This window comes from Anabrus simplex, chromosome 4 (assembly GCF_040414725.1).
Source record: "Anabrus simplex isolate iqAnaSimp1 chromosome 4, ASM4041472v1, whole genome shotgun sequence".
Classification (NCBI taxonomy): domain Eukaryota; kingdom Metazoa; phylum Arthropoda; class Insecta; order Orthoptera; family Tettigoniidae; genus Anabrus; species Anabrus simplex.
In genome coordinates, this window is record NC_090268.1 from 305,107,677 (window position 1) to 305,251,855 (window position 144,179).

The 144,179-nt window shown below is 38.2% G+C and overlaps 2 protein-coding genes across 4 annotated transcripts in view; one reads left to right on the forward strand and one right to left on the reverse strand.

Moving 5' to 3' along the window:
* Nucleotides 1-1,289: 1,289 nt before the first annotated feature.
* Nucleotides 1,290-61,268, forward strand: Aprt (adenine phosphoribosyltransferase). Its single transcript, XM_067145658.2, has 4 exons — nt 1,290-1,760; nt 7,248-7,479; nt 32,882-32,960; nt 57,248-61,268. Exons 1-4 carry the CDS (start codon nt 1,675-1,677, stop codon nt 57,382-57,384), a joined length of 534 nt encoding a protein of 177 aa, XP_067001759.1. The 5' UTR covers nt 1,290-1,674; the 3' UTR covers nt 57,385-61,268.
* A 27,558-nt stretch (nt 61,269-88,826) lies between these two features.
* Nucleotides 88,827-144,179, reverse strand: part of LOC136871927 (TBC1 domain family member 31) — a 392,653-nt gene continuing 337,300 nt past the window's right edge. For 2 of the 3 annotated variants that reach the window (XM_068227257.1, XM_067145659.2), the window contains 2 exons: nt 121,609-121,698; nt 88,827-89,735 (listed from right to left, as the gene is read on the reverse strand). In XM_068227257.1, coding sequence (XP_068083358.1) covers nt 89,617-89,735; nt 121,609-121,698 — 209 coding nt within the window. In that variant the 3' untranslated portion in view covers nt 88,827-89,616. Of the gene's footprint in view, nt 89,736-94,712; nt 95,113-121,608; nt 121,699-144,179 lie in introns of those variants that run through there. The other variant, XM_067145660.2, reaches the window with a different exon arrangement.

Genomic DNA, 144,179 nt, shown 5'->3' on the forward strand with positions numbered 1-144,179 from the left:
TTCTACTACTTCCATGCCCAATACATTGTAATTCATATATTTTTATTTCCAAGTACTTACTACGTTGTAAATAATGATCTGATACCCCTAGTTTGTATGGCATACTATGTTACTGAGAACATAACCACACACCTCAAAGCAGCCTTAACTTCAAATGAATGATTGACACATTAACACACAGCTGATATTATAACAAATAAGAAATCCCTTCGAAAGCAAGACAGCAGAGCACACCATATGCAAGACAATGGGGTATCACATCAATATCCAAGTACCACATGAAAATAAAAATAACAAAATTAAATGCACTGAGACAGGAAATACATAGAACTACATTAATCGAACCATTCAGCTTTCAGCCCCCGATGTGTACTCAAACAGGAAATACAGGATTTCAGGAGGACTGGTGAAGATATATTTCAAATAAACAAGCACAAGGAACTAAGATTTACAGCACAAGCACATGAGCACATGGAATTCAAACAACACAAATACTGTAGCATCATGGGAACTATCGATTAAAATCGATATAAGTTCGAACAAGGTTAATCGATAGGGTAGAGTCGAATTCGATGTAATTCAGCAATATTACCTCCACAATGCTTGACATTTTATGACTAATTAATTTGTTAGAAGTGCCCACTGATTGAGGTTAGACTTGAAATACTTCACTTCGAGACAAACTGCCTTTAATTATTAACAACGCTCATTTCATGCTTACTTGCGTGCCATCTACAGAACGTGTATATAACTATTTGCACGTTATGAATGACCTCCAGCGCCATCTAGAAAAAGAGACTGAAACTACCTGAAACTAGCTACAGATTGGAACCAAAAGCCCTAATAGAGTTTCACCCCCCTCCCACACTCTCACATATATCCACCCCTCCGTCGTTCCACTGCCCTCTCCTGCTTATCCATTATATGTTGGCCCGGTGTGTATGTTTTGTAGAAGTCGCTGAGATCGGCCACTCTAGCGTGAAGATTAGTATACCTTGTGTCCCTGTGCTTTTCCTATATCTCCTAGTCTTGTATACATATTTCCTCACTCTCACTTGTCTACGTGATACGTCTTTTCATGAACTACTTCAAGTGCTTTGAAACCATTTTGTGCGTCCGCTGCATGGTCTACTTCCCTCAATCTTCGTACTTCGTACTCAGAACAAATTGTGAACTGCATTGGTGTACTATTTTATTGGAATTGTGTCCGCGTGTAGAACTAGTACAAATATAATACAGTATTGTGACTGGGTGAAATAACGAGCCCAACTCAACTTCACGAACAGAACAGAACTTGGTCAGCTGTGCTAAGCTGACCACGTGTTTTCCCACGCACGTGTTCCAAAGTTTAAAGCAAAGTTTGAAGCGTTTGAGTCACTTTGATTGGCATGGGTAGCCGCAGCCGTAGACCCAGCAGAATTTCTATGCGTATAGACTCGTGCACGTGATCGCAAACTACATTGCAACCCCTGGGGTGGGGACACAGCACTGTACATCCGTGTAGATTAACGATTAGGAATGGGTTTTGGTATGCACTGAAGAGTTGAAATACTCGTGTTGAAAAATTGGTAGTCAGAATTTGAAGAGTGTGTTGTAGCATGTTAAGTTTGAAAGGATATTAATAGATAATCGTAATCTGCTAGACTCTTGATACTTAACGCTTCGAAAACCGACATGGCTAACAACGAGAAATTAATAAAAATTGTTAGGGACAATATTAGAAGCTACGCTGACTTTCCCAAACCAGGAATAATATTTAGGTAACGTTAACCTTCATGATCATATTTATGTACAGGTCTTCGGTTAAGATTACTGTATCTACGTCCCGCGTGTAACATATACTATACATCAACCTACTTTGTAAGTGGTGTTTCAAGCCTTATAAGATCTTGACTAAGTAAGTTCAGGTTAAATCAGATGAACACTAAGATTTGCCCAGGGACAACAGAAGACTACTTTCAGGTTAGAAGCGAACCAACAGAATGTAGCATTTTTCTCCTTACTCCAGACCCCTCACTTTTATCTTTACTCTCAAACATCTCGTCATTAAGCTCACTTCCGACCTCAGCTTGTTAGGAGTTGCAAGGAAATCTTTCGTTTTCACACCTTTCTCTTATGCCATTTGTTTGATGACGATCACGTCGCTGTTGTCTATTCCTTTATAGAACAATAAATCCCATCATTTCACTCTTACATTTCAACTTGATGTTCTATTTAAATGTCTTGTTTTGTTATTAGTATTAATAAGAGCATACCAATATACATAGAGAATTGTGGGTGGTTAGTCTCTGCTATAATCTAGTAGGGTTCTTTTGCGATTCTTGCACCAGAAATTATATTTGTCACAGAACTGATCACACAAACTACATAAACAGTCTTTGTTGGGTTCATGGTATTTCGTATTCTTGCATATTCAGTGGTGGAATCCATGTATCACCAACCTTGTCAGTGCATAACGCATGTCGTGGTTTTCTTTTGTCCATCCTCTTATCATTCATGGAGTTTGTACAGTAGAAATTTTCTTTTATTTTCATCCTCCTGTCTTGTCAGAGAGTCAGTAGTTTCCTCTCTTGACTGGTTGATGGCAGCATTAAATGGTATCTCAAGTCCTCAATGGGCAAGGTTTCTCTTGCAAGTTCATATGCAAGCCTAGAGGGTGCATTTTTTGCTATTTTGAGGGAGGAAGCGGGCTTTTACTTTTTCTATTGTCTCCAGATCTTTGAAAGAGGAATTTCCAGATCAGTTCCAAGCCGTACATGATAATTGGTACTATTTTAGCGTTGAACAGAGTCGTAGCTGTATTCAGAGAGAGCTTCGTTATATTCTTCTGATCGTACATGGCTCTTATTGTAGGAGTTTATCTTTTTCTGATGTGGATCCTGTATGATGTTCCTGATGTCTGTAGAGTTAGTCCTAAGTATTTGAATGAATTTATCAGATCTATTTGTTTTGTTCCTCATAATATCTTGTCTTCGGTATGTACCCTGCCCCCTTTTCGAAAAATCATCATCATCAACGTCCCATTCCAGTCGCCTGGGTGTGGTTAACAAGTCTCCTCCACTCCTTTCTGCTCTTCCACTTTTCCTGCTCCATTACTTCCGCTACAACCAATCCAGGTGGTTCTCTAATGTCCTTCCAAATCTGATCCATCCACCTTCTCGGTCTTCCAACTGGCCTCTTTCCCTTTACTTCTCTTTCCAATTCCCTTCTTGCTACACAGGTTACGGTACACAAGCCGGCTATCCTCACTTCACTCGTAGGCGCCGTCATATGCTATTAAATATGTTCATTAGGGTACAAGGAAGGAGTAGAGGTGTGGAAATACTAGGTTTTTGTACTATTACCTGACATATAGAACACCGAAGAGGGCGCTATATAGGACTGGTGGAGCACATGACGACCATGTTTATTTGGTGACGGAGGGGTGTTGATGTCATACCTGACGTCAAGGGGTGTGAGAGAGAGACAGGGAATAAATATCCGAAAACTAAGTCCGAATTTTTGGTACTGCGCATGCGTGACCAATTTAATTATTTAACATTCCACCGTGGACATCAAAAATGATCGTGATGTCATAAGTATGACGTCACAACACCCCTAGTTCTGCTATAGACAACTCGTGTAGGACACCTGTAAGGATGTGACGTCAGACAGGGTTGATCTATTCGGTCCAAAGCCATATTGTTCTCCCTCTAACTGTGTTTCTATTATATCCCTCAGTCTTTTGTCTGTGGCTTTCTCCATTATTTTTAGCCCATGTGATAACAGAGTTAAGCCTCTATAATGTTCACATTTCTTCCTACTTCCTTTTTTTTGAAAGTGGTACAATGCTTCCTTGTTGCCAATCTTCAGGTATCCTTTCATATGATATTGAGGGCTCTGTATAACCACTGTAGTCCAATGCTTCCTGCTGCCTTAATCATATCAGCATTGAATTAGTCTTTTCCATTTGCTTAACCTTTGGTCATAGCTTTCACTGCCCTTTCAAGTTCCAACCATGTTATCGGGTTCTCTTTTTCTCCATCTCTTATTTCCATTTTCTTATCTCCTTCCTCTGAGCAGTCATCCTCATTATAAAGATTTTCAAAATACTTTGCAGTCACCTTCTGAAGACCCTTTTTGTCATGTACTATGCATCCATCTTCCCTCTCTAATGCCTTGATTTTTTCTTGATTTATTCCTTTCGACTTTATTTCTCTGTATAATAGTTTCTGATTTCCTCGACTATCTTGCTCAATTTTGTTGGGGAACTTCCCCCAACATTTCTCCTTTTCTTCTTTGATATTCCTTTTTACTTGTGGTTTCAATCTTTTGTATTCCACATGTAACCTTTCCATCTTATTCTCATCCCTCTGATTTGTTGTTTGCTCTTCCTTATCCATTTCTTTCTTCACCTTGTTCCTTTCCTTTATATCTGTTTTTATTTTGTCTGTCCACCACTGTGTCTCTTTTCCCTTATCCTTTGCTTTTGTTTTTCCGCATACCTCAATTGCTACTTCCATGTCTATCTTAAATTGTCCCACTCTTTTTCTCCACTTCTTATTTCTGTATTTCTGCCATTCTTTTATCCTCCTCCTCCAATTCCCAAATACAATTTTAGGGAATTTTACTTGTTTTAATTCCACCATATATACTGTTTTTCACTGGTTTATGACGAATTTATTGTTTTTAGCCCAAATGTATTGTTTTACAGATTTTGATAGTGTATGGCTAATCATGCATAATATAGGTACTGATGTTTTAGATTATCCGCTATGGTAATTACCTAAGTAATTTACGTCCTGAACCCACCATATGATTTTAGGAAATTTATGTCAACAGAAAGAAGCCTTTCATAATAACTACTAGCTTTAGAACAGATTTACAGGTACAAAGACGAATCCTTTTCTAGGCAAGGTTTTTGTTCTCGAAGGTCTCTTATTAAAACAAAGAGCTGAGGTGTTATTTAATTCATAGCATTATTATTTGGTCTGAAGTATCCCATGATGTTAACTAGGAGGACTGTCAATTTCATGCAGTCTGAAGTAAATGTACATGTGTAAAATAAAGTAGGTATACATACACTACACGTACCATGTTTGTCCACAACATATGGTTCAGCATTGTGGTGCTTATACATTTGTGTGGGTATGCCTGTACATGACATTGAGAAAATAGCCTAGGAAATTTAACAGAGAAGTTCATAAAGGATTTTCTTTTTTTGCTATTTGCTTTATGTCGCACCGACACAGATAGGTCTTATGGCGACGGTAGGATAGGAAAGGCTTAGGAATGGGAAGGAAGCAACCGTGGCCTTAATTAAGGTACAGCCCCAGCATTTGCCTGGTGTGAAAATGGGAAACCACGGAAAACCATATTCAGGGCTGCCGACAGTGGGATTTGAACCCACAATCTCTCGATTACTGGATACTGGCCGCACTTAAGCGACTACAGCTATCGAGCTCAGTGCATAAAGGATTAAAGTGCATGTATGTTGGTAAAAAAGGTAACTGTGTACAGCATTTTTAAACATTGACTTGTTTTACACCCTACTAACTTCTTTTTTATGGTTTTTGAAGATGCCAACATGCCAGAATTTTTCCCTGCAGGAGTTCTTTTAAGTGCCAGTAAATTTACCATCATGAGGCTGATGTATTTGAGCACTTTAAAGTACCACTGGCCTGAGCCAGAATGGAACCTGCTATCTAGGAGTCGGAAGGCGTGCGTTCTACTCTCCAAGCTACTCAGCTTGGCTGATGATATAGATGTTGATGAAGATGAAGGAATATCAAAATCAAATTGATCATGTGTTGATCAGGAAGAGATGAAAGGCTTATAGGTCTATAGTGAAAGCCAAAACCAAGCCTGGTACAGACTGGAAAAGTGACCAAAAACTGAATGCATTAATGCAATGTCACCAACCCGGGTCACAATTGGGAAATAACTGTCAAAGCTTGAGATGTTTCTGTTTACTCAGCTTTGATACATCCCATATAAGACAACTACACGTTTTATTAGTACATTTTAACATTAAATACCTCATCTTATATTTGGGCAAATAAGGTCATTGAGCAATTAGCCAGGGCAAACAGAAAAACTGAAGCTTACAAAAGAAAGCACAGGATAACAGATCCCACCCTAAAACTGGTGCAAGATTGCCAGTGCATTAAACAACTTGGATGATGCAGATGGCAGGGATTTTCTGCAGATCAAACTGTAGATCCCATGAACTGTTCAGCATTTTCAAGTACTTGACAGGGAATTCATAAAGGATGAGTAGACTCGTAGGGCTGTACAAAAGTATGGGGACAGGACTGCACTGACCTTTTCAAGGACATCCAAGGCCAAGTAGAACTACCATGGATTATACAAACAATAACTTCTCTTCTTGCAGCCTGAGGTCATCCAGGACAGATTGATTTTAACTGTAGAATTACTGAAAGTCTGGAACACTTTAAATATCAGAGATGTTCACATAACATCACATGGAATCCTGCAGCATCTTACATTTTAGGCCTATATATGCAATATTTACAAGTAAAACATGCAAAGTAGTGACAAGAAATGCAACACTATACTTTCCATATACATCACTATCAACCAAAGATTGAGACGTCTACATTCTCACATTTTTGTACGAACGTAGTCTTATAGTACAGTAGTCACAAAATTACACAAAATAATACATTAAAGACCTGAGTATGAGAGTAGTATTTGTTTTCTTAGGTCTTGGCACTGTCAGGTAAAATGATGTTTCAGTTTGTATTGGAAGCATATCCATATTTTTATCCAGAGCCAGTCACAGACTATATTCCTAGAATTTAGTGCAATACTTAGCCACCATTTTGCATGATAGCACTCAAGTGCATATTGCACAAGCTGTGGTTGAATGACACAAATGATGGAGCTTTAAAGTGGTCTACCATCCATCTGTCTTCTTTGATTTACCCTGTGAATTTGACTTGATCCCTTGGATGAAGAACCACTATGTGGTACACGGGTCAGAACTCTTCCAAACATTCTTTGGGCAGTAGAACATTTCATTTACGTGATGCAACCAAACAAACACAAGATATTAACAAACACGGTCGATCACATGATACGACCACAGCGCTGGTAGTGGGTATCATACGACACGAGTCCATCAAAGGGCACTAAAACGTTGAAATGGATATCTATTCTTTATCAGTAGTACTTAGAAAGTTGCCACTATTAAAATTGCAAGACATGTACATTAGATTCTTATTTGACCTTGTTTTCAATTTCAGAGACATCTTTTCTGTTCTGAAAGTCCCAGAAGCTTTCAAGATTTTACAAGAACTCCTTGTTCAGCGAGTGAAACTGAAAGCTCCTGACGCAGTAATAGGATTAGAATCTCGAGGCTTCCTTCTAGGACCAATTATTGCCTTGCAACTTGGACTGCCATTTGTTCCTATCAGAAAGAAGGGAAAACTACCAGGAAAAATAAAGCAGCTGTCTTATACCATTGAGTATGGTGAGGTATGTATGACATGAACTTTTATTTGACCTAGTGAGTGATAATGGATTTAACAGGTCTTCTTACTGTCATGTTGTTTCTGAATTTTTTCCATTGTGAACTCCTATGAGTCATGCAATAAGGAAGATCTTAAAGAAGTTGAAATATTTTTCAAAAATTCAAAGAAATACAGTTTTTCAAGAGAATCAAGTATTCATAGAATATCCAAAATGTCTAAATTATAACATATGATCAGGACAAGGTTCTTGAAGGAAATTAATCTACCACAGTACAGTTCTTTTAAACAAAGACGTTATCTTGTTGGAGTGCTTTCAGCTCTATATGTTTGGCTGTCTTCAGCAACTGACTTCCTGGACAGAAATACTTTGTCTCGCATCCATTACCAAGGTTACAGCTAGAAAGGCAGTTTTGCATGATGTTATTATATAATGCCAATGGTATGAATTATGCCTGTTCATTGAGAATGGAGGTGTTCTGAATATATATTCCTATAACAAGTGTTTTATCTCCTTGTCGCTTCGCCTATGGGGACGACAGAGAGAGGGAATTTGTTTTTGTCACCAGTGTGTCATTGTGCTCCTCTTACGAATTTTGCTGTGGGTTTAATACGCTGAGTGCCACAGTGGACACCGGTGACTATTTTTGGATTTCCTGCTAGGCCACGGCGGATACTTGGCTCAAAATTGATAATGTATGCACTTGTCCGCTTTTATATGGAATTTGACCATATAGAATACCTGTCAGGTCCCATTTGGTTATAATTCATGCAGCACGCTTCAAAATTGTACATTCAGGTACAATAAAATTTATTTTCTTTTCAAGGACACAGGTGTCCGCTGGCCCAAAATTGATAACGTACACACTTGTCTGCTTTTATATACGTTTTTACTCTCCCATGCAGATACAAATACCACCACCGTCTCAGTCCTGTATACTGCCTGCTCAATGCTATGCGGTTAATATGCTGCTCAGAGTGAGCTCTTAGTGTCACAAACCTCCGCTAGGGTGCCAGCTAACGCACCCAGTTTATCTCCGTACCCATGTTGTTGTGTTCCCATGCGTTTACACTGAGTATTTATGTGTGTGTCTCTGGTTGTAAAATAATGAATTGTTATGTTCCTCTCTGTATATCATAGCAAGAAATCCAGATTCTTCAGGTGTGAGGTTTAATGAAATCCCCCCAAGTAAAGAACTTTGGGGAAATTGGCTTAATGCTATATCAAGGCAAGGATCAACCAAAGGTAGTCAGTGGATTTCATCCGATTATTCTCATGTTTGTAGCCTGAATTTTAGAGATGGAGATAAAAGATAAAACTAAAAGAAAAATATATTGAAGCCAGAGAGTGTGCCTAGTCGGTTTTCGAATTATCCCCGTTAAGCTCATGAAAGAAGTGTCTCATAGAAGCCCACCTTTTCAATACACTTTGTGATTTATTAAAAATCAAAATCAAAGTTGCATGTTAAAATATCGGGACATGTTTCGCCTATAATATAATAGGCATCTTCAGCCATATTGTCCTTAAAATTAGAGATGTAGACTAGATTCAAGGCTAAACTTAAAATGCTACATAAAATGGCTTATAACATTAAAAGAACTATTACAAGAACACACTTGTGTAGATAAAATGAGCACTTGAGTGAGATTGACATTTGTGATGTGTCATTAAAACATCATAGTGGGTAAAATAATGTTGGTCATGTATGGCAGTGAATATTTGCAAGCATTCAGGTACACTTGTATTTGTATTCCTAAAACTTGTATCTCCCTAGGATAAAAGTGCTACTGCTTATTGAGACCATGATTGTAGCTGTTTTACCCCCTGCAGGTGGGGCACGCACATGTAGAATACACCTGCGGTATCCTCTGCCTGTCGTAAGAAGTGACTAAAAGGGCCGACCAAGGGATGATCAAATTAGAAACATGAGACTACTTGTAATTAGTACAATCATTATTATTTATAAATTTCATTTTCCGTATTGACAGACTCAAAGTATAGATAAGAAAAGTGTTTTTCCACCAATCAATACACAATTTATTTTAAATAGATTAAACTAGTACCGGTTTCGGCTCTTTAGCGGCCATCATCAGCTAGTACATGATTTGTTTCAACCATTAGACAATTCACAAGTTGTTATTGTATTAGACATCCGGATGTCTAATAGGGGATGGAAATGTATACAATAGCATGTAATTAAAATATCAGTAGTCAAGGTAAAAAGTTACAATAAGTTAGAACATGAGTATGTAGGACATATTAAAACATATGGGTCATAATATAAAACACTTAAAAAGTTTTAACACATTAAAATTTGGTAAGTACAGGTAGACACTTGTTAAAAAATTTTAGTTCATGTTACATAGGTTCCATTCTTCTATCTTCTGTGGAATTCCATTGCTTTTATGTTGTGTTGATTTTAGCTGTGTATGGTAATCTTCGAGAAATTTCTGAAGCTGGTATGCGTCATATTGATAAGGACCTTATTCCAATTTGTGATGTACTCTGGCAAGTTTTAATATAGTAAACAGCAGGTCTTGAGTTTGAATTAGAAGTAGTTGGTGGCAACACCTCTCTTGTCTATGTTTGTGGTTGTAGTCTGTAAAGATAAGGTAATATAAGTATACCGGTGGTGTGTGTATGAAGGAATGCCTGGTGTGTGTATGGAAAGAGTACTTACTTTAGTTGTTGTGGAAGTCTTGTGCCGATGTGTTTGAAGGCTTGTTGTGTTCTACTGCGAGTGCGTCTGGGGCTCATATTAGCTGTGGAGGGGGATGTAGGTGGAGGGGAAGAAGGAGTGGCTGTTGGGGAAGTAGGGGCGGGGTCGGGCTTGTGATTCGTTGGTTTGTTGGAGCGTGTGTTTACTATTTTGAGGTAATCATTCTTTAATGCCGGAATGGCTTTGTCAAAAATGATGCTGGTTTTATCAGTAATATCATTAATGTTACGATTGGGGTTAGCGTATTGGTCTAAAGAAATGTAGAAATCTTCGGTTATGTTGAGCAATGGGCCCTTGGAGTTTATGTTTAGTATCGTCATGTCGTTATTGATGTTTGTGAAACTGTGCTTGGATTCTTCTACATGTTGGCCTATTGATGAGAAATGGTTATGTTTTACTGCATTTATATGTTCATTGTAGCGGATGGTGAAGTCCTATGTAACTTGTGTCACAGTTGTTACATTTGATAAGGTAGACACCTGATTGGTTGTATTTATTGTTATTATTGACTGTTTTAGTGTTATGTATAATGTTGGTACTATTGTGTGTGGTTTTAAATGCTATTTTCATGTTGTGCTTCTTGAAAATATTAGTTATAGTATATATATGGGTGTTGTTAAAGGTAAATAGGGCATGGTCTTTTTTGGGTTTGGTTGTTTTTGCTAATTTAGTTTTAGGTTGTGATTTTATTTTGTGAATGATTTTGTTGACCATTTCTTTGCTGTATCCGTTATGTTTAGCTATGTCGTGGATTAACTTCAATTCATTGTTTTGGTCTTCTAACGTCATTGGGATGTTAAAAGGTCTATAAATCATACTATAATAGGCTGCTCTTTTTTGTGTATTGGGATGAATGGAGTCATTTTTTATGGTATTTGAGATGTGTGTGGGTTTCCTGTAGATCTTGTAAGATAAGTGGTTGTCGTGTCTGGTTATTGTTAAGTCTAGGTAATTTAGTGTACAGTTATTTTCGGTTTCTTTGGTGAATTTAATTTGGGGATCTAGAGTGTTTAGGACGTACAGGCAGAAACTTCACCATCCGCTACAATGAACATATAAATGCAGTAAAACATAACCATTTCTCATCAATAGGCCAACATGTAGAAGAATCCAAGCACAGTTTCACAAACATCAATAACGACATGACGATACTAAACATAAACTCCAAGGGCCCATTGCTCAACATAACCGAAGATTTCTACATTTCTTTAGACCAATACGCTAACCCCAATCATAACATTAACGATATTACTGATAAAACCAGCATCATTTTTGACAAAGCCATTCCGGCATTAAAGAATGATTGCCTCAAAATAGTAAACACACGCTCCAACAAACCAACGAATCACAAGCCCGACCCCGCCCCTACTTCCCCAACGGCCACTCCTTCTTCCCCTCCACCTACATCCCCCTCCACAGCTAATATGAGCCCCAGACGCACTCGCAGTAGAACACAACAAGCCTTCAAACACATCGGCACAAGACTTCCACAACAACTAAAGTAAGTACTCTTTCCATACACACACCAGGCATTCCTTCATACACACACCACCGGTATACTTATATTACCTTATCTTTACAGACTACAACCACAAACATAGACAAGAGAGGTGTTGCCACCAACTACTTCTAATTCAAACTCAAGACCTGCTGTTTACTATATTAAAACTTGCCAGAGTACATCACAAATTGGAATAAGGTCCTTATCAATATGACGCATACCAGCTTCAGAAATTTCTCGAAGATTACCATACACAGCTAAAATCAACACAACATAAAAGCAATGGAATTCCACAGAAGATAGAAGAATGGAACCTATGTAACATGAACTAAAATTTTTTAACAAGTGTCTACCTGTACTTACCAAATTTTAATGTGTTAAAACTTTTTAAGTGTTTTATATTATGACCCATATGTTTTAATATGTCCTACATACTCATGTTCTAACTTATTGTAACTTTTTACCTTGACTACTGATATTTTAATTACATGCTATTGTATACATTTCCATCCCCTATTAGACATCCGGATGTCTAATACAATAACAACTTGTGAATTGTCTAATGGTTGAAACAAGTCATGTACTAGCTGATGATGGCCGCTAAAGAGCCGAAACCGGTACTAGTTTAATCTATTTAAAATAAATTGTGTATTGATTGGTGGAAAAACACTTTTCTTATCTATACAATTAGTACAATCACGCAGGAAACATCATGGGTCACATTTACTTGTGCTTAGTACCACTATGTTAAGTACCAAATAGGTTTGTGATCAGTAACAAATGAGAGCGCGACGGCTTTTACAGTACCTGTGATTAGTAGCACTATATGAGCGACACCATGGGAAGATGGAACCCATGGTTCTGGCTTGCCTATGATTAGTACCCACTATATGAGGAACACCACGGGATAGTACAAGTCCCTGTGGTTAGTACACTTAGGTGATGAACACCATAGGTTTGTGTTGCCTGTCAATGGCGCCGCAATGTGCGAAACACCCTAGGTCTGTAATACATGTCGTCGTCTGTCTTTAAAAACCTTGCAGGTCCGATTTTGGTCATCTTCGGGGTTTTACATGTTTTTTAAAGGAAAAAATGCGCTCTAACTGGATTAAAAACCCTCGCAAGTCTGTGGAGGAACCCTGCGCCTCTATTGGCCGAATTAATAAGCTCGTATGTCCAAGCGAGCTGTTCATAGATTAAAAACCTCGTATTGGAGACTTATGAGGAAAATAAATTTATACTACTTGACTCTTTTAACTTAAGAACCTCGTAAGTCTGACATACGTGCTTTTTAATGCCAACAGTGTTACAATTTTACCGCCAGTACCACATTGTAAAGAAGACAGCAATAGAGTTATACTATACGCGCATTTCACAAGTTGACTTCCCTTACGATTGAAGATGGATTACAAGTGCTACAGGGGTAAAATCCTTGTGGAAAAAGCATTACAATCTTATTTTGGTGAGTAATGTTACAAATATTATTTACTATTAGATTACATTAATATTCTTTACCTGCTGCTTTTACTGTGGAAGCGTTATATTTTCAGGTGATAGCAATACAGAACATAGTGTCGATAACTGTTCCAAAGTACAGAATGTAAAACAAGACGGACAAGGCAGTACTAGTGAAAAAGGTAGTGGTAATATCTGCATAAAAGTGTTCTTGGTTATCTTCTTCACCTGTCATCTTGTGTTAAAGCGCACCTAACTTGGAATTATTCAAGTGCTATCGAATTGCTTCTGTGTGTTTCAGGATTCACTGAAGAAATCTATAATGCAGAACTGAGGAAAGAGTTGGAAGAGTTTTTAAAATTCAATCCCTTACAGCCGTCTGCTGTTCCGGTAAACTTGTGTAATAATAATTGCATCGCCGCCATAAGACCTATCTGTGTCGGTGCGACGTAAAGCCCCTAGCAAAAAAAAGTAAAAAATAAACAAAAAATAATTGCAACAGTGAGCGACATTTACAAGGTGGAAAATTCTAAGTTCCCATGGTGGGAATTAGATATGTCAAAAACAGATCAGATCGGAATTGCTAGGCGGGCAATAATTCCATTGTGGAGATTTATCTCCCGTATGCAGTTATCAGACTGTGCCCTTTATAATGGGCTTCTGATAAGTTCACCTGCATACACCCCAGCGTAAGTGGGTAGGGTCTGATACATCCCACTCTGATGAGTATAGTGTCAGACCTAAAACAAAACGCTGGTTAATAGAGCAAACGCCTGAAAAGCCTTACATCTGATGCTTTTTTATTTATTTACAAGGTGATCTTCAAACTGAAGAAACTGTTCCAATGATTGAAGTGCTTAACGCTGTTTCTAATACAGAGTTATTGGAAACCCCTGTTGCTATAGCTTCTACGGAAAATATTATTTGTGATCGATCTACTGACGAACCTCAACATGAAAGTGACAAATTACCTGTGAATTCTGTTGGTTCTGTTAATGTAGCTAGTCCAAATGATAACGCATCTGTTAGTGCTGATGGAGTGGAACCAATCAAACGAAAGAGGTCAGGAAAGAACCATGCTCGACCTGATGAATGGGTTGTCAGGAAAAATAAAAAGAAGAGGGAAATGGGATTGCCATTTTGAAGGTCTATCAAGAGTCAATAATGGAAAGTGGAATATACCAAACTGCTCATCAAGAAAGGAAGATGTTGCCTAGGTGTAGGTGCACTTTAAGTGAAAATAAATCGATAATAAGGTGCAAAGAGTTGACGGATTTGGAACGGGAAGATATATTTCAACAATTTTGGAAAGTAAGTTGGAAGGAGAAGAAAATGTACGTAAAAATGTTGGTAGACGTTTCACATTAAAAATCGCCATGGTGATTCTTCTCGAAGAAACAGGTCACTGACTTTTCATTTGGAAAAGAACTGTGTTTGTATTAAGGTATGTAAGCAGATGTTTCTTGATACTGCGCCGTTCCCAGCTCACTGAAAGGACGCATAATATCCAGGCTAGCTTAATTATGATCTTCCAACTAAACATTTTAACAATTTGGGTGTTGAGTTCCAATTCAGAGAAAGATATACCATGCGGAGCCAAATAAGACTTAAATTATCTATAGAAACGACTCGTATGTTGCTTATTCTAATTCTTATGCTATTAAGATGTCATCGCTCTCATTTACTTATATCTAGATCTCTATACTACAAACACATTGAAAGAACTGTTTAATATTTCTATATTTGTTTATTATAACAATATCTCAATCCAGAATTCGAATCTTGGACTATCCTCCGACTGTTTATTTGGCCTATATTGAGGGAACATGGACTTAACCTCAGGAATTTACCTATTTCTCCATTCAATATTTAATTATTCATTACCTTTTTCCTTCTAATTGCACTATGTCATTCCTTTATTCCACATTTCCACGTTTCTGGGTGGAAAGAAAAATCGAAGAAAAAGCGGTATCGTGCAAAGATATATGTATGTATTGTTTATGGAAATCTACTGGTATTTGGCACATCCAGTGTCCACTACGCATTCTAAAGTAAGGGTTGCTCAACCTCGTCATTATCTGTAATATATCTACTGGAATTCATTACGTTAAGTGCTCAGGTCATGCCTGCCCACGAAATCAGGGACAGAATGCAATGTATGGCAAGACATTAAATTCTGAATAGGCCATCATTAAGCTGAATACTCTTAAACTCCAGCTCATAATTATCAAATTAAACCCATAATCCAAAAGAAAATGTCAAATTTTCCCTCTAGGCACTTCAAGCAATAATTAAATTGGAATAAAGCATTCAATTAATGGATTGAAACAAATCGAATATGTTCGAATACTTAAATTGGTGAAAGCTTTCCTAACTTAGGTAACCAAAAATTCATATAAATAATTGAAAACTTACTCGGATGACTAAAGAAAAACTCATCTGTATAGTTAATTATTTCTGAGTAACAAGAAATAAAATATATTATTGGTCTAGGTAACAAGAAAGAAAATTATTAGTTTGGGTGCACCCTAGCAAAGAAAGAAAAGAAATATTTACAACATGAGTTCCAATAAGCAAAATATAGACTGAGGGTATCTTCTTCATAGTATCCAGGATGCATTTCTAAGACTTATAGCAATATCTCAAGAATTGGGATCTTTCCTACTACATATGAGGTCCGAATTAACTATTAGCTCTCTCTCGGAGCTCATATTCACTTACTGCCATAGAATAATCCTATCCTTCAACACACTAATAAATACCTAGGGATGCTAATCTGGGAGGATAGTTCCCTAATCTTTCCTTACATAATCAAATCACAATATCGAATATTAATGCTTCTTCGTCTCAGACTATTTCATTCTGCATGAATTCCGATAAGTTTCCCCTTCAAATCAATGTAGTTCTCATAAAAGTTCAATCAGAACCAGTAAGACACATATACCATTTAAAGATCCAAATACTTTCGTCATCTTAAGCTAAACATAGGTGCAATATCCTACTTGTTAATGACTACCCTACTATTCTTGTCCGAAGTATACTATCAAGAGTGGTTCATAGTGTGAAAACTTGATCGTTGAAAATCATTTCTATATTTCCATTTGGTCATCAGTGATGGGATGTCGCCTAAGAAATTACTACGTTCCTCTCGTCTGAATAAATTGGTATTAAGAAAACTTTATGACAGTACATGTGTTCATTTCGTCCTCCTAATTGAGATGTTGTTGACACTACCAAGTGAACGTTCTAACCAACAGATGTCACTCAGATCTTATTTGTACTCCTACTTGCTTGCTCGTGAGATAAACAGAACATGAAATTGCTACACGTTCATTTCCTAATTAGGAAAACTCTGCATGAAAACCGTTAAGTACATAGCCACATCACCGTGTTCATCCTTGCGTAGAATTAATAACTATCATTATTCTCAATCATCAATTACGTATCAACTTCTCTAAAATATTACTATTATACTTTCAAAACCATAATCTGTCTCCTCACTAACACGGGTTCACTTCCTGCCATTGTGGCCCTTATTTTTAATTAATTAATTACGGTTCACGGATATATTTCCAAATACTATGACCTTCATCCAGTCATAACCACCATTTATCATAAACAGATTTGTCTACCTAGCAAGCATAACCTACAGTTGGTTCCTAACTTGACATTCATTGACTATAACCAATGTACACATGTATCTATCGCTCTTTTATGTATCATACAACTACTGTCACTTTGACTAACTCAGAACTTCACACTACATGGATCATATTTCGAACGTAGGCTTTTATCACTGAATGACTATCTATCTAAGGATTTGTTATGCACATCTGAAGATTACCTATCCACCTTCATTCTAATTTATCACACCACTCTTGTTGTTTAATCACTTCGCACCGAACAAGATAATAAACCATACTACATTTACGGTTAAATACAAACATTATTACACTGATTTAAAAGTAAAACTTATCTGAATTCAGCAGCTCCAGTTGCCGTCATATGTCCAGCTGACAGGACATAATGAAACGTCGCTACTTATTTCCCTTGGTGGACGGGAAATATTCACATGTTCCTCCTCTGGGCTCAGTCATCTCGGTCGGCCACGTCATCCTGCGGCACCCATTTGGGCAGTCTGGCTTATCATCTCCTTAGAGCTCCATGTTCATCTGTGGTCTAGACGGAATAGAATGGCATATAAGATTGATTAGCATTTTCATTGAGAATAACTGCGAGAAGCTGTCTAACATGAAGATTGTTTCCTCTGAAAAAGTTGATTTACTAGTCGAATATTTCCTTAACTTGATATAATTTTAGAATTTGAAATGATTAATTCTTTTTCTTCACTATATTTCCAGTTATTGTAGGATTCCCTTTGTAATTCTTCACTTCGGTAATATCGTGAAGTACGTCAGCTAGGACTGCAGTGACGTAAGCTAGTTGCCGTTATTTCCTCTCTTCACGTCTCTTGGAGATCGCTGAATGGAATTTTTGATCTCTAGTTCAATTCGCAATGTAGCTTTTAGAATTCCTCCTTTATCCCGCGGAGCTGATTTCTTGCTGTGCCGTCTTCAAGTTTGGTACAGTTACTTCTATCCTCAATCCATATATTTCTTGGTAGCAATCCAATCTCGTTCTCCTTTTTTTTTAAATTGTTAGTAACAATATTCCCGTTCGATCCTTTTCACTGCCTTCTGGATCTTACTTCTTCTTCTCTCCCACTTGATGCGAGCACTTTTGTCTTCACATGCGGTATGATTCAGATCTTTCGGCATTAATTATTCCCAGATACATGGATTCCATCTTTGTTCTACTTACAGTTGTAACTTCTCATAACAGTGAAATGGCACAATACCTTAGGCATGAAAGAATGGTCAGTTTTGAACTGGGTCAAAAATGGTAAAATCCATGAAACTACAACAAATGAAGAGAAATCACTGACCAAGACGCAACAGAAACACAACGAAAGTCGAGAACACATTTGCAGTTATCTTATGATGTTGCCCAAAGTTCCGTCTCATTACTGCAGAAAATCTACTACCAAGCTGTATTTGGAACCAGTCTGGACATCAAAAGCTTATCTATTCTGGGAATACCAAAATTATTGTGGTGAAAATCATTTAGAAGCCATGAGATTCAAAGTATTTGATGACGTATTGACTGAAATGAATATTTCAATATTTAAACCGAAAAAGGATCAGTGTGATATCTGCATTGGATACAAGATAAAAAATGTATCTCTTGAAACTTACAGTGAACATCAAAAGAAGACGAGGCAAGAAAAGAAAAAGAGGGAGACAAGGTTGTAGGCAAACGTGTATATGATGGACCTTAAGTCAGTTCTTCTTTGTCCATCCCTGAAAGCATCGGCGGTGTACTATAAAACGAAATGAGTAGCGCACAACTTCACTATTTTGATATAAAATCAAGGAACGGATTTGTTATTAGTGGGACGAAAAAGAGGGATCTATGACAGTTAACGAATTCGCTTCAATTATGTGTTTTTTCATACGTAATGAGGTACCATTTGAGCGTGGTGACAAAGTGATTCTCTGTAGTGATGGATGTTGTCATCAGAATAGGAATATCACTCTATCTAATGCACTTCTAAACCTTTCTTCTTTGTGTGATATTACTATTACACAAAAGTATTTAGAGAAAGGGCACACACAAATGGAGTTGTGACTCCATGCACTCGACAATAGAGAAACGTCTTAGAAACCAAGATATCTATTTTCCAGCAGTATACATAGATGTCTGTAAACATGCTAGGATGAATCCCAAACCCTACAATGTCAAATATCTTCGGCACGACCTCTTCAAGAATTACAATAAAGCCTGTACGATCTACAAATCATTGCGTCCTGGAATTAAAGTGGGAGATCCTGTTGTTACAGACATCCGGGCCATTCGTTACAACCCAAGTGGGACTATCGATTACAAGCTGAATCACTCTGATTCTTGGAATAATCTTCCTCAAAGGAAACAAAGGGGTGATACTCAGTGTGCAAAAGACAAGATTCCACCGTTGTATACTCAAAAGCTGAAGATCACAAAAGAGAAATGGAACAACCTCCAACAATTAAAACAAGTACTGGACAGTGAATATCACCATTTCTATGATACCTTACCTCATGAATAAGGAGGACAGTCATATGTTACTGAACTGTGGGCCATAACTGTAAATATTTAGTTTTAGTTCAGTTGTACTTTTTTCTTTTAGATTACATGGAATAAAAAAAATACTAAAAATAATTACCAAGTTGGTTCTTCTATTCTTTAATAATAGTCTATGAATAACTACAATATGTGAACTCTTCGATTTTTTCTTCAGTGTTACTTTTTCCAAAAACTTTACGAATCAACGATCAGTACATTGGTAGGTCTTTCTTTATCATGTGGCTTTTATTGCGTGGAGTGTCCGCCTGGTGCAGATCTTTATATTTGATGCCCAAAGGCAACTTGCGAGTCTGGATGTGGAATGATGATAATGATGATGAGGTAGAGAGAGTGTGAAACCCGGTGTCGACATGTAGCCTACTCCTGTTGAATAACACCAAGGGGTCTGCTCAAAGCTTAACGTCCCCATCCGTCGGACAAATCACTATCAACAGCGTCATAAGCTCTCACACCGTAGTTGAGTGGTTTGGAATTCACTCCAACTTTTGGCACACAATCTAATGATTAGAAATTGTATACCACAACCTCCCCTACCCTGTCGGCCAACATTCTGATGTTGAACAGTTTTTCGATGAACCGGACTCAAACCGGCTAACCCCGGTGTCAGACCATATAGACTTCAAGGACTTAATCATTACGGCCATATTGGTAGGTAAAAAGTAAAAATTATGAAAAAAAAAAAACGATGGACTTGTAAATCTTCATTCCACATTTTTACTTCAAAAACCTCGTAAGTGACATAAAATATGTTGAATTTAAGATTAGAAAGCTTGTAAGTCCATATTTGATCGAATTACAAAATGTATGATAGTGAAAATCTGCAACCTGTTTTCCAGTCAGTGACCGGGTCAGGGATGTAATGAATGAATCATATATAGGCTCTTGGTACGATGGGGTCGCCACTCCCAAAGTGATTTATTAATGACTGATAGATGCTATGAAATGAGAATGGAGAGTGTTGCTGGAATGAAAGATGACAGGGAAAACCGGAGTACCCGGAGAAAAACCTGTCCCGCCTCCACTTTGTCCAGCACAAATCTTACATGGAGTGACCGAGATTTGAACCACGGTATCCAGCGGACTTATATGTCAGTGTAGTCACGAGATGAATTTCATGGCGAATTAACGGTGGGCACCTATAAAAGGACAAACAGGTCATCATTTGAGGTCATGGAACGTTTTTTGTCTCTCCTGTAAAATTTTGTAATTCTGACTTATGAGGTTTTTAAAGAAAGGTGACGATGTGCGAATTTCATTACCTTGAGTAATACCATAATGTGTGGAATACCGCGAGTCTACGCTACTCTTGATTAGTACCGCAACATGACAAATACCATGGTTCTACTTTTCTAGCGATAAGTACCATTATGAGGGGCCGAATACTTGAATTTTTGACTCCTTTCGACTACAAGGATCGATCAATCAATCATTGTGCTATAGAAGCAATCCCTTGGTCAGTAATACTATTGTTTTACGCTAGCTTCTGTGCATGTGAGGCACTCTGGGTCGGTTCCACTGATCGTTTTAAATTCATATCCATCCATTCATTCTTCGTCCTCACGTTTTGAATTGTGTTCCATGGAGGATTTTGGGTTTTTAACACGTTGGGTGCCACGTGCCGCCATATGGCGTCACGATGGTCTTCAAATTTGAGATGGCGTGACGCCATATGGCGGCACACCGTTCTTGAAATCAGAGTTGGCGTGATGCCATATGGCGGCACAGTAAGAGTTTCAGGCGATGCGCCGTAGATAATCAGCTGTGACATCGATGCGCGTAAAATTGGTACTACTTGAAGAGTGAACTTCGGGGTCTATTCCAGCTATGTATTTTTACTGTGTGCCACCATGTGGCGCCACAGTATTCTTCCGAAGTCACTGACTGGCCAGTGGTCTTTGTCACAGGTGAAAGTGCGCCAGGCATTGTTTACTCCTCGTTTACGTACGTATTATCCCTCAGTTTGTATAGTTGTGCAAAAATATAAAAAATGGAAGATATTGGTAATAATCTTAGTAGAAATGGTAAGCAGCTTGCAAAGAAGAGAATTAGTGAAGTGGATATTTGTGAATTACTGATGGATTCTGATGGAGAGGAAGATGTAAGTGTTGATGGCAGTGAATATGAATATATACATGGTGATTTGACTATCAATCGATTTATTATTTTAGTATTAATGTTTGTATTATCAATAATATTTTTGATTATTAGACCAGCCAGGAGCATCCAAATCTTCAAATTGATACATCTACAGCCACACCATATGAGTTTTACTGACTGTTAGTGATGATGAGTGCAGTGACAGTGACCGCATGACGGATGTATGGGGTGATGCGGAAGACGATGGCGATACTGATAGTGATATTATAGGTAGGGACGGTGCAAGTAATGGTGTAGACAATCATGTGAACATACCTGCCAACCCTTCCGATTTACCCGGAAACTTTCCGGTTTTTAACTCGTCTTCCGATTTTCCGATTTATTTTTACTTCTTCCTATTTTTGACCAATATAACTTCTAGTACGGCCAATACTCTTCCCCTACTATAAATTCTTATGTGTTTGTGTAATTTACGAAACCTCATTTTCAAGAGTATTTATTTGATACTTTATTTCGTGAGTATTTCGTCCTGCGCCTTCGTGTATCGTGTTTTCCGCTCACCACAGCAGCGTGTCCGCTTTATACAGCTGGGGATTCAGGGCGGCAATTGTCCTGCAAGCAAGACAGGCTGGCGCGCGCTAGCGACTCAGTTAATCGGGATGAAAGAATTAGTTTATTATTGTTGTTCGCGCGCTGTTAACATCGTTTCTGTGCGTAGTTTCGTCGGAGTTTTAGGGCCCTTTTTTCCTTGCATTTGTATGCTTTCCCCCACTGCCAAAGTCGTATGTTAATAATGTATGGGACATATAGAATTGTTTTGTATGTGGAAGTTTCGCGTATTTAAGTGCATCATTTTAATGAGTTGAATGTTTTTAAGTGGGTTGTGTCTGTGACAGTTTCAGGTAGTTCATTTTCTCGTTAAGGCCAAAAATATAACAAACGTTATCTCCAAGTGTTCAGAGATACCTATTAATTTCCGTTAATTTTACCGTCTGATAAAGAAACTACCATATTCTTTCGCGTAATTAACGCCCTTGCATAATTTACGCATCCCAATATTTTTGGGTCCAAAGTGGACAAAAAACAAATGTTCACGTATTTGACGCCCCCACAACTTCGAACATCCATCACGCAGCTCCGGATGCGTTTCGAAATAAAGATGTCAACTACTCAGGTAGCAGGCTTCCTATTGCGAAAGCGGGCATTCCAGATACAGGGCAACGTGCTGTTATTAGCCAGCAGGAAATCCCACTGCACTAGTTTTACGAGTGTTTCGGGTACGGGACATTCTGTAATCTCAAAATTGTTTGTCAGTCCACAGTATTCGAGTAATACTGCATCATACTAACTCGCGGTGATCAGTTACACCCAAACATACGGGAAGAGGGCAGCGAGTATTCAATGCCCAAATGAAACTGCGCTAACAGAAGTGCACGTCAAGCGGCCAACATGTCTCGCAAAGCATTTCGCGGACCAAAAAGCGGCAAGTTTCCGCAAGTAGAGAAGGATCTGCTTAAATATATGATTTTGTAACGCAACGTTGGATGAGCTATTTCTCACGAAATGCAGTATTTTAAAGAATGTGAAATAACCGCTGCACATGGAATCAGTGTCTCGGATTTGAAGGTTAGCCGAGTCTTGATTAATTTTATGAAGAGAAATGGACTTCCTCTTCAGCGAAGATCATCATGCCAAAAAATGACGAATGATTTAAACCATTTTCATCGTTTTGTGATTGAGAAGCGTAAAGTGTGGAATATTTGATCTCCCTTATAGAAACCGCAGATCAGACGCCAATCATTTTCCATATGCCACATAGTCGAACAATCGATAAGAAAGGATCATACAGTGTTATCGTACGCGCTACCGGAAGCAAAAAACAACGATGTACTGCAATGCTTGCTATAACAGCTGATCTCAGAAAGCTTACACCTTACATTGATCTAAAACGAAAAACAATGCCCAAAGCAAAATTTCCGCGAGTGATCCACGTTCGTATTCAAGAAGAAGGATGGATGGACACGTCACTCGTACAAGATTGGATACAAACGGTTTGGGGTAATGTAGCAGGGTCCCTCCTTCGATGCTCGGCCGTTCTCGTGTTGGACAGTTTTTTTTGCCGGTATGTCATTGTTATGACATTACATGAATTGTACTTTTATTAGTTCATGTTTTCACTCCAGGTCGTATTGTCAGCTCGTAATGGGAAGAATATTTTCCAGTCGGTACTTCAATCCCACGTGTCTAACTTACCTGATGTACCCTATTTGAATTTTCAGGAAAAATCTCACTCCGGAATTTTACGCCAAATGACAATAACCGGAAACGAGTTGAACCAGTTGTGTTTTTATATTATATTTGATGCATCTTTTAAATGTAAATGAATTGTAAATATCTTAATTCCTTGAATAATTTACGCATCCGAAGTTTTCGCCTGTATTTTTCGTCAAAAAGTGCATTAATTACGCGAGAAAATACGATGTTATGCATTTTGTTGCGTGTGTCGGTGTGACATAAATATTATTCGTTTAAGTGTCATAAATGATAAGGTACATTTTCTTGTAACCATTTTAATGTTTTGGTAGTTTAAGATTTGAAATTTAACGGTCAATTCGCATTGTAACTGTAGATATGTATGCCTTTTATCTAGACCTTTTTTCACCTAGACCGTGGTGGAATATATGTGATGAAATCCAGGAATAAAAAAATCTTCCTATTTTTGGTTTCTGAAAGTTGACAGGTATGTGTGAACAATGATGCCTGGGGTCCTTGTGTAGGGGCACAGAAAGGTATTCCATTTACCAGCCAGGAGCATCCAAATCTTCAAATTGATACATCTACAGCCACACCATATGAGTTTTACTGACTGTTCGTAACAGACGTTCTTGATTTGATGGTACTACAAACTAATATCAATGCAAATCAAACACTAGCCTCTATGTATATTAAGCGGTCTAGTCGTTTGAAAGAATGGGTAGAAACTACAAAGGAGGAAATGAAAGTTTTTATAGGTTTGAGATTGTGCATGGGTATTGTAAGAATGCCTTCATTATCAAATTAGTGCAGCCAGTTTTCTGTATATGAAAATAGTGTAGCTGGTAAGGCAATGTCAAGAAATCGTTTTCAGTTACGACTTCGATTCTGGCACTTTGGTCCCAACGATGCTTCAGCTGGAAAGTTGCACAAGATTCAGCCACTGTTAGATATAATGCATATAAACTTCAAGAGTGTCAAAACTCCAGGTGAAAACCTCGTAGTTGATGAATCAATGATTCCGTGGAGGGGTCGTTTATCATTCCGGCAATTTATGCCTGGTAAGGCACACAGGTACGGTGTTAAACAATTTAAGCTGTACGACGACACTGGCTACACCTACAAAACTAAAGTATACGCTGGTAAAGGTACCTTGAATGCTCAGAATACACTGAGCATGGCTACTCAAGTTGTAATGCAACTTATGGACCCGTATCTGGACAGTGGCCGCTTTCTCTGCACCGACAATTATTACTCATCAATTGAGTTAGCTGAGGTGCTACTGGATCGTAAGACGCATTTTATTGGCACACTTAGGAAAAATCGAAAAGGTTTACCAAAGGATGTTGTAAATGCAAAGCTTAAGAAGGGAGAATTCATTGCAATGGAGAATGGAAATGGATTGACAGTGATGAAGTGGAGAGATCAGAGGGACGTGCTGATTATGTCAACCAAATGTTCTAATGAAGTAATTGCTACGGGCAAAAAGAATAGGAAACACGAAGATGTGGTTAAACCGAAAATGGTAATAGCGTACAATAAAATGAAAGGAGGAATAGATATTGCAGACACACTTTCTTCGTATCACACTGCAATGAGGAAAACCATCCGATGGTACCACAAAGTTGCAGATGACATTCTTTTTGGTACTGCCGTTGTAAATGCACTGCTTCTGTACAATAAGACGCGGGTTACTGGACATCGGAAAATGTCTCTTGCGGAGTTTTGAAGGAATGTGGTCAGCACTCTACTTTGTCTAACGACCCTGTTAGACGTACTCCTAAGAGAGAGAACCATTACCTTGGGGAAACCAACAAGATGGAAGGACAGAAATGTACCAGGTAACTGTTATCAAGTTCAACAGTACTGCACTTCTGCAGGATGTCAATCCTAATTATAAAATTATTTTTTATTTCTTCCTTTCAATATTGCAGGAAAGCTCAAGGTCGCTGTCGAAGCTGCTATCAGCAACTATGCAAGGTCATGGGCAGAAAGGCTGCTGCTTCTGCCGCAAAAAGGGTGTCAACTGTCTGCACAACCTGTCCTGACACACCTTTCCTTTGTCTGAAGTGCTTTGAATCATTTCACAACAAAGAGTGACTGAAGGTTAATTGTTGTTTAAAGTCTAATGCTTATGATGCAATGCGAGTGTCACTGCCTGCCAATCGTGCCAAGACTCATATTTTCATTGTTTCGGGTTATCAGAAAACTGTTCACAACAATATGTAATGTAATATAAGTATCTATTTTGCATTTTACTAGGTTTTCATAAATATTGCGTTCATTTTTAATTAGCAAATAAATCTCCCGTATTTGAAATTCGTATTGCAAATTTCATGTCAAAAAAATTCTGTGACACCATATGGCGTCACGCTATATTTTATCTTTCGTAAAAATTGATGTGACACCCTATGGCGTCACATATGACCTTGGTATGGTGAGATAAAGTTTACTTAGTACATGATGTAAATGCATCCCAAGATTATATAAACAGCCTACAACACGTACAATTGCTTTGGCACCAGTGGAATACTATTCAAAACATGCCTGGCACCAGTGGAATAGTGTGCTAAAATCGGCTCGGCACTCAACGTGTTAATTTGTCATTTCATTTCGTACCATTAGGGGCCGATGACCTAGATGTTCGGCCCCTTTAAACAACAAGCATCAATCATATCGTCGATTGTGGCTGTTTAAAATCGTGAACTTATGAGTCATGGTAGCTGGGCTTGATTTATGTGCATCTTGAAGACAGAGCAGCCCTATATGGCTACAGTAGAAGAGGGGACTTCAAGAAAGTTCTTCCTGTGGCTGGATATGTTTTAGTGCAAAAGAAATTACGGTTGTGGTGGAAGAATAGTCTGAAACAAAACAAAACAAAAAAAAGGAAGGGGAAATACCTTAATTATAAGCTCTACGTGAATATATGTGTAGGGAATATGACGGAGGACTGACAATTAGGGTTAGGCTTACCCACTTGTCATCCGCACTTTGCTACTGACAGTCTAGGTGCTGCAGTGTGTTGATCCAGCCGTGACTAAGGTTGCGCGTCTAGTATTGTATCTGCTGTGTGTAGACGGGTATGTCGGAGAAGGAGAGAGAGGAGTGGGGAGGGAGGGAACTATGGTGGTAGGGGCAGGAGGCCTGTTGGTGGGCGACGATGTCAGAGAGGGTTTATCTGTGATTTGAGAAGAAATCTCTTAATTTTAATTTATTTAGGAAGTGTGGAAGCAGTCCGTAGAGGGGACTAGTAACTCAGTGACATCATTCAAGTTGCGATCTCGGTTGCTAAGGCAATCAATGTAAATAGATATATTTTCATACTCTTTCATTAACCTACCCTCTTTTCAATCTCTTTAAAATAGTTTAATCCTGCTCCATGGTAGTATCAGTATGACCTGTTTCCCTCATGTGGATTCTCAAGGCAAAAATCTTTGGTATTTGTTAAAGTGTTCTAAATATCTGGTGGAAAAGCTTCTCCTAGTCTGTCCAACATATGAAACTCAGCATAGAGAACAAGTAAGCTTGTAAATTCCTGATCCAGAAAACCGATCTTTTACGGGGTTAACATGTGATTTAAAAATAGATTCTGGTTTTTGTTATTAGTGGTAAATGAAACACTAAAATTGTATTTTTTAAATGCATTGGAAATTTGATGTATGCTAGGGCTATTGTAAGTGAAGGTGGCATACTTGGTGTTGTTTGGTTCGTCAGGGATCAATGTGGAAATTTGTTTTTGTTCTAATTTATTAATAATTTTGTTGACCATGTTTGCTTTATAGCCATTAAACTTAGCTATATTTCGTATGAATTGTAACTCTTTGTTACGGTCCTTGCGTGAAAGGGGGAGTTTGAAGGCTCGGTATATTAGGCTGTAATACGACACTTTTTTTTTGGGGCCTCCGGGTGAAAGGAATTGTTTTTTATTTTAATTGGGGAAAACATGGGCTTTCTAAAAAATTTTGGTAACTAAAGGTGTCTACTTTTTGTGTGATGGTAACATCTAGGAAATTTATGGAGCTATTAACGTCATCCTTTAGAGTAAATTTTATTTTTTGATCCCAACAATTAAGGAATTGTAACATATTGCTACTACTATTGTGGCGTTGATATACGACCACAAATGTATCATCAACATAACGGGTCCAGAGCTATAAACCTTATATTTTGCTAATAATTTTGGTATGTTCCAGTGTTGCCAACTTAGCGGATTTTCCGCTAAATTTGGCGGAATTAGAAGACTGTTGGCGGGGGAATGTATCATTTAGCAGACGTAAAAAGCACATAAAACCATGTGTTTACTGTTGTGTTTTGTTGTAAATGGACTTCAAAAAAATTCCATGTTCGTGCTGCCTACTTCCTCGTTAAAGGCTTAGAAGTCTCGATTATTCCTTTCAGTTCAGAAATGATTAATGCCGTTGACTGACAATCCTAGAACCAAAGGGTGGTGTGAATAAAAATGAGTCTACGCGCGTGAGCGTGTGCTCGCCGAGTGTCTTGAGTGTCTCCCTGCCAGAGCTTCCACTCCGCATTTGCGGTGAATAAAAATAAAGAGTGGAATCACAGCGTAAACTCAAGTGTCTGGAGCAGCTACTCAGTGTCATTGATCAAGGTCATGCACGTGCTATGTATGTAACACTTTGATTAGGTACTTCCGGATAGTTCAATGCTCAACATAGCAGAATACAGTGTAGAATTCCAGTCTGCTTTTATCTCCATTTTAAAGGAACATACATTTCTGTTTTCAAAGTCACTGTTACCGGATAAGAAGCATAAGGAAACTGCCTTAAAAGCAGTTCAGTGTGAACTACTTGCTAAAGTTAACTTAAATATTACCGTCTAACAACTTTTGGTAAAAAATTACAAAACATGAAAACAAGACTGAAATATAAAGTAGATTTAAAGCGTACTGGAAACAAACCCATATCTTTAAAATGATGGGAGAAGCGCCAGATAGATTACTCAGATTAGATGCAGGGGGAGAATAGCCCTACTATTGGCCATCTGAAAGGTGGGAAATCATAGCCTGATAATTGCAACATTAATAAATTGAGGAAATTGGTATAACGTAAATAACAAGTAACAAAAATTCATTATGATGAAAATAGTACATTGACAGTTGAGGGGCCAGATCTGCAGGAGTTGTCATCCCTTCGACTTCCAACAGAGGTGCCATAACTCTGCAAACATGTTCCTCCAAATTCGGGAGTCATTGTCAGAGTTAGGCCATGATACATCTACACTGGTTGAATTCTTCTTCCTTTCCATTGCAAGTTGCCTGTACATTAATGCTAGGGACACCAACGTAACGCAAGAAGATTCTCATTTCTTTTTTCTTCGTTTGTTAGTGCACCGCCTCTTGTTCCTTCGGAGTGCTCAAGGAAATCCTCCGCTAACCATTCAGTACTGCATGCTCCTTACTGGACCTATATAACACTTTGTAATGAAGTTGAGATGATTCTCTGCGAATATTATAAAATTTTCTTTTCCGTTTAACCACCACCATAAACTCTGCCATGCTGCTGAACTTGATACTATCATTTGGAGTCACCTAACTGAATTAGCTCAAGGAAACATGAGCAGGCTTTCCTGGAACGAGTGCCTGCTTTATCTTTATTCACCAGAAATCTGGACCGTCCACTCTGCTACTCGAGGGACTGGAGTGTGCGCTCAAGATCACAGGTCTGCTGTGAGTGTCTGCTACCGACTGGCGTTTTTTTATTCACCTCATTGCGAGTGCCTGCTCTAAATTTGCGAGTAGAGCTTGTGTGCTTATTTTTATTCACACCACCCAATGTTTCGATGTTTAAACATTTTGGAAGTGGAAAAGTGTGACTCACCTGTGTGACTCATCCATGTGATCGCAGTCGTAAACTTCTTTTCAGTTTTGACTATCACCATTTGGTAAAAAATGTGAGATCCCAGCTCCTATACAGAGAAATGTCAGCAATGGCATCATCACCTCCAAATATGTGAAAGAAGTTTATTGCCTCCAGAGAGACTTAACATTCAAGCCTGATCGGTATTATGAAAAACCATATCGAAGAGAGGAATTTGGAAAAGATTAATTTTCTGCTGTACAAATATTTCCCCAGCAGTTACTGCTGCTATTTGCTTCATGAAAGAAAACCTTGCTTGTTTATAAGTTTAGACTTTTCAGACGCGGAATCAGTTTACAGATTTTTCACATTCCACGACGTCATTGACAGAACTCAGCACATTCGCCAAAACAATCCTGATTGTGAGTGTTTCTATTCACCAGCAGACAGAATACTACACTGGTTGAATGACAATTTCATCGAGCACGTTAAAATAATTCAGTTGGAATCAAAATATGGAAAACTGAAGTGTCTGAATAATGAGACGACAGATGCTGTCTCGCTAACTGTGAAATAGTGGAATGTCTTATCTGTTACAAAATGGGTTCTTTTTTGCTCTCACTAGATGATTTTCTGGAGATGCAATAGAAGCTCTATTTAGTGCAGCAAGATTGAGTGGTGGATATAATGACATACAGGATGCACACACTACAGTACATGCTATAAAACATATCCTGAAATCTGGTCATGAACAAAGGGTTAGCAAAATATTGATAGAAAAATTTGTGCGTCCAATGCTGGTAAATAACAGTAAGAAGAGGACTGAAAAGGTGCTCCATTATTTATGTCAAGAAAATTCTGCATTTTTTATGTACCATGCAGCAGTGGGATGATCTTAATATCATCATCATCATCATCTACTGTAACTGGTAAGATTTTATAAATTTTACGTTTTTGTATCTTAATCCAAGCTCAAATGTGAAATGTTAGTTTCAGTATGTGCATTATCTTCTCAGTTAGTAACATGTTAAGGATTATTTTTCATAATATTGGTGTTACGGACAAACTCTTATTTAACTAACATGTGCTCTGGGTGCGGTAAGTGCTGCCATCTGCAATGTCGCTGTAAAAGCAATTCTTGCAGCACTGAGCAGGCAGTATTAAAGATTGAGACAGTGGTGACAAATACAAATATAAGATATATTGGTACAAACTGAGACAAATTAGCCAATGGAATTAGAAAATTATAAGATATATTGATGCACACTCTGACAAATTAGGCAGTGGGATTGGAAAACTATTATAAGATGTATTGATACAAACTCAGATAAATTAGAAAATGGAATTAGAAAAATTATAAGATATATTGATACAAACTCAGACAAATTGGACAACGGAATTAGAAAATTATAGGATATACTGATACAAACTCTGACAAACTAAGCAATTTCTCTGTAAGGCATGGCACGTTGCTAACATTGTTAAGTAGTGCATAGAATAGACATTGTTATACATTTTGTAAAGCTTAGCGATGCGTAAATTTCCGGGTAGATACTGTCTGACGGGTGACTTTCACAACACTGCAAACTTTCAATGAAACGTTTCACAGAGTGCCTCTTTTCAGTGTACTCTGGTTTGATCCTAGCTTCTCCCCTCTATTCTGTTGGAAGTTTCCCTGTCGTGAAGTGATTTATGGCAATCCTCTGAACCTGATCTTTGCTGACATGCAATACATTCAAGAATGTCTTTTGGCAGACCTGAATGTGAAACTGTTCTGTATTAGCAAGTTTTATATAGTACTGAACACTGACACCTTTTCTTGAACTTCCCTCCTTGACAGTTCTTTCCCTTTTGGGCTTCTCTATACTCAGATACTTCAAAATGAATGTATCTTGTTGAATCTTATTGTTACATTCATAAAAAGTTTCCATTCAGCAGTTTCATGGAAACTGCTGAATGTCAATCATCCGCAATTTACGACATTTGAAGGTTGGACTATTGTGACTACATTGTGGGTAGTCTGGAGGACTAGTAGGCCCATGCCTGCAATGAAAATGAATGATTTCTTGTCAAGGTACTGTATATCGCAAAATTGCTGATGTTTAAGATTTCATAATACAACAATATGCTACTTCTCATTACAGTGAAACCTCATTCCTTCCTCATACGTTTTATTGCTTAGTATGATAACATTTTATGCGGCCCTGAAAGCATTCTTTGTCCATCCCTTGTGGAGTGTGAACCTCCCTTGATCTCTTGTCTAGGCCACAGGACGGACAAAGTTTGCGAGATAACAAGCAGGTAGCTTGACCTTGAAGCTCATCGAGTTTGTGAATACTATAACATCTTGTTCCTATGGGTTTGTGTATTCAGTGTTCTGACAAGAAAGTTGAGATGTAGAAGAGAAATTGTTAAATCATTAACTAATGAAGACAAAATTAAAATACTTCCAGTAGACAAGATTGTCCCCTGCGGAAACATGTTATGAGGTTTCACTGTATTTTAAAAGTAGCAGCTCTCAAATAAACTATTAGGATGTAACATTCATAGCATACCTATCTTTTTTTCCTTAGTTTTTCTCCATGAATCGGAATCACTCTTCCTTCTTCTCCTTTTACCTTCCGCAACAAGAGCAATATTTTCCGTCTTCTTAATACACACTGTTCACAGCACAGAACTGCATGGAAGACTAACACAGTTCAAGAACAACTCAAAGAGTGGAAAGACTGGCATAAAATGTGGATAAATTGTAGCGTGAGTCACATGCTGAAATTATCACTTTCTATTGGTTGATTGTATAAGGCGAGTTTTGGAATGACAAGCGCCGTGGATAAGGCGAGTTATGGAACAATAGCCTAAGTTTGGTGACAGATTTCTATGGGAAAAGGCGAGTTTTGGTGCTTAATTTTGTGATAGAACTATCACCAAGAAGGCAATGCTACCTCTAACTCATTTTTTTTTTAAATGGATAAGACGAGTTTTGTAGTCTATAATGTACATACATACACATAGCGAAATAAAAAGTGAACTAAACCAAAATATGCAAAAATTTTTTGAGCATGCTCTAAGCAGTTTAAATAACACAAGAATAGATTTATGTAGATGAAATTTTCTGATATTTACATATTTTTTTACTGGTACCAATTTTTACCGGGATCTGAGGGCTAGTTCGAGGTCCACTCAGCCTACGTGGTTACAATTAAGGAGCTATCAAATTGGCATTTGAGTTTATTGTATATTCTGAACTAAATTAAACATATTTGCTGATTTTTAAAGTGTTCTACTGTGATTGAGAAATTAAAAAAGTATCTGCCCATTATTTTTCATATTTCAGTTATACTTGTCATATCTAATTAGTATTATTTAAATTTATTATTTTAGGATACCTTTGAAATTCAGACTGATGGTCTTCAGAAAGGACAAAATGTTGTGCTTGTAGATGACCTTTTAGCAACTGGAGGTAAGTATTTCCAAATGTGCAGCCTGTAATTATTTTATCAACTCTATCAAAGACTAACTTGGACAAAATAAAAGATGTCACTCAGCTTATGAAACTGGTTTTGTCATTATTTTCTATATTTATGAGTTTAAACTGGTTTAGCTCACCCTCTAATCGTTGTGTTTTGCATTTGGAAATCCTGTCTCGGCTAAGTATTCTAGTATTTGAAGGATTAGGCCCTATAGAAGATTCTTTTGTCTTTTGCAACTGGGATTTCAGAATTAAGTTTCATGCCATTAGGTTTAAAATGGCTAAAAGGAATACATGCAGTGCTAGAGGCTGGAGAATGAAGGCAGAAACAACATTATTTGGTGGGTGAGTTATGGAAAATTGACATTTGAAACTGAATTAGCTTAAGTTTAGTTCTGTTGACCAGTATGCAGTCCTTTTACAGGATCCTTGAATGTAAATTAATTTTGGAATGTCGTAATAACTAGACCGTGAATCTCTATGTAAAAGTCAATTTTATTCCTTGAGTATATAGTACTAAACAAATTTGTTTACATAATTTGTGTGGCTAATTAAACTCAGAACTGGTACTTTCATAGAGCCTAAAAAGACCTACTTTAACATTAACCGCCTATATTTTCGTATTTTACGTTTAAAAGCCTTTAAAGTGCTGGTTTTATACAACAAAATAAAAAATCACAACTTTAAAACAATGGTTGTAGTTTTCTTAGAAGTGATTGAAATGCTTCCAAAGATCAATAATGGCAAGGCCTCAAGTACGTTGAGCTGAAATGGAATATCCAAATTGGCAACACTGTGGACATCGTACGGTGGAATGTGTATCTTGTCTCACAAGGATCTACGGTGTTCTCATTATCGTTCATATTTTAGGAAGTTGATGTGCGTAAAAAAATAAACAGATGTATGTCTGAAGATTTCTGCCATTGGCCCTTATTTAAATGGAAAATTGCCCTTTAAATTTAACAACCTGTGTATAGTATCTTTTCTTGAGGCCTAGTTCCCATTCAACACTATGGAGCTCAGGGCTCAAGTAAAAGGTTCGCGTACTACACTCTTCGGCAGTTTGCATGCAGGTATTTGTACTACCGCTGGTCTAATATACAGCGTCCCTGGCGTCCATGCAATGTAGTTGATAGCAACATTCCAGTTCAGCATATGCTGAAAGTATGCCCCTGTCATATCTGTTGATGAAAATATTTTTTCTCAGCGTGTAAACTGATTTTGACTGAGAAGCGCCATATTTTTTCTCTAAAATACTTAAGAGAAGGTCTTAATAATTTATTGTGAAGCCAACTAAGGGATGATATCAGTAAAATGGAGAAATGGGTTTTTACTCCCAGTTCTGGAGAAAATACATCCTAGCGAGTTGGCCGAACGGTTAGGATCAAGCTACTGTGAGCTTGCATTCATAGACCTGCCAACCATTACGGATTTTCCATAATTTGCAGCCCTGGAGATGGTTTTCTTCGGTTTCCCATTTTTACACGTGGCACTGTTACGTAATTAAGGCTGCAGCCGCTATCTTCCCGGTCCTAGCCCTTTTAAAGAAGTATTTACGAGTGTTGACGCTAGTTGGTCTCCGTCAGTACTCTATTCATGCATATGGACAAATTCAGATGTTTGCAGGGTAATGAGTGGCAGTTGTGCCAATACGCTACTTCTTGGTGATTTTGGATATGGAATAGCCCCTTGATCCATGACACCCTATTAGAATCTTTTAAATCTAGAACAGAAGAGATCTAAGTGCATCAGTAAGAACACATAATAATAGAAAGGTATTTTGGTCAGAACAAGCAACGTTTTCCTATTTGCCGAAGTAAAATGTGATCAACAACAGAAAAGGTTTCTTGAATTATTGTGTGCTGTTTCATTCTTTATAATATGTCTAAACATGTTAATGGCAAGATTTTAAAATTGGAGAAAACAATTCCTGTAAGAAGAAAGGAGATGGCTAAAATGATATGGCTTCTGAAATTGAGTAATATTTTTTAAATGTTGAGTTCCTACAGGAAAATTTTGAATGGGCTACACATTTTTATAAGGGATATTTTTACAGCAGGTATTGAAATATAGCTTATGTATAACAGTAATTAAATAATATAATAATTATAATCTCTTAATATAAAGGGGTCATAAAAAAAGTTATTTTCTTGGTGGGACCTAGTGTTAACAGTGTACTATGTCTTCTGGTATGGGCTAGAAAGAATTTGCTACTTTCATCGACCTATCTCAGTCTTATCCCTGGCCTTGACAACATGAAAGTGACTAGGGTATGCGCATTGCTAGTAATGCCATCCCTGTTATGAATGGTGTGAAAATGTCACCTCAAAATGGCCTGAAGTCTTTGAAGTCTATAGGGTCTGACACCATTGTTAGCTGGTTCGAGTCCCGTCGGTCGAAAAAATTCACAATAAGAATGTTGGCCGGTAGGTTAGGGGAGATGGTGGTATACAATTTCTAATCACTAGATTGTGTGCCAAAAGCATGGAATAAATTCCAAACCTCTCCACATTGCTCATATGGAGCGAGGGCATATGACACTGTTAATGGTGATACGTTCGTTGGATGGGGATGTAAATTCACCACACGCCTTGCTGCTATTTAACAGGAGTAGGCTATGTGCCAGCACCATGTTTCACTCTCTCCCTAATATCACAATATCACATCATTCACTTCATCTCATTAACTCCTCTGATGAGGATTTTGGGAAGGGCATCTGGTTGTAAAAACTTGCTACTAAGAATTATCTCACTTCAAACCGACCCCCATAGAGAAATGGCACAAGGGTTGGACATACATATACTATAACATCAGGTATTGCAATATAGCTTGAGAATTATAAAATAATTACCCCGTAATACAAAAGTATCAATATATGGGGTGATAATGAATATATTTTGTTGGCGAGGCCTAGTGTTCCCAACAGTGCGCTGTAATTTCTGGTATGGGCTAGAACACATTCATTACTTTCATTGATCTGTCTCAGTCTCGTCCTTGACTTTGACGACATGAAAGTGATTCATGTACGTGTGATGCAAGTAATATCATCTCTGTTATGAATGGTGTGAAAATGTCACACATAGCCAGTTGGTATGTGAATTTCAGTGAACTTGGTTGGCTGATATGTAATAGCAACTTCTAGCTCGGTTAGGAAAGCAATGAGAAACTACCTCATGTCCCTAGTATATCTCTTCAGTGATGCTTGGGCCATCTATGACAGCTGTTAAGGAAATATTGTGGGGGTAAGAAGCATGAGGGGTGAATGGCGGACAAGGAATTAACTAGAGTAGAACTTAACACAACAAACTTTGAAATTTTTTTTCTTTCTTTTTTTTTTTCTTCCTAGATTAATGGAAAACCTGAATGAATAATAACAATATTAATGTGGTTGTCAGCTCTAGCAGTAACAAGGACTTAAAAGTCCGAAAATCAGGTACCAAATTTACATTGTTAATATTTTGGTTGATTTACATAGAAAAAGAAAGAAAGTAGAACTGGCTGAGTCAGCAAAGAGGATGCATCTGGATGTGCTAGGAGTAAGTGATATTCGGGTAAGGGGAGATAACGAGGAAGATATAGGAGATTATAAAGTGTACTTGACGGGTGTTAGAAAGGGAAGGGCAGAGTCTGGGGTAGGGCTCTTTATCAGGAATACCATTGCACGGAACATAGTTTCTGTTAGGCACGTAAATGAGCGAATGATGTGGGTAAATTTGTCAGTTGGAGGAATTAGGACTAGAATTGTGTCTGTGTATTCACCATGTGAGGGTGCGAATGAGGATGAAGTTGACAAGTTTTATGAAGCATTGAGTGACATCGTGGTCAGGGTCAACAGCAAGGATAGAATAGTGCTAATGGGCGATTTCAATGCGAGAGTTGGGAATAGAACTGAAGGATACGAAAGGGTGATTGGTAAATGTGGGGAAGATATGGAAGCTAATGGGAATGGGAAGCGTTTGCTGGACTTCTGTGCTAGTATGGGTTTAGCTGTTACGAATACATTCTTCAAGCATAAGGCTATTCACCGCTACACATGGGAGGCTAGGGGTACCAGATCCATAATACACTATATCTTGACAGACTTCGAATTCAGGAAATCTGTTAGGAATGTACGAGTTTTCCGCAGATTTTTCGATGATACAGACCACTATCTGATTTGTAGTGAACTAAGTATCTCTAGGCCTAGGGTAGAGAAAGTGAAATCTGTCTGCAAACGAATAAGGGTAGAAAATCTCCAGGACGAGCAAATTAGACGGAAGTACATGGATATGATTAGTGAGAAGTTTCGAACAGTAGACAGTAAGCAGGTTGAGGATATAGAAAGTGAATGGGTGGCATACAGGGATGCTGTAGTAGAAACAGCAAGGGAATGCCTAGGAACAACTGTGTGTAAAGATGGGAAAAGGCGAACATCTTGGTGGAATGATGAAGTGAGAGCAGCTTGTAAACGTAAAAAGAAGGCTTATCAAAAATGGCTCCAAACAAGGGCCGAGGTAGACAGGGAGTTGTACGTAGATGAAAGAAACAGAGCGAAACAAATAGTTGTTGAATCCAAAAAGAAGTGCTGGGAAGACTTTGGTAACAACTTGGAAAGGCTAGGTCAAGCAGCAGGGAAACCTTTCTGGACAGTAATAAAGAATCTTAGGAAGGCAGGGAAAAAGGAAATGAACAGTGTTTTGAGTAATTTAGGTGAACTCGTAATAGATCCCAGGGAATCACTGGAGAGGTGGAGGGAATATTTTGAACATCTTCTCAATGTAAAAGGAAATCATCCTGGTGGTGTTGTGAACTGCCAAGCAAATGGGGAGGAGGAAAATGATGTTGGTGAAATTATGCTTGAGGAAGTGGAAAGGATGGTAAATAAACTCCATTGTCATAAGGCAGCAGGAATAGATGAAATTAGACCTGAAATGGTGAAGTATAGTGGGAAGGCAGGGATGAAATGGCTTCATAGAGTAGTAAAATTAGCATGGAGTGTTGGTAAGGTACCTTCAGATTGGGCAAAAGCAGTAATTGCACCTATCTATAAGCAAGGGAACAGGAAGGATTGCAACAACTATCGAGGTATCTCATTGATTAGTATACCTGGCAAAGTATTCACTGGCATCTTGGAAGGGAGGGTGCGATCAGTCGTTGAGAGGAAACTGGATGAAAACCAGTGTGGTTTCAGACCACAGAGAGGCTGTCAGGATCAGATTTTCAGTATGCGCCAGGTAATTGAAAAATGCTACGAGAGGAATAGGCAGTTGTGTTTATGTTTTGTAGATCTAGAGAAAGCTTATGACAGGGTACCGAGGGAAAAGAGGTTCGCCATACTGGGGGACTATGGAATTAAAGGCAGATTATTAAAAGCAATCGAAGGCATTTATGTTGACAATTGGGCTTCAGTGAGAATTGATGGTAGAATGAGTTCTTGGTTCAGGGTACTTACAGGGGTTAGACAAGGCTGTAATCTTTCACCTTTGCTGTTCGTAGTTTACATGGATCATCTGCTGAAAGGTATAAAATGGCAGGGAGGGATTCAATTAGGTGGAAATGTAGTAAGCAGTCTGGCCTATGCTGACGATTTGGTCCTAATGGCAGATTGTGCCGAAAGCCTACAGTCTAATATCTGGGAACTAGAAAATAGGTGCAATGAGTATGGTATGAAAATTAGCCTTTCGAAGATTAAATTGATGTCAGTAGGTAAGAAATTCAACAGAATTGAATGTCAGGTGGGTGATACAAAGCTAGAACAGGTCGATAATTTCAAGTATTTAGGTTGTATGTTCTCCCAGGATGGTAATATAGTGAGATTGAATCAAGGTGTCATAAAGCTAATGCATTGAGCTCGCAGCTGCGATCAACAGTATTCTGTAAGAAGGAAGTGAGCTCCCAGACGAAACTATCTTTACATCGGTCTATTTTCAGACCAACTTTGCTTTACGGGAGCGAAAGCTGGGTGGACTCAGGATATCTTATTCATAAGTTAGAAGTAACAGACATGAAAGTAGCAAGAATGATTGCTGGTACAACAGGTGGGAACAATGGCAGGAGGGTACTCGGAATGAGGAGATAAAGGCTAATTTAGGAATGAACTCGATGGATGAAGCTGTACGCATAAACCGGCTTCGGTGGTGGGTCATGTGAGGCGAATGGAGGAGGATAGGTTACCTAGGAGAATAATGGACTCTGCTATGGAGGGTAAGTGAAGTAGAGGTAGACCAAGACGACGATGGTTAGACTCGGTTTCTAACAATTTAAAGATAAGAGGTATAGAACTAAATGAGGCAACAACACTATTTGCCAATCGAGGATTGTGGCAACGTTTAGTAAATTCACAGAGGCTTGCAGACTGAACGCTGAAAGGCATAACAGTCTATACTGATAATGTATGTATGTATGTATGTATGTATGTATGTATTTACATAGAAAAGGGCGTTAGTGCTCTTCCCAGGTACATTTTTTTATAAGAGCTAGAAAAGCTCCAGGAAAATATACTTCGTAGGAGTCTGCGCTCCAACTACACTGAGCGGCACAAAAAACGCAACACCCAATAAATGTGTAATTGTCTATTTAATCGAAGTGAAGCACTTCAACCATTGTTTTTAGACGGGGTATGCTATTGGATTTGCTTTGCAAGTGAACAATGGAGTGTTGATTGTTTATTGCACTAGCCTCAATTGTTTCTTCCCGCGCAACCTAAAAAACACATCGCTGGATGTGAGCCAATAATGTTTTCCCGCTCTTGTAGCCCTTATTGTTGTACCTTTAATTGTTCCCCTCTCAATCACACGTGTTTGTAGGATCTTTCTGTGATTCTCTTAATCAGCTTTCTGGAGTAAACATGCCGTTAAGTTCTGAACAAGCTGCGAAAGCTGTTGCTTTGGTGGAAGATGTCGCAGCATGCATTACGTTGCAGAAGTGTTGAGTACTACACCTTCTACAATTTCCAGAACCATACGACGGTACAGGGAAGCTGGAGTCTTTGCAAGGAGACCAGGATCAGGCCCGAGAAGAGCAACATCGGAGAAAGATGACCGTTTCTTACAGCTTCAAGTTCTCCGCAACCGTCACACCACCGCTAATGAAGCATGAAATCGACTCCACCAAGTTTGAGGGGTCAATGTTAGTGAGAGAACCGTTTGAAGAAGACTGGAAGAAGCCAATCTTCAGTCCAGAAGACCTGCTATAGGACTGGAACTCACCAGAGAGCATCGCACAGCTCGACTGCATTTCGGAAGGGAACATCTTGGCTGGACAGTACAACAATGGGATCAAGTGTTGTTCACCGACGAGTCGCGATTTGGCCTCCGATCACCTGACAGAAGAGAGAGGGTCTGGAGAAGGCCAGGGGAAAAGTATTCCCCTTGCACATTCTCATCCAGGACGCCTTTTCACGGTGGTTCTGTGATGGTGTGGGTAGGAATCAATACAGCTGCAAGGGATTTAGTCTTCGTGGAGCATGGGAGCCTTACCGCACATTGGTATGTGGAGGAAATCCTTCTGGAGCATGTTGTGCCTTTCGCTCCGTTTATTGACGATGGTTTTACACTAATGCCTGACAATGCACGCCCACATGTTGTGAGAATTGTGCAACAGTTCTTGGATGAAACAGATTCATGCTATGGTTTGGCCTGCTCGAATCCCAGATTTGAATCCCATTGAGCATATTTGGGACCAGCTGGGGAGAAGAGTCCGTCAGCGCTATCCAGAGACCCTACAGGACCTACGGAATGCCTTCCTGGAAGAATGGGAGATGATTCCTCAACAGAACATTACCGCATTAATCAGGAGCATGCCTGAAAGGTTGAATGCCATCATTGCTGCAAGAGATGGTAATACACGCTTTTGAAGATGCTAACAGAGGTCCCTGAGATAGTCTCCGAGGTCTGTGAAGTGTGTAACATTAAAACAGAGTGCATTACCTTTATGAGCTTACTCAAAATTTCCTTGAAATGTGCAGCTCTCGCTTAATTTGTTCAATTTCTTTATAATAATTGTCTTTTCTTTTCATTGTTAGACCGTTAGATGGGACCGTACCACAATATTCCATCATAAGATGGTGGATTAGTGTCATAAATTTAGAATAAATTTCAGTTTTTGAAAGAAATTGAAGTGTTGCGTTTTTCGTGCCGCTCAGTGTATATCGTGGTCCAACCTCACAGAGGCATCAATTTTCTCATGGTGCACTTACAACCTATCGGTTGTCCTCAGTTATTTGCACCAAGTAGCCCTGATTTGGGCTTATCTATTGCTCAGCAATTTATAACTTACTGTTCTTAAAGGGAACTTCACACCAGAAACAATTATCGAATAAACAGGGGCATGATTGCCCATACTAACTGGCCTTACTGTAAAAGAAAAGGGGGGGGGGCTTGAACATGGCTGGCTATAAACAAAAGGCTAGGAGGCGAAACACTCGCCCTCCTTATAGAAATAGTTAAAACATTAAGTGGGCTTATGGCCCAACGATATAGAGGCTAAACCTATTCTACACCGGGGTGACTAAGCAGGAAATATTAAAGCCAAATGTGATTAAAGAAATTTAGAGGTTTTGGAAACTGTAGTCACCCCATGCCAAGTTGAATGGGAACCGACAGAGGATAATCACTCTTTGTTCCCTTACATTACATATTTCCCAGGAGTGAGTAGAACAGAGTCCTCAGACTTGCTGAAAATTCTACAATTAAACCACCAAATTTAGAAATTTACGTAAATGAAAGGGGTTGAAACCTCCCCCTCAAGCTATCCACAGGAGCTATTTCATGTTTATGGAAATTCTGCCATTACCTTCAGTTGCCGGGCCTTCCTAACGCTGCCTGCGCCTCTGCCTCCTTGTTCATGTCAATACACCCTCCTCACACTGGAGCAATTCAGACAATATGGCCATAAAGCACCCAGCTTTTATAGAATTTTTCAGGGGAAGCTTCCAGAACTCTTTACTGTTAGGCTGGATTCCTGTACACATCCCCAATTTTAATTGGCTAGAGGAAATATTTGCAAGTTTCTGATAGGTTGATTACTGTTGAAGAAGGAACCAGCTGAAGTGTTGACAACTTTGATACATAAACAAAACAATCCTCAAAACCTAAGGTTTGCCAACTGCAAAAAATAAACTTTCCTTTATAGAGTAATTAGAGTTTGTCCCGTTAGAGGGAGTAGTTAAAGCGATGATAAAGACATATAACGGTTGAAGACCAAAGTACCTTGTAAATACACCAGTTGCAAGTTTGTTTACATAGATGGGCTTATAGAAGGCGCGCAGTTTAACTGGCCGGAGAAGGTGTACTCTCCGGTACAACAGCTGTTGGTGGAACTGTTGAGGTTCGAACTGGCCTTCATGCCAAGTAATGTACGTACATACATACAGTACATATTATGGAGAGCCACCATTTTGTATGACTAGGCCTTAATGAGGTGCAATCTAGCCAGGTTCCAGTTATCAGTAATGCCAGCTAGTAGGGCGAGCTTAGTCGGTCAGTGGTTGAGAGCAAGCATTTCAGCTAGCGATCATTATAATTCATATCTGTGAGTACTGGACCAGCGTGCCACAGTGTTGACAGAGAGCTGCATATGTACTGACGGAACAGTGCAGCTGAGCAAGAAGGGATAATGGCAGAAGACTGCCATGCACATGCGAACTCTGTACCATAGACAGACTTGTGAGACTTGAGTTAAGCATGCGTGAACTGTTGAAGTATGCGTCCGCTAATGTAGTACAGTGAGTAAAGTGTTCAGTGAACTCTCGTAGGGTCTGTGTCACAGTTATAAGGATGTGTATAGTGTTACTGTTTTAACTTCTAGGTGTTAGACTGAGTGTGAATGAAAAGAGAGACAGAGAGCTAGTGTTAATTATGTGCCTGTTTGTAAGCGATTATTAGATTTAGTTAATCAATTTTAGAGTAGACACTACCACTCATGTATTTATCTATCTGCCACCCCGCCATCATGTTGCAATTGAAGTCTGAAGTGAGATTTACTGGTAGCATTTTCCGTAGCCTAGACATCTATAGTAATACCAATATAAATGATCCGTTATTGGACATTATAAATTTTTCAGCTAACTCATTCTTGGTTGCCAGCGTTTCGCCCTTGTGTGCTAGGGTGGGCTCATCAGTTGGTACCTAGCACACCTACCAATACGCTGGCTAGTGCATACCATGGAGGCCACTGCGTAGGCTAACTGGAGCCACCGGCAGTGCCAATGCACTAAGAGACTTTGTCTCATCACCAAAAATTGATGCCTGCCTGGCCATCAGATGATATAGATGTTGATTCCCATAGGGAATCTGAAATATTTGTCCTGAATGAGTAAATTTATAACACCAATATAAATGGTCCGTTATTGGACATTATAAATTTTCCAGCTAACTCATTCTTGGTTGCCAGCGTTTCGCCCTCGTGTGCTAGGGTGGGCTCATCAGTTGGTACCTAGCACACCTACCAATACGCTGGCTAGTGCATACCATGGAGGCCACTGCGTAGGCTAACTGGAGCCACCGGCAGTGCCAATGCACTAAGAGACTTTGTCTCATCACCAAAAATTGATGCCTGCCTGGCCATCAGATGATATAGATGTTGATTCCCATAGGGAATCTGAAATATTTGTCCTGAATGAGTAAATTTATAATACCAATATAAATGGTCCGTTATTGGACATTATAAATTTTCCAGCTAACTCATTCTTGGTTGCCAGTGTTTCGCCCTCGTGTGCTAGGGTGGGCTCATCAGTTGGTACCTAACACACCTACCAATACGCTGGCAACCAAGAATGAGTTAGCTGGAAAATTTATAATGTCCAATAACAGACCATTTATATTGGTATTATAAATTTACTCATTCAGGACAAATATTTCAGATTCCCTATGGGAATTAACATCTGTATCATCTATATCAGCTTAGACATCTGTCGTGATTAGAATAATTGATGCCGAAAACTTCCAGGCTCTTTTCCGTAAGTTGCTAGTTGAACTTAAATCCAGTCAAGATGAACTAACAGCCAACTTACATCCAACCAGGACCAATGCGTTAGTGAACTTTAAAATAAACTCAAATCTAATCAGGATTAACTTGAAAGTAAGATCACGAATGAACTCAAATCAGAATTAAGTGAACTAAAATTCAGCCAGGATGAAGTCAAGTGCAAACTGAAATCAGAAATAAATGAACTTAAGGGTGGACAATTTAAATTGTAGAAGGAAGTACACTCTTTCAAAATGAAGTTAAAGAGTGACATTATGTAGGATGTCACCAAGCTGGTTGAAAAACAGTTTAGAACAATGCCCCAGGTTGTAGAATCTGGACTTCAAGACTTGGGGAGGAAATGAATGCATTGCGTGGAAGAGTGACGGCCATCGAGACTCGTATTAAGCCCACCAGCAGTGATGGCAGTTCCAGCATCGCAAAGGTGAAATCCCAACGCTACGACAGGACAACATCTTGGAGGATTTTCTGGGCCTAGTTCAAGACTGCTTGCGTATACAATGGTCAGAAATCAGAGGAGAAAGCTGACTGATCACCGGGCTACCTGGGGAAGCAGTGGAGGTATTACACAGCCTCCAGCCGGGTGCCACCTATGAGGAGGTTGTGGGAGCACTCGACGGACGTTATGGGGATAATGAGCTGGCAGCCGCCTACCAAGTCCAACTAAGGAAGAGAATCCAGTGCGCCAATGAGGCACTGCACGAATTTCCCGTAGTGGTAGAGCAGCCCACAAGGCTCTGCACCATATATTTTACTTTTCAGGTTATTTTATAAATGTCTTTATTCAAACCTAGTTTTGGCAGATTGAAGAACCTAACAGTTATAAAATAAAAAAGAAGGTGGAGAGGCAGGCGGGCACTGTGGACGTGAGGGCCGCTGCCGCCGAAGTCTGGCATTGAACCGCCTTGAGGAGGGAGCAGCTGAAGGATGATAATATCTTGCAGATTCTGTGTAACGTTGAGTCAAGATAGCAATCGAAATTGAAGGACATCGCTGAACGCAGTCCAATCTATAAGGCATACTGGGCTCAGTGGACATCTCTGAAGGTCAACGACAGATTGCTCACCTTCATGTAGGAATCTACGGATGGCAAGATGCAGATTGCCCAGTGATAATCCTCAGGAGTATGAGGAAAGATGTTGAGAGGATGTGCCAGATGTGTGACATTTGTGTTGTGAGTAGGGTCAGATGGTGCAGTACGTCAGAGCACCTTTTGAAAGGATCGCCATCGATGTTGCTGGGCCATTCCCTGAATCTGATGCCATGAACCGTTACCTACTCCTGGCCATGGACTGTTTTACCAAGTGGCCAGAGGTCTACGCTGTCCTTCATAAGAGGCATTGAGAGTAGCCAACATCTTGGTCAAGAAATTCTGCCACTCTGGTGTACCGAAAGGAACTGCACAGTGACAAGGGCAGGAGTTTTGAGTCAAGACTGATGCAGGAAGTTCCTGCATTATCTAGGAGTGCGGAGACCCGTATGTTGCCTCTCCATCCTCAGTCAAATGGCATAGCGGAGCACTTCATGAAGACTGTCGAGGAGAACCCCAGGAAGGTGGTTTTGGTGTGCCAAAGGGACTGTGATGACAGGGTCCCATACTTCCTGATGGCCCGTCAAGAATCCATACTCAAAACGGCGGGCGTCACCTGCCAATATGGTCTTCGGGAGGGAGCTGCGCTTGCTATGCAACCTGATGTTTGTCGCCATGGGAGGGCCTATATACTGTCATCACTAGGCTCAAGGAAATTATCCATAGGATCGCCCCACGAGGGAAGATGATGTTTCTCCATTGGGACCGTCTGATACCATATCATGGAGCAGCCTTAAGGAGCGGGCAGTGTGGTGGGTCGCCATTTTGTACGACTAGGCCTTTACGAGGGGTGGTGTAGCCGGGCTCCAGTTGCGAGTGATATTACCTAGTAGAGCCGCGCCCTTCTTGCTAGCTTTTGTTACAACCAGTCAGAGGCAAGATAGGTGCGGATGGTTAACACATTTTATATCACCACTGTTGTGGCCCGTTACATCACTGGAGGCTACTCGGTAGTGTAGAAAGGGGCTTGAGGTGTAACTAGAGCATTTAGTCTCCAGAGAGTTCCAGTGGCTTCTCCTCATTCAAAGAATCTGGAAGGGCGAGCCTCCGTACAAAAGGTATACCAGATTAGTTCCAGTGGTTCAGTGTGAGTTCGGTCAGCGGTTGAAAGCGAACAGTGCATTTTTACCAGCTATCATGAGGGTTTATTTCTGTGAGTGACAGCACTATGAAGTATGTGTAATGCTGTCAATACAAGGCGGCTATGCGTAGGTCCGTGCTTCTTTTAAGGAATCATTTATATTTCAAGACATAAAAAATGTACAATACTCTGATGGCAAACCCGTTAAAGAGTTTGTTTCCTAAATAAAGGATTTTGTATATACTGCACCAGTAAAAGATAGCCCGTACTAACTTATTTGAAGAGAGCATGAATTAAAGTTCTCAAGGCTCTTCCTAGGCAAAGAAAGCTAGGGCTTGGAACAGGAGGATAGGTTCTATCTACAATAAGTGAAGATGTACTTTGAACTCTTGGTTTATTCAAAATTTTGGAAATTTGGAAATTCATATCACCTTGGTACAGTGAACCGCTATCTCCCGAATCGTCTTCCAGAATAGTTCTCCAGGCAACTTATACTCCAGGGTCCTCTCGTCACCATGGAATTGGACTCCTGCTCCCAAGTCCATTCGCCACCATGGAATCGAACCCGTACCTCATACCTGAAGGTCTCAAATTTCTCGGAGGTCTACAGCGATCTTGATGCGGGGTAATCACTCATGGTTTAGCTTTATACGATTGTCCACAGTTGTACAGTCCCCTGACACGTTCACATTCATTTGTCACCAAAATTTGCAAAGTACTGCCTTTAATTTATACAGGCAGACAACACTGTACCGTTTTCATCGACCTGATAACGAGATAAACGTGGTCATACGTTAGAATTTGCCCTGCACGCGAGAAAATTCACTTGGTTGGGCTATACATTAAAAAAATATATACGGACACAATGAATCAAAGGGGCCGTGGTTATCAAAATAATAAAATACGGGTGCAGGAAGTCAAAGAAGTCGTAACATGTCGGGAAAAGAATGCTAATTTGGCGATGCAGACAGGCCATGGTTTTGGTAGTTAGATGTGCGGACCGGCAGAATCCATGCCGCCGTGATATAAAAAAAGAATAGAATGCTTTTGGGATTGTTAAAAAATCGAGTCGGACAATAAAAAAATTTTCACTGCAACGGGGCGAGATTTTCTACGCAGAAGAAACCGTCGTATTTAGAAGGGAGAAAATTAAGCTAAAGAATTAGTACTTCAAGGGAATCTTAAAGGATCACACCAAAATCTAGCGTTTTACTGAGCAGATTAAATAATTAAAATCAAGAGAGAAATAGTTTAAACATTTCGTCGGTAGCCGTAACTCCAAATCAAACCTCGTGTATTGCATTAAACGAGATAATAATATCTATACACTGAAGATATTAACGGCAGTGAAATTGAGAGCTGACTAGATTGTATTCTTAAATTCTTGTCACTAGATTCTATCGTTGAAGTTTTGATTTGGATTACTTGTAGAAAAAGTTACGAATTAGATCCTGAATAATATATTGCAGAAGACTATGTCCCTGATCCTAATGACAATGTTCAATATTCTGTCGCATGTACTCATCGCCGTCATCATGAGGAGCTAAACTAGAGATGGATCTGACAACATGACGGAAGTCGCCTTGCCGATGCTGCTATCCCGAACCTGCATTCCAGTGCATAATCATGACGTAGTAGATGTCCAGTGCCAGCCCGCATGCCGTGGATGATCAGATGGAAACCTAGCCCAGTCTAGTAACATCGGCAAATGACAGCTAAGTTCCGATATTCTTTTATTGGTAGTAGTAGTTAGAAATGTTAGAAGTAATATATAAATTAAGCTGTGAATTTGTAGTGCGAAAGTTGTTATTCGTCTTCGAGAGAAAATTCCAATCGGCAAAATCTTCGCAAAGAGTTTAATGTGGTTTATTGATACGTGTGGACGTAGGTATTCTTCAATAATGTATAATCAATGCCAATACGTAGGAATGTTTACAATCATATATGCTGAGATTTAAGGTGATATTCTTCCCGTGTTAAAATGAAACGACGTATTTAATATGGTAAACTTTAACCGTAAAACAGAAAGAAGATAATAGTTTACGTGTTATTAAGACTTGGTTGCCGATTCACCACAATTACATGCGAGTAAATATGAGCTCTCGTTATTCAAATATGTATTTATTTTTTCATAGTAACGTAAATATTTGATGATATGACTGAAAACTAACCCAATTATGCAACGTTGTAGTTTCAGTGTGGTATGTTAAAATGTTATGCCGCGGGGAAAGTGATTGGTAGGTAAGGTTATGAGAAATATGTGTGGAGAATATAGATATGAATATTCGTTGAGATACATGTGAATTTGAGTATGGCGCGATATTATGATATTCCCAAATGATATATGGAAGGGTGTATCCATATTTGAAAGTTGTTGGTAGTAATTATGACTTGTTACTAACCATTAATATTTTTTGACTGTTGGAATGAAGTGTGATATTTTTGGGTTAGATATAGGTAAAATATTACGTTACGTAACATGATGTAGTGGTAGGCTAACCGGAACTGTCTTCAAAATACAATCTATAAATGAAATATAAGTAAGGATAAAACTTAATGTCTTCTTGGAAAATTTCAAACGTGATAATGAATATTATTTGATATTTATGGATGAAGCCATATTTTAAAGGGAGAAATGTCTTCTTAAATTTTATTCTCTGCCATAAGCAAATGAAATACGTCACCAGCTGTACTCCTTGGGATGTTATGAAATATTATTCGGACCCGGATGCGAATTTGAGGCACGTCAGTTACATCGATTGATAGTATATTATTGCTATTATATAGTACCTACCGGAGATATTAGAATACTAGATGGTTACATTTACATATTAATGACATGATAAAACGATTGATATATATATATATATTTCTTTTCTTTTTGATGGAAGATAACTAATATAGCTGAATAGAGCTATTGCCTTGGAACTTGGCTGACATTGCCGATGTTATAAATTTTTTTTTTACAAGATACATGAAAATGTTATAAATATTTTTTTTACAAGGAACTGAAAATAAGTGCATTCAGAATTGAAATTAAGTTTATTTTGTTTGATTTATCTAATTTATTCAATCCATGTAACTGCTTTCATTTATTCAATCATCTGATTTGATTAACTACTTTAATTCATTTAACAGCTGCAATTGATGAATGTAAGCAAACTTTTCTTTGTTTTTCATGAGGCGATTAAGATATTTATTCTGAAGGAATATTCAAATTATTTTACAGAGACGATATAATATTTCAAGGAAAGCATGATGAATATTTGTTATAGAAAGTTATATATATATATATATATTTTTTTTTTCTTTCTCTTTTCTTCTATTAATTCATGATCATGAATAATTATAAATTTAAATTAAAAAAAGATATTATTGAGGATAAATTATTTGATTTAGCAGATAAGTTTAGGTTGAACTTGCATGATTAACGTGCTATTGAAAGACAGATTTTTAGATAGTAATTGAGAATTGACATTGCCGGACGAATAATTTTGGTGGGTGAATCTTGAGTATGAAGAAATGGGTTCCCGGTTGAACCTACGTAAAATATATATATTTTTTGTTGGTGATGCGTAATAAAAATCCCTGAGAGATGTCGCGTAGCAGCTTAGAGAATATTTTGACGAATGCAATGAGTCGAAGAGATGGAATTACTACGTCAGTTGAAATGATTTTGACAAAATAAGTTAAACTCTACACGACGTATGCAAACTTGGTTAGCTGCCGACATTTTAGCATCATATATTTATTGCATTGATCTGTTCATTCGATCCGAAGACATGACAGACATAATAGGGGAACTAGCCGGAGCATTTGACTGATCGCCCAATATGGTGCAGAAAAAAAAAATCTCCGTGGATCGGTGCAACACGTTGTTTGAAATATACCAATAAACTTCCACTTGACACTTGCAGATAGAAATTCATAAATGTCACTTTAAAATGTTAAAGTTGAAAATGCATAGATAGCATTGATTTAAGAAACGAAAATGTTACCAAAAAAATGAAATAATGATGGAACATAGTTTATGGTAATTTACCACTGAAAAAAGATGAAACTAAACACAGTTCACTTGCTGTACACTGTCTGTGGTTACTTGCCACAACGTAAAAATAATACTGTCGCATTTGACACACAAAAAAGATATCAAAGAGTTTATCTGTACGCACTGCTAATAGTGATGAAATAAATAACTACAGTAGAACCTCGTTAATTCGAAATCGGTTAATTAAAAATCCCGCCTAATTCGAAGAAGCTCTCGTTCCCGGAAACATGAGATACAGTTTTGAATATTATTTCAATTGTTTAATTCGAAATACGGATAATTCGTAATTCGAAGTACAATGTCGGCCCCATTACTGAAATTCAGACTTTTAATTCGAAACTGCCTTTACATTTTAAAACAATAGTATGTTACAGAGTAATTTCAACTCGAAATTTATCCGCTCCGCTTCATAATAGAACGTGCGTTCCAGAACGTGGAGGGGTAGCTTTTCACACTTACACTCACTTCGGTGGGTCTTGGGTGGGTCTACAGTGCGCTTCATGATTGCTAAGTTGAATGAAATCGGAATTCTCTTGTATTCAACCTTTTAAGGAGCGCCGTAATATCACGCAACAGGCAGTGTGTGGGAAAACAGAATCCGCTAACACTGGCGATGCCGACAGTTGACGAAAAAACGTGGCTCATATAATAAATTCGTAGGCACCGAACAATATTGTCATTGCTGGTAAAACAGCGTTGCTTTATTTTAATGCGAGCCCAAACGGTCTTATGGTTTTAAAGGAGAAATTGCCAGCCGGGAAATCGTACAAGGGTGAGGGATGGGGGTCATAATAGTGCGTTGCAATGCACATGGGCGCGAGATACTTTATCCCCTCGTCATAGGAAAGTTCGATAAGCTACAATGTTTTAAGGGCGTTGGGCACTTTCCATACCAGTACAAAGCATCTAAAAATGCAAACAGTACAGAAATCCAAAAAGATAATGCATTTGCACAGGGGAACTGGCATAATTTATTCTCATCTTTGAATTGTGCGATTTTTGTTTTTCTTACGTTGCGTGAGGTTATGTTTGTCAGTGATTTATCCAAGTGCATTATTTGAACATTGTAAATGCACCTTGTTGGATACATTTTGGAAATAGTTTTTTCCATGGCATTTGAAAGGTTTAAACTGTGAATCGAGGTGATTGCATGTATTAATGGGTCTTAGAATACTTTGTGACGCGGCAAGTGTTTACATTTCTGAAGTACGAGAGAAGTGCCATAGCGGGAAATTGTACAAGGATAGAGTCATAGGAAAGTTCGATTTTAAGGGCATCGGGTACTTTCTGTGTAAATACAAGGCATCTAAAATGCATACAGTATAGTAATCCAATTAATAAAAGCACTTGCACATGGGAGCCAGCATAGAGTTATCCTTGTCTTTGAATCGTGCTTTTTTTTTTTTCTTTCTTGCGTTGCGTGAGGTTATGTTTACCAGTGAGATATCCGAGTGCATTATTTGAATCGTGTGTAAATGTCTTGGATACATTTTGGAAATAGTTCTTTTTTCATGGCATTTGAAAGGTATGAACTGTGAATCAAGGTTAACTGCATGCAGTAACGGGCCTTAGAATATTTAGTAACGCAGCAAGGGTTGGCACTTCTGAATTGTGAATTGGCGATTAATTCAAAATCACATAATTCGAAGTCCGATTTTTGAGTCCCAACGACTTCGAATTAACAAGGTTTTACTGTAGTTAGTCACTCTTAGCACAGTGAGTCTCATAAAATAACAAAGACACTGAAGAATATTTAGAAGCAATTATATAAATTACTGTATGTGCAGAAATCAGTTCAAATCCAATTAAGATTAACACCGTAATGGATTATCAGTTTAAGTCACTTGTATTTAATAGTACGGTTGGCATAGTCTATCGTACTCAAAGTTTATCACTAGTTAAGGAGCGCTTAAGTGTTGAATGGCAAAAAATATGCAAACGCTTGTGTTATAACAATGAGATATGTCAAACACTTTCAAATATCACAGTTACTGAAATATTAAATAATGTTCTAACACTTGCACAGCAACAAAATAAGTCAAACACTTCACTTGGTTTTTGATTGAAGAAACATTAAGTTCCACAGTTCGAGAATTACACCAAGTTCAGTTCTTGGCATGAGAATTTACAAGTCGCGTTTTGCAATCACCATGTCATCACTTGACTTGACTTTCTGTTGGACAAAATAATACAAGGTCTGCAGTAAAATGAAATACCTTCAAGGTCCACCTATTCAATACAAAGACGTTTTAATGTGATTCAATCACATGTCAAATGGTCAAATGGTACTAGTTTCGGCATCTATGTGCCATCATCAGCCTTAAGTACAAATTAAACAATATATATATTCCTAAAATATCTAAAACACATTTTAACACATTATAAAATACAAACTATACAACACAAACAATATGTCATATCTGATGAAGAAAGGGCAGCCAGGTCAGCCAGAATGAAGAGGTTTTGGGAAAGGAAGAAGATGATGCAAGCTAAATCTTCAGTTAATTCTTTGTTAACATAAATTTATTTGGGTTTGATTTAAGTGCTCCAATGTGGGCGTAAACTATGTAAATGAATAAATAAATAAAATACAATTGCTCATACCAGAACAAGCCAGCTTTCGACCAGGGAAAAGTTGTACTTCCCAAATACTGCACCTCACACAATATATAGAAGACGGCTATGAAAACAACAAAGTCACTGGAGCAGTTTTTGTTGACTTGACATCAGCCTACGATACAGTTAATCACCATATACTGCTTCGTAAAATGCACTGTATAACTAAGGACTATAAACTCACCCAAATGATTGAGTGCTTTCTACAGAACAGAAGGTTTTTTGTTGAATTCCAAGGCCAGAGGAGTAGATGGAGGATCTTAAAGAATGGCCTTCCACAACATCTACACCAATGATCAGCCTTGCCCACAAGGGACAAAGAGCTTTATTTATGCAGACGATGTCACTCTGGCAGCTCAAGAGGAAATGTTTGAATTAGTTGAAGAGAAGCTCTCCCATGCTCTACAAATTCTACCAAGAGAACCAACTAAAACCAAACCCATCAAAAACACAAGTCTGTGCCTTCCACCTAAAAAATCGACAGACAGCGAGAAAATTGCAAGTGATTTGGGAAGGTAAAATATTAGAATACTGCTTCACTCCCAAATATCTAGGAGTAACTCTTGACCGAGCACTAACCTATAGAACACACTGTCTGAATACCAAAAGGAAGGTATTTGCAAGGAACAACATTATCCGGAAATTATCGGGTTCAACCTGGGGGACGCATCCTCTCCTTTTAAGAACATCAGCAATAGCCCTCTGTTGTTCAGCAGCAGAATGCGTCTGCCCTGTCTGGTGTAGATCTAGTCATGCTAATCAAGTGGATGTCGCCTTAAATGAAACCTGCAGACTCATTACAGGATGTTTGAGATCTACACCACTTGATAAAGTTTATTGTCTAGCAGGTATCCCACCTCCAGATATCCGCCGTGAGTGTGCATCCAGACTGGAGAAATCTAAAGCACTGAACCTGACGATCCATACTTTATATGGGTACCATCCAGCAACCCAATGGCTCAAATCAAGGAAACGCTTTCTCCATAGAACTGAAAGCCTCACTGAATCACCATCGAACTTCAGAGTGAATTCATGGCGTTCCAGATCCAGCCACCTTGCAGGATGGATGACGCCTTCCGAAAGACTTCCTCCAGACCACGAGGAAAGCTGGTCAACATGGAAGACGCGCAACAGGTTGCGTTCAGGAGTTGGAAGAACAAAGACCAACATGAGAAAGTGGGGTTTTGTCTGTGACTCCACTCTATGTGAATGTGGTGAAGAACAGACTATGAGCCATCTCCTTGTTTGTAACTTGTGTCCAAATACTTGCTCTCTCCAGAATGTGATGGACGCTACCAAGGAAGCATGTAAATTAGCCGCTTACTGGTCACACAACATTTAATGGTAAGTATAATGTATGTTTCTGACATGATTAAATAAATAAATAAATAATAAATGAGATAAGTTAAAATTATGATACAATTGATTGCTAGGATGTAAAATTCTTAAAATTCCTGCTGTTCGTTACATAGTTCAGTCTGTGTTCATTCAGAATAGGTGAATTTGTGCTGTTGTCTATGTGAGTGACATTTATTCCTTTAATATTAGGTGGTTCCGGGGAAGTTTACTTTGATCACGTAAGATCGTGATGTAAATAAAGATGAATTCCCACTTCAATTTAAACCTGAAGGAGAAAATAGCCAAGTTAGATGTTGGAAGCAATGTATGGAAGTTACTAGAATCATAAGGATCATTGAATGATGATTGACTCACCTTGAGCAGCATGTTAAACAAGTTGTTACAAAGACGGAGCCGGACGAAGTGTTTGGGCAGCGGTAAAGGAGGCGAGGGGAAGGAAGGAGGCGGGACTAAGGCAGGGCGGAAGGATGGGGTAGTGGGGGTAATTGACGGGAGTGTGTATTCTGGATTGCTTGGAAAATCGAAGTGTTTTTCGATAGTTTGGTATTTTTAAGCCAATCGATTAAAATATCGAAAAGGATATTGGGTTTCTCGTAAATTTCATTTAAATTATATTTGGGGTTGTAGTATTGATCGCAGCTGATGTAACAACTTTCAATAATATTCATTATGGGTCCCTTGTTTCCTGTTTGCAGAACTTCCTTATCTTGTTCAATGTCTGTAAATTTGTGATTAGTGTCGTGCATATGTATACCCATGGCGGAGAACTTATTGTGTCTCATTGCGTTGACGTGTTCTGAATATCTCATCATAAAATTGCGTCCTGTTTTTTCTATGTAAGAGCTGCTGCATTCATTACATTTTAGTCTATATATTCCAGATTTGGAGTAGATACTGGGGGTATTGATTGATGCAGAGTTGTATAAAATTTTGGAAGTTCTATTATTAGTTTTGAATAAAATTCTTACATTGTGTTTCCGGAAAAGGTTGGTGATTTTGTGGACGTCGTTATTGTAAGTGAAGGTGGTTGACATAGGAGTTTTTTCTTTTTCTTTTATGAGTTTGGTTTTAGGCCGGTACCTATATTTGTTTATTATTTGTTCTATAAACGGCCTGTTGTACCCATTGAACTTGGCAATTGCCCTTATGGTATTAAGTTTGTTATTAAGATCCTTCTTCTCCAACTTCTCCTTTAAAAATAAAGGCACACAAATTTTTGGGGGGAAATCAACTTGCGGGCGGGGGCGGTGAAAAAGGGGTTTACAGTAATTTAATTTATGAGGATACATATATCTCAAAACCAGAGATGTTATGGTCATGATAATCGGCATTTGAAAGCTCCTTTATAAATAAAGAAACAAGTGTTTTTGGTTTTCGGAAAATTCACTTAAGGGGGGGGGGGGGGGGTGAAAGGAAGTGAAATTTTAAAATTCTTTTTATGGAGAAACTTATATTTCAAAAACTTAATGTTACACGCATGAAAATTTGTATTTGGAATCTCCCTTAAAAATACACGCATTTTTTTGGAGAGGGTGGGGGAATCAACTTAACGGGCTGGGGGCCAAAAAGGAGTTGAATTAGAGGCATGAACATTTGGAATCTTCTTTCAAAGTAAAGGAACGCGTGTTCTTTTGTCTTCGGAAAATCCACTTAATGGGGGTTAATGAATTGAAAAATTAGTTGAATTCTTTGTATGAGGGTACTTATATCTCAAAACTGAAGATGTTACATACATGAAAATTGTTATTTGGAATCTCCTTAAAAAATAAAGAAGCTTGTATTTTTGTTTTTGGAAAATACACTTGCGTGGGGTTGTGGGAAGAACTGATCAAGGGGTTGAATTCTTTTTATGCTGATACTTATGTATATCAAAAACTGAAGATGTTACAAATGTGGGAATAGGTATTTGGAATCTCCTTTAAAAATAAAGAAACATGTATTTATTTTTTCAACACGAAAGAAGACTGTTTCTCACATGTACAGTTCCATGTTGCATGGTCGTCTTAGCCCCAAAAAGTAATACTACAAACATGGTTTACAAATAATTTCTGGGGTAAATAAAACTCAATTTTTGGATGAGTTTATATACTTTAGGAATTTTCAGGTAATGTCTTAGTACAGTGTCGAGGAACGGTTACTTTGATCAAATTACGAAATCCACACGAGCGAAGCCGCGGGTAATTGCTAGTTAGGTAATAATCTCCATTGGCCATCAACTTGGTGTTTCTTATTGATGATTGTCCTGTTGATTCTTCTATCTACAGCGCATTATCTACAAAGAACATACAGAAATTGTGCTATATTTGATACTGAAAATGTCGGACTATTAATGCAAATTCTGATTGCAATAATATAATAACTACAACATAACATAACATAACATAACATAACATAACATAACATAACATAACATAATACTTACATTTCTTTGACGATCAGAACTGAACCAACTCCCCTTCCAATAAAAAATTCCAAGCTGTTGCACCAGAAAACTTAATTAAACCACACAGAGCGCACCGACTTACAGTAGCAACAACGTGTTGACGTGACAGACAGCAAACTGTGAGTGGCAGAACAAGTACCAAACCTGTGATCTTGAGCGACTTCCCGCGTGATTGCCGACGCCAACTTATTCCGAGACATGTTACACTGATATAGATGTTGATTCCCATAGGGAATCTGAAATATTTGTCCCGAATGAGTAAATTTATAATACCAATATAAATGGTCCGTTATTGGACAATATAAATTTTCCAGCTAACTCATTCCTGGTTGCCAGTGTTTCGCCTTCGTGCTGGGTACCAACTGATGAGCCCAACCTAGCACACGAGGGCAAAACTCTGGCAACCAGGAATGAGTTCAGATAGCAACTGTTACAAGTATGATTTGATACGTGGCCTTCTGCATGAAAATGAGAATTTGGTGCAATTTAATTTAGAAACAAGTATCCTTTGAGAGATTCAAAAAATTTCATATAAACTGATATTGAAATGTCCTTATCACTTGTCTACATTTCTAGGGGAAGCATTGGATACCCCTTAGAATTCCTTTTCCTCTTTTTTTCTTGTATTCATAAAATTCAAAGTGAGTTTTATATTAATTTTTATTGTCTCCTACAGGAAGTCTGCGAGCAGCATGCACACTGGTGAATCAATTAGGAGCCAAGGTTGTGGAATGTCTTGTTGTAATGGAGCTGAAAGATCTAAATGGGCAAGAAAATATTCCAGTTCCAGTTCATTCCATCGTTCAGTTTTAGCGCCAATTTAGTTACTACTCACTGTTTTTAAATATTATGAAACATTCCATGCCCTGTTGAACATAGCTGTTGTATGTATTGTATACTTAGGCCTAGGTTCATAAAATATTATAGAAGAGTCAAGTTGCACTTACATTATTTGATTATACTGAAGATTTTTTTCTTCACTGTCGATATAGGTTTATGTTCCTGTAATGAATGGTGTGAAAGTGTCGCCCATAGGATCAGTTGGTAAATGCAATTCAGTGGGTGTAGCAGACTTATGTGTAATAGCTCCTGACTCAGTGTGGAAAGCAACAGGGAAACTACCTCATTTCTTATTCCTCTAGTATGTTTCTTCTCTGAGGAATGGGTTGTCTGTGACAGCTGGTAGTGGAGCTATTGGGGATCCATCTAGCCTTTGTGCTGAAAAATCTCAGCATACATTCTTTTTGATAATATTTTTGGTCATCCCTGACTTTGCAACCACCTCTGCTCATGAGGGCATCAAATTGAATGCGGTACATGTTGAATAATACCTATATCTCCTGTAATTACCATCAAGGTGTCACCCACTTCCAAAGTGTATCACCATTTGCTAATGTTCAGCTCAATCACTTCATGGCTACATCTCATACATGACACATCTTGCAATCCAGTGGGCAGAATTAGAAACACTCTTTCATATGTAGAACATTAGATTTATTATGACTTCAAGAGGAGTTTTTCTTCTTCTTCTCCTCCACTATCCTTGTCCAGGAAGCTCCTGGGCAGGGTAGTGGATCACTGACCTCCATTTTGTCCATTCCTTGTCCTGATCCACTTTAACACTTCATATAGGCTATTGTTGTGATGGGCTTGCCACATTCAAAGGCATTTCATATCTGCCATGCCTTTTGCAGCTGCCCCTAAGCTGGAGAAAAGATGCTGCATGTTGGATTTTAGTGGCATTTCCTCTACCCAAAGTCATTTGCTCCTTTAAAGAGTCAGAATTTTTAAATGTGCCCAGCATTTGGTGTTGAGTTGCTGGCTGTACGGTCTACTCCATCTCATAGCAGGTAACCCTGCCCAGACATAAAATTCTAGCTCTATACTGTAGAAAATGAGCTTGCACGACAGAATACGGGTGTAAAATATCATGATATCATTGAAATTACAGGTATTTGTACTAGATGTGATTTGCTTTCATAATTGTTAGCATCTCAGGCCACAATACCAGATGTTGCATGGATTTGTTTGTAAAATGCAAACATACCAATCCTATGGTAGCATTGCCTGCCTCTTACTTGGAGACTTTACATTCGCAATTCCCGACCAGTCCAGGGATTTAAATTTTGGACCGCAGGCTGAAAAAAAGTTCAGTCATTCTTGGAAGATCAACTAAGGAACTGTCTGATGTGAGAGGTAGTGTGGATCCAGTTGCAAAAGCCAAGAAATACAACTGAGGATGTTTTCATGCTGCCCTATGGCACTTCAGTACCTGCAGGCCATCTGGCTGGGCAGCAGGGCAAGGCCCTTAATGGGCTAATGTGCAATGGGCTTGTTTTTGTAATGTGAATATACTATGAATGATTCCATCATCATTCTTAAATAAATAGAAACGTTTTATGTCGCACCGACACAGATAGGTCTTATGACGATGATGGGATAGGAAAGGCCTAGGAGTGGGAAGGAAGCGGCCCTGGCCTTAATTAAGGTATAGCCCCAGCATCTTCCTGGTGTGAAAATGGGAAACCACGAAAAATCATCTTCAGGGCTGCCGACAGTGGGGTTCGAATCCACTATATCCTGGATGCAAGTTCACAGCTGCGCGCCCCTAACCGCATGGCCAACTCGCCTGGTAAATAAATAGAAGCAAGAATCATGCAAAATTAAAATATAATACCATTCATCATGTTGTTTTATCATCAAAGCCTGGTGCTCTTTGTTTCCATCTTATCAAATATAGTCATAGAAAATGTAGTAACTACTGACTAAATGAGTTGTTACAGCTGATTATTAAAAACATATCAGTTATCCTATTCGCTTATGCATGAGTGGCAATTTTTGGGAAAGATGTTTTGCAGTCTCTCTTATCAATAATGTAAACTTTTTAATTTAATGCATAACTTTTGTGTAACTATTTGGCATATTGAGTACTTCTTTTCAACTATTGTTATTATTGGTATAAGCAGACCCATACTGTTTCAACTTTGTTAAGTACAACAACTTGAGACCCATGAAGGGCCTTGGAACTATGAAGGTCATAAAGATGCCACGCCATAACATTAGATAATATTGTTAACCACCTCAATTGTAGTACCATATGTGAACTCTTTACAGGACATTGGACATAACATGAATGATATTAAGTTTGAATGTTTAATATATTTTTATTTTATTGTTGTTTTTGACCAGTTTTATGTTCGGAATTTTTTTAAAAAATAAGGTCTTTTACATGCATGTGATTTTAATCAATAAGCTGAAGAAAAGAATATTAATTTTCGAAACATGTACTTATATATATTTATGTATTTGATGTATTAGTAAATACACTAGATTTTGAATTGTATTGTTAGGGCAGAGCTTTACATTATTAATAACAGTAATTTAATTCAACACGGACTATTGGTGGCCATTATGGTCAAGCTTGTTGATGTTGACTACAAAGTGGTGATAATTTTATGAAATTATGTTCTGCACAACTTTACTTCTAAATTGACAGTTAGAAAAACATGTGAGCATTGCCTTATTTACTGTATGTTGCTAGTGTTCTACTGCTGCAATACGATCACAGTACACAGTCCTCATAAAATGTATTATTGCACTCAGAAAAGCTAATGAATCACGAGTGAAAACAAATTCATAAAAACTTTGAAGACACTGTATGCACTTGCTAACAATATCTGACCCTAAAACAAAAATAAAAGTGAATGAGGAAATAACAAATTACTCACAACTAAGGGATGATGACACAGGTTATGGTGTACAAAGGAAATACTCCACACTCAGAGTCACTTTCTTGCCACCTGTCTGTCCCAAAATTCACTGAGACGTGGTATACACAGACGAACTAGATACACTAACCAACACACGGATATAAATAAACTACTGCTATACTGAACTTTTAAACCTATAAATAACTGTAGGCTGTTGTATTAACTTATGCTATGCTAAACTGTAAACTATATTTTAGTAGATAGATAAAGCCTAAAAATAACAATATAAAAAACACAAATTACAGAAGGGAAAAAAATGCAAAATGTCACGAACTATATCAAATACCATACACGCCAAACGAGACAAGTTTAACCATGTGGAGAATGTACACAGTACAGTTGGCAGCTAGGTTTTGAGATTGTGCCCAGTCGATATAAATTGGTATGAACAGGAGCTTGGGATCGGTTGTATGTTTGTATTTCTGTGCACAACCACCATATAGAGCCAAAATCAGCCAAAACGTCAATTTAGAAGCTATAATGTTCAGGGTATAAACATTTTCACCAGTGCTGGTAAGAATGCAAAACATAAAATGTTCCTGTCCTGGGAGTCAGCTGCTGGGGAAGGGCATTCAGAAGGCACTGAAGCAAGGTACTTCAACTACCATTATTAGACAGAAGAAAATCAGTATAATCGCATAAAAATGTTCAATGAAATAACTTGACTCTTTCTTACCATTATATATGTTTTGTTCTTTAAGAACTGTACTGTATGTAATATGTTTTATATTTTTTATATTACTTGTGGTTATTCTCTGGTATGGATCATTCCCAGTGAGAGTGTAATTATTTTTATGGTTTTTAGATATGCCATATTGAGATATAAACTGTTTGATGTTCTTTGGGTATGGATCATTCCCGCTGAAAATGTATGTTGTAATTGTGGTTTCTCATGTTATAATAAAGAAGCAAATTTTTGATGCTGAAGCTACGTTCATTATGGTATTGTAATGGTACCGGTTTTAAATCCCACTAATTATTTTTATGGTTTTCAGAGATGCCAACATGAGAAAGTGGGGTTTTGTCTGTGACTCCACTCTATGTGAATGTGGTGAAGAAAAGACAGGTTTTCAGTGAACTAATTGAATTTGTGGAACAGTGAACCTTTGACTCAAAATCCTTGTAAATGAATGCTATACACTGAAGTTAGGCTTTCAGCATCTTCCTTATTACTGTATTTTATCTTGTAATTAACACACCTTTTTGACGAAAAATACAGGCGAAAACTTCGGATGCATAAATTATACGAGGAATTCAGATATTTAAAACATTATTTAGAATTATTTACATTTAAAAGATACGTATAATTTAATATACACGCAGTTGGTTAAACTCATTTGCAGTTAATCGTCATACATATCCCACATCGTTCCATCTATATGATGGGTCAGCGAATGAAGCCCGTCCACCAACTTCTGTCTTTGTACTTTTCTCCTTCTTCAGTGTTGTCCCAGTCCCTTCCTCGTTGCTGAATATCATTTTTCACCATCTCTGTATATCGCATTCTTGGCTACCCTCTTGGTCTTGAATATTTTAACTGCAGATCATACATTTTTCTGGGTATGCGATCAGGATCCATCCTTCGCATGTGACCGTACCATTTGAGTCTACGCAGAGTTAATCGTCATCTGGCATAAAATTCCAGCGCGAGATTCTTTCTGGAAAGTCAAATGGGGTACATCAGGTAATTTGGACACGTGGGTTTGAAGTACCGACACTGGAAAATATTCTTCCCGTTACGAGCTGACAGCACGGCTTGAAGTAAAATAAACATGTACTAATAAAAGCACAATTCATGTAAGTACATAATAATGACACACTTGCAAAACAAGAAAACTGTCCAACACAAGAAGGGCTGGACATCGAAGGAGGGACCCCTGCTATATTTCCCCAAACTGTTTGTATCCAATGTTGTACGAGTGACGTGTCCATCCAACCTTTTCCTTGGATAGGAACGTGGATTCCTAGTGGAAATTTTACTTCAGGCATTGTTTTTCATTTTAGAACAACATAAGGGGCAAGCTTTCTGCCATCACCTGTTACAGCAAGCGTTGCAGTACATCGTTCTTTTTCGCTTCCGGTAGCACGTACGATAACACTCGGCATTCCTTTCTTATCGATTGTTCTACTTTGTGGCATACGAAAACTGATTGGCATCTGATCTGTGGTTCCTATTTGGGAATGCAAATATTCCTTCACTTTATGCTTCTCAATCACAAAGCGATGAAAATCAATTACCGGTCCTTGGTTGAAATCATTCGGCATGTTGTGGCATAATGTTGGTCTTCGTCGAAGAGAAAGTGCATTTCTCTTCATAAAATTAATGAAGCCTCGGATAACCTTCAAATCCGAGACAATGATTCCATGTGCAGCAGCTATTTCTCGTCATTTAAAATACAGCATTTCATGAGAAACGGGATATCCAACGTTGCGTAATTAAATCATACATTTAAGCAGATCCTCCCCTACTTTCAGTAACTTGCCACTTTTTGGTCCGCGAAATGCTTTGCGAGGCTTGTTGGTCGCTTGAAGTGCAGTACTCTGTTACCACGGTAACCGTGGCAGTGCACATTGCATTCGGACACTGAATACTTGTGGCCCACTGCCCTATTATTCCTGTATGTTTTGTCGTAACTGATCACCGCAAGTTTATATGATGCACTATTACTCGAATACTTGCTCACTGTAGACTAACAAACAATTTTGAGATCACAGAAAACGCATGTCCCGTACCCGAACCACTCGTAAAATACATTTGTAACAGACTGGAATAGAGCGTCACTGGTCACTTCTGCACTGATTCTCTCATTGAACTAGTGCAGTGGTATTTCCTACAGGCTGATAACAAAACGTTGCCCAGTATTTGGAACGCCTGGTTTTGCAATAGTTAGGCTGCTACCTGAGTAGTTGACTTCTTTATTTCAAAACTCATCAGGAGCTACGTGAAATACGTGAATGTTTCTTTTTCTCCACTTTGGACCCAAAAATATTGGGATGCGTAAATTATGCAAGGGTGTTAATTATGTGAGAAAATGCAGTATTTCCAGTGGACAGGAAAACATTATCAATTGATTTAGGAAGGAAAGTGCTGTGTCTTGTCTACCGTAACTTGGTTCGTTCAGTGCTGAAACTGTTTGTTAATTCATAGTTTTCTGTGGCTATGAACTTCACTACTTGTTTCATTTCTTAGAAGAAAGCTGACCTCAGCAGCCTAGTCGATTAGTGGTTCTTCTGTTCCTGATAGTGGGTTAGATATTTAAATGCGACAGCTTTGTGTCCCGGCTACTGACATGTTAAAGGGTTTATGCATTACAACTCTGCAAGTCTAGAATGTCTTAAAATTTGTAGCTATTGAAGGAACATGAAACAAACAAGTCAGCTTACAAGAATTCATGAAAATGTAGTTAATGAGAAAAGTTACTTAATTTTACACTGTCCATTAAAATATGTACAGTAAATATTATCTTTGAATATTTGAAACTACAAGGTGCGCAACCACTACACAGACTCACTCTGCACAGCTTAGCTGAAGCATGCCCCAGGCTAACCGGTTTTACATTGCTCGCTCGGTATAATTCTTGGATGACTTTCTTCTTAACCCCTCAGCGCCGACCTCTATACGTGGTATAGACCCCCTTTTCTTCCGTAGCCGCCGACCTCTATACGTGGTATAGACCCATACATGGTTTCGCATTTACGGCTATAGCGCGAAGAGTTTTGGTGTTATTGATATGCAAATTGTTTTGTTTCCAAGAAGACATTTTCGGGTTTATCGGTGTTCTAAATAAGAATTGAAAATCGTTAAAGTGTAGTTGCTTTTGCAAGGATAAGTATTTGTCAATTATGTCTGAGCACCAAACCCTGCTTTTTTAATAGTCCGTTTGCTTCATTCTTTCCCACAGAATAAAATAAAGAAATGATGATCTGAGAAGTTTGTCTTTTCGTGTGATGTTGTTTGCTCTAATTTTTATTAAGAGTGCGGTTTATTTATTATATTTGTCTATTTCTCAGCTTGTAGTCTGTTCGTAACTCTCCACGAGTGCTCTGTGTAGGCATCAGGCTACGACACGAGAAGCAGTTGTGCATGGTATATATCTCGTTTGAAAGACGATGTATCGACCTTTTAATCTGAAATATGTATCGAGTTGGTTTGATTCGTCATAAATGTTATTCCCCTCATTCAGTTTCGTCCTGCCACTTTCGGTCCCGCTGCAGCTTTATCAGCTTGTGTGACGCACCGCGCTCAATGGCTAGCTCCTGCTGACAGTAACGTGCTTGAAATATTGTATAATTCAAATGAAAGTTTAGTCGGAAGTAGTAGTGGCAGTGTTAGCAGTAGTGATAATGAAATAGATGATGTGGCTGTGGCCGATGCAGTGGTAAATGATGAGTGTGACGATGAGGAGGAACCAGTACTTGGAAATTTCGTGTAGGAGACCATAGATACGCATACAGGTCAAAGGGAAGTTTTCAACAGTGAATTATGATTCCTAGATTCTCCAATAATATTTAGACAAGTCACAGGGACAAACACTGAGCAGTTATCTTATCAGTTTCAGCTGATGGAAGGTTTGTTTACGTAGTACAAAATACGCTTCTCGGGCGGGAAACGAAATATTCAAGGCCGGCGCGCATCAGATACAGTAATACAGTTCCAAGGTTGCAGGAAATACGTTTTATCAGGAAATTAGCACCCAAGAGTGAGAAATCCAAACCTCAGAGACGCTGTATCGCGTGTTCAAAACACGGTGAAAAGAAGACATCGGTGTACTGCTGCAAGGAGTGTGCCTTGGGTCTCTGTCTCGAAGACGAACTCTATTATATCATACGGAACTAAATTACTAAGGAAATGTGAAACAATTATGTAATTATCTTCATGTACATAGTTCTACCATAAGGAATTCCAAATTTCGTGAATATCGGGCTACTCTTATACTGGTAGTAATGCTTTAAGTGAATCAATGTATTTCAGTCGCGCATAGTTGAAATCTCATCCGGCCGCGGGGTAAGAAGCTCTTTAAACGGCTGAGATGCTGAGGGGTTAAATAGAGTTCTTAATGTTGCAGTGAAAGAAAAGGGAAGGGAATATAGCACCTACTCTTCGACAGTTTATGCAGCAACTTAAAAAAGTGGTTTTGAAGGAAAGTTTTTCTTGAGAATTCTGTTTTCCCCCAACTTTATATAGTACTGCTCGATGGTCATTCACTTGGCAGGTAGCATTGGTCATTGAGTGGTGTATTGGATAAATTAATGAAATCCTTGTGAAAAAGAGTCTATTTGTGTTTCATCTTTTCCTTCAAGTATTTTCTTCTGAATTTTACCAATTTAAAATGGTGATTGAGAAAATAGTGATGCACCATAGAACTTAATAGGAACCCTAATATTTGTTTTCTTTTTTGATTAAGCATTTTTTTTCAGAATTTATTTCTAAAATACTAATTTGAAGAAGAGCTATAAAATACATTCAAGAGAAACTAATATATCTATAATAATGAAGTAAATGTAGAATATAGCTAGTTGATTTAGTAAGAAATGGAAGGAAAAGGTCTCCGGAGGCCCCAGGTTTGATTCCCGGCCAGGTCAGAGATTTTTCTCTCGATCTGAGGGGCTGGTTCGAGGTCCACTCAGCCTTCGTGATTAGAATTGAGGAGCTATCTGATGGTGAGATGGCAGCCCCGGTCTCGAAAGCCCAGAATAACAGCCGAGAGGATGCGTCGTGCTGACCAAACGACCCCTCGTAATCTGCAGGCCCTCGGGCTGAGCAGCGGTCGCTAGGCAGGCCAAGGCCCTTTCAAGGTCGTTAAGTGCCATGGGGTTTGGTTTGGTAGAAGGAAATAGGACATACAAGATCACAGACAATCAAAGAAGGAAAGAACTTTATAAAGGACACCATATATGATAAACAAACTTAAAGGTCAGTGTTGGAAGGTGGAGAATTAGAAAGAAAACACAAAAGGACAAAGACTTCTTCACATATTCATACAGAGGTGCCCTCAGACTGGATCTCTCCTCACCATTCCCAGTTCTTCCACATCAATTTCTTCTCAGCCCCAGATGAGCTTGCCTCCGCCTCCCACTCTCATTAGGAGGGCAGGCTTTTTTAACTCTCATTGATGGGCCATCATGACAGATCCTCAGTTCTAATGTGAGAAGTGTAGAATAACAAGAAAGCCAGAAAAAGACATGAAAAGGAAGAGTCAAAAAAGATAAAAATGAATACAGGTAATAAAAGACGAGGAACGCAAAAGGAGAAAAAGAAGCCAACGGGTCAACATAAATTATGGAAAGGAACAAACAAGTGACAAATCAAGTTATGGGAACATAAAAGGACAATGGACACTTGCTTATTTCTTTCCATTACTTCCAACCAAAGAACAAATTTATATATTAACCTTTTCACTCCCATGTTCTTTTCAACCTTATACAGAATTTGCTGGATGTTTCGGCAATGGTTGCAATAGGCTAAATATACCTTGTATTTCACAGCTACCGGACAGTCATGGAAAGAAAATATTAGCAATAGCTGCTTTCTTGGCTTTTTTACCAGGACTTGACAAAGGCGTGATAAATGTTTCACTGCAACTTATTTCCACTGTACTCATAAAGGTCTGGTTCATCATTATTCCCTAAAATGTCTATAATATAAACTTCCTTCATTCTTTCTCTACACTTCTGCACACCCATCTCAGAAGACAGCTGTGAGAGAAAAACACAATTATCGCCACAATACGTGAGGCAAGTTATGGATTGTTCGTCATCTGAACAGAACATGTGATGAACAACAAAACTATAGTGTCAGACTGCACTCGAAAGTGGAGAAGAGCGCACTGCTTAAAATCTGAGTTAACTCGTGTCTGGGACAACGTGAGACATGTTGACATCCGAGTTAACTCGGGCATGGGATGGAAAAGGTTAAGAACATCCTGACAACCTACAGATATCTTTCCAATCTTATTTCAACTCTCCATCTGTCATTTTCTCATCCACTTCTACCTTCCCAAGTGTAGGATGAGATTTTCTTTATATTCAACAGTCATCTCTCAGTAATATAATACCTCATCAAAGAACAAGCGACTGTACATGATGACTGGTTTTCCAGCTTCGCTGCAAGTATTGTACTGCTTTCTTATTTTTGATCACTGCATATTAAAGCTACTGTAGTATAAGCTAAGTGACCAGAAATTTTAGTCATCTGTATTTACAGCAAAACTAATTTTTTCTCCCACTTTACAACGAACTACACCTGAAGATATGATCCCAATTCGATTTCTGGGAGAAAAAACAGGAATATCAGTCATCATCTCTATGTAGCTATCAATATTGTCAAGATATATATATTTTCACTACCTGATCAAAAGTATCCACCCCTGTATAATGCAGAATTGAACCTTAGATGTCACGAGCGGTAGACCCGCCAGTGTAAAAGGAGGCAAGGAGTATTGTGTTGTCAGTATAGAAGCAGTAACAGCAGAATGGGTCGGTCAGGAGAGCTAAGTGACTTCAAATGTGGACTAATCACTGGATGTCACTAGAGTAACAAACACATCAGGGACATTGACTGTTGGTGGTGTGATTGTGAAGTGGAAACTCGAAGGAACAACCACAGTTAAACTAAGATCAGGCAGACCTCATTTAATAACGGACAGGACCGTCAAGCATTGCGGAGGGTGGTTGTAAAAGACCAAAATAAATCAACAGAAGGAATCACTCGTGAGTTCCAAAGTGCTACCAGTAGTCCAGCCAAAACGACTGTGCGTTGGGAGTTGAAAAGAATAGGGTACAATGGTTGAGCAGCTGCTCATAAGCCAAACAATTCTGTAGTCAGTGGTATGAAGAGCGATGCCACTGGACAGTGGATGACTGGTAACTAGTGAATTGAGGTGATGAACCACGCTATACCCTATGGCAATCTGATGGAAGGGTTTGGGTTTGGGAAATGCCTAGAGAATGTTACCTGTAATCCTGTAATGCCAACAGTGAAGAATGGAGGAAGTGGTGGTACAGTATGGGAGTGTTTTTCGTGGTTGGGGTGTGTTCCCCTTATTACACTTGAGAAAACTCTAAATGCGGAAAATGCATTACTTGTGGAAACAAAGAACCTCACCATCATAGCTGCTTATTTCCAACCATATTACAATGCTTTGGACATAATAGATGAGCTCAGTGATCTAATACAAACCACCAAAGGAAGCAAGCCAACCGTACTAGCAGGAGATTTGAATAGCAGAATAGACACTTATCATTGAAAAGCTCGGAGAACAGGGTTTCCTACTTACAAATAACAACAAGACTCCAACATATATATCCATCAACGGCAAGAGCGCAATAGATCTATTATTTGTAAAGGGACAAAAAAAGAGGGAAGATAAGACCAATCTGGACGAACTCATTGACACCCATACGGAAACAACTCCCAATGGAATTCACCATTTCCCACCCAAGAGACAAAAATCAAGATAACACACAGAAGATATCTAGGAAACTAAACATAGATACACTGAAAGAAAGCCCTTGCAAATAAAAAGCATAGAAACACTAATAGAGAACGAAGAACTGTCAGAAGCCACAAGCCGGATAGAAGATCTGATATTAATCTCTACAGAACCAATCAACATGAACGCTTAAAGTGAGTAAACAGTGGTTTGACAAAGAATGTTTCATCAAAAGAAAGAAAGAAAGAAAGTGCTAGATGTACGGACAAGAGTAATCAAAGAAATACTACAATACAACACTATAAGGGTATCGGACGGCCTTTCCATTTCTCACGCAATTAGGCAAACAAATGGTGTGCTTCAAGGAGACCCCATGAGTCCACTACTATTCATCCTAGCAACCGAGGAAATATTGAGGATTACGCAAGACAGAGAGGACATTCACATTTTTGCGTATGCAGACGACGTAGTAGTAAGCTCCACAAATCTGCACAAACTACATAGTGCCATAGATACAATTGTAAAATGGTGCCAGAACAACAACTTCTACATTAACAACACAAAAACGGAAATGATGGTCTTTAGAAATGGAGGTAAGATACCTCACAGAACAGAAATCACTATCTCCAACAGCAAATTCAAAATAGTCAACGATTTCAAGTATTTAGGGGTCACGCTACAACCTAGCGGCAAATGTTTTACAAAACACATAACAGAAAGAGCTGCGCAAGCTATCCTAGCAATAAATAACATCAAGCATATACAAGCACTTAGCTTGGAAACAGCAATGAAACTATTCGAGGCAAAGATTATTCCCATCCTAACATATGGCATTGAAATTATATGGCCTGACCTCACGAGGAAAAACCTAGCTACCTTGGAAAGAGTTAAAGCATGCTTCCTGAAAAGAGCTTTGGGTGTATCCAAATCAACAAGATCCCGCCTAACATATGTACTAACTAGAGAATCATTTCTGCTAGAGGATTTGAAAACAACCTTCGTGCTCCCATTTACCATTTACCATTTAATTACAAAGTTTAAGGGACCGCCGCCTAGAAATTTGGCCAGAATTCTACAGCATGGGTGCGATGATCGATAGGACCTGGACGTCAGCAAACTTCGAGATGAGACATGTACTAATGAGACTATCTGTGCACGGCTTCCATCATCACCTCTGCAAAAACAAGGTGTTCCACAATCCGATGAAGACTTGCATATGCCAACTGTGTGAAAAGACGTGTGATCGTTACCACATCGAACTGTGTACAAAGCGAACAAAAACCATAAGTGAATACGCAAAAGTAAGTATTAATAGAAATAATATTTAAATTATTTCTTTTGTTGTACTTTGCACATTTGTGCGCACTTCCAATATATATAAATGCGGAAGGATATGAACACATTTTAAATCGTGTACTGCGTAATACAAATATAGTTGGTCCATTATTGGACATTATTGTGTACATTAGAGGACCCAAGGGAACACCTTTGGGATGAGTTAGAACATCGACTTAGCTCCACACCCCGCACGTGTTTCGGCTCTTGAGGAAGAATGGGCTGCCATTTCTCCACAGACATTCAAACATCTCATTGAAAGTGTCCCCACTAGAGTTAAAACCACCATAAAGGCAAAGGGTGGACCAACCCAACATTAATGTCCAATAATAGGGAGTGTGATATGGGTAAAGTCCAATTTCAGATAGGTGTCCGGATGCTTTTGATCAGGTAGTGTACATAGTAATTTGGGAAGGAACAGACAAGTGTCAATTCTTATACACATTATACAATGATCATTAAATAATTGTGTAACTTGTACCCTCCATTAGATGGGATTGCTATTGGCTGTTAATACTGTTTGCTACTGTTTAACCTCTTCAGTGGCATGCCCGAGAAATTCTCGTTTAGCTGCAGTGTGCATTTCGTGATTGCCCAATAATTTCTTGGGTACTGTAATCTCTTTGGAAAATGTTTTCTAGCATTCTCAACAGATGGCGGGAGTGTTTTCAGCTTTATTCATGAAGTCTCTGGCCTAAAATATGCCTTATCTTCTCTACTTTACATAAACGGAAATGGTGAGCATGAAACGGAAGAGATGTTTGTCTGCAGCCAAAATAAGGAACTACATCGAAGATGAATCTCTAAGTGACATTAGTATTTCTGATAGAAGTGATAATGATTCTACTGATTCTTCGGATGATGATCTTCTTAAGTATTTCTAGTGAAAGAGAAGAAGATATTCAGAAGCTAAGGTGGTGGTAGGAGATGTTGAACATACTTTCGTGTGGAAAAAGTGTAAGCCAGGGGATAGTGTGCAACCTATATAATTCCATTTATGGGAAATCCTGGTGTGAGGGTTGGATTATTACCAGAAGCGAGTGCGATTGACTGTTTTTAACTGTTTCTAATGGATTAAATTGTAAATTTAATAGTGACTGGAACAAATTCGTATGCTAAAAGTGCATTGAAAAACTTGTAAATAAATCTCCTCATGAAAGGGCACAGTTTTGGAAAGAAACTATTATGAAATTTGGCAGTTTATTGCATTAGTGTTGTTGATGGGAATAATACAAAAGCCTGAAATAAAAATGTATTGGTCACAGGCCTACTTTGAAAAAAGTGTAAATAGAGTGCAAAGTAAGTTTTTATTAATTTTGAATAATATATGAATGTGTTCCCTTAATAATTGTTACTCATTCCTTGCTTCCTAAAAATAAATAATTTCCTCCAAAAAACCTCACATTTCTGGCACAGATCTGCCAGAACCTGCCACTGAGGGGGTTAATGTTTTTTGTTAAGAAGGAAGCCATTGTTTGGCAGTGTAGACTCAGTTAATATAACTTTAAGTTGTATTAATTGTTTAATGTTTTGAGTAGACTATGAAATACCGGGCGAGTTGGCCGTGCGCTTAGAGGCGCGCGGCTGTGAGCTAGCATCTGGGAGATAGTAGGTTCGAATCCCACTATCGGCAGCCCTGAAGATGGTTTTCCGTGGTTTCCCATTTTTCACACCAGGCAAATGCCGGGGCTGTACCTTAATTAAGGCCACGGCCGCTTCCTTCCAACTCCTAGGCCTTTCCTATCCCATCGTCGCCATAAGACCTATATGTGTCGGTGCGACGTAAAGCCCCTAGCAAAAAAAAAAAAACTATGAAATAATCATGACAGTCCTGTGGAGGTGGAAAAGTTAAATTCTAGCAAATAAAGCAGACAAGAGTTAAAAAAAAGAGAAAGTCATGTTTGAACTGTACAGTACAGTAAGAGGCAGAAAATCAAGAGTTTACTGTACTTGCAAGACATCATCATTCAGTTTTGATTTTACTGGTTGCTAGTATAGTCAGGCAAATCAAAACTGTACGGAAGAATGTTAACACAGGTGTGACTTCAATATTATACTGTAAGAAGGAAGCTAATTTGAGATTAAATTAACCTTGTATTGCCCTGTTTTTCAGATGGCTTTGCTGAACATGAGTTGAAGTTTAATGATTTATTCAAAGTTGGAGGAGATAAGTAGACCATGGATTTTTAGGTCCTAAAAATGTCTTTTAGGTGTCTAAAATAAGCTCTTTCAGGACCTCATTTACTCTTTTCAAACATAAAATAGGCTCTAAAAGTATAGGATAGGAAAACACTACAGAGGGATCCAGAAAAATGTAGACACTCTTTGATAGTATTAATGGAACAAAATGACATACCGTTACAATTCTTGCATGGGGGAAAGGTTATTTTGTGTGTTCAAAGTGAACCCTATCAGCAGCCATACAACGTTGATGCCGCTGAACTGCTGACCGAACTACGGCTGTCAGTGTTGCTGGTGTGATAGCCGCACAGGATGCCTGATGGTTTCTTGTAGCTTGTTCAGTGCAGCTGGCTTATGTTGATAAACTTCATTTTTTAAGGTCCCCCATAGGTAGAAGTTAAGAGGTGTAAGGTCTGGAGACTGTGGTGGGTAAGCACCTCTTCGACCTATCAATCGTCCAGGTAGATTTTCATCCAAGTAGGCTCCGACATCTCTGTGGTAGTGAGGCAGAGCGCCATCTTGTAGGTAAAAATCTTTCATTTCTAAACACCTCTTGGATGGCAGGTAAAATTGATGTTTGCTGCATATGAAGATACACCCCACCAGTTATGGTACCTTCAAAGAAGAATGGGCCAATCAAACCACGCAACGATAGACGACACCACACGTTAACACCGGGTAGATTAACATGTTAGTCCACACGAACATGAGGATTTTCGGGAGCCCAGTACATGCAGTTGTGGCTGTTTACAGTACCGTTCAGTTTGAATTGCACCTCATCAGACCACATCCCTGCATATCGTTCAACCTCGTGAAGCATGCCTTCAAACCACTCGCAGTACGCCATCCTTCGATCCAGGTCGTTCTTGTTCATAGCATGCAGCGGTCTTGGAATGCACACTTTCCACTTTGCAGCCTTCAGAATTTGTTGAACGGTTCACTGGGTTACCTCGCTTTCACGTGCACCCTGATTCACAGATTTTTTAGGTGACCTAGTAAAATGTTGCAACACAGCAGCGCTAGAAGCTGGACTTGTTGATGTTTTTGTCGGCCAGACCTTTCCTTATGCACATCCTGTACAGTACCGTCGGCTTCAAACTTATCCTCAGTACGATAAATTGGTGTATGTGTTGGTGGCTGAGTTCCATACACATTATGCCATTGCCGTTGTATCTCCATCATGTTTTTGTACTTCCAATACCACTTCAATACGGCCTTGCATTGTTCAAATGACAATCTTACTTCATTCATTGCTGCATTGTCATCTGCTGGAAAACGAGCGCCAAGATGATCGCGCCATTCACGTGACCTTCATCATCTGTTTTGAGAAAACAATGGACTACGCTACTGCGTAAGAATTACAACAATATGTCATTTTGTTTCTAAGATATTAACTATCAAAAAGTGTGTACATTTTTCTGGACCCCTCTGTATAGACATAAAAAATTAGTATAATGCTTACAAATTAATAATGAGCAACTCAGGCTACAGGAAATAGTACTTGAACGTTCAAATTGTGTTTATATATAAAAAATTAAACTTTCTCAAAGATGCTGTCACTTATGATGGTAAGAATACACTTAACTGTATTTAAAACTCCACAAAAGTATGATTAGGCTTTTTAACCTAAAATAGGAAAGTATAGGCAGTAACATTAAAATAAGCCTGGCTACATAAAATTACCAGTTCTGAGATTATTTAACCACGAAATGTAATGTAACTAAATTTCTTTAAAACTAGGTAATCGGGGGGAAATTTTAGTTTTACCTAAAGATCCACAGTCTAGTGATAAGACATAAAAAAATGCTCCATAAACATATGAGCACGAGGTTAATTGTATAAAAAAGAGAGAGAGGTGGAAGAAGCTAAGCAAAGGAATTGGTTTCAGCAGTGAGGTCATTCAAGGCAAATGGAGGATAGATGTATGCGCTTACATGGTTGTAAAGACTAAGAGTAGAAGTGCAGAGTGCATCTAGGAGATGGCGGTTATAGACTCTTTAGGCTTACTGTATTTTATGAATTATATGTAAGAAATAGAAGAAGAAATTCACAGTGCTGGCTGTGAATAGAGGATAATGGAGGCATTTATTTTTATTCAAGAAGCTTGCAGACTGAATTTAAGAGTCTATAATGGACTTATATCTATGGTATATCATTGTGTGTGATTACCAAGAGATCCTAAGATATTCTGGCTGCCTGACTTGCTGTTACTCATTTAGCACCACCCAGGAGGCATGTTGTAGCTTAAGGAATGCTACAGACACTAACAACTCTACCTCCCATCACCTCCAGAAAATTCTACTATCCTCATGATCTGACTCTAGCAATATAACACAAGAAACTGGAAAAGACTGACGAGATGCTGACCAAAGACTTGTCTATGCTGGAGACTTACTTCAAAATCTGGCAACTTCAACCCATTGTGAACAAAAGAGAGGTGTCTTGCTTTCATTTGAATAATGATTTGGTAAACATGAAACTGAACATCAGTTTCAGTGGCAGAGTTCTTTGTCATAATTGGAACTCAAAATATCTTGGAGCTATCTTGGACCGAACACTGTCCTTCAAGCAACACCTTCTGAACTTAGCTCAGAAGTGCTGAGTATTGTGCACCTGTCTGGATGAACTGTCATCATTAGGGCCCAGATTCTCATGCAATTACATATTCCATTCCTTTACTTGTAGACAAATGAAAACAAAAAATGTCCACAAATTGTTTTTTTTCTTTTTTGCTAGTGGCTCTACGTCTCACCGACACAGATAGGTCTTATGGCGATGATGGGATAGGAAAGGCCTAGGATTTGGAAGGAAGTGGCCATGGCCTTAATTAAGGTACACATTTGCCTGGTGTGAAAATGGGAAACCATGGAAAACCATCTTCAGGGCTGCCGATAGTGGGATTTGAACCCACTATCTCCCAGATGCAAGCTCACTGCCGCGTGCCCCTAACCACACGGCTAACTCGCCCAGTAATTTTGGTTCATTTTACATAGTTTTACGTATTTTATTAGTAATGTTACATATTTTACATATTATGCAAAGAATGTAACATTTTTGTACATAATTATTCGAAATTTTAAAAAATGTTCAGTTAATTTTATTTTTCAGACTCAAGCTGGCCTCACGGTGTAGGGGTAACGTGCTTGCCTCTTGTCCATAGGACCTGGGTTAAAGACTGTACTCACCTTTATTATTTTGTTTCTTCACTTTTCCTGTGTTGATCAAGCTTTCTCTTTATCCTACACTTCATACACCGAGGATATATCAAAAGGGATCCTCCATGATTGTTGTTGATGCCTGCCCTCCTGTAAAGCTGGGAAGCAGAAACAAGTTCTTTGGGGACTGAGGAGAAATAGATGTAGAAGAACTGGGATGGAAGAGGAGAGATCCCATCTATGCAAGGACAGCAGTGTATGAAGATGTGAAGATTAAGATGGTAATTATGCAAGCGATGGTGTCTGTTTTTGTATGGTTTGTGGAGTTTCATAGATGGATGATAAGAAAGGTAGTGAAGTTTAGATGGAGGACTCTAATTGAAGTGTCAAATATGAAAGGTGATGATGGATGGATGATAAGAGAGACAGCACAGTTTAAATGGTATTGATAAGTGATGCATTAATTAAGGGTAGATAAGCAAAGTTGGTTGTATTTGATTATTTAAATTAGATTAAGAATGGCTGTATAAGACGAGCAGGAACAGATAAGTAGTGCAGTGATAAATTTGCAACGTGTGCAGAGTATGTTGTAGCAGAATGTGTGTGCAACGGAAGTAAGGAATCAGCAACTCAGAGGGAGTCAAGTAGAGGAAATGTAGGAGGAATGGAATGTGCAAAGGTTCGCGTGTTTACTCAGCAGGGGCACGAAGGTCTGTGACATACATAATACAGCTTAAATTGCATATCCTGGGAAAACAATAGAAATATTGTTCTATTCATATTTGTTCATTCCGTACATTATTTTTTTTTCTTTTTCTGTACAACACACAGAGTGTGATATGGTTTTTTTTTTACAGTTCATAGAGTGTGATTCTGGGAAAACAATAGAAATATTGTTCTACTCATTTTTGTTCATTCCGTACATTATTTTCTTTTCTTTTCTGTACAGCACACAGAGTGTGATATGTATTTTTTTTTTTTACAGTTCATAGAGTGTGAATTTTGGCTTAGGTTGGACATTGTTATTTTCTCTTTAACGGATCAAATAGGTATTCTTACTGTAGATCTGAGAAAATAACAATAAAAAAATTTTAAAAAATAAAAATGTGAAGATTATCTGTTGTTTTTATGTTTGTCCTTGTCTCTTCTTTCTGTTGCTCTTTCTTCCCACCCTGATCTGTCATTTTATTTATTCTATTATGTGTTCCCATCCATATCTCTCTACAGGGTGCCTGAGAATATGTTGCAGATACTGCAGGAAGACATGCTGCTTTAAACCAAGAGCTGAGCTCTGGGTTTTTTTATGTCCTCCGAGTAGAAGTTTATCAGAAAATCGACAAAGAAATTTAAGTTCATTTGTGAGCTGCTTCTGGGTTGACCTATAACCGAGCCAACCAGTCTTGTTAGCATGCTAGATAACCTTCGGCATGCACTACCGTGACGTATCACTGAACTCCCACTCTCTTGCTCTCACCCACCAACTAGCACATTGTCCTATGTTCGCTGATAGCTCTGTTTATCTCTCCTCTACTACCTTGCCATCACAGTCAATCCACGAATCTAAATTCTTGCCTGACGGCTCCTACCGCTACATACGAAAAACCCCTTCTTTAAACTCCCTGAACACAACCCAATTAGAAACCCTAGGTCACAGAGGACGGTCATCTGTACTTGAACGATCAACTGGAATTGTCTGCCAAATTTAGTGGGACAACTCACAAGAAATATAAGTTTGATTATGATGAATACAAGGAGCAACATCCGATCATCATGTACAGGTAGAATCTTCTGTGTTGAGGTATCTTAAATCGACTGGTGAGAAACTTACTGTAGTAGATATTGGGCCATCTAAGAAATCCCATGAGGGGAACTACGCAAATGATAGAGCATAAACGTGGGGGTGAGAAAGCCGACTTCCCCTTCTCACTCGGCATTGTGGTAACATATAAAAGCACTATCCTTCTAGCAGGAGCACTGGTAGAGAGGATTACGCTGGGCTGTATCCTCCAAAGTGAGTATTCGCGGCCAGACATCTTGCTACCTACCGATCTCTAAAACTCACTCTAGTTTTGGGAGAGCACAATGCAGTTGTTTTATAAAGCATACCAGTAACTACAACACCAAAAGTGCCAACTAATACGGATTTCACCTCACGATTATGGCAATGTATCAAAGGCGAACTTATTACGGAAGAGTGACATTATCAAGAAAAAATCATTTTCTACGAAAAAAAAGGAAGAAGAAAAAATTGGTGGTAGGCTGTCTTTATTGTCACGGCCGTAGGGTTTTGAGGGCATGAGTCAACATAGAGCCATCTTATAACAGAGTACATGTGTTACGTCACATATTTAGCACAAATTTTGCCTTACTTTGAAGCGTTATTTCATGAAAACTACTTTTCAGATTTTCCATTTTTTTGTGTGTGCGAAAGGTAGCCTTCTCTTTTATCTGTCGATTGAGACATTAAACATAATCGTAAGTTAAATACTCTCGGTGATATACGCATTCTACCCAAACACTTAGAGTGTATTAACATTTTTCTTTCCATGTTCCCGTTGTCAAGGAACATAAGACTACATTAAAAATATTGAATCCTTTCAAGAATTACTGCTAAACCCTCCTCCTTTCAAAGTTTGTGAGTTGGCAACTATTCTTATTCGATCGTCACTTGATTTCGTTATCTGTGAGCGTTGTGAAATTCATTGTGAATAAAGGAGTTCTACTCTGCTCTTCTCCACTAAAAAACCTTTAAAGGTGTGATGTTCTAGATGTTAGTCCCCTTCAAATAACAATTAACCTAGCGTTTTTGGCGGTGCGGATAGGGGCGCGCATCTGTAAGCTTGCATTCGGGAGATAGTAGGTTCGAACCGCGCTGTTGGTAGCCCTAAAGATGGTTTTCCGTGGTTTCCCATTTTCACACCAGGCAAATAATGGGGCTGTACCTTAATTAAGGCCATGGCTACATATCTGTGTTGGTGCAACGTAAAGCTATTTGTAAAAAAAATAAAAATAAAATCAAAACCTTAAGTAATGATGTATTTGAATTATGGCAGTAATTCTGCCACAGAAGGACTTGTCAGTGTTGATAGGAAAAATCGGATAGAATTCAGGCCTGCATTAAGCATATCTACACTGGAATCGCTTATAGTCCAGAAGACGAAAACGCCATCACAAGGAGAAGGATGCTTCAAGAAAACCTACCCTGAAAAGCAGCTGTTGGGTGCGAAACAAGCTACAAAGAATTTTTATCACAGAACTAACAGGTATTGTAGATTTTTTCTGTGTAATGTGATACACTTAGAATAAATTGGTGTCAGGAAGGTGGTGACGGTGGTGGTGATTATTGTTTTAAGAGGAAGTACAACTAGGCAACCATCCTCTATATAACTCTAACCAGAGAGAAAAAATGGAAGGGATCTGACACTTCAAAAAATGAAGATATTGGCCAAAGGAAGACAAAGGCCACGAAGGGCGAGAAAATGAAAGACTCCCTAGGCCTCGACTGCTCTAATACCGCCCAGGTCGGAAAATAACGAAGAGTCGACCAAAGGAGGTCGGATAAGACAGACAAAAGGGAGGAGCCTGGCACAAGTAAGTGGAAGCAATGCCAGAACTCAGTCGAGGGCCCCGTGGTCGCCAACCCACGCTCTAAAGTTCAGAGCCCCTGAGCATGTTTTGGATTTGACTTGGAATATTTTCTGAGGTGGTGGTGGATTACTGATAATCCACTCCACAGGTTGGCACCTCAGCAATACATTTCATGCATGTCAAACTTCGCCACTTGGAAACGTAAGTAAATGACATTACATTAGTCTTAGGACTAGTTTCAGCCACTTAGTGGCCATCTTCAGCCAAATAAAAATTTAAACAGTTTATGTGATAACTAAAACATACGTATACCAGACAAAGACAATGTTGCAGGAATAATTATAACATTAAAATGCATATAATAACAAAAATTATGGTTATGATCTTCTTGTCATAATATGATGTCTTTAAGTTGACTTAGGACCTCAGGCAAAGAAGTAAATCTCTAATGTCTGATGTAGAACAAGCACTGACTTGTTATAGTTTGAAATTTAAGACTCGGTATATATTATAAGTTAATGGAATGTACATTGTATAATATCAACCACATTTTTATGTTTAGAGAAAGAAGAACCTCTTCCCCATTTAAGGACCAATGCCGCAACAACAATTTTATCAACACGAGCAATGTTGTGTTCAGTGTTTTAATTCTCTACAGAAGAGCATTTTAACTTCATTATCACCTTTAGTGTTCTCATTATCTTATATGTTCCAAAATGGAATGAAACATGTTCTTGTAATGTTTAGCTAGAATTTAAGCTGACATGTTTGTATACGCATAAAAACTAGTTATAAAAATAAAATTGTTAGAAGGTGGAAAAAATCCCTTGACCTTAGCTCCTAGCTACATGGCAATTGCTTTTAATCTAATGGGACAGTGTGCTGGGCAACAGATACACCCAGAATACATTCTCTCTCAGAATAAAATATATTTGTTATTTGGAAGAGTTTGTTAAAAACATTTATATATTAAATTACAGTGTCAACAATTATCACCATGTCTCAATACTGTATAACAAAAGAATATAACACAAACAATGTACAATGATTTCAAGTCTATCTCCATACATGACTGGGAAAAAATTTATACATGAAGGACACATAACTCCCATGCAGCAGTTGATTATCAGATCAATTTGTCAAACCAAGCATTTTGCAGTAAAAATTGCCCTCTAATCTTCCACCGTATCATTGAATACTTTCCGAGTCTGTAAACAAACACCATCTAGAGCTGTGGAAGTTATAGTTTAAGAGATATCCACTCTGAGGAAAAGTGACTTTTCAGATTGAAAACTATCGTAAAAGATAGGATTTAAAGTGTCTTTCAGTACAGTAACAGCAAAGACAGGCTAACTTTACTCTTTTAAATTCTGAAGCAAGCAACACAGAATACAACTTTTGTCTGCTGCTCCTCCTTGAAAACTTGGGTGTTTCAAACAGCTAGAAGATATGTTTGATTGTGTTAAGTACCACTCCATATTTCCTGTTGTAAAAGATAGAACATATTGAGTGTTCACCTACCATGTAGGTATGATTTAGATGACAAGTACGCATTTAACCTTGGACGAGCATTATAAGGGTTTAATCAAACTTGTCTGCTCTCCCAAGAGCAAAAGGCGTATTCATCCAAAATTTTAGATCACACGCTTTACTGGCCATATCTTTCAGCTTACTGTTGTAATATTAACAAAAATGATACCAGGATTATATACATAGGGCTGTAGGCCACCCCCTAGTGGACTTGACTGAATTAAGAACCGAAAATAAGCGATCTTTGTCGAGGGAGAAAGGTGGCAGAAAAGCAAAGATGGAGTGAGATGTTATTGTATATTTGTGTATAATGATAATTGTGGTGAAAAATTTAAGGGCAGCTAAGGTGGATTCAGTGTGTTGTGTACTTCACTATGTAATTTGTGTACTTCACTACATAATTGGTGACCCCGATGTGATTCAGTGATGGAAGTGCATAAGAAACATCACGAAGTGCGTAAGTGTAGTGTAAACATGAAGAACAATGGATGAAAACACCACCAACGGGTACACCGACGGCAAATGAATCTCATTCAGGACACATGATGGGTGAAGCTAACAAGGTAAGAATCAAGATCCCTCCTTTCTAGATAGAAAAACCGGAAATATGGTTCTCTCAAGTGGAAGCTCAGTTTTCTATCTCAAGAATTACCCAAGAGGACACTAAATTTAACTACCTCATGTCTCAGCTCGAACCTAAATATCTTGAAAACATTTGGGACATTATTAAAAGTTTGGAACAGAATAAATATGCCTTCTAAATATCTTCAAGGAAAGTGAAGATAAACAAATAAAACGGTTGGTAACAGGCCTAGAATTAGGCAATCTGAAACCTAGTCAGCTTTTAAAGAAAATGCAGTCTTTAACAGGCGTGAATGTTTCAGAAAAAGTGCTACGTACCATGTGGCTTGAGAAATTACAGGACTCTATCAAACATGTTCTAATCGTATCTGATGAAAACTCGGAAAAAATCGCAATTATGCTGACAAAATCATTGAAATGAATACCTGCAGTAAACTTTACAGTGTAGAAAATAGTGTTACTGCTGCATCCGCAAGTAACAACGCTATCACGAAATTCTCTGCACAGATAGCCACCCTAGAGAAACAGATATCTTCAATGTGTACTTTTAGGCCCCACAGTCGAAGTTTGAGCCGAAACCGAAGCAAAAAGAAGTACGATCCAAACGAAAAGTACTGTTACTACCACATCAGATTTGGTAATAAGTTCTTTCCTGACAAATGCAAGCCTCCATGCTCGCGGAAAAATTTGGAAAACTCCAAACAGCAGTAGAGTTGGCAGCAAGCTCCACTACTGAAAATAGCAAGGATTGCTGTACACCCCATTTATTTGTACATGACAAAAACACGGGTTTGCACTTCCTAGTGGAGCCGATGTTTCAATAATCCCTGTCACTTCCAGTAACAGAAGCTGTGACCCAGATTTTAAATTATTTGCAACTAATGGCACAGAAATCCCAACTTACGGACTTAGAACGCTGAATATTGATTTGGGACTCCGTCGACAATTCCAATGGCCTTTCATAGTAGCTAAAATTGGCAAGGACATATTAGGTGCTGATTTTCTGAAGAAGTTCAACTTACTAATTGACTTAATAAAAAGCAGTTAACTGAGGGTGAGACTAAACTCTCTGTCATGGGTAAAGTAACAGCCATCACAGCTGATAATGTTGTTAGCACGAAGTCAAAAGCCCAAAAATTTGCCGAACTGTTATCCAGTTTTAACGAAACCAAATTTACTACATACTCGAATGAAACACAATATTCAACACTTCATCCCAACCGAAGGCCAACCAGTATAATGCAAACCCAGGCAGCTGGATCCTTGGAATCTAAACAGGAATTCCAGTTTATGCACAACAGTGAAATTAATCGACCGTCACAGTCGCAATGGGCTAGTCCTCTCCAACTGGTCCTCAAAAAAGATGGAACTTTTCGACCATGTGGTGATTACAGATGACTGAGTGCACAAACTATCCCAGACCGATATCTGATTCCTTGGATTGAAGATTTTCAACATATTTTGAGGTGTAAGAAGATATTTAACAAGCTCAACCTCTTCAAGGCATATTTCCAAATCTCTGTAGCAGAGGAAGACAAACCTAAAACTGCTATTATTACTCCGTTCAGGTTATATGAATTTAATATGATGCCATTTGGACTCCGTAATGCACCAAGCAGTTTCCAACGTTTCATTAATGAGGTATTTAGAGGCCTAGACTTTATTTTTCCATATCTTGACGACTGCCTAATTGCTTCAGCATCAGTAGAGAAACATCATGAGCATATTAAGATTGTGTTTGAGAAGCTACATAAATTTGGCCTCTGAATTAATGTTTCCAAGTCTGTACTTGGTGTAGAGCAATTGGAATTTTTGGGCTACTTAATCACCATGGAAGACTCCCGACCCTTACCGGAAAAAGAGAAAGCGATTGTTGACTACAAACTACCATAGGCAGTTCATGACTTTTGTGTATTTTTAGGTACTGTTAATTTCTACAGACAATACCTCAAAGATGCAGCAGAAACACAGTCCCTTTTGCATGCTTATCTGAAAGGTGTTAAGAAGAAAGATAAGCGACAAATTAACTGGACCCCAGAAGCTATCACAAAATTTGAAAAATGTAAGCAGGACTTGGCAAATGCATCACTGCTTACATTTCCATGCCCAACATACCAGCTGACCCCGGCAGTAGATGCAAATGAAATGAAATGTCGTATGGCTTTTAGTGCCGGGATATCCCAGGACGGGTTCGGCTCGCCAGGTGCAGGTCTTTCTATTTGACGCCCGTAGGCGACCTGCGCGTCGTGATGAGGATGAAATGGTGCTGAAGACAACACATACACCCAGCCCCCGTGCCATTGGAATTAACCAATTAAGGTTAAAATCCCCGGCCCGGCCGGGAATCGAACCCGGGACCCTCTGAACCGAAGGCCAGTACGCTGACCGTTCAGCCAACGAGTCGGACAGTAGATGCAAATGACTTTGCAGTAGGAAGTGTCCTGCAACAGTATGAGAAAAAGGATGGAAACCTATTGTTTTCGAAGAAGCTAAGCAATACACAGAGATAATATAGCACCTATGACAGTGAACTGTTAGGAATCTACTTCTCTGTCAAGCAGTTCAAACATTTTCTCGAAGAAAGAGACTTCATAATATAGATGGACCAAAAACCACTCATTTTTGCATTTAATCAGAAAAATGAGAAGGCATCTCCACGGCAGCTGTGACATTCCAGTTTACAACAAACATTCAACACATTAGTGGCAAGGACAATATTGTGGATAACCTGTCATGGATTTAATCTACGACTGTCATTGATTACGACACAGTCACTAACACCCAACGTCAAGACAGTGAACTTAAACAACTTCAAAAGGGAAGTCAGTCACTCGTGTTCAAGAGCTATTCACTGCCTTCTGGAAAGTTACTGTGGTGTGATACCTCAACAAACAACATAAGGCCATGCATTCCAAAATTATTTTGCAAATAATTCTTTCTTCGGATCCACAACATGGTGCATCCAGGGATAAAGACTACTATTAGGCTGATGACTTCCAAGTTTATCTGACCTGGTATCAAGAATGACGTCAGAAAATGAACGCAAGCCTGCATGGGATGTCTAAAAAACAAAATAACAAGACACACAGTCAGACAGTCAGCCATTTTCAAGAACCTGATGAGAGGTTCAGCACTGTTCACATAGACATTGTTGGCCCTCTTTCACCTTCTGATGACTATCTCTACTGCCTCACATGTATAGATCGCTTCACCAACTGGGTGGAAGCAATACCAATGCAAAATATAACAGCAGAGCCTGTAGCAAAATCATTTTATGATCATCGGGTGACGCGGATTAGAGTTCCAGCAAATCTAGTTACTGACCAAGGCCGACAGTTCGAAAGTCAGCTCTTTAAGAATCTTTCCGAATTGTGTGGTGTGAAGTTCAACGCACGACACCCTATCATCTGCAGAGCAGTGGTAAAGTTGAATGTCTGCATTGAACAATAAAAACTGCTATCAAAGCTCACAACTCTATAAAGTGGACAGACACCCTTCCGACTGTGTTGCTCGATCTACACACATCACTCCGGGAGGACTCGAACAGTTCAGTTGCGCAGATGGTGTATTGCACACATATTAGGCTTCCAGGTGAATTCTCTTTGATAACTCTCCATCTCAGATCGAACCAGAAATTTTTGTCTCCAAACTTCAGCATCACATGCAGCAACTCAGACCTGTGGAAGTTAAGCACAAAACTTCCCGAACTGTGTTCATCCATAAAGACTTGAGTAAATGAACTCATGTATTTCTGAGAATTGATAGAGTGAAAAAACCTTTGCTACCCCTATATGAAGGCAACTGCCAAAACTGATAAATATTTCACGGTTACCATAAAAAATAAATCTGTGAATGTCTCCATTGATCGCCTGAAACCAGCCTACTTCATAGCAGCAGAACTCGTCATGAAGAACGACCAGGTGTCTTGCATGGACTCTGCCCCCCTGATGGATCAACGATGGATTTCCAGGACAAGCCCAGCAAGGAGAAATGGTAACAAAATCCCGTAGCTGAAGGACAGTCAGGTTTCCCACTTGGTATCTAGATGATGATGTATATTTAATAATATTTTTGTAATTATGATATATTTTGTTTATGTTTACATTGTCTTTGTATCGTAACTTGGTTACTGGAGGGGGGAGCGGTGTAGGACGCCTTCTAGTGGACTTGACTGAAGTAAAAACTGAAATTAAACGATCTTTGCCAAGGGGGAAAGGTGGCAGAAAAAGCAAAGATGGAGTCAGCTGTTTTTGTATATTTGTGTATAATGATAATTGTGGTGGAAAATTAAAGTGTAGCTAAAGTGAATTCAGTGTGTTGTATACTTCACTATGTAATTTGTGTACTTCACTACAGGGCCTTTAGATAAGCTACACACAGGGATTTGAAATTAAAAAGGCAACTTTTGCTTTGTAGTGCAGTTTCCATGCTGGTTTTCTTTTGAGAAGTCTGATGCTATTGTGAATGCTCACATTTTAGCTTTTGTAGGCATTAAGTCCCAAAAATATTTTTAAAATGAATGTGAAATAGAGCTAGAAAATTGATGAAGAATACTCAGAAATGAGTAATAATGGATGGAAAAGTGAGAAATTTGAGAAAAGTGAAATTGATGCAAATGAGTGTGAAACCAACAAAAGTGACAGATAAGATTCAGGTGAGGACATATAATATCAGTGGATCAATCGAATTTGACAGAAAGCAAGGGTGACAGTGATAGTGATGAGCTATAATCGTACAAAATTCCAACCCCACTTTAAGTCAATTTTTGTATTTACGGCAATATTTACGCCAAGTTATAGGTTTGTATTTATTTTGTATTGTCAGTGTCATATATTTCATTGTAGAAATACTGTAGGTGTGTATTAGTCATAAACATTATTTAATTATTGTAAGAACTCTGTGTTAAATTGGTGGCATTCTGTGGGACCAAAAGTTGGGAATCTTGATTAAGCAAAAGAACTAAATATGACTCGTCCAGTTGCAAAATCCATTATGTCCATTTTTTTTCTCAAAATGAGTTATCACCACCATTGTACGCAGCTCATCAAAATACACAATCCAGTAATGTAATATGTGAGCAAAGTCCATTTAATCCATACGTTTAAGGTGACAAATAACTCAAACTGCTGCAGAAGTCGTTATGTCCAGAGTGTGTTATGCAGCAAAGCTCATTATGTCCCAGAACCCTGTAAGAGGATCACACTTACACGAACAAAATAAGGCAACTGTGTGATAGGAGACGAAGTATACTATAACAGCAATTGTGGTGGAAGCGAAAAGCATATTGCAGCATGGGAAACCCTTTTCTGCTATTGTGCTAGTACCAGTGGAGGAAGGGGTTCCTCTTAAGAAAGAAAAGCTCAACGACCTGAACACATTGCTGACCAAACATTACGGGAAAGAGTGGATAAGGAACGGTGACCTCACATTCTGCAAGACACTGTTTGACCAGCGAGAAACTTTAAACTTTGAAATGCCAGACTATGACACTGATGTGGGAGATTTTGTTGAAGACAATAACGGATTGTTAATATAACTGTATGAAATGTTAAAGAACTTATAAAATGTTTTGAATGAATGATGATTTCTTGATGTAATCAGAAAATCAAAGAGCGGAGGTTAGATATCAAAACATTATATTCTAACCTTCAAATGATTTCTATTCATGCTATTTTCAGAGTGTAATACTTTCAAACGTAGCTAATAAAACATGTTCACTATATAAATCTGCATACTATATTCCATATACTGCTGCACATACCTTTTATCTCCACAAAACTGCTGCAAAACTCGTTTTGTACAAATGTTTTTTGCAAATATCATGGGTTTTATAAGTTACATTTTGTGGAGATTTTGCAGTATGATGAAGATGAATGCTTACTATTTAATTACAAAATTTCAACCTCCTATCTTTGTTGCATAACAAATGACAGTTTTTTGCCCTTCTTGAAAAATATGTTTGTCTGCACATAACGGGTTTTGCAACTGGACGACTCATATAGAGAAAGTTGTGTAAGAATTTGGTTTACCCAACATGACGTGTCTCCCAACAGTTTTCAAGGCGTCAATACACCAATGTTGAGCGTCAAAATTTTGAAAACGGCGTGCTACATGTGACAAATGGAAGATGGTGATTAGCTTCGACAGAGAAAACCATGTGACTTGAAGAGTTTATTTTGTGGCTGGTTTGAACGTTGGTCTTACTGGTCTTAAGTAGTGGATACGTTGTGATCAGCTGGTTGTCCTATTTGAAGTGTGCGACATTTAGTCCTACTGAATGCTGCTTGTGTCTGTATCTTGGAGATTTGTCTCTCGTCGATGGACGTCCGGTTGAGACATCCGACAGGCTTAGATATCATTATATGTTATATAGAAGTCTTCTATGAAGTTCTAAGCCATTATACTTAGCTGAATATAACGTGAGTATGGTTTCACTGTGAAAACAGACCATGAACTTGTCAGAAAAGTTATCAGCGAGTTTGGCGTCCGACTCGTTGGCTGAATGGTCAGCGTACTGGCCTTCGGTTCAGAGGGTCCCGGGTTCGATTCCCGACCAGGTCGGGGATTTTAACCTTCATTGGTTAATTCCAATGGCCCGGGGACTGGGTGTTTGTGCTGTCTCCAACATCCCTGCAACTCACACACCACACATAACACTATCCTCCACCACAATAACACGCAGTTACCTACACATGGCAGATGCCGCCCACCCTCATCGGAGGGTCTGCCTTACAAGGGCTGCACTTGGCTAGAAATAGCCACACGAAATTAAATTAAAATTAAGCAAGTTTGGCGAGGTATTGTGGTATTTAACCTCAACTCCAAGATGGTGTAGCGGGTTATTTGGCTGAGGTTCGTGATCCTGTTATTCAGACTAGTCAGATTATGTATGGTATATAAATTCTACTTCAGAAAAAGATATTGTGTAAATATGTACAGTGGAGTTCAGTGCACATCAAGGGGCCGAGAAAGTCCTAATGTAGTATTTATTTCATAGCAATGTCGTCGTACCAGCTAATTTAATTCAGTAATTATGTCATGCAAATTCAGTGCTGATTGTGAGTAATAAGAGAAAACAGTGTATTTCTTATATCGTAATTTGTGTTGTCACGTGTTATGGAGGTGGTATGCTATGGGTATATCGATTTGATTCATTTTACGTGTATATTTCTTGCATTGTCATTTTGTTGTCATGTATTGTGAAAGTGGATGGTAGCCTATTGGTATGCTAGAACAATATTGAGGTGGTTAATTTGGAAAGTATATTCATATATTTTAATTGACTGAGTGTCATTTCACAAACAGTATAACCTGGCCAGTATATCTTCAGACCTTTTCAATTCAAAAAGTCATCAGGTTAGGTAAGCAAGTCAGGTTATCGTCAGCCTATGACCCCACTCTGGATAATAGTCTCATGGTAAGTTCATATCGTGTATCATCAAGTACACTGGAGCCCAATAAGTTTTTAATTTTTAGATTTTTCCCCATAACATTGCATTAATTAAGCGTAAATGTATCGATGAGTCGAGAAACCTGTAGATGCCACTTGAGTGCTACAGCAGTTTAGTTTTCATAATAACAATAATGTATTTACGAGAGTTACCCTGTGTGGTGCAGGTTTAAAAGTGAATGTTATCATTTTATGAGTCCTAGTAAGGTTGTGATCATGTTGAGGAGCTAGTGTTTGGTTGGTACCAGCGCAGGCCGAAGTACAGAATGCTATGAGGAGACAAATCAGGATCCAGGACCACAAAAAATTCCAATTTACAACATAACAGTTTGAACTTGCCTTCTCACTTTGACACTACTACTGTACCCATAGAATAGCCTACTTTTCTATTAGTGAATATGTTACTTTAGTTAAGAGCATTAGTGGTAGTGATATAGAAGAAAGTAAATTAAAACCAAGTTTTGTCTATATAAAATAAATATAGTATACAGTGTTATTAGTCAAGACAACAGTGTGGTGTGCCTTGTGCCATTTTTGCACCAAAACAAGCAGCTAAGGTTTAAGTTTTTCAAGACTAAATGCATACTTGCAATCTGTTCTGATGAAATTACTTATTTATACTTAACTACTTACATTTCTGCATGTTTGTGGCTGTTAATAAAAAATGTTTTTACAAAAGTTAATTTCAGTGACAAGCAAACATATCTGCTTACAAGGGTTAATATGCAAAAACCGTTTTCATACGTGAGATCAACAAGACAAAAAGATACTATCAATACTGGTGTGGTCATTTACACAAATATAACCTATGTATTGAATAAAGATCAAATAATTTATAAAACATCATTTAACTGTACCAAATTGTTTTTGTCTCAGGGATAACTTGATAATTTAGAAAGTTAACAGAACCGTGTTTCAGAAAAATACTTATATTCAGTTAGTTCGGTTATGTCATAAAGTTCACTTAAATTTACACTTACAATATTATGACTAAAATCTTATTTCTCTACCATGGGTCTCAGCTAAGTTCGTTTAGCTGTTGTCAGTGGACTTGATGCTCTTGAGTTTTCAGAATACATACTTTTTCTTGCATTCATGGCAGATTCTATGACATCTTGCTCATATCCATAACGAGGAGATTCTAGGAAAAAAAGAAAATTTTCTTTCCATACAAATTTGTAACTGATAATTAAAGAAAGATACAGTGAATGAATGAATGAATGAATGAATGAATGGGAAGGTGTCATAAACATCCCATCTCGGCAGGAGCTGGGGGAATGGATGAAAAATTAGAAAGAATGTTATCAATATTTGATTTTAAAATAATTTTTCATAAAGGTAAGTACAGTACTTTTATAAACATAGTGTTTACACTTTGCACACTAAAATTGTTATTCTTTTTAAAAATACAAACCTACTGAATGATTTAAACAAAGTTTATGTATATAACTGAGTTAAGCATTAGCGACAAACAAACAAAACAACAAAAGATCAATATTGACTAACACAGTACATCAATCAACCGATCAAGATGTGAAAATTGAACTTGATAGTGCTCTGGAAGAGTTAGACACAAATTATAAGGCTAATCACCTGAAACCTAACCCACTGAACATGTTCCTATCTCACTCACTCACTCATCAATCAAGCAATCATTGATCTCCATTTAGAACTGTCGCCAAGGTGGCAGATTTCCCATCAAATAGTTTATCTGGTCTTTTCTAAAACAATTTCAAAGAACTTGGAAATTTATCAATTATTTTAATGTTATCTCCCTGTTGACAGCTCGGAACATCTCTCTTATGGAAAATTCTAAATTCCCTTGGAGGGAATTACTGTAGATATTTTTCACCATAGAGCATGTCAAAAATGTCAAAAACATATCAGATGTAAGGCTTTTCAGGCGTTTGCTCTATTAACCAGCGTTTCGTCTTAGGTCTGACACTAGACTCATGAATTATTTTCATGTTATCTCCCCGCTGACAGCTCGGAACATCTCTCTTATGGAAAATTCTAAATTCCCTTGGAGGGAATTAGATATTTTTCACCATAGAGCATGTCAAAAATGTCAAAAACATATCAGATGTAAGGCTTTTCAGGCGTTTGCTCTATTAACCAGCATTTTGTCTTAGGTCTGACACTAGACTCATCAGAGTGGGATGTGTCAGACCCTACCCACTGACGCTGGGATGTATGCAGATGAACTTATCAGAAGCACTTGTAAGAGGCACAGTCTGATAACTGCATACGGGAGATAAATCTCCACAATGGAATTATTGCCCGCCTAGCAATTCCGAATGGAAAATTCTAAATTCCCTTGGAGGGAATTAGATATTTTTCACCATAGAGCATGTCACCTGCATACACCCCAGCGTCAGTGGGTAGGGTCTGACACATCCCACTTTGATGAGTCTAGTGTTAGACCTAAGACGAAACACTGGTTAATAGAGCAAACGCCTGAAAAGCCTTACATCTGATATATTTTTGACATTTTTGACATGCTCTATGGTGAAAAATATCTAATTCCCTCCAAAGGAATTTAGAATTTTCCATTCAGAATTGCTAGGCGGGCAATAATTCCACTGTGGAGATTTATCTTCCGTATGCAGTTATCAGACTGTGCCTCTTATAAGGGCTTCTGATAAGTTCACCTGCATACACTCCAGTGTCAGGGGGTAGGGTCTGACACATCCCACTCTGATGAGTCTAGTGTCAGACCTAAGATGAAACGCTGGTTAATAGAGCAAATGCCTGAAAAGCCTTACATCTGATATGTTTTTGACATTTCTCTTAGTTGAGCAGCTCAAATGTGCTGCTTTCCTTTGAATCTCTTCCACTTCTCATATCAAGTAATCCTGGTGTGGGTCCCATACACTGAAACCATACTCTAATTGCAGTCTTACCAGAGACTTCTCCACTCTCTCCTTTACATCCGTACTACAACTGCTAAATACCCTCATAACCATATGAAGAGACCCATTACCTTTATTTACAACCGTGTTAATGTGATTGCCCAAATGAAGAGTTTTCCTTATATTAACACGTAAGTACTTACACTGAGCCATGTTAGGTGCTTTCACCCCATCAACACAGTAATTGATACCGAAAGAACGTTACCTCTTGATGAAACTTACAACCTGACTTGTTGATGCTTTTTATCAATGAAATTGTGAAACTGTAAGTGATATGCTTTAAATTATGATGATAACCTTTGTTACTCATTGCTTTATTTCACAATAATAATTAATTATTCATTGTTTTATGTAAGGAGGATTGTGAATGTTATGATTTGTGTACATTGTTACCAACTTAGATTCTTATAACTGTTTGATGTTTCTTCCATGAGTATTGACATTGAAATTGATTTTTTGTAACAAACCTACACAGTTCTGCTTAGGTAAGATCTAGTGAAAAATGAGTGTGTATGAAGATGAAGGCTGTGAATCGGCAAGACATTAATGGGAAGATACCAATATAGTTGGTCCGTTATTGGACATTATAAATTTTCCAGCTAACTCATTCCTGGTTAACAGCATTTCGCCCCAGTGTGCTAAAGTGGGCTCATCAGTTGGTAAATTACACACTTACCAAGACGCATGGCTAATGCATATCATGGAGGCTACTGTAAAGGCTACTTGGAACCACTGGCAGTGCCAATGCGCTATGACAGACTTTGTCTCATTTTCAAAAATTGGTGCCTGCCTGGATTATTATTAATGCGATTTTCTCGAGTTGAACGGGTAAGATATTTCGATAACTTCCAGATTTTTAGACATGGTCTATGTCTATGTGGTAATTTCTCTATTTCTAGTTATTGTTTTATTACTGAGTCGGCCATTTTACTTAAGTTTAACGTTTTGAATGCGAGTGCTCTGGTATGTGACCAGCGTGATGTTTTTTCTTGAGAGTGAAAGTAAGATGACGTCATTTATATCTCTATTAGTTTTGACAACTTTAGGATGTGATAATTTTTGTGTGACGATTAGTAAGGGAACACGTTCCTCATTCCAAAAGGCCTGCATTTTCATGTTTGAATAACTTGCCTCAGGTAGACTTGTGAGCAGTGTGTATTAAGGGTTGGACCCCAGATGTTTTGGTATTTGCTGCAATTTTGGGAGACTGCATCTCCTCTTTTGAGTCATTCTGCCGTGTGGTAGGTGAAGATGATGTGTGTTTCTACCGAGGAGAGTTTTATTTTAGTGGCCTATTTGTTTTGATTTTATTGGTGTTTGTCCATGTCACTTTGGTTGATGCTGTAGACGAGACTTTTATATCACAACATCTAGTTTTGACTTGTCTTTTATGATATGACTGCACTGAGGATTATTTGTGGCATGTAATCTCTTTCAGAGAGCACCGTTGAGTTGTGTGTTGAAGATAAAAGACTACTCTTTATTTTCTTGAATTTTGTGTCATGTAATTTATTTCAGGAACCATGCTGATTTATGATGACGTTGTAACGTCCACCAGATGATTGCTTTTTGTGTCATGTGATCTATTTCAGGAAGCTACGTTGAATAGGAAGTGATTGCTCAAAGTGTAAAATTCATCTCATTAATATTTTCTATCGAGACTGTGTGTGAGTGAGAGTTGCATGAATGCAGCATGCTTTTTCTTGGTGATGACTGGAAAATATGACAACATATTTTTGCTCTTTGATGTGTACATATTGTGTCATTTATACGATTTTTTTTTGGTGTGTGGTTCGGACCCACGGTTGATTTTTTTGTGTTCATGAGTATACTCATTATCGAGGTGTATATATTGGCAGGGTGTTTTACCACTCAGCATATGTTTTATGGTGTACAAGTAGTGTTATGAAGAGACTTTTAATTTTTGCAAATGTATTTCATTAATTGAATTTGGCACTTTCCAAGCGTATTACCGATTGGTCAGATGATTTTGTATTGGTGAAAATGGTTACGCATGCAACAGTCATGTCCGTCATCAAGTTGTGATGTTGCATCATTAAGACATATCAAATGTAATAAAGTATTGAAGGCACCAAGTTCCTTTACTTCAAAAATCAAAAACAAACATTGGCGCCCAACAGCACGGCTCTCAAATAACCTGAGATGTTCAATACACACAAGATCATGAAAAGTGAAATGCAGAAGTGAAAACAACGCGTCGCAATTGAGGTTAAGCAATGGAGTAAAAATACAACACATCTCGAATTCGTGGAATCATTCACGGATATTGCATTCTCGTTCATAACGAAAATCAGACCGCTGAGGCCAACAACTTGAACGGAGTGCAGCATAAGTCAGTAATCAGGCAAGTATGATTCGATGTTACGTACTTACAAAGAAGTAAAAACAAGATTTCAAGTTTTACATTCTCCTCGCCGCTCATTGCAATAATCTCCGTGAGAGCGTGAGTCTCTTTGACATATACACCATTCTTGCTATACATACGGTACTCTTAAGGGCCCCATACACGCGCAGACTTCTGGGAAACTTATCTGTACATACTTGCCTCCGAGAGGTAAGTCGGATGTACGTCACTGCCCATACACGTTCAGACTTTTGATTTGCTACGAAGCCGCTAGGGGTAGCTGAACACGCAATCAGTTGTTCTCTATGCTGAATACACGCTCAGCTGTTTTCTATTAGGATTATGAACTTCACTTGCCTGGTTGTAAAAACATATTGAAATCGTATAATTTTGTTGTATAATTAATCAATATGGAAGAAGATATGTTACTTGGCGTTGTCGCTGCGCTATGCACAAAGGCACCTCGCAAGGAAAGACTTAAATGGACCAAAAATTGGTTGCTGGAAAGAAGAAAACACTCGCATGTGAACTTTCTATGTGAGCTACGATTCGAACCCAGTGATTGGAATAATTATTTAAGAATGGACGAGGAAGCATATTTTGAACTCCTTCAGATGGTAGCACCAATTATCAGGAAAGAAAACACTGTAATGAGAGAATCGATTCCACCCCACGAACAATTATCTGCAACGTTAAGGTTTCTTGCTACTGGCCAAAATTATGAGGATCTGAAATTCTCCACCATCATATCTGCACAAGCATTAGGAAGAATAATTCCTTGAGTCTGTAAGGCGATTTTCATGGTTCTACAGAAGGAATATTGCAAGGTAATTTTCCAAAGATAGTTATTTTTATTACAATTATCACAATTTACAATACAATAAAAAATAAACATAGTTTACTCGGGCACCATAAACCCTAAAATTTCCTCTGTTGAAGAGTGAACAATTGTAGAGTGTCTTGTTAGCCTCCCTACCTGACCTTCAAAAAGAACTTCATTTATTACTCTCTTGCAATAAATTGCCATTTCAGGGGACATATCTCTTAAACTTTCAACCACATGAAGTCCAAATCCGTGATGTCTCACTGGATGTGGTGATTTTCTTTGCAATTAAGTCGAGAATCTCATGCTGCTTGCTCGTTGCTTTCCTCTTCCGCACCAAATTCCCTGCAGAGCGGCTGGATGAGGGTGTGGGTGGATCGTCACTTAAGGGGGACATGCTTTCTCTTTCATCGTCATCCTGAAAAAAAAAAAGAATTAAAATAATTAGATGTTGATGATGATGATGATGATTATTATTATTATTATTAACACACATCTCTTCTTGTTTCAGTTTCCTGCTTCAGAAGAACAATGGAAGAAAATTGGCAAACAGTTTGAGATACAGTGGCAATTCCCTAACTGTTTAGGAGCAGTAGATGGAAACATGTGCGAATAAGACCACTGCTCAACAGTGGTTCCTTTTACTTGAATTATAAAGGGTTCCACAGTATGGTGTTAATGGCTGTGGTGAATGCAGACTATGAATTTATAATGTTCGATTTTGGCACCAGTGGAAGGGTGTCAGATGGAGGGGCAATTGAAAACACTCAGTTTTACGACAGATTGCTGGAGGGACAACTGAAACTGCCACCTGTTAACGAAGAAAACAATCTTCCGTACGTCTTTGTGGGTGATGAGGCTTTTTTTTTTTTGCTAGGGGCTTTACGTTGCACCGACACATATAGGTCTTATGGCGACGATGGGATGGGAAAGGCCTAGGAGTTAGAAGGAAGCGGCCGTGGCCTTAATTAAGGTACAGCCCCAGCATTTGCCTGGTGTGAAAATGGGAAACTACGGAAAACCATTTTCAGGGCTGCCGATAATGGGATTCGAACCTACTATCTCCCCGATGCAAGCTCACAGCCGCGCGCCTCTACGCGCACGGCCAACTCGCCCGGTGATGAGGCTTTTACACTCAGGCCTGACTTCATAAAGCCGTTCAGTGAACGTGAATTAACACCCGAGAGGAAAATTTTCAATGCTAGACTCAGTCGTGCAAGGTGTGTAGTGGAGAATGCTTTCGGAATCATGGCCAGTAGATTATGTATCTTTCATACAGAAATAGGGGTAGCACCGTGTAATCTGAGAAGTATTGTTCTTGCCTCATGTGTTCTGCATAACTTTTTGTGAAGGAAGTGCTGTAATACATATTCTTCTGACACATGTGATTTAGGAGAGAGTAGAGAAATGTTTGTGCCACTAGAAAGAGGGCACAACAGAAATCATAAAGATGAAGCAAGGAATGTAAGGAACCTTTTTCTACAGTACTTCCTTGATCACCCTATGTAAACAAGCCATCTAGGCCTACTTATGAGAATAAAAAGATAAAGTGTAATTAAGCTGTGTACTTACGTCTCTATTCTCTTCCTAATTTTCATTCATATTTCCAGTGCTTGTAGAAGGGAGCTCTTGGTCGTAAAGGAAATGGAGATATTTATAGTACCACAGTTTAGGTATATAAATGCTGTCCACACCGCTTCCACTTAGCATGGACTTTTTCACTTTCTTTGCCTCCTTCCTATTGCAAGACCTTAAATTGTTAATCCTTTTAATGACTGTTTGTCCGCGTTAACATCTACCTCTCTTAATTTTTCAACGAGAACTTCATAAGCTTCCTGCTTCATTACTTTATTGGAATAATCCTTACTTTTAACTTTCCACAGACATGGAAACGACTTATACAATTCAAGGAATTGCACAATGAACTCATGAGAGTAATTTCTCATGTCAGCGGAACACGTTGCTTCAGCCATCGGAAATAAAAACCAGGTCACAAAGCACTAGCAAGTAGTGATAGGTCGTTCATGAACGAACTGACTCTTTTGAACGACTCATTGGAGAGAGCTAGCTCAGAGCTCAGAGCTCTCTCAATGAGAGTCGACTCTTGTAAGAGCTAGCTCCCTCCTTGCTCCTTGGAGCTAGCACGAGCCGACTCTTTTATCAACAGAGAGCTGCATCAAACCAGTCTATGGACTGATGACTCAAACAACAACAGTCGTTCAATTACGAGTCGACTCTTGCATGAGCTAGCTCCCTGCTTGCTCCCTGAGAGCTAGCACGAGCCGACTCTTTTATCAGCAGCGACTCCAAGAAAGAGCTAGCTCGTCACATCGACTCTCGTTCATTTCTAGCCAATGCCATGCCTCAGATAATCACGTGACGTACTGAAGCCGCTTTCTTTTTTATAGGCTGCCCAGTCTAGCCTCTTCCCGCATTCAGTCAGCGCTCTGAGTGCAGTGCTTCTGGTCTGTTTGTTAGGTACGTTTTTGTGCCATAGTTCTGGCAACTTGCAACGTAACGAAACAATGAAATGAAATAAACAACATGTTATTGAGCAATACTTACCTGTTCACTTCCTGTATGCACTCATAATCTATGAAGGATGTAGGGCCTAGTATAGATCCAGTAGGTTAGGAGCAAATAAACGACACGAAGTTCGGGTTAACTAACCTCAACTAAGCACGAACAAACAGTCGCTATCCAGAATACTGAATATACCACTCGGCAAGTAGAAACGGCGTAGTTTTATTCTGTCTGAAATAATTAAGAAATACTCTGACAAATCCTCATCTGTTTCTTAAATGAGTTCGTAGTTATGAATTAACATATTGCCAAAATCTTTCGGTTTTACGGTACAGTGGATAAAATAATATACCGTAGTTTTAAATCGAATTAAGGCAAATAGAAAATAACACTAGTTTTGGCTTTAAAATATAGGCTAAATAACTCATACCAACGTGTATACCGCAGTACATTTTCAAATAATTATTTATTGACGTGTAAGAAGTCCGTCTCCTTAGCTGGATGGTCAGCATTGAAACCCTCGCTGCAGAGGGTCCCGGATTCGATTCTCGGCCAAGTCGGGAATGTGATTCTTCTGGCTCGGGAACTGGGTGTTTGTGTTTGTCCCAACACTTTCCTCTTCATATTCAGACAACACACCACAATACCAACCACCATAGAAACACGCAATATTGATTACATCCCTCCGCATAAGGTTAGCGTCAGGAAGGACATCCGGTCATAAAACAGGGCCAGCCGGGCTGAGTGACTCAAACGGTTGAGGCGCTGGCCTACTGACACCAACTTGGCAGGTTCGATCCTGGCTCAGTCCGGCGATATTTGAAGGTGCTCAAATACGTCAGCCTTATGTCGGTAGATTTACTGTCACGTAAAAGAACCCCTGCGGGGCTAAATTCTGGCACCTCGGCGTCTCCGAAAACCGTAAATGTAGTTGGTCGGACGTAAAGCCAGTAACATTATTACTTATTATAAAACAGGGCCAAATCCACATTTGCGGAACAGTTCGCACCCGCGAACCCACAAGTGTGGGAAAAGTGGTCGAAGCGGAAGAAGAAGAAGAAGAAGAAGAAGTAAGTTTAGATAGTGTAAGGAATGCCAATATATCGAACATATACGACTCATACGGTTTAATCGTTCTTGAAAAAAAAAAAAAAAATAGAAGAGAGTGTGACCATACTGTACACGAAAAATAGGCAAAATGCTATGCGTACTGTAGTATACTTGGTTATATGTACATTTGTGCTGATAGTAGTTTCCATTATTTTCGTTAAAGATCGCATTTAATCAGTTATGTTTCCTACGCTGCATTAATGAATGAAAGAATCTGTTGTCCCAACGCGGAGTGTCAAGTGAGAAACTTTCTGCAGCTCCAGTCGAAAGAGGATATTCTGATGACATCTTTTGAGTGAAATGTAAACTACGTGAACAAGAATAGAAATTCTTCTTATGCTTATCTGGATTGCCGGGGTCGAACGGAAGTATAGCCAATATCTCGAACATACGTCCCGTACGGTGCATTCAATCTCGAAAGACATCATTTTAAGGAGAATGGAACTTAGGCAAAGTAATATTAGATGTTATCAATCAACACTGTATATTTGTGACACGTTTCTCCGTTACTGTGTATAAAACTTTATCATTGGATTAATTGCGAATGTTGGCAGCGATGTACATTTGTTTTATTCCAAGAGTAGCGTACCAAACTGTACATTGTTTTGCCATCTGTTGTGTAAAAGGTGAACTATCTCGCACCATCTCGCTCCTTCAAATAAAAACGGGAGTCATGATTAATCTAGAAGATGTAAAATCACGCTATTTTGGGCCTTTCTGAATAAAAGAACTCATGGCTTAGTGTATACTATAGTAATTTACATCCCATTACATTCTTAAACAATTATTTATTAACGTGTAAGTATTGCCAATATCATGAACATACGTCTCGTCACGGTGCATTCAGTCTTGAAATGCATCATTTTAAGAAGAAAGGAACATGGGCAAAGTAATATTAGATGTTAGGGCTGGTTTACACGGGTAGAGTAGCGAGGCGAGTAGAGTGGATAGTAGAGCTACTAGCATCGTGTAAACGACCGGGATAGTAGCAAGTAGAGTAGAGTAGTTAGTAGGCAGTAGAGTAGAGTGGGTTTCCGCTGCGGTAAAGTAACTCTACCACTATCCTTCCCCCTCCACCGGAACCGAGCTCCGAGAGCTGGCGGAGAAGTCCGAGGACGTTCGATTTTTCAGCTGACGCGTCATTCGACTGCTGTATTTGCATGTGTGTACATACGGTGGTATTACGTCGAGCGTTTATTTGGCGGCAAAATAAAGTGGACGGAAGAAGAAACTTGCAAATTTGTGGAGCTCTACAGCGAAAAAGAATGTTTATGGAACATAAACAGCGTTACTTATAGAAATAAGAATATGAGACGGGCGGCGGAAGAGGACTTGATTGCGAAAATGGGTAAAGAGGGTTTTGGGTTAACGGAACTGAAACAGAAAATAAAAAAATGACGATGTACATACAATCAAATACTCATGAAAATACGAAGATCCAAGAAGTCTGGAGGTGGTGCCGCAGACATCTACACTCGAAGATGCAACATAAAATATAAACAAGTGTCAGCTGGATTTTCACTTAATATGAAGATTTCTCAAGTTTCAATGTTACACAGCGTGTTCATCATGTGTCTCGACATGTTTAAGTTAGGCAATACAATGGTGCAGGACTGTGTACATTAATCATATTAATAATATACATAGGGATCTTCTACACATCACTTGCCACTGCCGTTAATTTTCAGCAATAACAGTAATTTCCCCAACAAATTGAATAGTTCCATATGTTGTTTGGAATATCCAAAATAATTATTGTTTACAGTACAGTGTCAGATCTAGAAGCTTAAGCTCTACACCTGGGCCGTACAAGCAACGAAAAAAAAATGATAATAATAATAATAATAATAATAATAATAATAATAATACACCTCTGTGTCATTCATCGACCATTATTTTCCCCTGTGTGTTGGGGTGGCAGAGTAACATCCACAGTGTCCTCTGCCTATCGTAAGAGGTGACTAAAAGGGGCCCCAGGGGTACTTACATTTTTTAGAAAAGGCCCTTGTCTTTCTTTGCCCGAAACCTTCATTTTCTCGAAGTATGGGCCACCTTCCATTTTTTCCCTCTGATTAGTATTAATAGAGGATGGCTGCCCAGTTGCACTCCCTCTTAAAACAGTAATCACCACCACCACCACCTTTTCCTTCATTGTTTTCAACACTTATTGATTTTTAATGAACCGTTCCACATTTTCTTGGCTGGGGAAAGAACCACCATCATAAAATATCAACATCAGCGCTGTGGAGTCTTTTTTAAGTCATATAGCAACAGAACGTCAAAGATAGCGATTGGCTACTTCGCTATATTTCAGATAAAATTCTGACACATTTTAATTTATGATTTTATAAATTTGGTGAGCCAAGTAGTCAATACTACAAGTATATAACATTGCGTATCGTGTAATCGCGTGGGGGCGTGATGTAATATATTAATCTATGCTAAGTAAGGCATCTGGGAGTACATGACTCAGTCATACGTGTGGAGCATGAGTTCATATTATTTTCGGAAAGCGTATCAGAGACCGTTCATCATACTCGCCCACTTTCTGAAGAGAATGGAGATAAGTAATTTAATTTCCCTGCGATGAGATTCATGACCAAATTAATCTCTAATGAAACTAAATGAGTGAATTAACAGTCGTAATATTTAATATCGGTAAAATAAAGTTTCTTATATAAGTAAATGCCGTCTTCTGGCCTCATAATAGAACTAAGCCCCGGTAATTACTACCAACTGAAAATTTATTTTAACTAGCAGCAGGCAATATACCTACTTTAATTTTATGTCGTCCGGCTGCATGGATACATGATTAGCATGCTGGTCTGTGGTCCAATGGGTCCAGGGAGTCCCAGGTTCGACTCCTGGCCGGGATTTTCACTTTCATTTGTTAATTCCTATGGCTCGGGAACTGAGTGTTTGTGCCGTCTTCAGCATTGGACTTCATGGATTCCAAAAAAAGGGGCGTATTTCTATTTTTCATCTATTCACATAATTCAATCGATTATCCATCCGACACACTTACACCGAAAAATGTATTCATGACGCAACCGATTATTCTACGCGATATAACTGAATGATATTTGAAATTCATTTGATTATTTATTCCATTATTTAAATAACCGGATGGAAGCTATTTGATTTTAAAAAAATATCCGATTATATCATCACTAGTAGGGTGGGCACATATCCATTCAAAGAAGAACTGGTCCTGCTCGTGAGGTTTGAGACTGGCCCAGATAGAGAAACCTATTCTTGCTAATCCTCTTCTTAGAATTCGTGAATTTTGATACTCGTGAGTTTTGAGACTCGTGGGTTCTGAGACGACACACTGATGGCCAATGGGTATTCTTTCTATAACTTTTGAAATGAATTCTGTAAAATTCCATTCGGATAAGATTTAGGTTTGCTGAAAAAAAAAAAAAAAAAAAAAAAAAAAAAAAGAGGAAATAGAAACATCACTACAGTCTAACTGGGGAAAGGAGTACCTCACCCCTTCACCGTGGAACAAAAACCTTCGCCAGAATTATGATCTATAATTAGACTGGAGTTCGTTCATATAGTTTTATCTTAGAAATCACCACTACAGTATTTACAGACGAAGACTAGTAAAATCCTGAGGGGATGATTACACTGTCGTTACTTTCTGTACAATAATGAATAAAGTCATAACAATTCAATCGTTTGTGTTCCTGGGTTAAAATACATGCTTGTACTGCCAGGGAACTGCTCCTTCATTAACAAAATGATTCCTGAGACGATCCCTCATGTTCTTGGCCAACTGTGTCGAGTTTGTTCCCCCATATTTCTCCGAATTGCCAAGTTCTCTCAGAATTAATGCCGATGCCCCGAGTGTATCTCTCCTACTAAGCCAGCCTCTTACCCATTCCCTTTTTTCCTCATTTACTTCTTCTAACGCTTCACTAACCTCTTGCAGTAATATGTTTGTAAATGTCTTTAAACACTTCCTTACGATGTGCTTACGTCTTGACATGGTGCTACTACTGTACTCTACTCTACTGTATGACTCTACTCCCGTATGAACGATACGAGTGTCAACTCTACCAGACAGCGGTAGAGTAGAGTAACGTGGCTACTCTACTAACTACTCTACTCGCCTCGCTACTCTACCCGTGTAAACCAGCCCTTATCCATTAATACTGAATATTTGTTAAACATTTCTTCGTTACTGTATATAAAGCTTTATCGTTAGATTATTTGCCAATGTTGCCAGGAGTGCATTTGTTTATTTCAAGAGAAGCTTTCTGAACTAGACGTTGTGCTGCCATCTGTTGTGGAAAATATAAACTATTTGCGCTATATCGTTCGTTCCCGGAAGTCATACAGAGCGACCGGAAGTCATAAAGAGCCGTCTGCCCTAAACCGGATGAACGAATGAACGAACGAACCTGGAGCGGAGAGCGGCCTCTGACTTCCTGGCTCGCTCCTACCTTTCCGCTCCCAGGAGTCGACTCTTTTGAACGACTCTCAGTTAGGAGCGGGAGCGAATGAGCTAGCTCCCTCAAAAGAGCTAGTTCGACCCATCACTACTAGCAAGCAAATCACTATCTAAACAGTGGACCTTAACCTCAATCAACATCAATAATACGTCAACAAATAAATACGACAATTGATTGCAGTTTCACCTTCGTATGTTATTACGTTTTCACTTTCTGCCGCCACCTATAACAGAGCGCTTCTGCTGTGAAGTCTCCATCTGAATTCAAGCACTGCTAGAAGGTCGGAGACTTGCCTGCGGACTTTTTGTCGGCAGACTTAACGGCCATACACGCAGAGACTAGTCTGGAAAAATTGGTTTGCGCAGACTTACTTCCGGCTAAGTCTGCGCGTGTATGGGGCCTTTTAGATTCTAGCCTTTCTCTTAGTGCATGTTTTCGTAACATAAACATGCACTGATCTACATAATAATAAAAAAATGGTAATTGAAGTCCATCGATCCTCCTGTTTTCATAAATATAAAAGATCCAATTTCCTTTGTCATATAACCTCAATTCAGCAACATGATTCCCTTGAACTTATACATAACCTTCACGCAATCCCTTCGAACTTTCACAGCATAGGCTAACCTAAATTTCAATATGTCGCAACTAAACAAATTGAAACAATCGCGTGGTCGAGTAAAGGGCATGTTAACAAGAATAATAAAGTCGATTACAGCTGACATGTCAAAATCAGAGGTGAAGGTTAGAATTAAAAAATGTGAAGAGCTATGGAATTCTTTTGAAGAAGTACAAATTAAAATTGAGGAAACAGAGATCACTGATGAAATAGCTGCACTACAGTTTCAAGAGGAATGTGAGGGAGAGCGAGAGCTATTCGAATCTATCTATTTCAGCGCAGTTACACAACTGCAAACGATAATAGATGAAGCAGAGGATGTTCAAAATAATTTGCTAGCTCAAATGAACATGGCAGTAAACAACGCCATTCATCAACAGGAAGTTCCACAAAATCATAACAGAAGAATAGAGAAATTACCAGAAATTAAATTACCGGAATTCAACGGCGAATTCACAAAATGGTTGCTTTTTAAGAACAGTTTTGAGTCAACCATTCATAATGACACTCAACTAACAAATATCCAAAAATATCAGTATCTGATCGGTCTTAGGCAGGGTGAGGCACGCAAAGTCATTCAAGGTTTTACAATTTCAGAAGAAAACTACACAAGTGCGTGGAACTTGCTTATATATACATATAATCAAATTATGATAATCGAGACACAACTAGATGAACTTTTCAAGTTTCCTATAGTTTTTAAAGAGAACAAATCTGAATCACTCAGGCAATTACAATTTCATATTCAAACTCACATGGCTTCATTAAAAGCAATGAAGCAACCAGTACAATATTGGGATACATTGGTTATTCGTCTAGCAAAGAAGCAGCTGGATTTCATTGAGCAATGAGACTGGCAGGAAAGGGTGAAAGGCAACACTCTAGAAAAGATGCCAACATTGGATGATTTCTTGAAAATTTTAACTAAGCGTTCCCAATCATATATGCTTTTAAATCATAACAAAACCAAGGCACTGAACACGAAGGCAAATCCGAGGGACAAACAACCTAGCAAGAAAGTTGTTATGACGTTGTCTCAGGCAAGCTGTAATCTGTGTGGTGGAAGTCACCCCATTTTTACATGTGAAGAATTAATTAAGTGATCAGTTGAAGACAGAAGAAAACTGCTCCAAGAAAAAGGACAGTGTCATAACTGTTTGAAACCAGGGCATATTGCAAGAAATTGCAGAGGATCAAAATGCAAGAACTGTGGACTTCCTCACAACACACTTTTACATGCTGAGGAAGATGACAAACAGAAACAAAATGTTAAAGAAAATCAAGTGCCCATAAACCTGTGTGTCGAATCTCAACATTCACCTGCTTCACTCAATGTGAGCTCGGCGAAAGGAATAACATCGCAAATACTTTTGTCAACAGCTTTAATTGATGTGAAAGATGTTCACGGAAGAAGAATGACATGAACTGTATATAGGATAATATCTTTTGTTTATTTCCACCTATTCAATACATTACAAGAAGTTGGCATTTACTTTAAAACATTATTCAGAATGAGACATGTTTCGCCTCTCACTGTGAGGCATCTTCAGTCATTATCAAAAATCTTATTATTTTACCAGGCATCTGGTTAAAGATATTCAAAAATGTGTTTGATGATTATAAGAGAGTTAAGATTATGTTAGTTATAAACATGTTCATGAAGTAACTAAAAATCTAATATATTGATAAAAACATAAGTAGTTCTTTGTTGAATAGGACTTGTTTGATTGTACTATATAGTAAAAGAAGATGGCTTGAAGCCGTAGTCATTAATAGATGTCTAATACATAGTGGAAGGCATAAAATATCAGTTCAATGAGAATATACATTACATTCAAATGATGCTAAAAACTAGTGGATTCAAAGGTAGTACATATAAAATGTTCAATGAAATAACTATAGATCTAATAAACAGATAAACACATATGTAGTTCTTTGTTAATTAGGACGTTGTAAGATTGTACGGCTTAAAGCCGTAGTCATTAATAGATGTCTAATACATAGTGGAAGGCATATGAAATCAGTTCAATGAGAATATATAATACAAACAATTGGTACATAAAAACTGGTAGATTCATAAGAGGTACATTTAAAAATGAAGGCGTCATGTGACTATAAAAGACAGTTGATGGCTTAAAGCCGTAGTCATAGTTTGAAATGTAGGTCAAATAACTGCTAAATATATGGTAAAAAGATATAAGTCAAAATATACAGCTTAGTATAAAAAATATGAAGGAAAAACATTCCAATTGCTTGACAAAAGTTACTTGACGTTGGCATGCGTTTGTCCGTGATATTTATTGGTCAACATTTCGTAGGTTATTTTAGATTTATTCGGCAAGATTGCGTTGACAAGAAGTTCACCAGATGTTTATAGTTGGCCTAATTTGTAAAAAGAAAGATGCAGAGATGATGATGGGTGGAAATTCTCAACGTTGGTATGGTTTTCTGACGTGAAGGTTGGAGAGCTGTTGTGTTCTTCTTCGATGACAATATATTTATAAAACGTTGATTGTAAATAATTTATACTATTGAAGAGTATTATGGAAGTTTGATGAAGCTGTTGAATTATTGTTGTTATAGAATGGTTCTGAAATGAAGAAAAAACTGTAGTTAATTTTTACGAGAATGAAAGAAAACATGGGATGGTTTTGTTTAAGTGTTGTTAGTGAGAAAATGTTGGTGCTTACCTATGGCGTTGTAGGCCCATTTAACAAGCTGTGTGAGGCGCTATTAGGATACTAAAGGTCACTAACGGTTTTTACTCCTTGTGTTGTACGTATGTCGTCTGGCTAGAGGGGGGTGGGTAGGAGGGGGCGGAGTTGTAGGCTTGTGATTCGTGAACGGGAGGGAGTTGTTAATGGTAGGGGAAGCGGAGGGGCGTGTATCTTTGATTGGTTTGAGAATGGCGCGTGGAGGGGAATTACGTAAGATGGGAGGGGGAGGGGGGTATGATGTATTTGTTGACGTAGGGGTGTTTGTTGATACTGTTTTGAAAATATTAAAAAACTTTTTGTCCTGAAGGTTTACATTATTGAATAATGTTACTATTTGGTCATATAAAGGGCTTCTATTGTCTATTGGATCATTTAAATTCTTATTAGCATTCAATTTTTGGTCCAAAAATATGTATAAATTTTCGAATTCGGTCATAAGTCTACCTTTCTTTATTGTTTTTAAAATTTGAAGGTCCTGTTCAATTGTGGTAAAGTTGTGCCCCGTTTCTTTCATGTGATTGCTCATTGCTGAGTGTTTATTATGTTTCTGCGCATTGAAATGTTCTGTGTACCTAGTTATGAAGCTTCTTCCTGTTTGTCCGATGTATGAGCTGAGGCACTCATTACATTTTAATCTATAGATACCGGAGCCTGAGTATTTATTATTTTCTGAATTTATTGTATTCTGGTTGAAGAACATTTTTTGGTTTGAATTTTGAGTTTTGAAAGCTATTTTGATCTCTTGATTTTTTAAGGTGTTGGTTACTTGGTGTATGATTGGGTTGGTGTATGTAAAGGTTGCGAACTTTGATTTTTCATTTTTTATTGGGGAGAGGTTTGTGGATAGTTTTAATTTAACTTTATTAATTAGTTTGTCTATGATAGAGGGATTATATCTATTAAAAGTGGCTATTTCTTTTATTGTATTTATTTCTTTTTTAAAATTGGTCGCTGAAAGGGGAATTTTTAGAGCTCTGTACACCATACTACAAAATGAGGACTGTTTGTGTGATTGTGGATGAAGGGAACTTTGTTTAATAGTTATAGGTGTGAATGAGGGTTTTCTGTAAATTTGGAAATCAAACTTATTGGAAGTTCTTGTTATTGTGATGTCAAGAAAATTAATTGATTTGTGGTTCTCGTCCTCTTTAGTGAATTTAATATTGTTATCCAGATTATTTAAATAAGTTAATATGTTTTCACTATTGTTGAGATTTTTGTCAATTATTACTAGCGTGTCATCAACATAGCGTAGCCAGAGATTTAATCCATTGATGTTATTTATTATTTTGCTGTTTTCGAGGTTTTCCATATAAATTTCAGCAAGTATTCCGGATAAAGGGTCTCCCATGGCCAGGCCTTCCTGTTTGTATATTTTATTGTTGAAAGTGAAGAAGTTGTTTTGTAAGACGAAGTTTAGTACTTTTAAGAATTCTTCTATTTCTATTTTGCTTAAATTGCTATGTTTGGAAAGATTGTTTTTTATTATTTCTATAGTTTTTTTAGCGGGAATGTTTGAATACATGTTAATGACGTCGAAAGAGCACAATGTGTGATTAGGTTTTAAGTTAAATTTTTTTAGAGTTTTACATAGTTCTATTGAATTTTTGGGGTGTTTGTTATGGAATTTAAAATGTTTTTTGAGAAATTTCTGGAGGAATTGTGAGGTTTTATATGTTGGGCTATTTTGGCTGTTTATGATTGGTCGAATGGGAACGTCCTTTTTATGTACCTTCGGTAGTGATCTGACGGTGGGTAGTTTGGGGTTCATATTAATGAGACTTTGGTATTCATGTTCATTAAATAAAAATGAAGAGTTTTTTAAAAGTGTTTTTAGATTACGTTGAGTTTTTGTAGTGGGATCCTTTGAGATTATTGTGTAGGTCTCATTAGAGAAGAACTCCTCTGTTTTATGAATGTAATCTTGTTTTTTCATTAAGACTACAGTATTGCCTTTGTCGGCTTTAGTTATTATTATGTTATTAGTGTCCACTTTTTTTCTTAATTCTTGGATCTGTTTTAGTGAGGACGAGTTATTTTTGTTAAAAATTTCATTTACAAGGGCAGGTAATTTCTTTTTAATTTCGTATTTTATGTCGTTTTGTTTGTCTGTTGGAATTTGTTTGTTTATGTTTGTTTCAGCTTCGGCTGTTGTAGTGATTATATCTTCTGCTTTATGTGGGTTGGGCCAATTATGTTTTAAGCCTTGGTTGAATAAACGTGTTTCTTTGTCTGTGAAGTTGACGTCGGATAGATTAATTGTAGTTGGAATATTGTTCCATGGAGAGGGGGATATTTTTATATTACTGTTCCGGTTCATTGATTTTGCTTTTTCTTCTTTTAAGTGTGTCAATTTACGATTTAGTGTTTCTTGTTCAATGCAATCTGTATTTTATATGTAATGTGTTGTTGATAAGAAGTCCATTCTAGCGGTGATAACGATTGCGCGAGAATCAAATGTTCGCGATAAAGTTGTGTATTTAATAAGGATTTCTTTTTATACAATAGTTTTATCTCATTTTTGAGCCAAAGGTTGTTGATTTTGTTTTGAATATCGTTAGATTTATGTTTCGGAATGTTTTTCCTTTGAGTCGATTTCAGAAATTTCGGCACTAGATTGGATCTTACACATTCTTTTAAGAATTGAATATCTTTTGAGATCTTGCTAATTTTTGTTTTAAGGTTTAGATACTTGTTTTTATTAGCCTGGTTGGCTTTATTATTACAAGTGATGAAAATCATTTTTCGTCCGTATTGAAAGTTTCATGAACTGTATATAGGATAATATCTTTTGTTTATTTCCACCTATTCAATACATTACAAGAAGTTGGCATTTACTTTAAAACATTATTCAGAATGAGACATGTTTCGCCTCTCACTGTGAGGCATCTTCAGTCATTATCAAAAATCTTATTATTTTACCAGGCATCTGGTTAAAGATATTCAAAAATGTGTTTGATGATTATAAGAGAGTTAAGATTACGTTAGTTATAAACATGTTCATGAAGTAACTAAAAATCTAATATATTGATAAAAACATAAGTAGTTCTTTGTTGAATAGGACTTGTTTGATTGTACTATATAGTAAAAGAAGATGGCTTGAAGCCGTAGTCATTAATAGATGTCTAATACATAGTGGAAGGCATAAAATATCAGTTCAATGAGAATATACATTACATTCAAATGATGCTAAAAACTAGTGGATTCAAAGGTAGTACATATAAAATGTTCAATGAAATAACTATAGATCTAATAAACAGATAAACAAATATGTAGTTCTTTGTTAATTAGGACGTTGTAAGATTGTACGGCTTAAAGCCGTAATCATTAATAGATGTCTAATACATAGTGGAAGGCATATGAAATCAGTTCAATGAGAATATATAATACAAACAATTGGTACATAAAAACTGGTAGATTCATAAGAGGTACATTTAAAAATGAAGGCGTCATGTGACTATAAAAGACAGTTGATGGCTTAAAGCCGTAGTCAAAGTTTGAAATGTAGGTCAAATAACTGCTAAATATATGGTAAAAAGATATAAGTCAAAATATACAGCTTAGTATAAAAAATATGAAGGAAAAACATTCCAATTGCTTGACAAAAGTTACTTGACGTTGGCATGCGTTTGTCCGTGATATTTATTGGTCAACATTTCGTAGGTTATTTTAGATTTATTCGGCAAGATTGCGTTGACAAGAAGTTCACCAGATGTTTATAGTTGGCCTAATTTGTAAAAAGAAAGATGCAGAGATGATGATGGGTGGAAATTCTCAACGTTGGTATGGTTTTCTGACGTGAAGGTTGGAGAGCTGTTGTGTTCTTCTTCGATGACAATATATTTATAAAACGTTGATTGTAAATAATTTATACTATTGAAGAGTATTATGGAAGTTTGATGAAGCTGTTGAATTATTGTTGTTATAGAATGGTTCTGAAATGAAGAAAAAACTGTAGTTAATTTTTACGAGAATGAAAGAAAACATGGGATGGTTTTGTTTAAGTGTTGTTAGTGAGAAAATGTTGGTGCTTACCTATGGCGTTGTAGGCCCATTTAACAAGCTGTGTGAGGCGCTATTAGGATACTAAAGGTCACTAACGGTTATTACTCCTTGTGTTGTACGTATGTCGTCTGGCTAGAGGGGGGTGGGTAGGAGGGGGCGGAGTTGTAGGCTTGTGATTCGTGAACGGGAGGGAGTTGTGAATGGTAGGGGAAGCGGAGGGGCGTGTATCTTTGATTGGTTTGAGAATGGCGCGTGGAGGGGAATTACGTAAGATGGGAGGGGGAGGGGGGTATGATGTATTTGTTGACGTAGGGGTGTTTGTTGATACTGTTTTGAAAATATTAAAAAACTTTTTGTCCTGAAGGTTTACATTATTGAATAATGTTACTATTTGGTCATATAAAGGGCTTCTATTGTCTATTGGATCATTTAAACGTCCTAATTAACAAAGAACTACATATGTGTTTATCTGTTTATTAGATCTATAGTTATTTCATTGAACATTTTATATGTACTACCTTTGAATCCACTAGTTTTTAGCATCATTTGAATGTAATGTATATTCTCATTGAACTGATATTTTATGCCTTCCACTATGTATTAGACATCTATTAATGACTACGGCTTCAAGCCATCTTCTTTTACTATATAGTACAATCAAACAAGTCCTATTCAACAAAGAACTACTTATGTTTTTATCAATATATTAGATTTTTAGTTACTTCATGAACATGTTTATAACTAACGTAATCTTAACTCTCTTATAATCATCAAACACATTTTTGAATATCTTTAACCAGATGCCTGGTAAAATAATAAGGTTTTTGATAATGACTGAAGATGCCTCCCAGTGAGAGGCGAAACATGTCTCATTCTGAATAATGTTTTAAAGTAAATGCCAACTTCTTGTAATGTATTGAATAGGTGGAAATAAACAAAAGATATTATCCTATATACAGTTCATGAAACTTTCAATACGGACGAAAAATGATTTTCATCACTTGTAATAAGAAGAATGACATGCCGAGCCTTATTGGATCCGGGATCTCAGTCGAATCTAATAAAGGAAGGTCTGTATAAGAAACGTGGTTTACCGAATGTCAAGACAAACACACAGATCATTGGAGTAGATTGTTCCAAAGTGGAAACAAAAAGGATTACGAGAGTATACCTCACTTCAAGGAATGACGGATTTGAGGTGGAAGCAGAATTTCTAGTTTTGCCAACTATAACAGGATGATTGCCACAGTTGGAGATCAAGAAGGACAAGATTATTATTCCAAAGGACATTCGCTTGGCAGACCCCACATTCAACAAGCCTGGAGACATCGACATGTTAATTGGTACAGGACTTTATTGGAAAATAGTCATAGGACCACCCAAGAATGAAGCTGAAGGACAACCAGCTCTGCAAAACACCCGATTAAGCTGGATTATAGGCGGTGAAGTTTTTGAGAACAAACAAGGATCAACAACAACATGCATGAAAATTAGCAATCAACAATTATCAGATCAGATGGAGAAATTTTGGAAACAAGAAGCAATTCCGGAGATTCAACATTACACATCAGAAGAAAGAATATGTGAAAGACAGTTCGCGGACACCGTTTCGAGAGATACAACAGGTAGATTCATCGTAAGGCTCCCTATTAAGCCAGATGTCATCCTCGGAGAATCAAGAATACACGTACTAAACAGACTAGAATCATTAGTCAGGAGATTAAGCAGACACCCTGAACTCAAGACTGCTTATGCAGATTTCATGGATGAATATGAAAAACTAGGGCATATGAGCTCGATTGAAACAAACCGAAATCAAGATGTACCAAATTCATACTTCATACCCCAATACCCCATCAGCCAGTGGTACGTCCAAATAGTGACACCACAAAGGTCAGAGTGGTATTTGATGCCTCGGCAAAAACATCACTCGGGACATCACTCAATGACAAGCTCATGACAGGACCTAATTTACAGTGAGATCTTTTTCACATTGTACTTAGATTTCGCAGCCATAAGTACGTCATGACGGCAGATGTGGAAAAGATGTTTCAGCAAATCCTCATCCATCCTGAAGATCAAGCATTACAGCAGATTTTGTGGAAAGAGGAATCTTCAGCCCCTGTGAGGATTTATCAGTTGAATACAGTAACATATGGAACAGCATCGGCACCTTACCATGCCATGAGATGCCTAAATGAATTGGCTACTCTTCATGAAAATGAATTTCCAGCAGCAGCAAAGGCTATTCGCGATGATTTTTATACAGATGACTGCTTTAGTGGAGGAGACATTCTAGAAGACGTGATCGGGCTACGGCGGCAAATACAAAATATTCTCTAGAGTGGTGGAATGCATTTGAGGAAATGGAGGTCCAACAGCAAAGAGATCTTGCAGGATTTGGAGAGCAAAAGCGACGAAGGGACTTTACTGGTTTTAGACAAAGGTGAAGCCTTGGACTCCTCTGGAACTCAGCACAAGATTGCCTTCAGTTTCAAGTTGAGCTGGCAAAGCAATCACCAAGATCCAAAATCGCACAGATTTTTGATCCACTAGGACTCGTGGGTCCAGTACTGATCAAAGTGAAGTTGTTGATGCAACACTTATGGGTGTTGCATTTGAATGGGATCAGCCATTGTCCCAAGAGCACCTTCAGATTTGGAACAAGTACTATACTTCATTAGAAAGACTGAATATCAGAATTATGAGAAACATAAATCCTGGGAATTGCTCTGGCTCTTTTGATTTGTTTGGATTTAGTGATGCTTCAGAGAAGGCTTTTGGAGCATGCATTTATGCAGTTTGTCAAACGCAAAGTGGTCTCTACATTTCCAATTTACTTTGTGCGAAGACGAAAGTAGCTCCTTTAAAAACCACTTCGTTGCCAAGACTCGAATTGGAGGCAGCCCTTCTTCTTGCACAACTTGTCAAAACAACAGTGAGTGCTTTGAAAGAAAAAATTGGTCAGATCAGATTATGGAGTGACAGTACAATTGTTTTTGGATGGATCAACACTGAGCCAAGGCTGCTGAAGACATTTGTGGCAAACAGGACTGCAAAGATTCAAGAAGCCACTGATGCAACCACCTGGTAGCATGTTCCATCGACTGAAAATCCAGCTAATCTTCTCTCATGAGGAATTACTTCAGCAGAACTTGAAGATAAAAAGCTGTGGTGGAGTGGACCTTCTTGGCTTCGCACACAACGTCAACAACCGGAGCATTCAGAAGAATTTGAAACAGAACTACCAGAGCTGAAGGCCACAGCAGTTACGTTGACAGCAACATCAACCAGCATTCTACTGAATAAATTCTCGTCATTCCCAAAATTATGCCGTATAGTAGCATATTGCCAAAGATTCATTTATAATTGCAAATTCAAACTGCCAGAAAAGAAAAAAGGTTCACTAGAAATACAAGAAATTTGTAAAGCAGAGAAACAGGTAGTCAAATGGACACAATTAGAAGCATTCCCTCAAGTACTACATTGTTTAATTAATAATCAAGACCTCCCAAAGAAGAGTTCTCTAAAGTCACTCACTCAGTTTCTGGACAGTGATGGATTGATTAGGGTTGGAGGAAGGCTTTGTTTTTCAGAGCTAACATCAGAACAGAGACATCTTATGCTTCTACCAGCAAATCATCACATTACCAGAATGATCATGGAAAATGAACATCGTCGTCTGAAGCATTGTCCCCCAGAGCAACTGCTACATGCAACTCAACAACGTTATTGGCCTATCAGTGGCACAAGAGAAGCAAAAAAGATTGTCAAGAGGTGTGAAGTGCTTTTGTTACCATCCTACAGTTCCAGAGGTACGCATGGCAGATTTACCAAAAGAAAGGGTTAGGTTAGTTGTTCGACCCTTTGTTACCACAGGAGTGGACTATGCAGGTCCAATATCTGTAAGAGAAAGCCACAGAAGAGGCCGCATTCATACTTACAAGAGTTACGTAGCTGTATTTACATGCTTCAGTACCAAGGCAGTGCATTTGGAGTTAGTGTCAGAGCTAACGACCGAAGCTTTCTTAGCTGCACTGCAACGGTTTACGGCGAGAAGAGGTTTGTGCAAGCAGCTTTTCTCTGATAATGGGAAGAATTTCATTGGAGCAGCCTACGCAATGCAAGGTATCCAGTCATTTTTGGAAAAGGGGTCAACGGCCAATACCACCTCACTCAGCAGCAGATACAGTGGAGTCTCATTCCTCCCCAGTCACCCCACTTTGGGGGATTGTGGGAAGCAGCTGTAAAGATGATGAAAAGACATTTGCTGACAGCAAAACACAGGGACGCGTGCTAACTTTCGAAGAAACCTACACTATTCTTTGCGATATAGAGGCTGTATTAAATTCACGTCCCCTTACTCCCTTGCCAAATGATCCAAATGATTTAGAAGTCCTAACACCAGCACATTTTCTTCTAAGTGACTCGATCATGCAACCTGTACAAAGGAATTTGTTGAGAGAACCCGATAACCGCTTGTCACGTTGGCAGCATTTGCCGAAAATTTGGCAGTGGTTGTGGCAGAGATGGCAGCGAGAATATTTGCAGGAATTGCAAAATCGCGTCAAGTGGCATGATACCAATCGACGTATTGATGTTGATTCTTTGGTGCTATTAATTGAGGACAACATCCCTCCTCTAGAGTGGCCCAGAGGTAGGATAGTTCAAGTTCACCCTGGACGAGATGGTGAGGTGAGGGTTGTCACCGTTCGGACGGCTGGTGGAACTTTCACCTGAAGCATCAAGAAAATATGCCCTCTTCCCATTGAAGGGGATGACAAGGAGAACTGAATTCAAGATTTCCTGTGATTTCTTTAACTTTGTGTTATTTTTCATCAAAGATATAATTTCAAAATTATTTTCTTTTAATGATAAAAATATGTATGTATAGAGTTTTGTATTAATGCATATGTTAAGAATAAGTATTTTTACAATAGGTATGAGATTACAATAGTTAGTTGAAAGAACTCCTTTCAAGGGGAACAAGATGTTATGGAGAGACTTTTAATTTTTGCAAATGTATTTCATTAATTGAAGTTGGCACTTTCCAAGCCTATTACCGATTGGTCAGATGATTTTGTATTGTTGAAAATAGTTACGCATGCATCAGTCATGTCCGTCATCAAGTTGTGATGTCGCATCATTAAGACATATCAAATGCAATAAAGTATTGAAGGCACCAAGTTCCTTTACTTCAAAAAACAAACAAGTAGATTAGTTATTTTCACCCCAAAGCGCATTAAAATACGTCTTTTCTTTAATGTTAGGGACCCACTGCAATGTAAAGTGTGCGAGAAAGGGGAAATACTCATTGAAAGTGGAAAGAATTAACAAACCAGCCAGAAGCTTGGTGCGAGCACGCAGGCCACAGGGTTAAAGTGCTAAAATTTAGGAATTTTTCTTGCTAAATGTTACATATGTGTGACGGTATACACTTGCTAAAATGTAGTATTTTTTTTTGATCCTCAAGAAGAACTCTACAAACAGTGAGAAAGATCTGAGTCATATATTTTTTAAATCACATTTGACGATTTTGCAACATATTTCGTATTTTCTTGTTTATTTTAATAAAAAAGTTTTCCTCAAAACTGACGTTATGCCTCACCTTGTATCATTTATAGCTATTAGTTGACCTCATCGTGTCCATAATAGATATATGTTCCCCATCAAATCCAGGGTGTAATTTTTTAAAGTTATTTCTCATAGTTCAAACTGAACACTCCTGGGAGCGGCTGACTAGTCTGGGGCAGATTACCTTGATGCCAGAAAATGGGGACAAGGCGTCCCCCTAATTGGAAGAAGTTTATATCCGTGGATACCAACCTATGAGAGACGGGTTGTTCATGCCACAGAGAGCCGGCCAAGGTTCTCGCCAAAGACATGTCCGAGCACCAGACTTTGAGAAGATGGTGTTGGATCATGTGGCTAACCGTCCAGCAATAAGCACCTGTCAACTTGCCCATGAAACACACACTTCAAAGGATACAGTACGGAGAATACTGGCGAAATAGGTATTACACCCCTATCATACAGACCGTGTGCAAGCACTGGGACCAACGGATTATGAGCCCCGCATTCACTTCTGTCAATGGGTTATCCACCGCAGTGCTGTGGTGCTGAACTTTGTACAGTCTGTATTGTTCATGGATGAGGCCTGTGATGGTGTTTTCAACAGCCGCAACAGCCATCCCCACCCCACCCACATCGGTGGCCACCAGTAACAATTCTCTGTCATTGTATCAGCAGGCATTGTCCAAGATCAGCTAATAGGGCCTTATTTGCTGCCTCCCCGTTTGACTGGTCCACGTTATCTGGTGTTCCTGCGAGACGTGCTGCAACAGTTCCTAGACACTGCACTCCTTGTTATCCGCAAAAGGATGTGGTCTCAACACGACGGTGCACGAGCTCACTTCAATGTTAATGTCCGCGAGCACCTGAACAACATACCGTTGTTGTTGGATTGGAAGTGGAGGTCCTGTCCCATGGCCAGCGCGATTGCCGGATCTCATACCTCCAGACTTTTTCCTCTGGGGTTACCTCAAATTGTTGGTGTATGAAACCCCTGTAGAAACCTGCTTGCTAGGATCCAAGCTGCCTGTCTCCTGGTAGTACAACAGACACCAGGGATCTTTGAAAGAGTGCGGCAGAACTTCATGCGCCATTGCCATGCATGCACTGAGACTGGCGGTCATCACTTCGAACAATTACTATGAGCTACATTGTCATTATGCGGTGTGCACTGTTTATGTCCATAACTCAATAAATATGCATTTCCAACCATTGGTTCCCTATCTCAATATAATCGGTTGTGGACCCACCATCACCTGTTTCAACTTGACCCAAAAGGTTTGAGACACCCTGTATAAGATGGAGCACAGAGCCATTCGTGCCTCAACCTGCCCTGAAAACCTGTCAAAAGCAAAACACTAACAGACTGTACACACTCTGTACTGTTTTCAAAACCAAACTTCATCTCCAACCATCAGCTCTACCAAAAGAAATTTGAGAAGCTGTTGAAATATAGGAATATTTCAGTACCATTAGCTTTGACAGAGTTGATGATTTTATGTCTATCTAATGTAAAAAAAACTGATTTCATAAAAATAAAAACTAGCATAAGAGGAATCCTAGCAACCAGAGATGGCAACCTCCATGGTCTGACCATGAGTATAAACACACATACTTCTTCTTTCTGACAAACTAATTAAAGGCCACTAAAAATACAGCATAACATTGGCAATTCATCAATCCAGGATGGTACAACAGCACACTAATCACAGAAAACAACAATATTAAAGTCTTGAAATCATTGTTGACTTGCACTATTTCCTTGAATATTTAACTGTAGTTTTAGTTTAATATAATCATTAAGTGTGTACGTCATGCCCTTATGTAAGAAGGTTGTTGACTATTTAGAACTGCTATTTACTTATATCATTGCACCTTATATTATTTCTTGCCTGTAGACCTCTACTGCCTTCTTTCACACAAAAATATTGTTATCCATCATGTTCATTTTTATATCAGTCTTACTAATATTTTGTATACCATATTGTAATTTATTTAGATGTAAATAATATCATTTATATCATATCTACGAAGGTCGATCAAATATAAGCAGGATTTTTGCTCCTGAACATCAACAGTTAGTAGGACTGGTCCCGCGTGCTGTTAGATATTTCCCGCCGTTTTGTCAGCAATGCTCACAATTTTGGGGCAACAGGTGCACCCCTCCACTTCGCAACACATAATTATAAAATTTCTTGCTCGTTAAGGAGTTACAGCGGCTGAAATTTGCCAGAGATTGACTGCACAGTTTGGTGATCAAACATTGTCAAGGACGCATGTTTGCCTGGCATAAAAAGTTCAAGGAATGACGAAAACATGTGGAAAATCAGCAACACGATCGCCATCCTCGGAGCAGCATTACAGACGAAAACATTTGTGTGGTTAAAGACATTATTGACAACGATCAATGGGCGACAGTATCAGAAACTGCAGAACAAGTTGGAATCAGTTATAGGAGCTGTCAATCAATCATCACAATGCGACAATGCTCATCTCCATACTGCAGCTCTAACTGTCTCCAAGCTACAGGAAATGCACTGGACTACACTTGATCATCCTCCTTACAGCCCGGAATTACTGCCCTGCGATTTCCAATTGCTTAAAGAAGCTCTAGAAGGGCAACGATTTGAGGATGATGAGAGCGTGGAAGACTTCGTGCGCAACTGGCTAGTGACATGACCCTGTTGCTTTTACAATGAGGGCATCAAAAAGCTGCCTATGTGCTGGGACAAATGCACTTCCAAAGCAGGAAACTGTGTGAATAAATTGTAATTGCCTTGTATTTTCTAATAAACTCTTTGCTGCCCTAACGCTCCAGAGCGCTCGAATATTATTATCTGCCTGCTGTGTTAAAAGCTCCATAGCGCATGTCACACTCTTGTTCATTAGAAGTGTGTTGAGCGATATATTGAAGGGTCTTGTGAAACAACACTGTATTCCCTTGACTCAGCAAGCTGTCAGGACCTTGTTGACAGCATTTCCTGTGTGTATTTCCCAAGCAGACCTACTTTATAAACATCGTATTTCAATTAGAGATTATTCTTGTTGAAGTTCACGTCATATCGTCTAATTCACAATGAAGTATTTATTTATTTTCCACCTAGTCGATACAATGATTGCCTAAGGCAATTTTTATTGGTCAAAAGTGGTACATGTTTCGTATATTATCAACATCTTCAGCCACATAACAATGTTTAGATGAAAAATATAAAATAGACAAAGTAATGCTTTAGAGGAAGTGTCCTTGAAATTAACATAAGATTGACAAGATTAAAACAAACAAATAACTCAAGAGAAAATATATAAATTATTTCTACAATAGAAAGCAGTCGTCAAGGAAACACTTGTACAATATTCCATAGAGAAATTGTCCTAATAAATATTCTTTTCTTAATAATCCATGAAAAAAGATCAATTTATAAATTAAAAATTATACAATTTATAAGTAATTATCGAAATGAAGAAATCATCTTCATTTCGATAATTACTTATAAATTGTATAATTTTTAATTTATAAATTGATCTTTTTTCATGGATTATTAAGAAAAGAATATTTATTAGGACAATTTCTCTATGGAATATTGTACAAGTGTTTCCTTGACGACTGCTTTCTATTGTAGAAATAATTTATATATTTTCTCTTGAGTTATTTGTTTGTTTTAATCTTGTCAATCTTATGTTAATTTCAAGGACACTTCCTCTAAAGCATTACTTTGTCTATTTTATATTTTTCATCTAAACATTGTTATGTGGCTGAAGATGTTGATAATATACGAAACATGTACCACTTTTGACCAATAAAAATTGCCTTAGGCAATCATTGTATCGACTAGGTGGAAAATAAATAAATACTTCATTGTGAATCTATTGAAGTGCGATACGGACCATGAAGCTGATTTTATGTAATATCGTCTAATCGCGGAGTTAAGTCAAAAGGTATGGAAGAATGCGAATTTGAAGATATGTTAGAAGTTAGTGGAGATAGTGAGCTTTCTAGTTGTGGTTCAGAATTGTATTCTGATGAATGCAGTAGTGATAATGATTCCGAGAATCATGAGTGTGAACAAATATTGTGTGAAGATTGAGGGACAGGGCTACAAAGAAATGTTACCAGTGATATCTGGAGTCACAATATTCGTTTTGATGAACTGAAAATATGGGAAAACAATGCCAGTCCAAATCACAATTTACCTTCCGGGAGTTCAGAAAGATATTTTTTTGAATTATTTGTGGGATTGGAATTTTATGAGCTAGAAGCAGAGCAGACGAATATTCATGCCGAACAAAGAAAAACAGGCAATGTTGATACTACCTGGCAAGAGACTAATGCTGATGAAATGAGGGCATATGTAGGGTTCTAATTTTGTATGGGATTGGTTGTTTTACCTGAAACAGATGATTACTTCCTAGGAGACTTTTGCATATGTCCGTTAGTAAGGCAGGCAATGACAGTGAAATGGTTTAGGAAACTTGGGCAATATTTACATCAAAGTAGCCATGTAAACAGGCCAACACCACAAGATAAACATTACGATATTCTGTATGAAGCAAGACCAGCTCAGCAACTTATCGAAAAATTTGAAATTTTGTACGCACCTGACCGGGAACTCACAGTCGATGAAGCTATGATAGGTTTCAAGGGAAGATTTATCTTGAAACGGTACCTCCCACGGAAACCCACCAAATGGGGTATCAAATCATGGGTATTGCTGACAGTGGAAATGGCTACCTTCTGAAATGTGAGATTTACAAGGGGAAGAAAGAAACACGAGAGCAGAATTTATTATTAGGAGAGCAGGTGGTTTTACACCTGACAGAGTCATACTGGGGAAAGTGACATCACGTTTACTTTGATAACATTTTCAGTTCTGCAAAACTGATGAAATTATTGCTAATCCATAGCACCTATAGTTGTGCGACAATGAAGGTAAATAGAAAGGGTTGGCCTGATCAGTTTAGGAAACCTGCAAGGCTGATACTCAAGTGGGGAGAATGTAGAAAAATGCAATGTGATCAATGTGTGCATTGTGAACAGTTTCATTCTTTATGATATGAGTAACCGACCAGCTCTCACAGCTCATGGAAACAGACAGTTGAATTTCCGGAGCAAATTGGTGCAACAGCTGATCGGGAACTTCATGTCCTGCAAATGTAACAGCAATAGTCTGGCAAGATAAATGTACTGATCTTATGCTGTCGACAAATTCAGATTCTGTGGATATTGGTACAGTGAAATGAAAAACTGGTAAAGGCAATGAAGAAATAGAAATTACGTGTCCTTATGCTGTCATAAATTACACAAAACATATGGGTGGCGCGAACATCAGTGATCAGAAAAGAGAATACTACGGGGTTGGGCGATCGTCTAAAAATAGGGTGGAAATTTATTTTTCATTTTGTGATCAATGTGTGCGTTAGGAACAGTTTCATTCTTTATGATATGAGTAACCGACCAGCTCTCACAGCTCATGGAAACAGACAGCTGAATTTCCAGAGCAAATTGGTGCAACAGCTGATCGGGAACTTCATGTCCTGCAAACGTACGGGAAAGAAAAGAATTTTATCCATCGGCTGTCCATCCCCTAAATGATTTCATTCTCTTGTGAAGATACCTGGTTGTGCCAAAATGTGTACTTTGTCTTTACAAATGAAAAATAGGGCAGCTTCTGGGAGAGGCAAACAAACAACATTCAAATGTAAGCAGTGCGATCTACCACTGTGCAGGATGGGGCGCTTTTTGAAATACCATCAGGAGCGAAATGTGGATATTCAAAATTAGGGTGACTACACATTTATATGGACTAATCATTCAGGAATGAAATGCAAGACTTGAATTTACTTGTTTCAACATTGCCATTCTTTTAGGGATATATTAGTACATAAATTTAACTTGAAGTTGGAATACATACCACTGAAATAACTTGAAGCAAATGATGGGTGTGGACCAGTTGTCCTTTTCACAGCAACTGTAGATTTGGTCCCTTCACTGAATAGGCCATCTTAAATGAATAATAACAATAGGTAAGGAAGTTTCTCAAAGAATCATGGGAATATGATCATAAATCTTCTTATAAACAATTTTAAAAACCACTGTCAAGTATTTTCCACAACTATGGTAACAGGTATGAGGAAATTGAATAAATGTAATCTCCTTTACTATTTAATGTTTAGTCTTTTCATGAATCTGTCTGAATAATCTAGTATTACTCAATAAGCACTTGGTTACATGCAGATATTCCTTACTTTCCAACTGTGATACATTTATGATTTATAATTTCCTTCAAATCACTTGTGAGGAATGAACTTAATTAATATGTAACAGAACAAAATTTTTCGAGTAGAACTCCAAGTACTTAGAAAATGAATTAAGAAAGAACATAACAGTCATGGAAATCGGAACAAAGGTATGCCTTGGGAGTGTATTCTGTCACAAGGTATACAATCTCTATGTAATAAAGACACACAAATGAAAGGCTCTTTTTGTGCAAGATATATTATGGTAGTAACACTAATTTACAAGTCTTTGAATACAGTATTTATGACATTAGAAATTACAGACCTGTTTCAATTAATAGCCTTCTCTAGCGACCCCTTGTATCATATATGATACACTGGGAATTTATTTTCTCTGGCGCTTCGTATGCATGTTGGGAAGGTTGCACCCATTGTATCACATTCGTTACACTCTACGCTATTCAACCATCGCTTGTTTTTCATTGCTCACTATCCCGGTAGATGGCAGGGGAGGTTGTAATCAGGTGGTGATTGAACCAAAACAACGATGCTGCATGAGAAACACGGTAAGATATATTATTACGTTCTTTATAACATAAGATTGTTTGCTAATTGTGCTCTAAGTCTGGAGATCATATTTTTATCATAATAACGAATTTTTCAATAAAATTTCAATGTGTAACACCAAGATATATCTTATGTATCATATATGATGTATTGGGTTCCTATAACTAATTTTCAAGCAGTTTTCTCGTGGGTTGTCTGTGATTTAGTATTTAGACTTTTACTCTCGGAATCGTCATGTTTTTGGCTTTAATGCGATAGAACGGTGAGGTAAATACGTATAAAATATGTAAGCCCATACAGACGTATTAAAAATAAAAATATATCGATATTTTAAGGTTATGCTACACATGATCTTCCGATTTCTTTTGTTAGGGCTGGATGATGATGAGATTTTCGAGATGTTGGATGGCATAGATCCAAACAATTCAGATATTGAAATTGAAGATGAGGTTATTGAGGCTGATATTCAAGCTCCAGCAGTTAGTACTGGCGTTGTGGAAGAAGGAGCTTCTGATGATGATGATGATGATGATGATGGTGATGATGCTAATGATGGAACAGCTTCCAATGGTGACATTTCTGCCAGAAGGGATCCTACTCAGCGATGGTGCCACAAAACAGAGTGAGTAATTTTGTCAACTGGTCCATTTAATAAATAATCAACCCAGATAAAAGCCAAATTCCACAGATTATCTCATTGTGTGTTGTAGTTCAAACAGTAAAAAGTATCTTGTTATTAATTTTATGGTTTGGTGTTTTTCTTTTCAGGTTTCTGGGGCCATCTCATCATGCCCCAGGTACTGATTCAACCGTTGATTTTGAGGTTAAGAAGCCACATCAGTATTTTGAGAACTACTTTCAAGATGACTTTTTTGAAGAAATGTCTGAATTCACCAACAGAAGATACGTGCTGCAGACAGGGAAATTTTTGGACGTAACTGGACATGATATGAAGATTTATTGGGCTGCCAGCATTGTTGCATCTTTATTAGGTTTTCCAAAATTAAGGATGTGCTGGGAACAAAATACCAGATATCCACTCATTGCAGACAATATCAGTAGGAATAAGTTCTATACAGTTAGAAGCAATATCAAAGTTGTTGATGATCAGGCTACCAGTGCCGATAGATTTTGGAAAGTGCGACTCATGTTGACGCGAATAAGAAATACTTGTTTGCAACATCCTCGTCCTGAGAAGGTTTCTGTAGATGAACAAATGATACCGTTTCATAGCCAAGTGAAGATGAAACAGTATGTGAAAGAAAAACCCTAACCTGTTGGGTTCAAAAACTTTGTTGTATGACAAGTACCAGTGGCCTTCCTTAGATTTTACCTTGTATGAAGGAGGTGGAAAGGAAATTGTGTCAGAAAAGGCTCCTCTCCCAGAGAAAATGGACATTGGAGGAAGGGTTGTACTTAAACTCTCGGACTCTCTTCTTTCTGGTTCAACCATTTTTATGGACAGATATTTTTCATCTGTGACTTTGATGTATTGTTTACCCACAGGTCCATTTTAGCTTGTGGTACAATCATGGTAAACAGGATTCCAAAATCTGTGACTCTGAAACGAGATGGTGATATGAAGTGCAAAGGGAGAGGTGCAAATGACCAAGTTGTAAGAGCAGATGAAAAGATGGTTATAGTAAAATCGTATGATAATCGCCCCATTCATTTCATTTCAACAGACTACGGTGTTGCTCCCACTGAAGACTGCAGGCGTTGGTCAAAGAAAGATGGTCAGTACATACTGAACCCATGACCTTTGTGCCCTAAGAACATTATGCATAAATCGACAATCATTTTAAAGTTGGATTCTTGATAGCATGGATTTGACACGTGACGAGGAGGTGATTACCTTCGGTCCCACGCTCTGGGGTACGTGACGTCAGCCACACGTGTCAACGGCGGAAGAATCTCAAGTCATTTTTGTGAACTATTTCAAAGCGCGTGTACATGGCGTGACCCAAGCCAAGTCAAAAAAATATAGTGCCTATCAAAGGGGGTCAATCATCTCGCAAATCGAACCCGTGAAAATTTTAAATGTCCATGAACACTACCGCCAGAAATGTAGCAAGCATGTAGTCACTTTCAAAACTCTTCAAATTACAGTTTAGGTAAGTCAGAAAATTTATAGAAATTTTCTTGGCGGCAAAGGGAGAGATCCGAAGAGAGGGGGTAACTGCTATAAATATGAAGGGACGCCATGACGAAGTCTCCTTCTCCGGCATTTGTGATACAAAGCGGACGAAAAATTGTTGAGCTGCTCTGCGAAATCAAACAACAAAAGTAGACTGAGTTCAACTGCAGATTTCAGCCAGTGTGGCTACGTCTTGACTCCGTGAGGAGATAGTTTTCTTGAGTGAAATAATTGTACCAGATAGGACGGTCAAAGTACTGAATAAATTCTAATGTGATTAAGTAATTCGTGTGCCGAAATAATTATAATCCATCGTGTGCACTCAGCAAACAAGTGAAGGGTATTTTCTTTTTTTTATGCTTTATTCCAGGAAACCTGAAGAAAATGAATAATCAACTGTGAAGCCATGAATGTAAAAATGGCTAAATAAAATGCCAGGGTCGCAGGTGAGCCCTATGACTACATGAGGTAGGTGACTTTCCATCTTACTACCTCTTATATCTTGTCTCGTGATCTCTAAAAGTGTATTTGAATGGGGATATATGACGCAGTGGTCATCCCTACTAAGTTTTGTAAATGTGAGAATACGACTAAAAGAGTCATTTGTTTCATTTTCCACTTGGATAAATTTTTGAAGTCTTGCGAGTGCCGTATAATGTTGTAAAAGTTATTGAATAGGGTTTCGAAGTGATATCACGTCCAATGTAGATCGTCATCCGTGTGAGTGTACTGCCTATATTTTGTGAGGTCAAATTAAGATGTTCATTCGACGTAAAATTTTTCTGTCTGCAATTTGACGTTAATAATAATAATAATAATCCATGGTCACTCATTTTCAATCGAGTGGAAACGCGCTGTCGGGTGAGAACCTAGGGTGATGAATTTGGTCACGGAGAGAAACGTTTTTCTAGGCCCATTTTAAACTGTGTCTGACTGACAATAAAAGATCTAGTAGAATGTTTCAGTCATTTCTCATAAAAATTTAGTTATTAAATACGATATCATTTATGCGAAGTTATTCATGATTAATGCATTGTGCCATATTAGACGTCGAGATTTCTAGTGAGGATTTTATTCCAGTTCTTTGTCGATGATAATTGTGGAGCTGGGAAACAGAGGTTAGTTTTGTTGATATGAGATTTGTGAATCAGGTTGGACCTGTCATTGAAGCCGGGACATGGAAGCCCGAGGAATGTTTTATGTGAGTTGAGATGAGATGTGCGAATCAGGTTAGAGTCCTGTCATTGAAGCCGGGACATGATAGCCTGAGGAATATTTTATAATGTTGATAATGGAAAGAAATTCATAGAAATCCATAGCGGTATTAATAGGCGACGCGTATAATTAGTGTGGGCATCTTGAAGCATAATCTGTGCATTTTGTTGGTCAGAATATTGTATTTGTTTAATTATGTCGGCAGAGTTTAAAGGGAGCATTTTGAGAAGTCAGTCAGGTAGAACGAACGGGGTGTTTCATGTAACTGCCAAGCGAACTTGGGGGGTGAGAGGCCTCAACTGTGATAACGGGACAGGCGTGGAATTAAGATTGTATTGTATTTCTCAGCCAGGGAAAACGTTAAAATGCTGGATTTAGTTGAAATTCATAGCCGGTAATGATCTGAGTATTGTGAAATACTGTAATTGGGGACGTAATGAACATTTGAAATCACGAACTTTGAGTATAAGGAACAGAGTAACCAAATTCAGGGTTGTCCAAAATATAGAGCGATGGTTGTGATGATCGGTTTGTCTGTGAGGGGTGTGCAAAATTCATAATGGTAATGACGAGAGATGACATCGTAATTATATGGCGAGTTGTTTGGTTTGTACGTAGATTATTAGGATATCCAAGTGTTAATAACGGTAAGGACTAGATTAGATTTTAAAGCGTGAAATCATGAGACAAGATATATAACTGGACATGAATTATGTAACAATTCTTTTCCAGCCAGATAAACATCGCAATATTGAACTTACATCACAGCTGCGTAGGAATTTGTGAAGAAACCAGAGTCCGCGGAGATAAAATCTACTGATCTTTAACATTTCGTTAAAATCATTTAAATTTATTTAATTATTAAATTCAGTGAAACCGCATTTTGAAATAACTTTAATCAAGCGAATAACTTGGAGATGCATTCTGGAAATTTTAGTTTGTTTTCTGGGGAATATTAAAAAATAAAGTAACGATTAAAGGGACATATCCGAAGGAAATGGATTTTACTGCCACAAACTTTGTGAGCATTGCTATTGTTGTAATGACTGAACTTTGATTGATTGAGCAGTGAATGTGCTGGGGATAGTAAAGTGGAAACTTTGGTCATCAACCGATGTAACTTAATTGTGTTTAGCCTTCAGCCTAGAAACTTGGATGGTCAGGGGTCATCAACCTCAGTGACTTAGATTAGGGCCATATGCCATTGTAGCATCATTTCCTTGCGGTCATCATCCACAATGACTTTAAAGTAACTTAGAAGATTAGATGTCGGTCCATGACATAGACGCAGGTCACATCGATTCAATTAAGGGTCCATGCCGTAGAACCACTGTGTGGCACACACCGATTGGACGGCCTTAATTATACCCAGAGTCCAGAGTTCGTGTTACGAGGGCTGGACCATAACGAATCACTATGATGGTACATGTGGTCTCACATGGAAGCCAAATTTAAGGATTTCCAGACTTTCCTTTCTTAAATGATTAATAATTGAGACAATGGTTTCTAGTATGAATGCCCGTCAGGCAGTTACGTTAAAGTCTCACACCAGTGTTCTGACGTTTATGTAAAATGATTGTGGTGTCCAGTGGACACAATTGACTTCTATGATACCGTTGACATAGAATGTTTCAGAATTTTCCTGAATAAATAGGAAATTTTAAATAGACCTTTCATTCCAGTAGATAGATTAGAATTACTGAACCCTACCTTTACTTCAGCAAGTGACGAAGAACCCGATACGACCCAAGAGACAGATCTCATGAACTTTGCTGATAGGTAAGGAAGGTAGGTATCCCTCAATATGGACCAAACGGTTCAATACGTATTCCTCGACCATTCCTAGTCAAAATGTACAACAACAACAACATGGGAGGTGTTGATCTCTTGGACAGAATCCTCAGCAGATATGCTATGAGAAACAGGACTAATAAGTGGACAATTAGAACAATCCACCATTTTTTCGATTTTATGTTGGCATTACATGTTATAATTCTCATATTTTGGTCCGTATTGAGAATAGGTGGAATAAATAAACATTAATATTTCTTTGACTTTGTGTTGGCAGCCGCTTGGATCAAGTATCGAATGACTGCTATGCAAAATAAATGACTAAGGAAAGACATTCTAACCTATTTCTCATTCAAGCTATGTATTGCAGAGCATCTCATCTACTCCCATTTCACTAGGAAAAGTGTAGAAAGTGAAAGTGAAGACGAAGATGAAGAAGTAGGAGAAGAACAAAGAAAACGAACCCCAACCCAGCCACTTCCACCATTGGCAAAAAGTTCAAGAAATGCCATGCATTTACCAGAAATGATGACTCAACAGAAGTCAAGATCAAAGTGTAGAGCTCCCGGATGTTCTGCACTAACATATGTCAGATGCATGGATTGTAACGCGTTTTTATGTTTCAGTTCCCAAAGCAACTGCTTCTGTTATTTCCATACCACATGAGGGAATTGCTTGTTGGATGGGTATGAAAAAACAACCCTAATATTCATTCTTTCATTGTCTGATAGTTCTAACAAGTAAAAGGCTATGAAAGAGCTTATTTTAACCTGTATTATCATGTAAATACATTTTCTTACAATAAATCTTTGTTCTTGATACAGACCCACTGTATAATATATGATACATCCCCTCCTGCCACTATGGAAACCCTAAAAAAATTTTAAAAATGAAAGTACCATTTTCAAACCTAAAAGAGTAAAATTAATTCAGGAATCATATTTCATGAAACAAATTTGAGACCTTGTGTCTCTAGAGGTTATGGTAGTAACACTAATTTACAAGTCTTTGAATTCAGTATTTATGACATTAGAAATTACAGACCTGTTTCAATTAATAGCCTTCTTTCTTCTTTTTCTTGGCTGAGTATGTACCTGCAATATGGGGACAGACAGACAGACAGACAGACAGACAGACAGACAGACAGACAGACAGACAGACAGACAGACAGACAGACAGACAGACAGACAGACAGACAGACAGACAGACAGACAGACAGACAGACAGAAATTACGGAAAATGAAAAAGTGCGTTTCCTTGTTATTGTGGACATGACCGAGACAAAAATACCATTGATTTTAAATTCTGAGCAATGTACAGACAAAACTCTTATTTTATGTACGAGTCATCCAGTTACAAAACCCGTTACGTCCAATTGTTTCTCAAAATGAGTTATTACCGCCACTGTATGCAGCTCATCAAAATACACATTCCAGTAATGTTATATGTGAGCAAAGTCCATTTAATCCATATGTTTAAAGGTGAAAAATAACTGGAACTGCTGCAGAAGTTGTTACGTCCAGTGTGTGTTATGCAGCAAAGCTCGTTATGTCCCAGAACCCTGTAAGAGGATCATACTTACACGAACAAAATCAGGCAACTGTGGGATAAAAGGTGAAGTAAACTGTAACAGCGATTGTGGTGGAAGCGAAAAGCATATTGAAGCATGGGAAACCCTTTTTTGCTTTTGTGCCAGTACCAGTGGAGGAAGAAAGCTCAACGATCTGAACACATTTCTGACCAAACATTACGGGAAAGAGTGAATAAGGAACGATGACCTCATGTTCTATGAGACACTGTTTGACCAGCGGCAAACTTTAAAGAGTGAAATGCCAGACTATGACACTGATGTGGGATATTTTGTTGAGGACGATAACGGATTGTTAACTGTATGAAATGTTAAAAGAACTTATAAAATATTATGAATGAATGATGAATTCTTGATGTAACCATAAAATCAAAGTGCGGGGATTAGATATCAAAACATTATATCCTAACCTTAAAATTATTTCCATTCATGCTATTTTCATAGTGTAATACTTTCAAATGTAGCTACTAAAACATGTTCACCATAAATCTGCACACTATATTCCACATAGGCTACTGCTGCACATACCATTTATCTCCACAAAACTGCTGCAACACTCATTATGTCCAAATGTTTTTTTGCAAATAACATGAGTTTTATAAGTTATATTTTGTGGAGATTTTGCCGTATAGCGAAGATGAACGCTTACTATTTGATTTCAAAATTTCAACCTTCTATCTTTGTTGCATAACAAATGACAGTTTTTTGTCCTTCCTGAAAAATTTGTTTGTCTGCAACTGGACAATTCAGATAAGGATTACAATTAACTTTGGAAACTCACAAAGGTGAACCTGACCTATAAACAGTATGCTAGCTGAAGTTAAGAAAATGTAGAAACAAAGAAATATAAATATAACAATCTCTAGGATTTTTAAAGCAATACTGTAACACACAAAAGGGTTTGAGGGGTACTTTAATGTAAACTAGGAGGGGATATACAGTTGAAGAGAGAATGTTACAAGTACTAGTAAAATGTAAGAGAAAAAAAAAAAAAAATCAGAAAAAATCAGAGAGTTATGAAAGCAAACATCCTCTAGATACTCATTGAAGAATAACAAGCCTAATACAGAGCAGTTATGCAGTGAGAGCATTTGGCTACGAACTCGTAACGAGGTGCTCTTCGTATCAGGGAGTGCAGCAGTAGTTGCTGTGTGTCAGCAGTAATGCAACCATATAACAGTAACATGAACTATTTTAAAAAGTTTGTCACTTATCAATGTTATGAAAGAGGATGCTGAAACTGCCTGTCTTCATTGCACACACATTTCTGGCATATCTTTAGGAAACTATACATCACTTGCTGTAGTTCAGGTTGCATAACACTGTCAACCTCCTGGTGGATATTTTGTTTCAGTTCATCTAGGGTGTACGGATTTGTCTTGCATATGAGCCTTCTTAGGCTGAACATTTCTTGTAGCCAGAAATTTATTATTAAGAACATAGATAGTTATACAACTTGGAACTTTTACTCCCAGGAATTTTCCATGAAATCATATTTGGAGCTGACTGAGTTAACACATATAATCATAAATACACATACACTGTGCAGTAATGTAACAGCATGTGGCCTTTGGAATGGTCTGGTGAAGGTCTTTATAGCTGATGCCCATGGGTGATCTGCACATCTGGTTTTGTGGTGGTGGTGATGATGATGATAAAAATAATGAGGTAGGGAGAGAGTGAAACCCTGTGTTGGCTCATAGTCTACTCGTGCTGAATAACACCAATGTGTCTGCTCAAGGCTTAATATGGGTACCTATATGATGGACAAATAACCATCAACAGCATCATATGCTCTCACTCCATAAGAACACTACAGACAGCAGACATGTTTGAAAGGGAACCCAGGCTTTTGGCACATGCAATCTAGTGATTAAAAATTTTTTTACTTCCCATCTCTTCTATCCTGGTGGCCAACATTCTGATGGTGAAATTTTTTTCCGCCAATGGGACTTGAATCAGCTAACCACAGTGTCAGACCATAAAGACTTGGTGCTGTAACGATCATGACCACCAGGAGGCTGGTCTATGCTATGCAGTAGCAAATATACACACATTGTAATTTAATACACAAAACAGAACAGCACAGCATCTTTCAATAGGTACTTACTCACTAAGAAGATTGCTTTGCATCCAAGTCTGAACAGATGTGCATCCACCTCCCATGCACTGAACTCGGCCAACAGTTTTTGTATCATTAAAACGTAAAACATGGCATGGATGGTTTTCATTTCAAATGCTCTCCCTGTACTTCATTAGTATAAAAGGGTAATTTTAGAACAAGTGATACTGTAGTCATCAGCAAAGAGTATCTGTGTGTATTAGGAATATTGACTAACAGCCTGTGTCAGTGTACTGTTGGTGGTAGTGGATGTAGCCAGTTATTTAGGACAGAAGTGACGGTGGCTGAAGGACATGGTATCATGTTAGTATTTGTACAGAGCTGAAATGACAAACCATGGACAACCAGGACTGAGACTGTAACCATCTGCCTCCTTAGTCCATAGAGTGTGGCCACAAAATCCAGTACTTAAACAAACTGATCTGCATGTAATATGACTACAGAGTAAAATCAGAGATCTCAGATGTGCCGATTTTCCTGCGACGGTTTCAATTTTAGGTATTTTTGAAGTGTTATCCAGGTCATAGGATATAAACTTCATGGTTTTGTTCCATACTGAATTGTGATCACAATGATAACTATTGAATTAATGTCATAATGGTCCACCTTTTTCAATACTATAATAGGCAATATTACTGAATTACATTAATAAACTAGGGACTAGTTTCGGCCTTGGCTGGCCATCTTCAGCCTTAATGTAATTCATCTAATAACTTAACAAATGTACAAACACACAATTGACATAAAAACAAATGTACAAACACATAATTAACATTAAAATCTGGGATGAACTCTGTGTAAAATCCAAAAAATAAATTAGGCTCTAAATTCTTAGCATCTGGAGTATGCTCATCATCCAGACTCTTTCTTGTATTAATATTCATAGAATTGTTAGTTCCATCACTGGTAATCATTACAATTTCAATTGCAAAATGGGAACTGGTAAATGTTGATTCTGTAGTCAGATCATCAATCACCAAATCAACTTGTGTAGTGTTAGCAGTATGCAAGCCACTGAGCACTACTGTAAATGACCACCAGCTGACGCAGAACTGCTAGATGGTGTTTTCACATCAACCAACGTAAATAAAATGAAATGTTCCCGTAGTGCTTGTTGGACACTGTCAGGACGGCACGTGAAGATATGGTTAAAACTGACACATTCTTAATTTGTGGCTGGTATAAATTCACAATTCACTGCGGTGTCCATGAAGTTAGCCTGAATAAATGATAGATAAAATTAATGAATAGAAGGAGAGAGGGAGCGTGTTAGTCAAATGGCATAGGTTATGTGAGACTCACCTCTCGTTGCGGCATGTGGTGCGTAGTGAATTGTTGTGTGCTTCATACTAAGGTTTGTGAGATTCAAAGGAAAAGAAAGCGGCGGGCAGGGAGAGAGAGGCAGGGCAAGGGGCGAGGTTGCGGAAAGGAGAGGGGGTGGAGGGGAAGGGGGGAATTAAGGCAGTGCCGAAGGATGTGGATAAAGAGATGGCTGCTGAGGGAAGGTGCTGTGAATATTATGAAAAACTGAATTATGACTTGTTGGTTTGACATTTCTAAAAATGGGAATTAGAAGGTCAAATAGGATATTCGGCTTTTCTGAAATGTCATTAAGATTATGATTTGGGTTAAAATATTGGTCTATATGTATGAAGCAGCTTTCAGTAATGTTAAGGTGGGGTCCTTTGTTGATGATTTTTGAGAATTTCCATATCTTGTTTTATGTCTGTGAATTTGTGATTATAGTCATGCATATGCTGTCCTACAGCTGAAAATTTATTGTACTTCAGGGCATTGACGTGCTCCAAATACCTTATATTAAAATTCCTCCTGGTCTGTCCGACGTAAGAAGAATTACAACAGTTGCAAATAATCCTGTATACTCCTGATTTAGAAAAACTATTGAACTTGTTTATGGATATGGCATTATGTAAGACCTGTGCATTCTTATTGTTGGTTTTGAAAACTACTTTTACATAGTGCTTTTTAGAGATGTTGGTGACTTTGTTATCCAGGTGTCCAAAATAATTATATCTTAATCATTTTACAGTTCTATTATCATGTGTATTGTTGGCGATGCTCTTTCACTCTGTGTTATTGAGATACATTCTGTTGTTAACAACATCTTCTAGCATCCTTCCACGTTCTTGGTCTTCCCACCTTCCGTTTTCCTGCCACATGCCTCTCCAAGTTAACATAAGCTCTTCTTGTTAGCTCCATCCTCATTACATGCCTTAACCACCTCAATTTGGATATGCTGACCCAATCTAACAATGTCTCAATCCTGGCTTTCTTTCTCACCATGTCATTCCTTAACTTGTCCAGTTTTGCTTTTTGAATTGTGAACACCAGGACTTCATATCAGATGCCTGTAACCTTGATGAGTCCTTAGTGAGGTTGAATGTTTCAATACCATAGGTTAAGAGCAGTATGAAGTATTGATTGAACAGTACCAGCTTTGTTTCTATCAGTACTTTGGGGTCCCCAAAGAAGTGTTCTTACTTGCCAGTAAAAGTGAGAGCTGTTCTGCACTATATTTGCCACCTCCTTGGTTAGGGTGTCTTGACAAATTACACTACCGAAGTATGCAAAGTTTTTCACACTTTCCAGTGGATGATTTCCTAGTATGATATTTGCTGATCGTCCTGTTATTCAAATGTATTAAAATAGCTTGTTCAAATAACCAACTTTATTCTTCTCATGGCTAAATGCATATTTGAAGAAAAGAAAGAAGAAAAGAGAGCAAGAGACAGAGGCTCATTTGGTTCTGCCTCACACTGAAATGAAATGGCGTATGGCTTTTAGTGACGGGAGTGTCCGAGGACATGTTCGGCGTGCCAGGTGCAGGTCTTTTAATTTGACTCCCGTAGGCGACCTGCGCACCTTGATGAGGATGAAACGGTGATGAAGAAGACACACAAACCCAGCCCCCTGGCCAGCGGAATTAACCAATGACGGTTAAAATTCCCGACCCTGCCAGGAATCGAACCCGGGACCCCTGTGACCAAAGGCCAGCATGCTAACCATTTAGCCATGGAGCCGGACTGCCTCACACTGTATAAGCACAATACTTCATTGGAACATGTCTTTCAATGATGAATGTGAAACGAACAGCAGTGAGGAATAGGCTTACTCGACACAATGAAATCAGTGTTAACTGCAAGTCATCAAAGAATATAAATAATAATATTCATCATACAGTCTCAGCTACAGAGTGTAATTTTACTCTACCAGATGGCAATGTAAACTGGATCTCTGTTGGATGATCTATGGCTGAGTTTAATTGATTTTGTAAGGTAAGAACCAGATGTGTCACCAGAGATCTTTTGCATGCGACACTGTACAGCATGGAGTACCGAATGGATTTGTCTAATGGACTTTTTTCCACCTTTCAAACTTTCAGTTATCCATGCCAGGTTTAAACCAAGAATCTTGAGATTCTGAGGGCAACATTCTACCAATGATCCATGCTGGAATTTATTTTTGGTGGGATATGAAGACAGAAACATTTTTGACAATATACATTCTTTCAGTAAGTACGATTGTGACCAGTCCCATTTAAGAACCTTCTACCACCATCAGCAGAGGAAAAGGAATGAAGCAAAAGCAGAAAGTAAGGCATCTATGAATATTAAGTTTATAAAAAACAGGTATTTCTGTTTCATGCACAATTAAATATGTTTCAAGTATTTTTTCTAAAATTCTTTCTTTCTTTCTTTCTTTCTTTCTTTCTTTCTTTCTGTATTTATTGAATATCCTAATAGTTGGAGCCCAATCTTACAGGAGTATATTAGGGTTATAGTTCCTAATCAATTAATAAATTATTGTTCCTTGATACTGTCCCCTTCAAATTTGGCCTACAGTAAGCATTTATTGTATTTGCGTGTGTAAGATTTTATTTCATTAGCGCGGGCGATATTTTCCAGCCCTGCATTACAAAGAGAGCTTCACCAGTCCAGAACCGGTCTCATTGTTAGGGGGAGCAATGTATTGATTTTTGTTCCTCTGGAGCTATCAGCTGGCCCACGTGACACACTGAGGAGCGGGCCAAGGTCGCCTCGACACGCGGACAGCGCAGGTCAAATCTCCGGCAGAAGTACTTTTGAGAATCAACGCTAGATGTCGGCCAATTACGGACAATTATAGTGCCACACCCCTTTCCCTGGATATACATAAAAACCCAAGTTTCCAGGAGAAACGTTCTCTTCTTCTTTGGTTGTGCTGCGAACTTCAACATGTTCTTAAGATGCGAACTTAGACGTGCTGCAGAGTTCGTCGTGCTGTCTACTCCGAGACTGTAACTTCTTGAATTAATTATTTAGCAGTAAAATCAGTCAGCCTTCACTAATAGTTGGATCAACGAGCCTGGCAGATTTCTTAAAAACAAGTAACGTATTCTTCCATCATTACATTCATCGCGCGTGTGTGTGGAACACATCCTAAAATTGTTTGTCAGTTTCAGCTTCTACTCTACAAGAAGAAGGAAGAAAATCGCCACGTGTTGGAACGAGTGTTTCAAGATGCTGTTACGTTGTGCAGAGGAAGCTTGCCGCAACTTTACTTGGAACATTGAGGCTACAATGCTCTGCTAAAATGTAGGTGATCTCCGACATGGGGAGATAGTGACCACGGGCAGATAACTTACCACATGTTCCAGACCATCGGCGAAGATCCAGTTCCATCATTCATTTAAGTACACTTTACTAATGTTTATCTGTTCATCTTTGTAGAAATAATGCTTTCTTATTCATTAGTGGTAATATTTCTTTTAGTCTTGCAGTAGATTTGAATATTTTCACTCTTCTTTCATATGGGAGATGGTAGTTTTGTCATTTGTGTGTGAATGATTATTGATCTCTGTTAGAATAGCTAGAACGTATGTGTGTCTTCTACGATTATTCTAGCTGTCCCATTTAATAGTCTAGTGTGTTTAAAAATCATTTTCCTCACCGATAATTAACAATTTAATTTTTGAAAATATTTTTTTTGAAGTTGTGTGGGACAGATTTATGGCATGTTGTGTTATGCCGGATTTCTATGTAAGAGTGTGATTTAGGTAAGGCGTGTTAGTGTCATCTGGCATATTGTCGAATCATTATTTCCGCGAATTTGAGATCTCGCACATCTTAATAATAATAATAATAATAATAATAATAATAATAATAATAATAATAATGATAATAATAATAATAATAATAATAATAATAATAATAATAACAATAATAATGAATTTTCATCTCGGGTTAAATAAATGAATAAGGGTCATGAGTTTAAATATTGCTTGATCTTGTGTGTATGATGTTAATGTGTGCTCAATTAGGATGAATATGAGACTGGAATACGGCAGATTCTCGTCGGATCATTTATTATATTTATTGACTTGAGGATGGATTATTTACTCTGTGTTATTGACTTGTGAATCCATTTATTGAGTCTTATCTTGGAGAATACGTGTTGTTGAATATAATTTCTTCAAGTGGAGCATGTGTTAATTGATAGACGTGGAGTTGAGTAATAACGTCGTGATTCATGAACCTTGAAGGCGAATGCTTATATTTGACCTGCTCTATGTGCGTTTCTGTAGTCGACATTTTCTAGACATCAACTGCCGATGTTATCGTGATCAACATTGTTAATTTCATCTTTAATTAAGTGATTATCCAGACTTCATCACATTCCTGAGGGACGTAAAATCTTTTTTTTCTTTGCCCAATACAGTCATCGAGAAATTTCAAATATTTAGGATTAAAAATCAAAAATTAATATTCAGAGGCTAGAATTAGTTGTAAATAGTGTAAATAATTCTCGTGTGCCTTAGTGTGAATGCTGTGTGTGTGATTGATATTATTTCAGTGCATTGTGATATTTTCTTTGATCATGATTTTGACCCGGCCACGTGTTCGTTACGTTGAGTCCTGATTGTCAGCGTCGTTGTTTGTGTTGGCATAACTTTTTGAGATTTAGACCTTTAGTGAATTTTATTTGGTATTTAAGTAAAGAAAGGTTTAGAGTATCACACGGTAATGAATAAGGAAGGATCATTTCCGTGGACTCGGTTCACCATTTAATTTTGTAAAGCCTACAATGTTAAAATTTTCCTTAGAAGTGTCAAATACCAAAGACTGATTTTACGTTTGTCAGACGAAATATTAGAGGAAGATTAAGAGGAATAATTATTGTACAGGCACAATGGTGCAAAATTTAAGTCCAATGGAGACATTTTGAGTAATATTTTGATAAGATTTTGGTTTCATTAATTTTCAATTTAATTGAGGTAACGCTTTATTCAGCACATTAAAGAAGGAAGGATTTACTTGAGATAAATGTTGAAATGAATAAATCTGGTAATTCGACGTTCAAGATAAATAGGAATCAGACAATTTTCACTTTCTTTTAACTTATAAAGAATAATATCACTACTGAGAGGAGGTCCTCCCACACATTTTTTAATTTTTGTTATTATTTCGTTGAGCCAGAAGTAGGCTAATAAACGTGTGTATATTTCCAGAACTATTGTCGACCAAGATAGTGGAGATTATGTGCAGTTAAAAGGAACTGGCGGAGAAGAAAAATAATTTTCTCATCAAGATTGTTAATTTAATTTGTTATTGTTAAATGTGTTTAGTTTATAATAAATGTCAGAACCTGTTCTTTTATATTTTGGTGTTATTGTCGCTAGTCCTTATCTTTTTCCCTGCCTTCAAAAATAAGTAAAGCCAGATAACGAACGGTCCACCCTCGGGACTCTCGTTCTCCGGCTGAGCTAAGCCCGATAAGAAGGGGGCAATACAAAAATTAGGAAACTACATTACTGAAGATGTGATGAATTAAATTTAGGAACGGTTTGTACCAGCAGGATTTACTGAATAGATGGAATAACAGCTTTGAGAGTTCCACATTACAACTGTTCAGGTGACACTCAAGATCAAATCTTGTTCTTCCAACCATGACAGAGTCGAACATTAAATGATCCACAAAAGCACAGATAGTCATCTGCAGTATTAATTTTAAATATGTTGCTGTATCATCCGCGATATAGATTCTGTAGCATGTAGTTGACTGGAAGTGATCCCCTTTTTCATTTTAATCTACTCACTACATTTATTGGTGCCAAAATACTCAATTGAATGACCCAACGTACTTTGTATCTTTGACTCAAAATAAAGAAATATTAAGGTTATATTGTACTTCGACAATTTTGTAAACATACAGCTGCAGACTACGGCCAGATAAAGGGAAGTATTTTGCTCATTTTAGCCATAAAGAAACGAAGCAAAACTGAACTGGGGCACTGGTGTTGGCTATATACAATATATTGGGAAAGACTAGTTCTCTTGCGACGTACCCTTTTGTACTTGAAGTACAGAGGTAGTTCCACTGACTTATTAGATATGTTTAGATTCGGGGTTTTGCACAGCTTTGGGGTGATTTGTTGTAGTTAACGTCTATATTGGATGAGGAGGCAGCTTTTGCATGCCTTTTCATTTCCATGAGAACCAATGTGTCTTCAGATCTAGGAAAGAGAGACATGGGAGCACTGTTGTGCTTGTGGGAGTTTGAAATTGATCCATTTTTGCATTCTCGCTGACTGTGACTTGTGCTCTCTGAATGTCTAGGAGCATTGTTAGGATATGTTGTTGTATCATCCAGGATATAGATTCTTTGAAATAAAAATGGTAGCACGTAGTTGACTGGAAGAGAAACTTTTTCATTTTAATCTACTGTATTCAGTACATTTATTGGTGCCGAAATACTCGATTGAATGAACCGATGTACTTTGAATCTTTGACTTAAAATAAAGAAACATTAAGGTTTATATTGTACTTTGACAACTTTGTAAACGTACAGTTGCAGACTACGGCCAGATAAAGGGAAATATCTTGCTCGTTTTAGCATTGCTATTTACTCCACTTAGAATTTCCACTTTATTTTGGTCCATTTTTAGGAAGAGTACTCTATTTCGTACATTACATTCTTAGTTAAGCACATATCGTTCAAGAGATATTTATTGCCGCCAGAAGCGATAACCTGTTCATTGTTCCGCTTTCATTCACTAACAAAATGACAGAAGCTTCATTAGATAGATTACATAACTTGAAACAGAAACACACTAGGGAAAGGGCAAATGCTACAGGATTTATTAATGCTCTTAACAGCTTCAGTGACACTACACCATTGAACTAATATCAATATTACCGAGACACTAGACAAACTTGTTAGTATAGATGACGTAATGCACGACCTTCTTTTGGATCAAGAGTTTGAATCTGATATTGAAAAATGTGAAGAGTATATTGACACTGCCAAACGAGCCATACAGCGCGCTACACACGGCATTAACGAAAGTACAGTCAATTCAACATCTCTCAGTATTAATGCCCCCAACACAGTACCCTCTGCAATCACGCATTCAATACAAATGCCCACTATCAAACTTGAGCCTTTTAACGGTAGCATCGAAACATGGTCTCGCTTTTGGGAACAGTTCCAATCAACTGTAGACAAGAATCAGACAGTATCTACAATTGATATACATGTTTTCTTGAGAGGTTATCTGGAGGGAGAAGCTAAACGTCTCGTTGATGGTATCGCCATCACTTCAGAAAATTATGAAAAAACCAAACTTATTTTGCAATATGAATATGGTGATAAAAACAGAATTATACAAACACACTTAGATTTCCTAGATAATCTCAAACCCATTAGATCTATCACTCCTGATTCCTTAAATTACATGTGCATGGAATGCAATTGTCACATACAAGTTCTGAGGGCTCTGGGAGAGAATGTAGAAAACTACGGACAAATTCTTGCACCCAAAATTCTCCGGGCATTCTCGGAAGAAATTTGCTGCCGTTGGATAATTTTTGCAAAGAAAGAGAAACTTTCTGAAGGCAATATTTCCAAGTTGATGGAATTTTTGAATGACAAGGTTGAAGGCTGTGAATATAGCGCCACATATAAGAACAAAAGTTCTTGGCATTGATTGGAATACTGAGCCTGATGCCTTCTCTCACATAGCTGGTGATATTTTGATTGGATATTTAGAAAAACCTAGTACCAGACGCCTAGTACTTCAGGTTATTTCAAAATTCTACGACCCACTCGGATTGTACTCACCAGTCTTAATAATTGGTAAATTACTATTCCAAGATACTTGGTACAGAGCTATTAGATGGCTAGAAACACTTCCTTTTGACATTGGTGCAAAATGGTCGTTATGGTGCTCCAATCTCCACCATCTTTCAGATATTTCTCTTTCACGAAGGATAGGAGCTGTAAATTCACGATTTGAGACCTCTACATTACCATCTAAAACATCTAAACAATTCAGGTAAACGAAAGATAGCAAATATTGTTCTAGATTTTATTAATCTTAAGATATGTACTGTAAAACAGGCAACTCCCTTGAGTTATAATACTGACCAGGAAAACTAGTAGAAAGAGCCAGCTGTACTTCAAGCTGGCTCAGTCAACTAGAAAAAGAAACTCAGGATAGTAAGGAATTTCAAGTTACGCAATTGCAACAGTCAAGTTTTAGGGAGGAAGGGGGTCTGAGATTGCTCTTGGTAAACTGTCAAAGTGTAGTAAATAAACAATTAAAATTCGGTACATTGATGGAATCTTATGAGACTGATGTGGTGATAGGAGTGGAATCGTGGTTGAAAGAAGGGGTGGGTAATAGAGAAGTATTTCCAGAAGGGTACACAGTCTATCGTAGAGACCGAGGAGATAAAAAGGGAGGGGGGGTGTTTATTCTGGTGAAGGAAACTTACTGTTCACATGAATGGTTTACCGATGAAAGGGATGAAATATTAGGGATAAAACTAGTTTGTGATAATATGAAGGAGGTGGGAATTATAGGAACATACAGGCCTGGAAGAGAGGAAAGAGACATGGAAATCTTTGAAAAAATAATAGATTATACTCGTAAAAACAATAATAATGATATGGTAATAATTGGGGGAGATCTAAATTTGCCTGAAGTTGAATGGAAAGGAGCTGCAAGAGAAGCCCATGAACAGAAACTGGCAAATAAGTTAATTTGGGAGGGAGGATTTACACAAGTAGTACAAGAACCGACTCGTCTCAATAACTTACTAGATGTATTCTTGGTTAAACCATGGGAAATTGTTGATAAAACTGAGGTAATTGAAGGAATAGGAGACCAAAAGGCTGTAATAATGGATGTAGGACTCGTACCAAAAAGGCTTAATAAGAGGGCTACACAAGACAAGAAATTGTACAGAAAAACTAAAGTTGATGAATTTGGGACTTACCTTAAATCACAATTCAGTTGTTGGATAAGTGAAGGGAGTAACGTGGATACACTTTGGGCTAAATTTAAAGGAATTATTCGGGAAGGAGAAAAGAGATTTGTACCTGTTAAGAAGGGTAAAATGACCTCAGACCCTGTTTATTATACAAGGGAAATAAGAAAATTAAAAAGAAAATGTAGAATAGTAAACAGGAAAATCAAAGAGGGTAGGGAGAGTAGAGAAACTAGAAAACAGCTAATGAGGGAACTGAATAGAGTGAAAAAGGAAGCAAAAGAGAATTATATGAATGGCATACTTCAAGAGGGTAATGACCACAAAGGGAAATGGAAAAAGCTGTATTCATATATCAGGAATCAAAAAGGAAAAGGAATCCAAATTCCTACAATGGTGGGAGAAGGGGGTGAACACTATTTAACAGATACTGAGAAAGCAAACCTATTTAGTAGGGAATTTAGAGATTCAGTAGATGATTGTCAAGAGTTGGAAACCGAAACAGAAGATAGAGAGGGAGAGAGACAGAGGGAAACAAGAAGCTTCTCATTCACAAACGAAGATATTTTCAGAGAAATCCAACTGCTTCAGCAAGGAAAAGCAGCAGGAAGTGATCAAATTACTGGGGAGGTATTGAAGACAATGGGGTGGTACATAGTGCCTTATTTAAAATTTCTCTTTGACTATGTCATAAATAATAGTGTAATACCAAAGGAATGGAAGGAATCTATAATAATACCAATTTATAAAGGAAAGGGTGATAAAAGGAAACCAGAGAACTACAGACCAATCAGCCTGACCAGTATAGTTTGTAAAATTCTGGAGAGTTTAATATCAAAGTACATCAGAGGGATATGTGATGATAAAAATTGGTTCATGAGGAGCCAGTATGGATTTAGAAAGAAATTTTCTTGTGAGGCACAACTGGTGGGATTTCAGCAGGACACAGCAGATCAGTTGGATTCAGGAGGTCAGTTAGATTGCATAGCCATAGATCTTTCCAAAGCCTTTGATAGAGTGGAACATGGAATATTATTAAAGAAATTGGAGGGAATAGGATTGGACGTAAGGGTTACACGTTGGATAAAAGCATTTCTAAATTCAAGGGTTCAGAAAGTCAAAGTAGGAAATAATGTATCTCAGGAAGAGAAAGTTTGGAAGGGAATTGCACAGGGTAGTATAATCGGTCCGTTACTTTTCTTAATATATGCAAATGATTTAGGGAACAATATAACATCAAAAATAAGATTGTATGCAGATGACATAATTGTTTATAGAGAAATAAACAACACTGAGGATTGTCCAGAATTACAAAGGGACCTTGAAAGTATCCAACAATGGGTTGAAGAAAATAATATGAAGGTTAATGGAGGCAAATCAACTGTTACAACTTTTACAAACAGGAGCTTTAAAACTGAATTTGAATATACTTTGGATGAGGTAGTTATCCCAAAAGATGGCAAGTGCAAATACTTAGGTGTGAGATTTGAAAGTAATTTGCACTGGAAGGGTCATATTGATGACATTGTTGGGAAAGCATACAGATCATTACATGTCATAATGAGGCTACTTAAAGGATGCAACAAAGAATTAAAAGGAAAAAGTTACTTGAGTATGGTTCGTCCATTATTGGAATATGCAAACAGTGTTTGGGATCCTCACCAAGAATACCTAATAAAAGAAATAGATAGTGTGCAGAGGAAAGCAGCAATATTTGTAACAGGGGATTTCAGGAGAAAGAGTAGTGTATCAGAAATGTTAAAGGAACTTGGGTGGGAAACTTTAAGTAAGAGAAGGGAGAAAACTAGACTTATAGGATTATATAGAGCCTATACAGGAGAAGAAGCATGGGGAGATATCCGTGAGAGGCTTCAGTTGGAAAATAATTATATCGGCAGGACTGACCACAAATATAAAATTAGAAGGAATTTTAGCAGAAGCGATTGGGGTAAATTTTCATTCATTGGGAAGGGTGTGAAGGAGTGGAACAGTTTACCAGGGGTAGTGTTTGATCCTTTTCCAAAATCTGTACAGATATTCAAGAAGAGAATAAACAGCAACAGAGAAAATAAATGAAGTGTTAGAGGGCATTCGACCAGTGCAGGTTATTGTAAATAAAAAAATGTGTGTGAATAAATTAATTCCATCCCCTGGTCTAAGGAGTTTGGACAGCCAAAGTAGGGGACTGCCTGTAGGGGTGAAGTACAGTGGGGACTTCGAGGGCCCTGGGACCGCTAGGTAGCTGTGAAGGCCCTTCAGGAACTCTGAAAAGTGGTGGCAAAAGAGGCTCTGGTTAAGACGCAGCAGGTCGTTATGCTACTTAGGATCCAGAACGGGTAAAAAAAAAGTAAATAAATAAATGCAATGTAAATATTAATGTTATACCAGTTGTATAGTATCATTTGAAGTAATTCCACATACTGTATATCAGTTGATTATATTTGTAAGTAGTACAGGAGATATTATAAGTAGAATTTTGTAAACAGTATAAATTTATTACGGATGAGCTGTGTGTTTAATAGAAAACATTGTTAGCGTAAATTGTATAATATTGT

Bases quoted from the DNA above. Each gene is read 5' to 3' on its own strand.
- Aprt (XM_067145658.2), top strand. From the start codon at position 1,675: ATGGCTAACAACGAGAAATTAATAAAAATTGTTAGGGACAATATTAGA. The intron at 7,480-32,881 runs GTATGTATGACA...TTATTATTTTAG, and splicing joins ATACCATTGAGTATGGTGAG to GATACCTTTGAAATTCAGAC. The intron at 32,961-57,247 runs GTAAGTATTTCC...TGTCTCCTACAG, and splicing joins TGACCTTTTAGCAACTGGAG to GAAGTCTGCGAGCAGCATGC.